The following is a 144,179-nucleotide window of genomic DNA, read 5'->3' as shown; positions in this document are numbered from 1 at the left end:
TTTCTTATTTTATTTTTTAAAAATTATCCTAAAATGATAGGTATCTCTTAGGAATAATATTAGATAATTAATAAAATTTATTATTTTTTTACCAATACTTAACTAGTAATACTCTAAATCTTAAATATTAATTCTAATTCTAATAGTATGAAAATAGAGTATTAGTTAAGTGCTGGTTAATATTAATAAAAAGTGTCAGATCTTTATATCCTAGCTTGTTCTCAAATTAAATCGCAGCTAAAGCTTGTTGTTACCAAATCGTACGTTTGCTTTCACCAATAAATTTATGAAAAATGGAATTCTAAAAAGACTTTGGTGTGAATGTAGAAGGAAGAGCAATGTATTTTCGGGTGTGGCAATCATGGAACAATATTAAATTCTTGATACTATAAAGTGATTTTGAGATAAGAACATAAATTGGTTGAATGGAGAGCCAGAGGAGAGAATTTTTGTAAAGAAAATTATATAGTTAACTAACTAATCTCAACAGATTCCTAACTGCACTCAATAATCAAGACTCATTCAATAACATGAACTATCCTTCACTAAATTGAAATTGCATATTCTAAAGAATTGATTGAAGAACAATATACACATATATAATTCCAAAAGTGATAATATAATTGGAGATGAGAATGAACCTCAATTGTCCAGTGTATTAATAACCAATTTGGGACATAAGATCCTTAACAAGGGGACCAAGATTTGCCCTTTTGGCAGCAATAAGAGGGGGTCCTCCTTCTACTAAATTTGGAGCAAGTCAACAACATCCAATCCATATCCCGATATCCCATTCAAGAAGAACTCACATTCCAAGTAAGCAAAATTCAAAGTAAATTCAAACAAATCTTTTTCAGTTGATGTGATAGTTGTGTTGTCTGATCTTACAAGAACTATATTAGGAGTATAAGAGAAGAGCACTAGTAATGGAAACAACATTATAACAAAGGATTTGCTAGATTTGGAAATAATGTTAACTGCCATTTTTGTTTGTTTGTTGTCAATGATGCATGCATACTTTGGTGGTTCATATATATATATATATATATATAGGAATTCGTTTACATAACATAGACATGGTCGAATAATTTTTATGTGATGAATTTTATGAAAAAATTCTTAAGTGTTCTCTTGATGTAAATTATAACACTCATATTGATTTATTAGTTGAATGACAAGTTATTAATGTCAATGAGTTATATCTTAAATGGTATAATTTTTCATACTCACTTAAGAAGTCACAGTTCGAATCTCTCTATCTTTGGTTAACAAAAGAAAAATAGTACAATAGTTGTATATGAATATTTATTTTATAATAAAGTCATTTTAATTAAAAAAATTAATTATTTTTATAACACAGCTCTACAAGTAACAACACTTTGCGTGCCTTGAGCTGAAGTTACTATATTAATGGGCAGTTGGAGACCACAATTTTGAAATTACATGGGAATCGAATGGAACAATGACCCTTTCTCATCCAAAGATTTTTAGTTTGGTTCCAATTGGATGCATGGCCAATTTTATTATGCACCAAATTTAATTTCCATCAATAATATGTGGAATAGCGGTCCTGACGGATCAAAAGATAGTGCATTATCATTAGATATATGCCTTTTCTTACTCATTTAAATTAAAAAAATTAATTTATAATATAGTATCAAAATTTAGAGTTCAATCTTTGATGACTATTGACGCATAGTATATGAGGATTTGGTATGGCGCTCATATAGTATTATTATAGTCTATCTTTTTATCTTGTTCAAAGTACGTGCAAAGGCATAGGAGATGTATATAAGTTATAATTTGTAATATTGTAAAATAGTTTTGACTTCTCAATATTTGTAATAATTTACTAGTTTCTATAATACGGTATTAAGGACTGTTGGTTATTAGTTTTATTACTTTCTTTCGATGAATTTTTTTTCTCGGTTCATACTAGCTAGTTCCTCTTATTCTTCGTAAAAGATTCATCAAGAATCAGTCTTTTGTGGAGCTTTCTATGACGGTGAAAGAATATTTTGATCCTTTAAGGACCAGAATGCATAATGAAATAGATAATTATTATTGGATTCTCTTATAAATATGAATTTTTATCAAAAGAACCCATTCAACCACCACTGTACTTCATGATTATACTTCAACTGTTGGCAAAGAATTTTTTATCACAATTTCTTTGACTTCTCCAATTTTCAGTGAAGAAAAAAACACCTTAAAAAATTTTTCATTGGACCGTACAGAAAATGACACCTTCAATTTCTCTATTGCTGTTGTAGAACCCGGCTCCATATTCGCCGATGAATTGTTCTTTCCCTGAGTCGGCTAACAATTTTTATAAGTGTCATATCCCAACTAAATATGATCCACATACTACCCATATTTGTAAGTTTTATAGCATGGCTAAAATGCACAAAAACCCATTTTCTAATTCTGAATCTATTTATTCTACACTCCTAGAGCTAATTTTTGTAGATATTAGGGGCCAGCCCCAATCTTATCTAGAAGCGGGTTTCGATATTATATTATTTTTATCGATACTTTTGCCGAATTCTCATGTCTCTTTCTTTTTACTAACAAATTTCAAGCTCTTCTCGCATTTCAGAATTTTAAAAATTTACTAAAAATCAAATAGGTTTTAAAACTAAGGCCTTACAATCTGACCATGGACAGGAATTTCTCTCACGCTCGTTTACTAATTTTTTGAAAGAACATGGAATATCTCACGGCTTATCATGATCATGTCCCTATACGCATGAGCAACAGGACAATGTTGAAAGAAGACACAACACAATTACAGAAATGGGTGTTTCCCCATTGGCTACAGCCTCTCTTCCACTCAAGTTTTGGGAGGATACCTTCATTACTACTATTTACATCATTAACAGATTACCCACTTTCACTCTTCAGTTTAAATCACCATTTGAGGTTTTATTCAACAAAGAACCAAATTATTTATCCTTTAAAGTATTCGGTTGTGGGTGTTACCCGTATCTAAGATCGTTTAATAAAAGAAAACTATATTATAAGTCTGAATTATGTATGTTTTTAAGGTATGATAGTCAGCATAAAGGTTACAAATGTATGGCTAAAACCGAAAAGGTTTATTTTGTTCGGCATGTTACTTTTCTGAAAAACTTTTTTCTTATGACATCATCTTTAAAACTACTACCTCTGTTCAGTCTCAATCAAGTGAATCTCCAAACTCTCAACCATCATTTTATGTACCTAAACATACACATACACATACACATGAACCTCCCACTTTTCCTATCACTAGCCTTTTTGTACAAATTGATAATAATTCCATTTTACCATCAGCATAAACTTTTTCAACATCTAGCTTGAATCCTACACCTCACACTTTACCAACAGGATCTATTCCAATTAAAGGCATTGGGATACAAATTCTGTCACCAAATTCTCCTATATCAGGGCCTACTTCACTTAACTCTCATCCTATGACAACACGAGCTAAGAGCAAGAATACACATTCTAAAGGTTTGATGGTTAAATCTACACCTTCTATTGACCTTGTTAACAATGCTCCTAAAATGTCCAAGCAAGTTTTTGTTACACCTCAGTAGAAGGTAGCCATGGAAACCAAGATGAGGGCACTTACTAGGTGTCAAACATGGACTTTAACTACCCCTCCACCTAACGCAACTGTACATGGGAGTAAGTGGGTTTATACTATTATACGAGGTCCTAAGAGTGAGGTTCTTCGCTAAAGGTTATCATCAAACAAAAGGAATTTACTACAAAGAGGTTTATAGTCCGGTGGTTAGGCCTGTAACGGTAAGAATTGTGCTGTCTTTAGCCTTAACTAATGGCTGGCCTGTATGACAGTTTGATTTCGATAATGCAGCATACTAAGACAGTATATATGAAACAACCTGAGGATTTTAGTGAATCTAATCCTGATCTGGTGTGTAAGTTGCAAAAAGCTATATATGGGCTTTGTTAGGCTCCTAGCGCTTGGTTTGAAACACTATCCACTACTCTAAATAAATTTGGATTTCATCAAACTAAGTCAAATATATCTTTGTTTGTTAAAAGGACTAATGCCTTTGTTTTATATCTTTTAGCCTATGTGGATGATACTATCTTGACAAGTCACAATCCAGCAGAGATTGAAACATTAGTACAGCAACTAAATCAAGTATTTCCTCTCAATGACCTAGGAAAATTTAAGTTTTTCTTAGGTTTGGAAGTCACTTACCTAGAAGAAGGGAGTGTGATGTTAAGTAAGTCAAAATATGAAACTGAGCTTCTGGAATACAGCAATCAAGCCTGGTGCCGACCCCAATGGTCTTCTCTCTCAAGTTGTCTTACTCAAGCTCTGAAGTATTTGAAGACCCCAAGCGCTATCGGTATGTGATCGGAGCCCTCCAATACCTAACAATTACTTGTCCTGACCTTGTCTAATCTGTCAATAGAGTCGCCCAATTCATGCACGCCGCTACCCTTCAACATTGGACGGCAGTGAAGCGTATCTTCCGTTATGTTAAAGGAATGGTAAATCATGGCTTGTCTTTTAACAAATGCTTTGATTTTAGACTCATTGCCTTTGCTAGTGCAGCTTGGGCAGTAGATGTCGATGACCGACAAACTATTAATGGGTATTGTGTCTTCCTTGGCTGCAACCTCGTGGCTTGAAAGTGCACGAAACAGGGCAAGGTTTGTCGGTCAATGTCGGAGACAGAGTACCGTGCTTTGGTAGCAGCGCAAACTAAACTGATTGCCATTCAACAACTTCTTACAGAGCTTCAGATGCCTCAACCCATCCCACCGACGATGTACTTCGACAACCAAAGCGCGTGTATATTGTCGGGAAACCCGGTTCTCCATTTTCGGTGCAAGAACATGGAGCTCAACCTTTATTTTCTGCGGGAGAGGGTTAATCAGAAATAGGTCTATGTTGTTCATGTTTTGGCGTCGAAACAGATTATAGATACCTTTACAAAGCCATTGTCAGTGTCTCTCTTCAGATTTGTGAGCAAACTGAGAGTGGGCAAAAACCCTCACCTCTGTTTCAGGGAGGGTATTGACGCATAGTGTATGTGGACCTTGTATGGGTCTCGTGTAGTGTTGTTGTGGTCCACTCTTATTCAATGTACATACAGAGACATAGGACTGTGTTTGTTTACAAAGACAGGACACTCAGAGACACACAGTGGTACAAAATCATATTTAAAAGAAGAGATATAGACAGAGACAATGTGTTTAGAGACACTAAATTAGTGTATTTTATGTCTATCCTAACAGAAAGAACACAGAGACACTAATAAGAGATATAACTTATTTTTTATTTTATTTCATTATTCTTGTTACTTTTTCATAATTATATTTTTTATTATTATATTTTTTGTCACAAATTTTTTGAATAGAAAAAAAGAGAATAAATTGAATTTTCATATTTTGTTTTAGTTTATCACCAAATAGCTAGAATATAAAAACAAAAAATTTTGTGTCTCTATCTTTTATTTCTTGTTCTCTGTATCTTGTCTTATCATGTTTTCAAAAACAAACACATCCTAGAAGATATATATAAGTCATAATTTATAGTATTGTAAAATAGTTTTAACTTCTCAATATAGTTACAATCATGACTCCCAAAAAAAATAATATAAGATAAATATTTTAAAACAATATAGTACACAAATGCACGATCTTCTTCTATAAAGATATTCCTCCTTTCACAATTCTCTAATAATACACTTTTTGTTTATTACTTTAATGTTCAAAACAATGTGGTACTTTCTGTTTAAAAGTGTGTTGAAAATAAATTATGATTATATTCTTAATTAGTTATGGATTTTTGCTTTTTTTTCCCTAAAACGTTTTATGCAAATAAAATATATAATATGTAATTATAATTTAAGGATTAAGAATATCAATATATAAGAAAATATGTTAGAACTATAACAATATCAAATTTGACATTGAAGGTAAAGTTATGATAGGTTCAATTTGTCAAAAAGGGAGCTAAATGAATCAAATACAATATTTATTAAATTTCTACTCTTTATAATTAAACTTTCATAATATTTACACATATTACAGAAAATCTAATCTAATGGTTTCAAGCATTTCTCTTTTCTAACTTATCTTGTGATACTAAGAAAGGCAAATTAACAAGACGCAGATAACATAATTTGAATGTTATGTAATAAATATATAATGCGTTATGAAGATAGAAGAAGAAGTATATGACTAATAATATTTATCATCAATATGTGTCCTCTCAACTCTCATCTTAGCTTATGTTGCTTAAATCTTATAGCCCAGCTTGTTTACAAGTATCTTATTTATTTATTTATTTATTTTGAAAGAAAGAATTCAATACTCAAGGTGGAGCATATAACCGACAAAGACAAGAATGACCAAAAATAAAACAAAATAACTCCTATGTCATCTCTAGCATAGCCATCAATAATATGAGTTATCTACCACACCGCTCCCTAGCACAACAAAACGATTGAGTCTCACAATCTACCACCGCTATTATCTTATTCTGAAATATGATATCATTTTTATGTAACCAAATATTTTATACAGCTGAGAAGAATCCAACTAACCAATACTTGTGCAACTCTTTTCTCATAGGCATGGCCCTCTAGGTCTCAAAGTGATCTTTCAAGGCACTAGGAGTAGTCCACGCCTGTCCAACCTCCGTGATCTATGCACACCACACATGCCAAGAGTATTCACAAGTAACAAATAAGTGTTGTACATTTTCAACATCCTTCTTACACAAAACGTACATATTATCATTATGTTCTATGATCCCCAATCTACTTAGCCGGTCCTTTGTATTGACCCGGCCTACCAATACAAACTAAGTGAACAACTCAACTCAAGGCGGAACTAATCCTTTCTAAATTTCTTTTGTAAATCTGTAGTTCACAATCTCATCGGCCAAAGTCTCTTCCTACAAAATCTGCACAAATGAGTTAGGAGAATAAACTTCTTCCCTGTCAAATTTTCATACCACTCTATCTTGTACTTCTGCTATCAATCTAGCATATTGTAAAACATGAAATAGCTTATCCAATGTATCCCTCCTTCATTGGAATTGCCAAATCCACTCTATCCCCTCCCATCCCAAAATCTACAATCTCCAATTATTGATCTTTTTTGTTTGAAATCAAGAAGAGTCTTGGAAAGGCGTCTTTCAGCTTTCCCACTTGGAGCCAAGTATCCTCTCAAAATCTGGTGGATCTGCCATCCCCTACCTCTATAGCAAAGCCATTAATCATCTTCTGCTTGACATGCTACTTCTTTATTTATAATTGACATATGTCTCTCCACGGAACCCCTCTCACTGGTAGTGTCTGAGTTGACAACAACTGATTAAGGTTCACTCTATTATAGGAGCACACAATCTTCTTTCATACTGAACAATCTTCTTTTGAAAATCGCCACCACCATTTAAACAGTAAATCAGTATTACGGACTACCGCGTCACCCACCCCCAACACTCCTAGCTTCTTCAGTGCCTAGATCATCTCTCACTTTACAAGAGCCAGACCAGGTCGTCCATCATCCTTCCCCCAGAAGAACCTCCTGTGCAAAGAGATTATTCTTTGTACTGTATTTGGCATCTTATACAAACCCAAGTAATAAATAGGTAGGCTGTTAATTAGTGACTTATTTACTAGCTTTTCAGCCTTACTGAGGACCTTTGCTTTTCACAAGTGGAGTTTCTCTTCTACCTTATCTATAACCAGCTTTCAAGTTTTTACTAGCCACGGATTTGCTCCTAGGCTAATACCAAAGTACCTCACCAGCTGCCTCCTGGCAACCCAGTAGTTGACACATCCGGCTAACTCACTTCTGACTACAATTCACGAGTATCAAGTTGCACTTCTCAAAGTTAATACTCAACACAGACATCATTTCGAAGCACCTCAGAAGTACCTCAGATGTCTCTTATAATTTCTCACTGTCTCCTTGATGAGCGGATAATTTGTATGCTTTTTGGCATTATTTTAAGCATGTTTTTAGTATGATCTAGTTAGTTTTTAGTATATTTTTATTAGTTTTTAGTTAAAATTCACTTTTCTGGACTTTACTATGAGTTTGTGTGTTTTTCTGTGATTTCAGGTATTTTCTGGCTGAAATTGAGAGACCTGAGCAAAAATCTGATTCAGAGACTAAAATGGACTGCAGATGCTGTTGGATTCTGACCTCCCTGCACTCAAAGTGGATTTTCTGGAGCTACAGAAGCCCAATTGGCGCGCTCTCAACGGCGTTGGAAAGTAGACATCCTGGGCTTTCCAGCAATATATGATAGTCCATACTTTGCCCAAGATTTGATGGCCCAAACCGGCGTTCAAAGTCACCTTCAAGATTTCCATCGTTAAACGCCGGAACTGGCACCCAAATGGGAGTTAAACGCCCAAACTGGCATAAAAGCTGGCGTTTAACTCCAAGAAGAGTCTCTACACGAAAATGCTTCATTGCTCAGCCCAAGCACACACCAAGTGGGCCCGGAAGTGGATTTTTATGTCATTTACTCATCTCTGTACACCTTAGGCTACTAGTTTTCTATAAGTAGGACCTTTTACTATTGTATTAGAGATCTTTCGATCATTGGAACTTTTTAATCATGTTTTTATGATTGAACCCTCTTTGGGAGGCTGGCCATTCGGCCATGCCTAGACCTTGTTCTTATGTATTTTCAACGGTGGAGTTTCTACACACCATAGATTAAGGTGTGGAGCTCTGCTGTACCTCGAGTATTAATGCAATCACTATTGTTCTTCCATTCAATTCCGCTTGTTCTTGTTCTAAGATATCACTTGTTCTTCAACTTGATGAATGTGATGATCCGTGACACTCATCATCATTCTCACCCACGAACAAAGTGACTGACAACCACTCTTGTTCTACAAGCATAAGAGGCTCTAGTGAATATCTCTTGGATTCTTTAACCGGAATCTTCGTGGTATAGGCGAGAACTGATGGCAGCATTCAAGAGAATCCGGAAGGTCTAACCTTGTCTGTGGTATTCTGAGTAGGATTCAATGACTGAATGACTGTGACGTGCTTCAAACTCCTGAAGGCGGGGCGTTAGTGACAGACGCAAAAGAATCACTGGATTCTATTCCGGCCTGATTGAGAACCGACAGATGAATTCCGCTATGCTGTGACAGAGCATATGCAATCGCTTTCACTGAGAGGATGGGAGGTAGCTACTGACAACGGTGAAACCCTTGCTTAAGCTTGCCATGGAAAGGAATAAGAAGGATTGGATGAAGACAGTAGGAAAGCAGAGAGACGGAAGGGAAGGCATCTTCATGCGCTTATCTGAAGTTCCTACCAATGAATTACATAAGTATCTCTATCTTTATCTTTGTGTTATTTTCGTTCATCACCATATACATTTGAGTTTGCCTGACTAAGATTTACAAGATGACCATAGCTTGCTTCAATACTAACAATCTCCGTGGGATCGACCCTTACTCGCGTAAGGTTTATTACTTGGATGACCCAGTGCACTTGCTGGTTAGTTGTGCGAAGTTGTGTAATGCCATGGTACTGAGCTACCAAGTTTTTGGGGTTCATGACCGGGGATTATGAGAGTTGTGAAAAGTATTGTTCACAATTTCGCGCACCAAGTTTTTGGCGCCGTTGCCGGGGATTGTTCAAGTTTTGAGCAAGCTTTTGGTAGCATCAGTGCCAAGATCCGGCAACAACACCAAGTTTTTGGCGTTATTGCCAGGGATTGTTCAGTTTGGACAACTGAAGGTTCATCTTGTTGCTTAGATTAGGTATTATTTTTTTTCGAAATTCTTGAAGATGAGTTCTAGAGTTTCATGATGATTTGTTGAAGTCTGGCTGGCTGAGAAGCCATGTCTAATCTCATTGGACCGAGGTTTCAGCTTATCATCACAAGAGCTTGTTGATTTCTATCAAACTTGCTTTTGGAGCAGTGATCTGCTAAGGCTTGGCTGGCCTTTGGCCATGTCTAGTGTTTTGGACCGAAGCTTTCTTTGAAAGCTTGGCTGGCTGTGAAGCCATGTCTAATTCCTGGACCGGAGTCTTAGACTAGCATTGCACTGATTCCTGGAATTCTCATTAAGAATTTTGATATCTTTTTCCACTTAATTTTCGAAAAACACAAAAAATCAGAAAAATCATAAAATCCAAAAATTTCTTGTTTGAGTTTAGTGTCTCATCTTAAGTTTGGTGTCAATTGCATGCATTCATTCATATGTATTAAGGATTTTTCAAGTAATTCTTGATAATTTTCGTGCTCTGATCTTTGAATTCAATTGACTTGAGTGTTTTGTGTGTCTCATATGCATTTTCATCTTGTTAGTGTCAGTAGTATACGAACTGCTAAGTTTGGTGTCTTGCATGCATTGTTATTTGATTCTTGTTGCATTTTGATTTTTCCTTATTATCAAAAATCCAAAAATATTTTTAATTTGTGTCTTCTCAAGTCAATAATACAGAGAATTGAAGATTCAGAACATACAGCAGAGGAATTGCACAGAAAAAGCTGGGCGTTCAAAACGCCCAGTGAAGAAGGACAGACTGGCGTTTAAACGCCAGCCAGGGTACCTGGTTGGGCGTTTAACGCCCAAAAGGGTAGCATTTTGGGCGTTAAACGCCAGAATGTGCACCATTCTGGGCGTTTAACGCCAGGATGGCTAGAAGGGAAGATTTTGTTTTCAAATCAAATTTTTTTCTAAGTTTTCAAAATCTTTTCAAAATCAAATCTTTTTCAAATCAATTTTTCAATCAAATCTTTTTCAAAACCAATTTCTTTCCATTTTTAAAGATACTTACTATCAATTAATAATTTGATTCAACATTTCAAGTATGTTACCTTTTCTGTTGAGAAAGGTTTAATGTTTGAATCATATCTTTTCTTGATAGCCAAGTTTTTTTTTTAATTTTCAAAATCAAATCTTTTTAAAATATTTTTCAAATCATATCTTCTCAATCACATTTTTTTTAAACTAATCATATCTTCTTAACCACATCTTTTTCAAAATAGTTTTCAATCAAATCTTTTTGATTTCTAATTTCAAAATCTTTTTCAAAAATCACTTGATTTCTTTTCCACTTTCATTTTCGAAAATCAAGTAGTATTTTCAAAATGTTTTCAAATTTTCTACTTAATTTTCGAAAATCACTTCCCTCCTTCTCACATCCTTCTATTTATGGACTAACACTATCCCTTAATGCAAAATTCGAACTCCATCTTCTTTGACAAGTTCGAATTTTCTACTTCTGTCTTCTACTTTTCTTTTCCTCTGACACCTAAAGGAATCTCTATACTGTGACATAGAGGATTCCACATTTCTTGTTCTCTTCTCTTTCTTATGAGCAGGAGCAAAGACAAAGGCATTCTTGTTGAGGCTGATCCTGAACCTGAAAGGACCTTGAAGAGAAAGCTCAGAGAAGCCAAAGCACAACTCTCTTTAGAGCACCTAACCGAATTCTTCAAAGAAGAAGAACAAATGGCAGCCGAAAACAACAACAATGCCAATAATGCAAGGAAGGTGCTGGGTGACTTTACTGCACCTACTCCCGACTTCTATGGGAGAAGCATCTCTATCCCTGCCATTGGAGCAAACAACTTTGAGCTTAAGCCTCAACTAGTTTCTCTAATGCAACAGAATTGCAAGTTCCATGGACTTCTATTGGAAGATCCTCATCAGTTTTTAGCTGAATTCTTGCAAATCTGTGACACTGTCAAGACTAATGGGGTTGACCCTGAGGTCTACAGACTAATGCTATTCCCTTTTGCTGTAAGAGACAGAGCTAGAACATGGTTGGACTCTCAACCTAAAGAAAGCCTGGACTCTTGGAAAAAGCTAGTCAATGCCTTCTTGGCAAAGTTCTTTCCACCTCAAAAATTGAGTAAGCTTAGAGTGGAAGTCCAAACCTTCAGACAGAAGGAAGGAGAATCCCTCTATGAAGCTTGGGAAAGATACAAACAATTAATCAGAAAGTGTCCCTCTGACATGCTTTCTAAATGGAGCATCATAGGTATTTTCTATGATGGTCTCTCTGAACTATCCAAGATGTCTCTGGATAGCTCTGCAGGAGGATCTCTTCATTTGAAGAAGACGCCTACTGAAGCTCAAGAACTGATTGAAATGGTTGCAAATAACCAATTCATGTACACTTCTGAAAGAAATCCTGTGAACAATGGGACTAGTCAGAAGAAAGGAGTTCTTGAGATTGACACTCTGAATGCCATATTGGCTCAGAACAAAATATTGACCCAACAAGTCAATATGATTTCTCAAAGTCTGTCTGGAATGCAAAATGCACCAAGCAGTACTAAGGAAGCTTCATCTGAGGAAGAAGCTTATGATCCTGAGAATCCTTCAATGGAAGAGGTGAATTACATGGGAGAACCCTATGGAAACACCTACAATCCTTCATGGAGGAATCACCCAAATCTTTCATGGAAGGATCAACAGAGACCTCAACAAGGTTTCAATAACAATAATGGTGGAAGAAACAGGTTTAGCAATAGCAAACCTTTTCCATCATCTTCTCAGCAACAGACAGAGAGCTCTAAGCAGAATACCTCTGACTTAGCAACAATGGTCTCTGATCTAATCAAAACCACTCAAAGTTTCATGACTGAAACAAGGTCCTCCATCAGAAATTTGGAAGGACAAGTGGGTCAGCTGAGCAAGAAAATTACTGAACTCCCTCCTAGTACTCTTCCAAGCAATACAGAAGAAAATCCAAAAGGAGAGTGCAAGGCCATCAACATGGCCGAATTTTGGGAGGAAGAAGAGGCAGTGAACGCCACTGAGGAAGGCCTCACTGGGCGTCCACTGACCTCCAATGAGTTCCCCAATGAGGAACCATGGGAATCTGAGGCTCAAAATGAGACCATAGAGATTCCATTGGACTTACTTCTGCCATTCATGAGCTCTGATGAGTATTCTTCCTCTGAAGAGGATGAGTATGTCACTGAAGAGCAAGTTGCTAAATACCTTGGAGCAATCATGAAGCTAAATGACAAGTTATTTGGAAATGAGACTTGGGAGGATGAACCCCCTTTGCTCACCAAAGAACTGGATGACTTGTCTAGGCAGAAACTGCCTCAAAAGAGACAGGACCCTGGGAAGTTTTCAATACCTTGTACCATAGGCACCATGACCTTCAAGAAGGCCTTGTGTGACTTAGGGTCAAGTGTAAACCTCATGCCCCTCTCTGTAATGGAGAAATTAGGGATCTTTGAGGTGCAAGCTGCAAAAATCTCACTAGAGATGGCAGACAACTCAAGAAAACAAGCCTATGGACTTGTAGAGGATGTTCTGGTTAAGGTTAAAGACCATTACATCCCTACTGATTTCATAGTCCTAGAGACTGGGAAGTGCATGGATGAATCCATCATCCTTGGCAGACCTTTCCTAGCCACAGCAAGGGCTGTGATTGATGTTGATAGAGGAGAGTTGATCATTAAAGTGAATGAAGAATCCTTGGTGTTTAAGGCCCAAGGATATCCCTCTGTCATCATGGAGAGGAAGCATGAAGAGCTCCTCTCAAAACAGAGCCAAACAGAGCCCCCACAGTCAAACTCTAAGTTTGGTGTTGGGAGGCCACAACCAAACTCTAAGTTTGGTGTTGAACCCCCACATTCAAACTCTAAGTTTGGTGTTGGGAGGTTCCAACATAGCTCTGAGCATTTCTGAGGCTCCATGAGAGTCCTCTGTCAAGCTACTGACATTAAAGAAGCACTTGTTGGGAGGCAACCCAATGTTATATTTTATCTATTTTATTTTGTTATTTTCTCTTTTTTGTAGGTTGATGATCATAAGAAGTCACAAAATCAATGAAAAAAGCAAAAACAGAATGAAAAACAGGAAGAAAAATAGCACACCCTGGAGGATGCACCCACTGGCGTTTAAACGCCAGTGAGGTTAGCTGTTGGGCGTTTAACGCTCAGTCTGGCACCATTCTGGGCGTTTAACGCCAGAAAGGGGCACCAGACTGGCGTTAAACGCCAGAAAGGGGCAAGAAGCTGGCGTTAAACGCCAGAAATGGGCACCAGCCCGGCGTTTAACGCCAGAATTGGCTCAAAACGTGATTTTGAGTGCCATTTGGTGCAGGGATGACTTTTCCTTGACACCTCAGGATCCGTGGACCCCACAGGACCCCCACCTACCCTACCACTCTCTCTCTTCTTCACCAATCACCTCAACACCTCTTCCCCAAAAACCCTTCACCTATCAAATCCCATCTTTCTCTTCACCACTCACATCCATCCTTCATAAAACCCCACCTACCCCACCATTCAAATTCAAACCACTTTCCCACCCAAACCCACCCTCAAGTGACCGAACATCCCTCTCCCCCTCTCCTATATAAACCCTCCTTCACTCCTTCATTTTCACACACCTTAAACACCATTTCTCTCCCCTTTGGCCGAATACAAAGCCATTCCCTTTCTCCTCATTCCTTCTTCTTCTACTCTCTTCTTTCTTCTTTTGCTCGAGGACGAGCAAACATTTTAAGTTTGGTGTGGTAAAAGCATTGCTTTTTGTTTTTCCATAACCATTTATGGCATCCAAGGCCGGAGAAACCTCTAGAAAGAGGAAAGGGAAGGCAAAAGCTTCCACCTCCGAGTCATGGGAGATGGAAAGATTCATCTCAAGGGTGCATCAAGACCACTTCTATGAAGTTGTGGCCTTGAAGAAGGTGATCCCCGAGGTCCCTTTTTCACTCAAAAAGGGTGAATATCCGGAGATCCGACATGAGATCCGAAGAAGAGGTTGGGAAGTCCTTACCAACCCCATTCGACAAGTCGGAATCTTGATGGTTCAAGAGTTCTATGCCAATGCATGGATCACCAAGAACCATGACCAAAGTGTGAACCCGAATCCAAAGAATTATCTTACTATGGTTCGGGGAAATACTTGGATTTTAGTCCGGAAAGTGTGAGGGTGGCGTTCAACTTGCCTATGACGCAAGGAGATGAACATCCTTACACTAGAAGGGTCAACTTTGATCAAAGGTTGGACCAAGTCCTCACAGTCATATGTGAAGAGGGCGCCCAATGGAAGAGAGATTCAAGAGGAAAGCCAGTTCAATTGAGAAGGCATGACCTCAAGCCCGTGGCTAGAGGATGGTTAGAGTTTATACAACGGTCAATCATTCCTACTAGCAACCGATCCGAAGTTACCATAGACCGGGCTATCATGATCCATAACATCATGATTGGAGAAGAAATAGAGGTTCATGAGGTTATAGCCCAAGAACTCTATAAGGTGGCGGACAAGTCCTCTACCTTGGCAAGGTTAGCCTTTCCTCATCTCATTTGTCACCTCTGTTATTCAGTTGGAGTTGACATAGAGGGAGACACCCCCATTGAGGAGGACAAGCCCATCACTAAGAAAAGGATGGAGCACACAAGAGATCCCACTCATCATGAGATCCCTGAGATTCCTCAAGGGATGCACTTTCCTCCACAAAACTATTGGGAGCAATTAAATACCTCCCTAGGAGAGTTGAGTTCCAACATGGGACAACTAAGGGTGGAGCATCAAGAACACTCCATCATCCTTCATGAGATTAGAGAAGATCAAAGAATCATGAGGGAGGAGCAACAAAGACAAGGGAGAGACATTGAGGAGCTCAAGCACTCCATAGGATCTTCAAGAGGAAGAAAGAGCCGCCATCACTAAGGTGGACCCGTTCTTTGATTTCCTTGTTCTTTGTTCTTCTGTTTTTCAAATTTTATGCTTATGTTTATCCATGTTTGTGTCTTGTGATCATTAGTGTCTTAGTGTCTATGCCTTAAAGTTATGAATGTCCTATGAATCCATCACCTTTCTTAAATAAAATTGTGCTTAATTGATAAAAGAAAGAATTGCATGAATTTTAAATTTTATAACAGTTTAATTATTTTGATGTGGTGGCAATACTTTTGTTCTCTGAATGTATGCTTAAACAGTGCATATGTCTTTTGAATTTGTGGTTCATGAATGTTGGCTCTTGAAAGAATGATGAAAAAGGAGACATGTTACTGAGAATCTAAAAAATCATTAAAAATGATTCTTGAAGCAAGAAAAAGCTATGAAAAAAAAAATCGAAAAAAAAGAAAAAAAAAAAGAGAGAAAACGAAAAAGAGAGGAAAGAAAGAAATAAAGTTGTGATCCAAGGCAATAAGAGTGTGCTTAAGAACCCTGGACATCTCTAATTGGGGACTCTAGCAAAGCTGAGTCACAATCTGAAAAGGTTCACCCAATTATGTGTCTGTGGCATGTATGTATCCGGTGGTAATACTGGAAGACAGAGTGCTTTGGGCCACAGCCAAGACTCAATAAGTAGCTATGTTCAAGAATCATCATACTTTACTAGGAGAATCAATAACACTATCTGGATTCTGAGTTCCTAAAGAAGCCAACCATTCTGAATTTCAAAGGATAGAGTGAGATGCCAAAACTATTCAGAGGCAAAAAGCTAAAAGCCCCGCTCATCTAATTAATACTGATCTTCATAGATGTTTTTGGAATTCATTGCATATTTTCTTCTTTTTATCTTATTTGATTTTCAGTTGCTTGAGGACAAGCAACAATTTAAGTTTGGTGTTGTGATGAGCGGATAATTTGTATGCTTTTTGGCATTGTTTTTAGCATGTTTTTAGTATAATCTAGTTAGTTTTTAGTATATTTTTATTAGTTTTTAGTTAAAATTCACTTTTCTGGACTTTACTATGAGTTTGTGTGTTTTTCTGTGATTTCAGGTATTTTCTGGCTGAAATTGAGGGACCTGAGCAAAAATCTGATTCAGAGACTAAAATGGACTGCAGATGCTGTTGGATTCTGACCTCCCTGCACTCGAAGTGTATTTTCTGGAGCTACAGAAGCCCAATTGGCGCGCTCTCAACGGCGTTGGAAAGTAGACATCCTGGGCTTTCCAGCAATATATGATAGTCCATACTTTGCCCAAGATTTGATGGCCCAAACCGGCGTTCAAAGTCACCTTCAAGATTTCCAGCGTTAAACGCCGGAACTGGCACCCAAATGGGAGTTAAACGCCCAAACTGGCATAAAAGCTGGCGTTTAACTCCAAGAAGAGTCTCTACACGAAAATGCTTCATTGCTCAGCCCAAGCACACACCAAGTGGGCCCGGAAGTGGATTTTTATGTCATTTACTCATCTCTGTACACCTTAGGCTACTAGTTTTCTATAAGTAGGACCTTTTACTATTGTATTAGAGATCTTTCGATCATTGGAACTTTTTAATCATGTTTTTATGATTGAACCCTCTTTGGGAGGTTGGCCATTCGGCCATGCCTAGACCTTGTTCTTATGTATTTTCAACGGTGGAGTTTCTACACACCATAGATTAAGGTGTGGAGCTCTGCTGTACCTCGAGTATTAATGCAATCACTATTGTTCTTCCATTCAATTCCGCTTGTTCTTGTTCTAAGATATCACTTGTTCTTCAACTTGATGAATGTGATGATCCGTGACACTCATCATCATTCTCACCCACGAACAAAGTGACTGACAACCACTCTTGTTCTACAAGCATAAGAGGCTCTAGTGAATATCTCTTGGATTCTTTAACCGGAATCTTCGTGGTATAGGCGAGAACTGATGGCAGCATTCAAGAGAATCCGGAAGGTCTAACCTTGTCTGTGGTATTCTGAGTAGGATTCAATGACTGAATGACTGTGACGTGCTTCAAACTCCTGAAGGCGGGACGTTAGTGACAGACGCAAAAGAATCACTGGATTCTATTCCGGCCTGATTGAGAACCGACAGATGAATTCCGCTATGCTGTGACAGAGCATATGCAATCGCTTTCACTGAGAGGATGGGAGGTAGCCACTGACAACGGTGAAACCCTTGCTTAAGCTTGCCATGGAAAGGAATAAGAAGGATTGGATGAAGACAGTAGGAAAGCAGAGAGACGGAAGGGAAGGCATCTTCATGCGCTTATCTGAAGTTCCTACCAATGAATTACATAAGTATCTCTATCTTTATCTTTGTGTTATTTTCGTTCATCACCATATACATTTGAGTTTGCCTGACTAAGATTTACAAGATGACCATAGCTTGCTTCAATACTAACAATCTCCGTGGGATCGACCCTTACTCGCGTAAGGTTTATTACTTGGATGACCCAGTGCACTTGCTGGTTAGTTGTGCAAAGTTGTGTAATGCCATGGTACTGAGCTACCAAGTTTTTGGGGTTCATGACCGGGGATTATGAGAGTTGTGAAAAGTATTGTTCACAATTTCGCGCACCACTCCTCTTCCGGCGGAGAGAATAATATAGTGTCATCAGCAAATTATAAATATGATAACTCTATATTATCCCTACTAACTAAAAGTGGAGATAATCACTTATTCCTTACCACCTTTCCGATCATCCTGTTAAGTAATCCACCACCAGAACAACCAAAAACGACGATAATAGATCGCCTTGACAAAACCCCATCTCCATCTTGAATGGTTTTGATGGTAACTCATTAACCAGAATAGAATAGATGATGATCTAATACACTTCCTAATCCATGCTCTCCATATACTACCGAATCCCATCTTCTCTAGCATAGTATCAACAAAGCACCATTTAACTCTAGCATAGGTCTTTTTGAAATCCAGTTTGATTATCACTGATGCCTTCTTTTTCAGTTTCAACCATTGCATAGTTTCACATGCAATTAAAGCTCCATTATGTATCTTCCTCCCCTTCACAAAGGCACTCTGTGATTCTCTAACTAAACCTAGCATTACACACCTCATTCTTTGTGTTAACAATTTAGAGATAACTTTATAGACACATCCAACCATATTGATAGGTCTGAGATCTTTTATCTCCTTAGTCTCAACAAATTTCAGAGCCAACGTTACCTATGTGACATTAGAGTTTACTAGTAGCCTTGTCATATCAAAAAAACTCATCACAACTACAGTGAATTCCGTTCCAATCTCATTCCAACACTATTTTATAAAATTCATGTTGTACTCATCACTCCCTGGAACCTTAGAAGATTCACAATCCCAAAATGTCTCTTTCACTTCTTCTACCGACGGCATCACCTCTAGGGCTTCAGCTTCCTCCCTCTCTATCCCTAAAGGTCAAACTTGGAGAAGCTTCCTGGTAGTATAGACTTTTATAAAAGTCTCGAATTGCAACATTGATTCTTGCATGATTCCTTACTAATCTTCCATTAATCACCAAAGACTCAATCTGGTTATTCCTTCTTCTCGCCAAAGCAATATTGTGGAAGTACCTTGTGTTTTTATCCATCTCTTTAGCATACCGAGATCTAGACAATTGCTTTTAGTGAATATCCTGTCTAACATACCACTTCTCACTGCACCTCACTAACTCCCTTCTCCTTGCCTCCATTATACCATCATAAAGTCCACTACTAACCATATCATCCACCTTCTTTATCTTCTTAGTTATATCCTTAAAATGCTGCTTATGCCATCTACCCAACAGTATTGACAGCGCTTTCATCTTCTCTAAGAATTGTACATCTCCTAATTCCCTCTACTTTTCTTTTACCATTCTCAACAACCCTTCATGCGTGAACCACGAGTCCAAGCTAGGAATGGTCTTGAGCCATCAAATCTTCTACTGTCTTCCATTATCAAAGGACAGTGATCCAATAAACCTCATGATCCTCCCCTCAGTCGCGTCTCCGGGTACGTATTGAGCCACCCCAAGTTAACCAAGACCCTATCAATATAACTACACGACTGTCCCCTAAACCATGTAAACTTGTGATCATTTAGCCCCAAATCGATCAACTCCATATCATTTATCCATGCTCTAAAATCTTTAGCAGATGCTAATAAGCTAGTCACTCCTTTTCTTTCTTTCAAATACAAAATTTCATTAAAATCTCCCAAATAACAGACCGGCACCTGGCACAACCCTGAAATATAACTCAACTCTTCCCGCATAGAGATCTTCTCAGCTCTCACATGTGATCCATACACCAAATAAATAACACAATGAAAGTTATCTTTTACCACAACCCCTTCTACACACATACACCTAACCCCTTTATAGCAATTAGTTTATTTAAAAACTAATTCATCCCTTATTAACAATAACCCTCCAGAAGCCCTAGCTGAACTTACAAACTCCCAGCTATCTCTATCACTTTTACAAATACGTATTACATCAAATTTAGTCACTACTTATTTTTTTGTTTCTACCAAACCTAATATTTCTAACCTAAACTTACTTTTAAAATTCTTTAGCATAATAAAATTTTCAACACCTCCCAAACTCTAATATTCCAAGAGCTTAAAATCATTTAACAGTCTTATTACACACCTGTTTACAATTTTTTGGCCAACTCCGTCGAATTTTTTCTTCTTTTTGCTTTGCCTGTCATCGCTTCAGAGCAATTGCTTCATTTTGCTCCTACAAAATAGCCATAATGTCCTCCTCATCACTGCACTAAACACCTGACTCTACAGCTAGTTTCCAAGCCTCTTTGTTCTTAGTAATTTCTTCTTCCCAACTCGGCCTTTGTTCCATACTGTGAAGCTTACTTCCTCCATCCAAACCAGCCTCCATCTCTACTCCTGCTTCTGTACAATTCTCGCATTCTTCCTCTTGTCCATTGCCATGAACCTCTGCCCAGTCATCCTTCAAGCTTTCCGCCTCCTCCAGCCTTATACCTATCACACCTTAGAGTTGACATTCTTCCTATTATGCGATGTGGCTTCTATTTGTATCATTGACATTACCATGCCCATCAGATCCTACACCCGCTCCCGGAACCATCGGCGCAACCCGCATCCTTCCCGTCTCTTTTGAGTTACAGTCAACCAAGTGAGCTTTTCTTGGTTTTGCGATTGTGCCCCGTTCATGCCTCTATTGACAATGTTCCCTCTCACCATTGGTGGCTTCCATAGCAGCACTCATCCCTCTATCAAGCCCTCCAACCGCCACCTCTTGTGCATCCGCCTCTGTGGCTCTATACTGTCCACAGCCGTCCTCCATTCTGTCCAGCATTCCAGCCCCTGTGCCACTTGTACGTGTAGGCTCCATATGCGTAGCAATTATGTTCAGACCTTGCATCCCTTGCCGGGTCAACATGGAATCTAGGTCACACCCTATCCAGTTGGGGAGCCTGCTGGAGGCTCTAGTCCTATGGGCCCTCTCCTTCACCCAAGTATAATGTCTCAAACTGCACTTTGGTGCACAAAGTTGTAAATCACACTTTTCACAACTCGTACAACTAACCAGCAAGTGCACTAGATTGTCCAAGTAATACCTTACATGAGTAAGGGTCGATCCCACGGAGATTGTAGGCTTGAAGCAAGCTATGGTTATCTTATTATTCTTACTCAGGATATCAATAATGGTTCTTAGTTTTAATTACAAAAAATAAAAGAACATGAAATAAATACTTGTTATGCAGTAATGGAGAATGGGTTGGAGTTTTGGAGATGCTCTGTCTTCTGAATCTCTGCTTTCCTACTGTCTTCTTCTTCACGCACACAAGGCTCCTTCCATGGCAAGCTGTATGTTGGTGGATCACCATTGTCAATAGCTACCATCCGTCCTTTCAGTGAAAAAGGTCCATATACATGGCTAATCATCTGTCGGTTCTCACTTGTGCTAGAGTAGAATCCAGTGATCCTTTTGCGTCTGTCACTACGCCCAACATCCGTGAGTTTGAAGCTCTTCACAGTCATTCCATCCCAGATCCTACTCGGAATATCACAGACAAGGTTTAGACTTTCCAGATCTCAAGAAAACTGCCAATTGATTCTAGCTTATACCACGAAAACTCTGGTCTCATGGATTGAACGCTCTGTTGTCAGGAGAGGTAGTCAAACTCGTGAATCAGGAACCCAAGAGATACATACTCAATCTAAGGTAGAACAAAAGTGGTTGTCAGGCACGCGTTCATAGGTTGAGAATGGTGATGATTGTCACGGATCATCACATTCATCATGTTTAAGTGCGAGTGAATATCTTAGAATAGAATCAAGCATGACTGAATAGAAAACAGAAGTAATTGTATTAATCCATTAAGACACAGCAGATACAAATTCAGATGTAAAATGTCATGAGGTACTGAATGAATCTCTAAAAGTAGTTTTTATACTCAACTAGTAACCTAGGTTTACAGAAAATGAGTAAGCTAAGATAGATAGTGTAGAAATCCACTTCCGTGGCCCACTTGGTGTGTGTTTGGACTGAGCAATGAAGCTTTCACATGTAGAGGCTATTCCTGGCATTTAACTCCAGCTTTTGTGCCAGTTTGGGCATTTAACTTCAGCTTGTATCTTGTTTCTGGCGTTTAACGCCAGAATAAGGTAGAAAGTTGGCGTTAAACGCCAGTTTGCCTCATTGCAACTCAAGCAAAGTATAAACTATTATATATTTCTGGAAAGCCCAAGATGTCTACTTTCCAACGCAATTGAGATCGTGCTAATTAGGCTTCTGTAGCTCAAGAAAATCCATTTTGAGTGCAGGGAGGTCAGAATCCAACAGCATCTGCAGTCATTTTTCAGCCTCTGAATCAGATTTTTGCTCAGGTCCCTCAATTTCAGCCAGAAAATACCTGAAATCACAAAAAAATGTAAAAACTCATAGTAAAGTCCAGAAATGTGATTTTTGCATAAAAACTAATAAAAATATACTAAAAAAAGTAGCTAGATCGTACTAAAAACTATTTGAAAATACCCCCAAAAAGCGTATAAAATATCCGATCATCACAACACCAAACTTAAACTGTTGCTTGTCCTCAAGCAACTAGATAAATAAAATAGGATAAAAAGAAGATCAAGAGGTAATACATCTCAGAGTTTTAAGTGAAGCTTAGATTCTAATTAGATGAGCGGGGCTAGTAGCTTTTTGCTCCTGAACAGTTTTGGCATCTTAATTCATCCTTTGAAGCTCAGAATGATTGGCAACCATGGGAACTCAGAATTTTAGATAGTGTTATTGATTCTCCTGGTTCAGTATATTGATTCTTGAATATAACTACTTTATGAGTCTTGGCCGTGGCCCTAAGCACTTTGTCTTCCAATATTACCACCGGATACATAAATGTCACAGATACATAACTGGGTAAACCATTTCAAATTGTGACTCAGCTTTGCTAAAGTCTCCAGTTAGAGGTTTTCAGAGTTCTTAAACACACTCTTTTTGTTTTAGATCACCACTTTAACCACTCAGTCTCAAGCTTTTCACTTGGACCTTCATGCCACAAGCACATGGTTAGGGACAGCTTGATTTAGCCGCTTAGGCCAAGATTTTATTCCTTTGGGGCCCTATCCATTAGTGCTCAAAGCCTTGGATTCTTTTTACCCTTGCCTTTTGGTTTAAAGGGCTATTGGCTTTTTCTGCTTGCTTTTTCTTTTTCTTTCTTTCTCTTTTTTGCCTTTTTTTTCACTGCTTTTTCTTGCTTCAAGAATCAATTTCATGATTTTTCAGATTATCAATAACATTTCTCTTTGTTCATCATTCTTTCAAGAGCCAACAATTTTAACATTCATAAACTTCACTATCAAAAATATGCACTGTTCAAGCATTCATTCAGAAAACAAAAAGTGTTGCCACCACATAAAAATAATTAGAATTTTCCTTATTGAAAACTTGAAATAATTGCCTCCTTACTCTAAAGAGAATCTACTATTTTATTCATGTTTAGTGATGATGAGAGGAATAAATTATAGCTTACTTGGAGATAATAAAAAAAATAAAAACAAAAATAAGGACCCTAATTACTAATACTCATATAATTCTTAAGATAGGTTTCTAATAATAAAAGTTATCAAAGATTAGGATTCAACAACCTTTATTTTTGGAGATAGATGCTCCTTCAATATGTGGGGTGTCTGGTCCCTCAAGGGAGAGCTTCTGGCGCTTCAGCTCCTGTAGCTCATACCCTTGCTTTTCTTGTTCCTTAAGTAGTTTGCAAAGCATGCTATTTTGATTTTACTGTTCTTCCTTAAGTTGATTCATAGCTTCTTGCAGTTTGGTGACAGATGCTTCTAGGCGGGTCTAGTAGTCAATCTGAGGGATTTATGGGAGAAACTCCTGCGCTCTCCTTTTGATGGAGTTATCTTGCACTTGTTGTCCTTTCATTGACTTTTTGGTGATTGGATGCTTGAGTGAGATATACTCATCCACTCCCATCTTTACCCCAGCATCTTTACATAGCAGAGAGATTAAGCTTGGGTAAGCCAATTTGGCGTCAGTGGAGTTCTTGTTTGCAATTGTGTAAAGCTCACAAGAAATCAGATGATGAATCTCCACTTCGTTTCCCAGCATAATGCAATGGATCATCACTACTCTTTTGATAGTAACTTCAGAGCGGTTGCTGGTGGGCAGTATAAAACACCCAATGAAGTCCAGCCAACCTCTAGCGACTGGTTTGAGATCTCCTCTCTTGAGTTGATTTGGGACACCCTTTGTGTTGGTTATCCACTTGGTTCCAGGGAGGCATATGTCCTCTAGAACTTGGTCTAAGCGCTTATCTAATCTCACCATTCTCTTATTAAAGGATTCTGGATCATCTTGTAGTTGAGGCAGCTTGAAAACCTCTCTTATTCTGTCCAGGTCAAAGTAAATAATCTTCCCTCTGACCATAGTTTGAAAGGTATAGAAGGCAGTTCTAGTCATTCTCTGCTTATCTATTTGCCACAGATTTGAGTAGAATTCCTGAACTATGTTTCTACCCACTTTTGTCTCAGGATTAGCTAGAATTTCCCAGCCACTGTTTTGAATCTGCTCTTAGATCTCTGGATATTCGTCTTCTTTCAGATTGAATTTAACTTTCGGGATCACTGGCCTTAGACCCACTATTTTGTGGTAATGGTCTGCATGTTCTTTGGTTAAGAAACTCTCTTGATTCCAAAGTGGTTTTGCAGTGTTCTCTTTCTTGCCTCTTGGAGTGGTTTGTTTTCCCTTAGGAGCCATGATCTTAGTGAATCTTAGCCCAGTGATCACGAAAAACACACCAAAATTAGAGGTTTGCTTGTCCTCAAGCAAAAGAAAGGAAAGGAGAGGAATAGGAGGAGAGTCAAATTCGAGTGGTGGAGGAGAGGGGGAGGCCGAATGAGAATTTAAAAGGGAGGGGGTAGGCAAAAATTTTGAAAAAAATGATATGATAGAAGATATGATTTAGAAAAGATAAGTATGATATGCAAAAGATGTAATCTTAAAATTAAAAAGATATGAGAGAGTTTTAAAAAAGATAAATCTAAATTTGAAAAGATAGTATGATGAGTTGAAAAAGATTTGAAAAGATATTAGAAAGATAGATGAGTTTTGAAAAATATTTGAAAAGAAATAAAAAAGATATATGTAATTTGAAAAACATTTGAAAAGAAATTGAAGAAAGATTTTTTTAGGATTAAGATTTTTTTGAAATTAAAATTAAAAAAATGAGAATTTGTAACATGATCATCACAAGAAAGTATGGATGAAAACATGAAAATTAAAAAAAAAATTGAGTTGAAAACAAAACTTCCTCCCCTCTACATTCCTGGCGTTAAACGCCCAGAATGGCATCCATTCTGGGCGTTTAATGCCCAATTGTTGCTTGTTTTAGGCGTTTAACGCCTAGCCAGGTGCCCTGCTTGGCGTTAAACGCCAGAAAGCCTTTATCATTGGGCTTTTTTCTAAACGCCCAGGATGCTGCAATTCTGGCGTTAAACGCCCAGAATGGTACCCATTCTGGCGTTTAATGCCCAGAAAGATATCTTTACTGGCGTTAAATACCCAGAATGGTGCCCATTCTGGCGTTTAACGCCCAAAATACCCCTTACTGGCGTTTTTGTGCCAGTGAGCTCTTTTTTTCTCTGCTTTATGCTCTGAATCCTTTTGTAACTCTGTGAACTTCTGTAATTAAGAATCAATGTTGAAGATAATTTATATCAAACTCCTATAATTATTATTTAAATAATAAATAAACTATGCCAATGGCTGAGTTGCCTCCCAGCAAGCGCTTCTTTATTATCTTTAGCTGGACCTTACTGAGCTTTAATCTAGTCTCAGTTTTGAGCATTCTTGCTCAACATTGCTTTCAAGATAATGCTTGACTCTCTGTCCATTAACAATGAACTTTTTGTCAGAGTCAATATCTTGAATCTCTACATATCCATATAGTGACACACTTGTAATCACATATGGTCCTCTCCACCGGGATTTTAATTTCCTAGGGAATAGTCTGAGCCTAGAGTTAAACAGCAGAACCTTTTGTCCTGGCTCAAAGACTCTGGATGATAGTTTCTTGTCATGCCACCTTTTTGCTTTCTCTTTTTAAATTTTTGCATTTTTGAAAGCATTGAGTCTGAAGTCTTCTAGCTCATTCAGCTCGAGCAATCTTTTCTCTCCAGCTAATTTGGCATTAAGGTTCAGGAATCTGGTTGCCCAGTAGGCTTCATGCTCCAGTTCCACGGGCAGGTGACAGGTCTTCCCATACACAAGCTGGTATGGAGAAGTTCCAATAGGGGTCTTGAATGTTGTTCTATATGCGTAGAGAGCATCATCCAAGCTCCTTGCCCAATCCTTTCTACGGGCAATTATAGTCCATTCCAGGATTCTTTTTAGTTCTCTATTAGAGACTTCAGCTTGCCCATTTGTCTGTGGATGATATGGAGTTTCCACCTTGTGGCTAATTCTGTATCTGACCATAGCAGAATAAAGCTGTTTATTACAGAAATGAGTGCCTCCATTACTAATTAGTGCTCTAGGGACACCAAATCTGCTAAAGATATGTTTCTGGAGGAACTTCACCACTGTCTTAGTATCATTAGTGGGTGTTGCAATTGCCTCTACCTATTTAGATATATAGTCTACAGCCACCAGAATATAAGTGTTTGAGTATGATGGTGGGAAAGGCCCCATGAAGTCAATACCCCATACGTCAAATAACTCAATCTCTAAGATCCCTTGTTGAGGCATGGCGTAACCTTGAGGCAGATTACCAGCTCTCTGGCAACTGTCACAGTTACGTACAAACTCTCGGGAGTCTCTATAGAGGGTAGACCAGTAAAAGCCACATTGGAGGACTTTTGTCGCTGTTCGCTCACTTCCGAAATGTCCTCCATATTGTGATCCATGACAATGCCATAGGATCTTCTGTGCTTCTTCTCTAGGCACACATCTATGAATTATTCCGTCTGTATATCTCTTAAAGAGATATGGCTCATCCCACAAATAGTACTTTGCATCAGAGATCAGTTTTTTTGTTTGTTGTCTGTTGTACTCCTTAGGTATGAATCTCACAGCCTTATAGTTTACAATGTCTGCAAACCATGGCACTTCCTGAATGGCAAAAAATTGCTCATCGGAGAAGGTTTCAGAGATCTCAGTGGAAGGGAGGGATGCTCCTGCCACTATTTCTATCCGGGACAAGTGATCAGCCACTTGGTTCTCTATCCCTTTTCTGTCTCTTATTTCTATATCAAACTCTTGCAGAAGCAGCACCCATCTTATGAGCCTGGATTTTGAATCCTGCTTTGTGAGTAGATATTTGAGAGCAGCATGGTCAGTGTACACAATCACTTTTAATCCTACTAAATAGGATCTAAACTTGTCAATGGCATAAATCACTGCAAGCATTTCCTTTTCTGTGGTTGTGTAGTTCTTCTATGCGTCATTTAGAGCACGGCTGGCATAGTAAATGACATGCAGAAGCTTGTTATGCCTCTTTTCCAATACTGCACCAATAGCATGATCACTAGCATCACACATTAGTTCGAATGGTAGTGTCCAGTTTGGTGCGGAAATGAGAGGCGCTGTGACCAACTTAGCCATCAGAGTCTCAAAGGCCTACAAACACTCTGTGTCAAAGACGAATAGTGTATCAGCCGCTAGCAGGTTACTCAGAGATTTTGCAATTTTTGAAAAATCCTTTATAAACCTCCTATAGAATCCTGCATGTCCCAGAAAACTTCTGATTGCCTTAACATTGGTGGGTGGTGGTAATTTTTCAATTACCTCTACCTTAACTTGATCCACCTCTATTTCTTTGTTCAAAATTTTATGCCCAAGGACAATTCCTTCAGTCACCATAAAGTGACATTTTTCCCATTTTAAAACCGGTTAGTCTCTTGGCACCTTTTCAGAACAAGTGCTAGAAGATCAAGACAGGAGCTGAATGAGTCTCCAAATACTGAGAAGTCATCCATAAAGACTTCCAAAAAATTTTCCACCATATCAGAGAAGATAGAGAGCATGCATCTCTGAAAGGTTGCTTGTGCATTGCACAGACCAAAAGGCATCCTTCTGTAGGCAAATACTCCAGATGGACATGTGAATGCTGTTTTCTCTTGATCCTGAGGATCTACTGCAATTTGGTTATAACCTGAATAGCCGTCCAAAAAGTAGTAATAGTCATGACCTGCTAGTCTTTCTAGCACCTGGTCTATGAATGGTAAAGAAAAATGATCCTTTCTGGTGGTTGTATTGATCCTTCTGTAGTCAATACACATACGCCACCCTGTAACTGTTCTCGTAGGAACCAGTTCATTCTTTTTATTATGAACCACTGTCATGCCTCCTTTTTTTGGGTACAACTTGGACAGGGCTCACCCAGGGGCTATCAGAAATAGGATAAATAATCCCAGCCTCTAGTAATTTAGTGACCTCTTTCTGCACCACCTCCTTCATGGCTGGATTCAGCCGCCTTTGTGGTTGAACCACTGGCTTGGCATTATCCTCTAGTAGGATCTTGTGCATGCATCTGGCTGGGCTAATGCCCTTAAGATCACTAATGGACCACCCAAGAGCTGTCTTGTGTGTCCTTAGCACCTGAATTAGTGCTTTCTCTTCCTGTGGCTCTAAAGCAGAGCTTATGATTATAGAAAAAGTGTTACCTTCTCCCAGAAACGCATATTTCAGGGATGGTGGTAATGGTTTGAGCTCGGGTTTAGGAGGTTTCTCCTCTTCTTGAGGAGTTTTTAGAGGTTCTTTTATTTCCTCTAGTACCTCTAGATCAGGCTGAACATCTTTAAAGATGTCCTCTAGCTCTGATTCAAGACTCTCAACCATACTGATCTCCTTTACCAGGGAGTCAATAATATTAACTCTCATGCAATCCTTTGATGTGCCTAGATGCTTCATTGCTTCAACAACATTCAGCCTAAACTCATCTTCATTGACTCTCAGGGTCACTTCCCCTTTTTGGACGTCAATGAGGGTTCGTCCAGTTGCTAGGAAAGGTCTTCCTAAAATAAGGGTTGCACTCTTGTGCTCCCTCATTTCTAGTACTACAAAGTCAGTGGAAAAGGCAAATGGCCCAACTATGAGAATCATGTCCTCGATTACGCCTGATGGATATTTAATGGAGCCATCAGCAAGTTGAAGACAAATCCGGGTTGGTTTGACCTCTTCAGTCAAGCCAAGCTTTCTGATGGTGAATGCAGGGATTAGGTTGATACTTGCCCTAAGATCACATAAAGCTGTCTTCGTATAAGTACCCTCCAATGTGCATGGTATCATAAAGCTCCCAGGATCCTTAAGCTTCTCTGATAAGCTCTTTAAGATGACTGCACTGCATTCTTCAGTGAGAAAGACTTTTTCAGTTTCTCTCCAATCCTTCTTATGACTTAAGACTTCTTTCATGAACTTAGCATAAGAGGGTATTTGCTCAAGTGCCTCTACAAACGGAATCTTGATTCCAAGAGTCCTGAGATAGTCTACAAAGCGGGTAAATTTGTTTATCCTGTTCCGCTTGGCGGAGTGAGGATAAGGCATTTTAGCTTTGTATTCTTCAACCTTGGTTGCTACAGGTTTATTTCCTATAGAGGCAGGTTGAGAAGCCTTTTTGAGGAAGTTATTATCAGCACTTGTAGGTGTCTGATCTCTCATTGGCGTTTGAACGCCAGGATGGGAGGAGGAATGGATGTTTAATGCCAGATTCCTACCCTTTTCTGGCATTTGAATGCCAGAACTGGACATGGGTTGGGCGTTCAACACCAACTTTTCACCCTTTTCTGGTATTTGAACGCCAGAATTGGGCATCCACTGGGTGTTTAACGCCAATTTTTCACCCTTTTCTGGCGTTTGAATGCCAGAATCATTCCTCTTTGGGCTCTTATTGTCCTCAGAGGGGTTTTGGATGGCAGTTTGCTCATCCTCTCTCAGTTGTTCTTTTCTTGGCTTTCTGCTGCTTTGAGTTGAGGTATTTAATGTTTTTCCACTTCTTAATTGAACTGCTTGGCACTCTTCTGTTATCTGTTTTGATAACTGCTGTTTTGTCTAATTCAATTGTGATTCCATAGCTTTATTAGCATTTTTGGTTTCTTGTAGCATCTCCTTAAATTCTTCTAACTGTTTTGTTATAGAAGATAGTTGCTGATTGAGTTCAGCAGCTTGTTCCTGAGGACAAAAGTCATTTGATACTGCCTTAACTTCTTCTTTCATGGAGGACTCACTATTTAAGTACAGATGCTGATTTCTAGCAATCGTATCTATAAGCTCTTGAGCCTCTTCGATCGTCTTTCTCATGTGTATAGATCCACCAGTTGAGTGGTCTAGAGATATCTGAGCTTTTTATGTAAGCCCGTAGTAGAAGATGTCTAACTGCACCCACTCTGAAAATATTTCAGAGGGACATTTCATTAGCATCTCTCTGTACCTTTCCCAGGTATCATAAAGAGATTCATTATTCTCTTGTTTAAATCCTTGGATGTCTAGCCTTAGCTGTGTCATCCTCTTTGGAGGGAAATATTGATTCAGAAATTTGTCTGACAACTGTTTCCATGTTCTTATGCTGGTTTTGGGTTGGTTATTTAACCACATTTTAGCTTGGTCTTTTACGGCAAATGGAAACAGTAATAATCTGTAAACATCCTGATCCACTTCCTTATCACGTACTGTATCAGCAATTTGTAAGAACTGTGCCAGAAACTCAGTAGGTTCTTCCTGTGGAAGACCGGAATACTGGCAATTTTGCTGCACCATGATAATGAGCTGAGGATTTAGCTCAAAAATGTTAGCTCTTATGGGGGGTATACAGATACTACTCCCATATGAAGCAGTAGTGGGATTAGCATATGACCCCAGAGTCCTTCTGGACTGTTCATTTCCACTTAGGTCCATGATGGAGAAAGGGAGATGATGTGGATTTATTTTATTTATTTTATTATATAATAAAATGGATATTAATATAATAAAATAAAATAAAATAAAAAGAATTTGAAAATATTTTATGAGGATTTTCGAAAAAGAATGAGGAGAGAGGAAGTGGTTAGGAGTTTTTGAAAAATATATGATTTTAAAAATTTTGACGAAATCAACCTAATTAATTCGAAAATTATGAACAATTAAAGGAAAAGATATTTTTTATTTTTGAATTTTATTATGAAAGAAAAAAACACACAAAAGACACAAGACTTAAAATTTTTAGATCTAATGCTCCTTGTTTTCAAAAATTTTGGAGGGGAAACACCAAGGAACACCAAAGAAGACTCAAGAACACTTTGAAGACTCATAAGAACAACAAGAACAAAAAGAAAGAATACCAAACTTAAAATTTTTAGAAAACCAAAATAAAATTTTCGCAAAACTAAAGAAAAATTAATAAGAGAATACCAAACTTAAAATTTGACACAAGATTTAATCAAAGAAAAATTATTTTTGAAAAGAAGATACCAAAAACATAGGCCAACACTCTAACCAACTGAGTTATGAAAGAAAAAGTATTTTCTTAAAAAATCTTTTTGAACTTTTTGAAAATCACAAGAAAAACAAGGAAAGACACAAAACAAGAAAAACTAAAGATCAAACAAGAAAAAAAATAAACAAGAATAACTTAAAGATCAAGAAAGAACAATGGACACAAATTCGAAAATATGAAGAACAAATAAGGACATGCAATTGACACCAAACTTAAACCATGAAACTAGACTCAAGTAAAAATAGAAAATTAACTAGGAAAAATAAGATTTTTGAAAATTTTTTAAAAGAAAATAAAGAGACTCTAAACTAACAAAAGACAATTTTTCCTAATCTAAGCAACAAAATAAACCATCAGTTGTTCAAACTCGAATAATCCCCGGCAACGGCGCTAAAAACTTGGTGCACGAAATTGTAAATCACACTTTTCACAACTCGTACAACTAACCAGCAAGTGCACTGGGTCGTCCAAGTAATACCTTACGTGAGTAAGGGTCGATCCCACGGAGATTGCCGACTTGAAGCTAAGCGATGGTTATCTTATTATTCTTAGTCAGGATATCAATAATGGTTCTTAGTTTTAATTGCGAAAAATAAAAGAACATGAAATAAATACTTGTTATGCAGTAATGGAGAATGGGTTGGAGTTTTGGAGATGCTCTGTCTTCTAAGTCTCTGCTTTCCTAATGTCTTCTTCTTCACGTACGCAAGGCTTTTTCCATGGCAAGCTATATGTTGGTGGATCACCGTTGTCAATGGCTACCATCCATCCTTTCAGTGAAAAAGGTCCATATACATGGCTAATCATCTGTCGGTTCTCACTTGTGCTGGAGTAGGATCCAGTGATCCTTTTGCATCTGTCACTACGCCCAACATTCGTGAGTTTGAAGCTCTTCACAGTCATCCCATCCCAGATCCTACTCGGAATACCACATACAAGGTTTAGACTTTCCGGATATCAAGAATACTGCCAATTGATTCTAGCTTATACCACGAAGACTCTGGTCTCACGGATTGAACGCTCTGTTGTCAGGAGAGGCAGTCAAACTTGTGAACCAGGAACCCAAGAGATACACACTCAATCTAAGGTAGAACGGAAGTGGTTGTCAGGTACACGTTCATAGGTTGAGAATGGTGATGAGTGTCACGGATCATCACATTCATCATGTTTAAGTGCGAGTGAATATCTTAGAATAGAATCAAGCGTGATTGAATAGAAAACAGAAGTAATTGTATTAATCCATCGAGACACAGCAGAGCTGCTCACCTCCAACCATGGGGTTTAGAGACTCATGCCGAAGAAGATACAAATTCATATGTAAAATGTCATGAGGTACTGAATGAATCTCTAAAAGTAGTTTTTATACTCAACTAGTAACCTAGGTTTACAGAAAATGAGTAAGTTAAGATAAATAGTGCAGAAATCCACTTCCAGGGCCCAACTGGTGTGTGTTTGGGCTGAGCAATGAAGTTTTCATGTGTAGAGGCTATTCCTGGCATTTAACTCCAGTTTTTGTGCCATTTTGGGCGTTTAACTCCAGCTTGTATCCTGTTTCTGGCGTTTAACACCAGAATAGGGTAGAAAGTTGGCGTTAAACGCCAGTTTGTGTCATCATAACTCGGGAAAAGTATAAACTATTATATATTTCTGGAAAGCCCAAGATGTCTACTTTCCAACACAATTAAGAGCGCACTAATTGGGCTTCTGTAACTCAAAAAAATCCATTTTGAGTGCAAGGAGGTCAGAATCCAACAGCATCTGCAGTCCTTTTTCAGCCTCTGAATCAGATTTTTGCTCAGGTCCCTCAATTTCATCCAGAAATACCTAAAATCACAGAAAAACACACAAACTCATAGTAAAGTCCAGAAATATGATTTTTGCATAAAAACTAATAAAAATATACTAAAAAGTAGCTAGATCCTACTAACAACTATATGAAAATACCCCCAAAAAGCGTATAAAATATCCGCTCATCACACTTGTTGGGCCTATTTGCTCCAAGCCCAATATCATCTCCTCTATAATCATATGGTTGGTTTCTGTTACACTCCTCATAAACATAAGAAACTGTTTTATCCGAATCTTCCTCCAGGCTGATTTTAATTGATCCCTGAGAATCGTTATTTTCCTTAAATGCCGCATAATTAGGGTTCCCAGAATGATGCTTTGAATTCTTATGATTCCATTCATTCAAATCTAAACATGAAATTACCAATCTGTCGTTATTTTGTTCATTATTTCAAAGTTCCTCTGTTATTAGCACCGCTGCCTGATCCTATCCAACCACCAGCCGTTCAGCACCATTATTCAATATGCTACCAATTTTTTCATGCGGCATCTCTTCTCTATTTACTATGTGTCTGTCTCCTTGCTCATCCTTTCTCTCTCGAAAGCATTCTTCCCGATACACCTCTCTACCGACCTCTCTTACTAGGACGTCAAACCCACTTGTACCTATTGTAATGTGAATCCACTCGTTAATCATATCAAAACACACGTATCAATCAGAATTCGACCAAACACTGAATGAATTACATGATTCCGTTAGTTTATCATACTTAACCACCTCACGCCCATTGCTCCTCTCTCCTTTGAAAAGTCTCCATTGACCATGCATGTAATGGAACCACATAACATTCTAACCAAACTCTTCTAGACTCGCTTTTCTCAATCTCTTCCCATCTCCATACCATATAAAACAAACTTAATAAATCGTTCATTCTAAAAGTGTAAGCTTCTTCAGCACTCAGCATAGTGTCAAAAGTTATCATTACTTTATATGCTCTCAGCTCCCTTACTTATGTTACACATGACCAGTCCCTATGAATCTATTGTTGCAGTACGTGAAAATCAATCGCTAACTTCATGCCTCCAATAATACTTCTTTGCAGTCTGACGATGTTCTCATTCGCTATCAGTACTTATAACTTCTTTGTCCATTTATTATTATTTGGATCTTTGATGCGTGCAACACTCGGCTACTTCACCACTTTCTCTTCAGCTACTCTTACACTCGTTGTCTGTGGATCTCTTCCTCTAACATCATGTCTTGTGATCTCCTTCACTTCTTTGCTCTTCGTATTCTGCATAACAGCTCTCCTTTTATACTTAGCTTCTCTAACAAACAGTCTTTTTCCTCTCAGCATCATACTTTTCATATCTACAACAGCCTTCAAAGCTCCTCCTTTCATAGTGTACCGTATGAATGCAAATAGATAAATCTGCCCATTTTTATTCTTTCACGACAAATATATGTCTATGATTCTACCTATCCATTTGAACAGATTAAAGAGTTCTCTTTTTGATATATCTTTCGATAAATTGTCGATAAAAAGAAAGAGTCAAGCTCTAATTGTTGATACTCTTCTTTGTTTCAAACCCTAAGATCTTTATCATGTTTAATCTATTTATTTCTTTCCCACCCTGTGTTTTCCCACCTCACATGCTCTCTCTCTCTTCCTCTCTCGTCGTATTAGTTATTTTTTTGTTATAAGCATATTATATTTTTGTGATACATTACATATCTACTTAATATACTAAAACTGGATTTTTCTCCAACTAATAAAGGTGATGTGTCGATCTCTCATGACTCCGTTTTCTCTCCAAAATGAACTTTTCTATTCTCCATACTAAATTATTTTATAAAAAATATATTTATTATAATTAATTATAATTAATATTTAATGAATAATACATAATTATACTAATTTAGGAACATATCTTCATTATAATTATATCAAATCAATATTTAATGCATTATTAAACTACTTTTAATCATTTTAATAATAATAATAATATATGATAATGATAATATAATTGCACCGGTCGTTAAGAATATTTGAAGGTAATCATAAAATGACCAAATTTTATGATATTAATAACGCACATTAATTTTAAATATTTTTAGTCATTTTAATTATATTAATTTTAAAAATATTGATATAATTCTAATTCTTATTTATTATCCAATAATAATAATAATAATAATAATAATAATAATAATAATAATAATAATAATAATAATAATAATAATAATAATAACTTGAAAAATTCGTATATAAACTATTTCAATTACCCGTGTATTATTATTAAAATTTTATATGTTCCTAAATATAAGTTTTGAAAAACATGATATGGCACGGGTTATTAGTGTAGAGTTGTTTAGATTTGTTTAGAAAGATATAATAGAATTAATATTTCTAAATTTTAAGACATATATTTTTATTTCAATATGTGTATATCAGGTATAATATTCTTATTCATTGTTCGAGATTTCTCTGATTATGATAGAAGATAATGATTCTAATCATGATATGATAAAATTATATAATTTAAACAAAACTAATATATGATGTGTAATTACTGTATATAATAAAAAATTACTTTAATAATAAGTAATTTACATATTTATTTTTGTTTTACTAAAGTCTATATATATATAGTATTTTTCTGTGGTACATGAATATAAATTTGAGAGTCAATTCATAATTTTATATTATTTATTTTTCTTTTACTACTTCATAGAATAAGAATGTATTTTTTAATTTTCATCGAAGTTGATCATTTTAAGGTATAATTTATAATTTTTTTTATAGTATTTTTCATATACTCATTCTATTATATTATTCTTTTGATAATTTATTAATTGTTGTTACTTTAAATTATTCTTATCGTATAATGTTCCAGTTCGATTGTCTTTTGCCACAATCGTTTACAATGCATCACATCCATGAAATACCTCATCGAGTTGTCTTCACTGATTCGGGTTTTAACTACATGGATGTAAGCGTCTAAAGAAGGGGCAATAAACTCTACTTTACCGAAAAATAGTTGGATCTACTTACCTATTATAACCAACCAAATGGAATGTGGTTAAAGTTAATTTTCTTGGAAGGAGCTCGATTTTTTATTGAGGAATTGTTTTCACAGATAACAAAATAAAAATAGAATGTTAGTTTTTTTAGAAAAATAGAATGTTAGTAATTAGAATGAGTAAGTAAAGAAAGATAGAATGTTAGTAATTAGAAAAATAGAATGTTAGTATTTACTTAAAATAGATAACAAAATAAGTTATAAGATATTACTTTATTTAAATTATTGATAATTAAAAGAATAAAAGGTCAGTAATTATTTTAAAATAAACATTAAATTTAGTTTTATGATACTAATTTATTTGAGTTGCTAATAAAATTTTATAATTTTTAGATTTATATCTACTCAATTTATGTATTTTATTTATTTTATTTTACTTTAACAAAAAATTGAGATGTACATTTTTAATTATTTATTTAGAAAGTATAGCGAAATGAGTTATATCAATTATAATTAATTATCGATAATTGATATCAATTAATTGATTGTATTAATTTGTAAGATGAATAATGTATAATAAATGTTGTGAAATTAATTATAATAAATTAATAATTAATAAATAAATAACTAAAAAGGGACTTTTTTATTGATTTTTAAATTTTAATGGCTACATATTTTTATAATTTCAATTTTTCTTTATCTCTTCCTTTTACATTTAGTTCTTTTGATTTATTAAACTAAATCAATTATACTAATTATTTGTATTAACTAATTAAGTACTTTTTAATGGGTTATTATATCTGTGCCTTTAGACTATAGATTAAAAATATTATAAAAAATATTTTATAAAAATTGTTGAAAAATAAATATTTTTAAAATGTGTCCTTAAGACACAAATTAATTAAATTATTTTTTAATTTAATGTGTTTGATTTATTCAATTGTATTAATTATAACTAATAAATTATGTAATTTGATTTGATTAAGATAAATATTTCATCATTTAATATTTTATTTGATTCATTAAATTACATTAATCATAACTTCAAATATTTAATTTAATTAGAGTAAATATCAAATTATTTTAAATTTTTTTGATTCATTAAACCAAATTAATTATAACTAATTTATTATTTAATTTGATTGAGATAAATATTAAATTATTTAATAAATAATTTATAAAGCAAAGAAATAAATGAAATCAATTAATTTAATTTGTTATCTTATTATTTTATATATCCCTTTTCTCTCTCTTTATTTTGTACTTCAGATAATTTGTAATTTGTAATTTTTGTTTTTTTTATCTTAATTTTGCTTATATTTTTATGATTTTATTTTATATTAATTTTTTTATTTATTTTGATTATTAATTCTTAAGGGTATTATTATTTCATTTAAAGATAATTTAAATTTTTTGTAATATTTTTATAAAAGTTGATTAATAGGTTTTTTTATTTTTTATTTTTTGAAATTTTTTTAATAAGATCGTATTTTGATTTTTCTCTTTTATCCTTTGTATTAATCAATTATATTAATATTCTATTGCAATACATTTTTTATCTACTCCACACATTATCTTTTTTTTATCTTCTTTTACTTTTTTTAGTTGCTCTTTTTACTTTATTTTTAATTACTTGTTTTACTTTTACTTCTTATATATAGATTTATTATAATTCATCACTGGTTCTTTTTGAATTTAAGTGTCGTAGCATTAATGTGTTTAATATAATAATCTGTAAATATTTATTCTATTATATAAAAATTAAATTTATGCACTTAATGATAAAACTATCGTGGCATCACTGGCATATTTCTGATGGTGTTTTTCGATTTTTTTAACTCGTTAAATTTAATTTATTATAATAAATTAATTATATCAACTAATTGATTTGGTTAATTATTTAAACATCATACAATTTATTATAATTTTTATCAATCAATTAATTGTAATTCAAATTGAATGATTATTTTGTTACGAAATTATTATTTCCTAATCTATTTATGGGCAATATATATATTAATTATAATCACAAATTAAGCTATTTTACATTAAATAACTTATATAATGCTCATTTCATTTATTATCATAAATGTTGAATTAAATAAGTCATTATTACTTTTGATTTAGAATTAAATGAAAATAAAATCAGAGATACTATTTTATTTAGCCTTTAGAGTTTAATGGGTGTCACAGTCAAATATAAATAGTGACTTCCGAATTTTAGTCTCCAACACATCAAAGCCACCTCTGTAACTCTTTTTCCATAAAAGGAATTGCGATTCAACTCTATCAGGGATATAGAAGATTTTCAAAGAATAAGGGAATGGTTTGAATTTGCACGAATTTTAAATATTCGAACTTACGATGTTATTTCAGTTGGTTGTCGTTATGAGAATGACTCTAATCTATACGAGTCTAAGAGCTAGAATAGATTAAATATTATTTAAGTAATTTATTTCTAATATTGGTATTTGATTAAATTAGGTTTAGAGAAATTTAAAGTGTTGACTCAATTTATATATTACGACTATTCTTTTTGAATATATTATTTTTATATTTTTTAATATAAAATTTTTTTTCTAATTTTTAACTTTATTTTTTTTCTTGGATATATGTATCACCTTTTTTTCTCATTTTATATTTTAAATTAGTAATGTAATTATTAAAAAATATTTAAAAAAAAGAAAAAAATATTAAAACATTACTATTTAAAAAAAGAAAGATACGTAAAAAAAGGAAAATAAAAATTAAAACATCATTATTAGAAAAAAACTATTCATATGCGTATAAATGAGGTCGGGATTGGAGAATATATATGGATATAAAAAATAAAAAATTATTACATGATTGTAGAATAAAAATTAATTATATATATAAAACAAAATAATTATAACAAAAAATAATTAATATATGTGATTCAAATGTTTTTAATAACCAGTAACATAGAGTTTAACAAAATATAATTCATATATTTTTTATTTATGTATATGTATAGAATTATTTATGTATATGTATATATATTAAGAAAAACTACCATAATATATATATATATATATATATATATATATATATATATATATTATTTAACAAAATTAATATATAAGGTTATAGAAAGTCCCATCTAAATTTGATAAGAACAAGACGACTTACATGAAAATGGTTCTCATGAATAATAAAATAAGTTAATTATTTTTCATTATTCTTTCAAGTGATGCTAGCTTCATTTTATAAATATTTTTTGTTCATATTTTAAATTTTTATAGATTTATAAGTGCTAATAGCCTTTATATTTAATTTGTTTTATAGTGTGATAATAGCCAATATATTTGTTAGTGGATTTAATTATTACTATATTATTTATTATCACATTCAGTATATATGTCTGATTTATTGAATAAAGTAGATTATTAAAAGTGATTAATAAGCATTTTAGAATTAATACAATTAACACTAGATTAAAAAAATGCATAACATGTTACTTTTTTATTATTCAAATTAATTTTAAAAAAATAATTTAAAATTATAATTTTAATCTGATGAGTTTGGAAAACTCTTGTTTAATTTTGATGATGAACAAACATTATTAAAATGCTTAATTATAAAATTATTAATTTGATTTTAATTTATATTTGCCTAATTAATAATTTTGTTGTGCAGATTTATCTTGGGCCGGAAAACAAAGATGTTGCTAGCCCAAAATTAAAAATCAGCATTGCTATATGAGGCTGAATTATTAAATGGGCCAGAATAAATATTATTGTTGCAAGCCCAAACAAATGCTTTCTTGTGTGCTTTCCATGCTTGATCCGAAATCAATTTTATCAGAAAAGCAAATGTTATCCAAATGGGCCAGCTTTGATTATAATGTCACAAGGCCCAAATTCAATTTTGATGAATGTTTCCATGCTTTGACCGAACCCAAGAAGCAAAGAAAAATGGTTAAATGCTTCCAACGGATTCCATTCCTCACTTTGGATGGAATTCAAATTTAATTTAATGCATTGGAAACATAAGCAAGTGAGAGAAGATTGATTTGACTAAAGGCATCATTGCTACACGCCAACTAAGGGAAGTAAAAGCAAGCTATTTTCAATCAATTAGTTTAATCACTTTGAAATAGCTTTACTTCAGATTCTTTCTTCTCTTTTTCATCTCTTTCTCTCTTCGGTTATTGCACAGAAAATATTGGCAGCCATGGAAGCAAAAGTGAGCTACCGAAAAGGAGAGAAAGCAAGCCTAAAGACCGTCACTATGATGGCAAGAAAACATACCAAAATAAAAGTGAGCTGTGGCTAAGATATTCACCAAATGTGGTTAGATTTGGTGAGGCTATCTTGAGCCTTTCATGCTCAAAAATGGAAGAAGAAGATTCGGCCAGCTAGAGGAGATTCTTGAAGCATGGCTTGTCTTTGATTCTGCTCAACCACCACAAGGAGTAGCTAGAGTGGCAAAGTGATGGTTGAAGGCAGAGATTGAAGCAGATGAAGTCATTATCATCATGAGGCATCAAGGGCCAGAAATCCATCTTGGAGAGCAAGCCAAGGATGGAGAGCCCGGATTGATGAAGGGTGATGATCAAGAAAGGACTAGAGGTAATTGCATGTTGGTTAATGCATGGTTATCTCTTCTCTCTCTGTGTGGCCGAACCGGTTCTGTGTTTGTTGAAGGAGGAAGAAGTTGGTTCGGTTTTGGCTTCAAGTGTAGAGGCTTTCCTCTTCTTTAAAAAGGGGGAACAACCACTGTTTGAAGCAAGGAGAAAATTTGAGAGTGCAAGGCATAGAGTTCTCAGAGCTACCTGAGCTAACAGTTTTCTCTTCTCCTTCAATGTATTCTGTTTAGTATTTTCTGTTTAATTTTGTCATGTCTTGAGTCTCATGGAAAAAGGCAAACAAGTGAGATTTGTATGAAAAAGTCATAGAGCGGAAAAAGGCAGAGAGTGAAAAATTAAAAGAAAAAGCCATAGATGTCTTAGAGGTCCTTTGTTCATCTATGTTGTGTATCATGATTCTGTGGGAATCCCCTTGTAAGTTGGGTTAGCACTTTACAAGTTGTAATCAGATTGATTATAGTGAAATTCCATCATGTTTGTGATGGAGACTGGATGTAGGCTGCACTGCACTTAGCAGCCGAACCAGGATATATCTGAGTGCAATCTTCTTCTCTTTCTACTCCATTTCTGTTTTCTACTACACAGGAGCAAAAACCAGAATTATCTCGTGCCAAGTGACGAGACAAAACAAAAAGTCTTGTGGCAAGGGACGAGACAAAACAAAGTTGCTCGTGTCAAGTGACGAGCAAAAACAGAAAAGTCTTCTCTGAAGTTCAGCAAGTGTTAGCACCAAAAAAAGGGGCTAAGATTCAACCCCCTTCTCTTAGCCACTGAAACCATCAATTGGTATCAGAGCTTGGTCTCAAAGAGATCAAGCTTTGCAGCTTGGAGTAAAGATCCTCATGGCAGAAAACAGTGGCGCAAATGTGTTGTCATAGAATCTGGCTGAAGGTCAATCAAGCAACAGACCTCCCCTCTTCAATGGGAAAAATTATACCTATTGGAAGGAGAGAATGAAGATATTTGTACAAGCCATGGATTACAGACTTTGGAAGATCATCTTGGAAGGCCCTAAATTTCCAACTACCACAAATGCTCAAGGAGTAATCTCTCTTAAACCAGAAGCAAGCTAGACCGAGGAAGATAGGAAGACGGTGGAGTTAAACGCCAAGGCAACCAATCTGCTCAACTGTGCTATCAGCTTTGAGGAATACCGATGAGTATCACGATGCACAACGGCAAAGGAAATCTGGGACAAGTTGCAAATCACTCATGAAGGAACTACCATCGTAAAGAAGACTCGGACAGACATGTTAAACAGGAAATATGAAATGTTTGCAATGAAGGAAGGAGAGTCTATTGATGAACTGTTCGAACGGTTCAATATCATCACTGTTGGCTTAGATGCTCTTGGAATCACACATTCAGAATCTGTGCTAGTGAGAAGAGTGTTGAGATGTCTCACAAAAGAGTGGGAAACAAAAGCTTTAATTATTTCTGAGAGTAGTAATTTAGATTCCATGACACTTGATGATTTGAGAGGAAATCTTCTTGCTTTTGAAAACTCCTATTTGAAAAAAGATTCAAAAAAGAAAGGAATTGCTTTTTCTTCTATGACTAACCCTCTGGATGATGAATCCAGTGATAACTCTTCTGAAAATGAGTTTGTGTTGTTTGCAAAAAAATTCAGGAAAATGGTGAAACTCAAAGGGAAAGGCAGCGGCTCAAGGAAGATGAAGAAAGACCTTAGCAAAGTAACCTGTTACAATTGCAAGGAAATGGGTCATTTCAAATTGGATTGTCCCAAGTTGAAGAAGGAAGAGAAGCCGAAAAAGGTGAAGAAGAAGGGACTGATGGCCACATGGGAAGATTTGGAAAATGACTCAGATGATGATGATGAAGAGTCTGAGACTAAATCACAGCCCTGTCTCATGGCAAATGAGATAGATCAGGTATCATTTCAAAACCCTGACACGAAAGACCTTCATCTTATGATAGACCATCTTTCTGAAAAAATAAGATGTTTTCTAACTGAGAATCAAGATCTTGAACAACAAAATTTCATTCTTAAAGCTGAAAATGACTTTCTCAAAGAAAAACTAAGAGAGGCCGAAACTGCTTGTGATCTTGTGGAAGAGAATAAGCAGTTAAAAGCCCAAGTTAGAAGCTGTGAAAGTAACCATTCTGTCCTTGCATATGTGAATTGTTTTAAGCAAAATGAAGAGTTGCTTAAAGAGGTTAAAAGACTTAAGGAAGACTTAGCCAAGTTCACCCAAAGTTCTGAAAATTTGAATCAAATCTTCGCTAGTCAAAAACCTCTTTATGATAAAGCTGGGTTGGGTTTTTATAAATCTGAAAAATCACATTTTGAAAACATTGCTTCATCTTCGAATGATGTTAAGTATCAAGACCCAACTTCCTTTAACAAAACAGCAACTCCAAGATTTTGTAGACTCTGTAACCGAAGTGGTCATTTTCCAGTTCAATGTTTCTTTGGAGAAAGAATGATAGGTGATAAAGTTTACAAGGTTGTTTTTTATTATAATGATCTGGGACACAAGAGATGGTTTAACGTGAAAGGATCCAAGAAAATTTGGATACCTAAAGTCACTTGAGTTTATTTTGTAGGTCTGCCTAGCATCTAAGAAAAAGGAAAATATGTGGTACATGGATAGCGGATGCTCTAGGCATATGACCGGAAAGACAACCTTCTTCATAAAGCTTGATAAATATGATGGAGGACTTGTTACCTTTGGTGATGATGCAAAAGGAAAAATAGTGGCTGTTGGGAAAGTTGGTAAAAACTTTTCCTCTTGTATAAATGATGTGCTTCTTGTAAATGGTTTGAAACATAACTTACTTAGTGTGAGTCAATTGTGTGATTTGGGTTTTGAAGTTATTTTTAAGAAGCTTGTTTGCTTAGTTGTTTGCGAGAAAACTGGGGATGTTTTATTTGAAGCTAAAAGATGCAATAATGTATATGGATTAACTCTTGAGGACTTAAAGGAACAAAATGTAACATGCTTTACCTCTCTTGAATCTGAAAAATGGCTTTGGCATAGAAAGTTGGGTCATGCTAGCATGTACCAAATTTCTAAGCTAGTCAAAAAGAATTTGGTTAGAGGAATTCCAAACATCAAGTTTGATAAGGATCTTACTTGTGATGCTTGCCAATTGGGCAAACAAGTAAAATCCTCTTTTAAATTAAAAGATGGAATCTCAACCAAAAGGCCATTGGAAATGTTACATATTGATCTTTTTGGTCCTACTAGAACTCAAAGTTTGGGAGGTAAACATTATGGTCTTGTCGTGGTTGATGATTACTCTAGATTCGGTTGGGTACTTTTCCTTGCTCATAAGAATGATGCGTTTTATGCTTTTTCCACCCTTTGCAAGAAAATTCAAAATGAAAAGGATTTGAAAATTGCCCATTTGAGAAGTGATCATGGAAGAGAATTTGAAAATCAAGATTTTGAAAAATTCTGTGATGACTTAGGGATTTCTCATAACTTTTCATGTCCTAGAACGCCCCAACAAAATGGGGTGGTTGAAAGAAGGAATCGAAGCCTTCAAGAAATGACTAGGGCCATGCTATGTGAGGATGAAATTCCTAAATTTTTATGGGCTGAAGCTGTGAACACAGCATGTTATATTTTGAATAGAACAATCATTAGAAAAGGGTTAAAGAAAACTCCTTATGAGCTATGGAAAGGAACCCCTCCAAATCTTAAGTACTTTCATGTTTTTGGATGCAAATGCTTTGTACTTAACAATAAGGAAAACCTTGGAAAATTTGATCCAAAATCTTATAAAGGAATGTTTGTTGGATATTCCACCACAAGCAAGGCTTATAGAGTTTATCTCAAAGAACATAGGACAATAGAGGAATCCATACATGTTACTTTTTGTGATTCTAACTTAATTCCCAGTACTGTGATAGATAATGATTCAGATGAAGAAGGAGCCGGAACAAGCAAAGAAAATCCCAAATCTGTCCAGAATGAAGAATCTGCCAGTCCAATTTTATCTCGTCAGATTGAAGGAGAAACTTCCGATTTGTCTCCTGAGCAGGGACGAGAAACTGAAACAGTGAGACCACCAGAAGTTCATCAAAGCTCAACACCTGTCCGAAAGCCTAGAGAATGGAAGTCTATGAAGGGTTATCCTCATGACTTCATCATTGGTGATCCCTCTCAAGGAGTAACAACAAGATCATCCACCAAAAGGCTAACCGAACCTAGCAATCTTGCTCTCTTGTCACAAATAGAGCCCAACAATGTCAAACAAACTCTTGAGGATCCATCATGGGTCAAAGAAATGCAAGAGGAGCTTGCTCAATTTGACAAGAATAAGGTTTGGACACTAGTACCTCATCCGGATGGTAAGAAGGTAACAGGTACTAAGTGGGTTTTTAAAAATAAACTTGGTGAGGATGGACAAGTTGTTCGTAACAAGGCTTGATTTTGATGAGTCTTTTGCTCCGGTAGCTAGAATGGAAGCAATTAGGTTGCTTCTTGCCTATGCTGCCCATAAGGGTTTCAAAATGTTTCAAATGGATGTTAAGTGTGCCTTCCTTAATGGTTTTATTGATAGGGAAGTATATGTGGCTCAACCCCCCGGTTTTGAACATAAAGAATTTTCAAATCATGTTTTTAAATTAACTAAGGCTCTTTATGGTCTTAGACAAGCTCCAAGAGCTTGGTATGAAAGGCTTAGTGCCTTCTTGTTGGAAAATAATTTTCAAAGGGGAACCACCGACACTACCTTATTCATTAAAGCATCTAATGATGATATTCTTCTTGCTCAAGTTTATGTTGATGACATTGTATTTGGTTCGGCCAATGTTTCCTTGTGTGAAGAGTTTGGAAAACTCATGACTAGTGAGTTTGAGATGAGTTTAATAGGAGAGCTTACTTTCTTTCTTGGCCTCCAAATTAAGCAAACTCCTAGTGGTACCTTTATTCACCAAGGAAAGTATGCAAAAGAACTTATCAAAAAGTTTGGCCTAGAAAATTCCAAATCAATGGGCACTCCTATGCATCCCAATACTAAACTTGAAAAAGATGATGATGGCCAAGATGTGGACGAAACAAGGTATAGAGGAATGATAGGTTCACTCATGTACCTTACCTCCTCTAGACCGGATATAGTCCAAAGTGTGGGTGTATGTTCAAGGTTTCAATCACATCCAAAAGAATCCCACCTTACGGCTGTTAAACGCATCATTAGATACATTAAGGGAACTTGTAATTATGGATTATGGTATCCTAAATCTGATGACTTTTGTGCAGTAGGTTTTTGTGATGCAGATTATGCGGGAGATCGAGTGGATAGGAGGAGCACCTCCGGCATGTGTTGCTTCCTTGGAAGTTCACTCAACATGTGGTCAAGCAAGAAACAAGCCACAGTGGCTCTATCCACTGCTGAAGCCGAATATGTTTCCGCATCTGCATGTTGCTCACAACTAATTTGGTTAAAAACACAATTGGAAGATTACAAATTAAAAATCAATAGTATACCCTTATTTTGTGATAATATGAGTGCTATAAACATTTCAAAAAATCCTGTTCTGCACTCAAGAACTAAGCACATTGAGATAAAATATCACTTTATTAGAGAACATGTGCAAAAGGGTACTATTGATATTCAATTTGTAAAATCTGAAGACCAAATTGCTGATATTTTTACAAAACCTCTCTGTGAAGACAGATTCTGTACATTGAGAAAAAGTTTGGGAATGTTTGATTTAAGTTTCATTGAAAATCTGTGAATAGTTGACTCTGTTTAGTTTTTGCTCGTAGGTTTGGACGAGATGAAAAATAATGGCATAATGGAAGAGCTGTGGTCAAGGGGGAGGCAACGCAGAATTCAAATTTTATGGACCCCACCAAAATTTCATGACCCCACCATAACAGTTTTGTTAGTTATCTCTCTATGTACATAAGAATCTTCTTCCTTGTGTCATCATATCTTCTTGGAAGTGGTTATTGTCAAATCAAATCCCTCTCTCCATCTAATCCCTTGATTTAAGGCAACAACTTTTCAGTTTTAGATTTCAAAAGTTAAAAGGGAAATCATCTTTTTGGGTAATAACCACCCCATAATGGTCATTAACCGCCCACTAATGATCATTATTTCCATCATTCTCTCTCTCCAAGCCACATTTAATGCGTCACCCACCTTGCTTCTCTCCCACTCCACTCGGTTATCAACCACACCCTTTCATATTTCTTTCCTCCATTACTATGAAAAAGAAAACCGCGCCAAGAAAGAGTGAAAGAATTCTTCTTTCTCAAAAACCATCAACGCCTCAAACCCACACTCATATCCACATTCATTCAACCTCATCATCTTCTCCTTCACCACCATCCAAACAAACAACCACCATGAGAAAAAAGGTGATTGCCCACAAGAGTTCAGGCCGAGGCAAGAACAAGAAACCCGTAGTTGAAGAAGAAGAGCAAGAATCTCATACTTCTCCTACTCCTTCACCTCCACCCTCATCACCGAAGAAGATTACCCCCGGAAAAAGCTCAAAGAAGAATCAGGGGTTTGCACTCAATGACACAACTGAACCTCCAAACTTGGAATCCATGGAATTCCGAGACAAGTATGGCAAGACTCACTCTCATTTTGATCCAAGCAGATTTAACTCCTGTACCTCTTTTGAGTTTCACAAAGAGGTTATGGAGAAGCGTCATTTGTGCACTACATATCTTGTTAGCCTCGAAAACCTCAAGAGCACCAACATTCCCTCTCTGTTTGAACTCCTCAACTGGAAGCCTCTGCTCCTCATCAAAAAACCAGTGTACCCAGGTCTTGTTCGAGAACTTTATGCTAATATGCGACTCATTGATGGCACCCTTCATTCCTATGTCAAAAGGGTTCAAATAGCCCTTGATGCTGAGACAATTGGAGCGACCCTGGGCTTCAAGGATGAAGGTCCGCGAGCATATATGGTGGAGAAATGGGACACACAATTTGGCGTTTCACACAATACCGTTCTCCAGCACATTTGCAAGAATCTCTCTGGATTGCATGGCACCATTCCAACCCACAAAGCCCTTGGACCAGTCAACTCTCTACTTCACCGAATCATCACTCATATTCTGACTCCCCAAAGCGGCTCACACAACCGAGTAACATTTTCTGACTGTCTCATATTGTTTGCTTTGGTTACCTCTACTCCTATCTCCTTTGGTTATATTATGATTAGACACATGTGGGATTCTGTTAGAAGCACCAGAAAGGCTAACCTGCCTTATGGTATGTTTTTAACTGGAATATTTGAGTACTTTAAAGTTGATTTGTTGAATGAGAAGGTAGAAAATGATGTGTCTACAATCCGAGGTGGAGGAGCAACTAAGGAAACCAAAGGGCGAAAATCGGACAGTGAGCATGAAGGAAGGCCAGAATCTTCCAAAACAATTAGATCCATTCAACAGATTTTGGGAGAATTTTCAAACATGGCAGACATGATGTTTCGATCTCATAAAGAAGCCCGCAAGCAAGCTTATAAGAATGAGAAAGCTTGGAAAAATTGCAAAGAAAGGGTCAACTTGATGCTGGAACACCTTAACAAGGATTTGGGAGATGATAGTGAAGGAGGCGCTGAGGAAGAAGATATTCAATTCTCTGATGATTAGTGATTTTTTACTCTGTTTGATATTGGCTCCATTAGGCTCAATCCTTTTTTGTATAAGCATGACTTGATACTCACTGCTGTAGGATAATCTCTAGGATACTTTGATACACTCTTGCTATTTTATCTTGAACTTTTTGTTATGTTAATCATGGTTTGTGCAGGTGCCCCTTTGATGACAAAAGGGGGAGGAAATTTAGGTTCCAAAATTGAAATTGGAACGAAACAGGGGCTGGAAAAACAGGGGAACAGGGGATGAAATTTTCATTTGAAAATTCATGATCACCCTTGTTCAAAGAATGCATGTTGTTATTGCATTTGTTTTACTATGATCATTACTGTTTGAACTGCATTTTTTAGTTTATCATGATTAGTTTATTTGGCATTAGGTTTATAATGATTAATTTATTTTGATGCCTGGCTCATTGATTCATCATTGATAAACTTGTTGGATTGAAAATTTATTTTTGGCAGTTCCTTTAAACTGTGTAAAATATCAAAACTGCCTTGTTTTGTTCTTCAAATATTTTTCATCATATTGTTTTGCTCTGATATTCTAAACAGGAAAATATTTGAAAATTATTTGGATAGCTTTGTGTTGTATAAAATGTTTGAGCAGTAAATCAGTTTATGATATCAAATGAGTTTTGATTATCAATTAAAACTGCTCATAAATCAAGCATTTAGCATTATAAAATTTGCTAAATAACATTGTTACTTGAAGCTTGATTTTAAATGTTACAGGTTAGTGCTTCCCTTGGTAAAATAAGCATACATCAAGGGGGAGCTATGTGACATTTAGAAAGGGGGAGAAATTCAAATTCAAAGGGAGTATTCTTTACTCAATCTCAAAATTTCTTTCCATTTCAATTTTAATAATGTTTGTCATCAAGGGGGAGATTGATGAGTTTGGAAAACTCTTATTTAATTTTGATGATGAACAAACATTATTAAAATGCTTAATTACAAAATTATTAATTTGATTTTAATTTATATTTGCCTAATTAATAATTTTGTTGTGCATATTTATCTTGGGCCGGAAAACAAAGATGTTGCTAGCCCAAAATTAAAAATCAGCATTGCTACATGAGGCTGAATTATTAAATGGGCCAGAATAAATATTATTGTTGCAAGCCCAAACAAATGCTTTCTTGTGTGCTTTCCATGCTTGATCCGAAATCAATTTTATCAGGAAAGCAAATGTTATCCAAATGGGCCAGCTTTGATTATAATGTCACAAGGCCCAAATTCAATTTTGATGAATGTTTCCATGCTTTGACCGAACCCAAGAAGCAAAGAAAAATGGTTAAATGCTTCCAACGGATTCCATTCCTCACTTTGGATGGAATTCAAATTTAATTTAATGCATTGGAAACATAAGCAAGTGAGAGAAGATTGATTTGACTAAAGGCATCATTGCTACACGCCAACTAAGGGAAGTAAAAGCAAGCTATTTTCAATCAATTAGTTTAATCACTTTGAAATAGCTTTACTTCAGATTCTTTCTTCTCTTTCTCATCTCTTTCTCTCTTCGGTTATTGCACAGAAAATATTGGCAGCCATGGAAGCAAAAGTGAGCTACCGAAAAGGAGAGAAAGCAAGCCTAAAGACCGTCACTATGATGGCAAGAAAACATACCAAAATAAAAGTGAGCTGTGGCTAAGATATTCACCAAATGTGGTTAGATTTGGTGAGGCTATCTTGAGCCTTTCATGCTCAAAAATGGAAGAAGAAGATTCGGCCAGCTAGAGGAGATTCTTGAAGCATGGCTTGTCTTTGATTCTGCTCAACCACCACAGGGAGTAGCTAGAGTGGCGAAGTGATGGTTGAAGGCAGAGATTGAAGCAGATGAAGTCATTATCATCATGAGGCATCAAGGGCCAGAAATCCATCTTGGAGAGCAAGCCAAGGATGGAGAGCCCGGATTGATGAAGGGTGATGATCAAGAAAGGACTAGAGGTAATTGCATGTTGGTTAATGCATGGTTATCTCTTCTCTCTCTGTGTGGCCGAACCGGTTCTGTGTTTGTTGAAGGAGGAAGAAGTTGGTTCAGTTTTGGCTTCAAGTGTGGAGGCTTTCCTCTTCTTTAAAAAGGGGGAACAACCACTGTTTGAAGCAAGGAGAAAATTTGAGAGTGCAAGGCACAGAGTTCTCAGAGCTACCTGAGCTAACAGTTTTCTCTTCTCCTTCAATGTATTCTGTTTAGTATTTTCTGTTTAATTTTGTCATGTCTTGAGTTTCATGGAAAAAGGCAAACAAGTGAGGTTTGTATGAAAAAGCCATAGAGCGGAAAAAGGCAGAGAGTGCAAAATTAAAAGAAAAAGCCATAGATGTCTTAGAGGTCCTTTGTTCATCTATGTTGTGTATCATGATTCTGTGGGAATCCCCTTGTAAGTTGGGTTAGCACTTTACAAGTTGTAATCAGATTGATTATAGTGAAATTCCATCATGTTTGTGATGGAGACTGGATGTAGGCTACACTGCACTTAGCAGCCGAACCAGGATATATCTGAGTGCAATCTTCTTCTCTTTCTACTCCATTTCTGTTTTCTACTACACAGGAGCAAAAACCAGAATTATCTCGTGCCAAGTGACGAGACAAAACAAAAAGTCTCGTGGCAAGGGACGAGACAAAACAAAGTTGCTTGTGTCAAGTGACGAGCAAAAACAGAAAAGTCTTCTCTGAAGATCAGCAAGTGTTAGCACCAAAAAAAGGGGCTAAGATTCAACCCCCCTTTCTCTTAGCCACTGAAACCATCATAATCGTATCACGTGCATGACACAAATAATTACACTTGTATAGCATTTTACAAGGAGGTTGTTTGACAGAAAATTTATCATATTCTTAATTTAGAATTATACATTTTCCTTTGTAATAAGTAACATAATAATAATATAGTTATTGTTGAACTTTTTTTACATAAAGTTTTTCACAAAAATATTAAGTGTATATTAAAATTAACTATCATAATTAATTATTATGTATTTATATATAAATATATTTAATATATATTTTATATTTTAATATATATTTTATATTAATAGTAATTATTTTTTATAATTGATTTTGATATATACCTAATATAATTAATTTTTCAATCCTTTTCACCACTATGTTTCTGTTTTAAACTTAAATTTTAAAATAATCAAGAAAAATACAAGGGAATCATAAAACTAATTAATTAAGGAAAAAGGAAAATTTTAATTACCTACTAAATTTATAGGATATATGTATAGAATATGTTTTCAAATCATATGATCTTTTTTATGTTCAAATTTTTTAATAACCCGGTATATATATAATATAACATGCAACCAATAATTATTGTTCAACAAAATATAGCATTGTTGATTGTTTTATTCATTAGATGGTTATAACTATTTATAGCATCAAAGAAGCCGAAAAGAATCAGCTAGAACACCATTAGCTCCATCAGGGAAGAAACCACCAGGAACACTTTCATTTCCGGTGCCATAAAGTATCCTCAACAATGCTTGTGGAGATCTATCGTATGAAAGAGAATCATTGTTAGCAGAAAGAACATTGCCAGTGACTCTGCCCTCAGCACCTTGCTCAATAGGGACAACAAGACCTTCATCTTTCACACCTTCCTTCCCTAACCGGTTCCGAAGATCCGAGATTCGATTCGTAAACTCTGCCACACTCACTCCATCATATGGCCTTACTATCTCGTCTCGCCGTTCGTATAGCAGCGTTCGGATAATCCCATCTTGCCCGGCTTCTACACCTAGAATTCTTGCTGCAAGCTGCACTTGCATTGCACCATCAAATAATGTGAATTAGGTTATATATTTGATTATTTTAGGCTTCAGAGTTTATAATTTTTTATTTTTATTATTAGGTTTAATTCTTAACCTTTAGATTAAGTTCTTACTTTGTTTCTAACTTTCAATCGTATTACTTTTATGAAATAATATTTTATTTTGTTGTATTTTAATTTTTTTATTAAAATTAAATTTTTTTAAAATATCTCTTTTTATTATAAGTTTTTTAGATAACGGTATAAATCATAATTATAATAAGGTGAAAATTCAGACGCAGCTAACTTCACATGAAGTTGATAGTTAAAAAGTCGTTAAATGATTTGAATAATTTGACTAAATTTTCATTTAACGGCTCTCAATTATCAACTTTACGTGAAGTTGACTGTATCTAAATTTCTACCAATAATAATAATAATAATCATAATTAAAGAAAAATAGTAATTTTAGAAAAATAATTCAATTTTGACTAGAAAATAAAAAAAATAAAGTATATTAAATATTAAAAACAAAGTTAAATTTAACTTTTTAACATTAAAATAATACTTTATAGTTATTACTATTACCGTTTTGGCGGCTGGAGTTAGGAGCAGTGCATTGGCATTAACTAAGCCAGTAAGACCAATATAAGGAAGAAAATAAGCTGCAAGCAAAAAGTTTGTGTCATTGGCATAGGGATCAAATGGAGGCACAAGTTGTCTTCCAAAGGCATTATCCATGAATTCTGCAAATGTTGCTGAGCTTATATTCACCAATGGCCTTGCGATCCCACCATTGATCAATGTCCTCTTTATTGCCCTGCAACCAAAATTAATGTTACCAAAGTTATATATAATCATGCTATGTAATTATGTATATATTAAAATAGTAATATTAGATATCTAAAATTATATAATTATTTTAGAGATAATTAATGAATATTAAACAAATTAATTTTAGAATGTTTATTGGATTGATTTTATTATCTCCAAAATATTATTATAAATCGAATAGGTATTAAATCAATATAATAAAAAATTTAAAACTTTAAAAATTTAAAAATTTAACCAAAATTAAATTGGATATAATAAAATAATATATTTATATATAAATTATATCATTTTTAAAAAAATTTATATTTTATTATTTTAAATTAATAATTATATGGGTTCAATTGACTAACTGATTTCTTTTATTAACTGGTTTTAGTTAATTTGATTCGGTTCGATTTTCATAATGATAATTAAAAATCAGTTATACATATTAAATATTTGTTAAAATATAAAAAATATATTAAAATTATATAGAATAAAATATGTTTAATTATTCTGTTAGTTTCAGTTTTACTAAATTTTTAATTAGATCTTTATATTTTTTTTAATTAGATTTCTATACTATTTTTAATTTTGTAATTAAATTATTTTTATAGTAAAAATATTAAAATTAACAGAATATTTTTTTTAAAATATATACGATCAAATATCTAATTAAATTTTTAATTATGAATATCTTCAATTTATAAAAAAATATTTAATTAACTCTAATATTTTTTACATTAAAAATGATCTAATTATAAAATTAAAAATAATATAAAAATTTAAAAAAAAATAATATAAAAATCTAATTATAAATTTAATAAAAATATAAAAATCAACAGAATAATCAAATCATACGAATATATATATTGATTGTTACGAGAGAATGAACCTTATACGTCCAACGTATTGGTAACCAATCTGGGAGAAAATATCCTTAACAAGGGGACCAAGATTGGCCACACTGGCACCAATAGGAGAGGGTCCTCCATCTACTAAATTTGGAGCAACCTCGTTTAATCCAAGACCCAATGCTCCCTTCAAAAAGATCTCAGCAAAGAGGTAATCAAAATTCAAAGCAAATTTAAAAAGAAGATCATCAGTTATTGGTGCAATAATTGTGACTGATCCCACAAGAACTGCATTAGGAGAATAAGAGAGGAGCACTAGTAGTAGAGCAAAGAGTTTGGTGGATTTTGAAATAATCTTAACAGCCATGTTTTTCTTTTTAGAATATTTCTTTTTTTTTTTTCCCTTCTTGTTGATGTTGCATGCATGCATGTACCTCTCTATATATAAAAAGGAATGAAATGTCACGTGGCGAAATGCATGTTGCTTTTAGGGTAATTGAGTTTGAGGGACTAAACGAGTAGTCTTATATTATTCTTTTTTCTGAACTTCTGGTTGGGGTAGCTTTGAAAGATTAACTTGGATTTGTGCCTAGTTAGTTTACCTAGAGAGTGTAGCAAGGATGAATAGTACCAAATACAAGAAAATTTCTTCAGTCTTCTAAGAGAAAATAAATACTCTTAGCTATACATATATATAATAATTAGGTAGGCTATGTACATGGTACAAGGAAATTCTTAATTATATACATGGGATAAAATATTGAGAATAAATTTTTTCGACCTATAATTGATTTTTTTTTTCCTTTTACAATGGTCGTACCAATAATATTGGATCATCCATTGTATGTGCGTGTATCGATAATTTTGCAAATAAATATAAAATTTTTTTTGTCTCTATGGAATTTTTATATCTAAATTATCTAAACTCTAGGGATAATAGTATACCCAACCTACAAGTATCATCCATCCATTTCGCAGTACATACTTGGATGGGAATTAAACCCTCTCTACGAGAAAAGGGAGTTTGAGTGCCACTTCTAGGTGCCAATAGAACGGATTTTTGTCCTATCTGATCTTAGTTTATTTTACAATAATTTACATAGAATTCATTCTATTTTTAATGGTGGATAGTAAAAAGTTGAATATTAATCCATTTGTATGGGTATTTATTTGGTTCTTATCCGTTTTTATAATTATTAAAATTCAACCAATAAAATAAATTTTAAAATTTTTATAACTATCATCGCATACATAATATAAATTAAGGTAAAAATTTAAATATAATATAATATTATTAATTATTTTATTAATTATTTTACATATATTACATATATTATATTATATTATATATTAAAATTATATATATACCAAGACGGGTAAGAGCGAATATTACCTAAACCCGATCAAGTCCCGCCCCGCCAAGATCCCGTTCCGCAAAAAACCCGCTCCGCACCGGAGCGGATAGAGATAGAGTAAATATCCGTAGATTCGAGTAATGTTGATATCTCTAATACTACTTTCGTCAAACTTGTCCTTACCTTCCTATATTATGTTTAATAAAACAATATTTCATTATATATTTTATATAATGATTGATTTTTATGTACATATAATATAATTGATAGTGAACATATCTAAATATTTAAATATAATACTATATGTGTTTAACATATATATATATATATATATATATATATATATATATATATATATATATATATATATATATGTATGTATATATATATATAATTTTTATTTTTTAATACTTTTTTTGTATTTTTAAATATAGTTATAGGTATATAAAAATAAAATAAAAAACTTCTCTCTTCAATAAATTGTTGAAAAAGGTTTGAGTTAGCTGAAATTCGGCCCAACCCTAGTCTAGCGAGCATAATTATTTGTAATTTCTTACATGTCTATTTTAATTTTGTTTAACTTTGAAAATAATACTTGTTTGAATATTTTTAATTGCAAAATAATATAAAATCCTTTTTATCTCATTCCACCTATTAATTAATCAATTAAACCATGAAATATTAAAACATTCTCAGTTTACTTTATCAAAAATAATACGTGCAAATTAAGACTTAGTTAACCACCATACATTTTTGTATCAATATATGATATATAATAGGATTTAATGGTGTTATTTGATCTATATCGTCAATTCCACCTGAGATAAGACTTTATTGTTATGAGCAATGCTAGGAGACTAGCAATTTGTGTGATTGTTAACCATCAACTAGTCATCAATGATGATTTGATGGTGTGAGATTGGTGTGAGTTTTCATCCAATGGCTCACCTTTCTCTGCTGGTTACATGCTGGCCAAAATTCAATAGAATTGCTGGCCTTCTAGACTTTCCCTATCGTTATTAGTGTTATTGTATTTGTGATAAATATATTTGTTGTTTAACTTATTTTTAATATGTATTATTTTACATGTAGCTGATTTGATAGCTAATTTTTGTTAGAAATGTAGCGTGGTTGTTACTTTATTCTCTCTCTTTGATTGAATCCAAATTAAACCAAGGAAAATGGATAAATATAAAGCAATGAGACAACTATTGATAGGGGTAACTCCAATCCTATAAAACAATTAAATAAACCTCCTAGTTACTTGGATCTATATATGCTTAATTAGAGCTACAAAGTATAGAATTGCTCTGCATCTTTTTCTATGTAATAAAATAAAGGTAACATACTAACATCTACCTAGCTACGTTCCCAGCCCTCAATTTTCTATCTGGCTGTATCATATTTGCTGATGTATCATTTCTATGATCTCTACCATCATCATCATCATAATCATCATCATCATCCACAATGATAATTTCGCCATCATCATCATCTTCACCATCCCAATCATCATCGAAATCCTCATCATATTCTGTTTCATATCCTTCATCGTCATAATCATCATCTGCACCGGCGCGCAGAGTATGAAACTCGGGAGGAGGAGGACAATCTTCGGTGATCGCCTCGTCCCTCTTGATCACAAGATGCCTAATAACTCTCTCATCTTGGTCCAACATTGTCTTGAACTCGTTGATATATTTCGCGTCCAACTCAAAGTTCATCAAAATGTAGTGTGCATTTTTAGCTTTCTTTATTTTGTAAGCCAGCCTTCTCATACCCCAATCACTAAATCTCCACACTGTGCCTTTCTTTTCCCTCAAAAAGTCTGCAAATGTTTGCGAACATGTCCGGAAAACAATCACAATGAAAGAAAAAAGAAAATAAAAGAATCCTTAATAAAACAATTTCACACTATCATCCAATTTCAATTGCTGACATGTTCCATAACTCCATTTCTATATAACAATCCATCATAACATGCAATAAGTCCTATTATTTCTATTGGATGGTAGTCTCCGAAGAAAATATAATTTTGCTAATCACTGTCAGCAAATCTTAAACCATAAACTTTAAACTCAGCTAAATATAGCAGAAAACTTTTCCGAATTCTTACAAGAACCACTGTTACATCTAGCATCTTTGGAAGAATCCAATTAACAATTTACTTGTTTATGAATTCACACAGCTTACATTTTACTACCCTCAGTTCCTTGGATCATATAGAACTCCCAATATTCTCCAAAAGCGGATAAAGTATATTTAGTGGTTTTTTTTCCCCTTTCTTTTTCCTTCTCATAACAATGTCTTCCTACTGAATAAATACGAACAAAGAAATCAAAACCTAGCATGTCTACCAAGGATTATGATTTGTTAAGTAACTTGGGTTTCGGCAAAGTACGGTTAAAAACAATATCTATAGAGTTAATTAGACGGATCAATTACATAAAAACCTAGCCAAATGGGAGATCTTTTTGCGGCAGTCACAGACCAGCTGTTTCTGTCTAGCCACAGTTCAGCCATTTTTCAAATAGCTAGAGTAGGAAATGACCCCCTCAAACGGAAAACTATTGAAGTAATTCTACAGGCATTCAGGGAACATGAATGGCTAAAAATATACACACATGTAAAGGAAAATATTACCTTGAATTTTCTCGTTGACAGCTGCAACTTGTTCCTTGTGCTTTTCATGAATCAAGTAAACAATCTCATAATGGCGCACTGCACAGACAAAGAAGCAAGGCATTGTAAGGTAGAACATTTTACTTTCTCCATGAGAACTAGACAAACATTGGCAAAAAGCTCTTTCATTTTCCCACTTACTCGTGTAAACAGATAATTTCGCAACCAGCCGTGTTCAATTACTTCGATAGATACAAATACATATGAAATTTTGACTATCTTTATAGAAAAGGAAATTGATCAGCCAAAAGAAAAAGAAATTCCATTTTCTTTGCCTTTAACTAAAAAGGAATTATAATTCTACCTAATAGAAAGGTAAAGAAATCAACATACTTTGATCAACACTCGTATCGCTATCCAGCTCAAGTATAAGCGCTTCAAAAAGTTGTCCTGGAAAAAAAAATAAAAAATAAAAAAGGAAAAACGAATAATCAGAGAACAGTAATCCATAAGACAAAACAGAACCGAATAAATAGCAGAAACACAACCACTCACTTTCTTCAGCATCTTCGAACTCCGGCAGAACCTTGCCATCTTCCTGGATTGATTTCTGAAAATAGATAAAAACACAACATCCATACCAATGAAAAATTCCATCTCACAAAGAACAAATACCAACTCTAAAAAACTAAACAGAATAATATATACAAAACATGGAAATGATGCAACATAATCCTTCCTGAATCTCCGTATATAGATTCTAAACAAGTAACAACTAAACCGAATAATATAGGCAAAGCAGGGAAAAGATGCAACATATTCCTTCCGAGTCTCCCCAAAAACTTATGCTACACACCTAAACAATACTCCCCGAATTCTCCACCAAAAATCAAGGTCATAGTTGGAAGAAACTAAATAGTATATAGTATAACTGTATAATTAATGATTCATCCAAGAGTCAATCCTCAATAATCATATCATACAATCTAGCAAGTTCTAAAGTTGGCAAAATTTCTTGCTCTCTAGCAATTCTTCCTATAAAAGAGAGTAGGAAAAGTAATCCATTTCCTTACCTTCTATCATGATTGAAATTCTTCCTTTTGAACAAAACAGAAAACAGATAAGAATTTTGCTTTTACAATAGAAAGAAATGACTTTCAAACACTAGAAGTGCACAGTACTAATAGAACCAAAGCAATTTATACCGCTACAAGCTTAAGGTGAACGAATATCTAAAAGGGTATCTTGTTCTCAACACAAGAAAACCCACAGAAAAACGAGAAAGAAGAAAAACAATTAAACAAACAGTTGGTGTGCGTAAAAAAAACTCACTTTTTTAAGGAGTACTGCTTCTGGGAAGAAGCCAGTGGACTCGTTTGGGTTGGAAACAAAGCTATGGCTGTCTTCTTTGTTGTCTTTCTTGTGGGCACTCACAACCAGTGATGCTGATTTTCTTCTGGGCTTGGTTCGAATTGAAAATGGTAGGAAAGAGGAAGAAAAGGAAGGGTACCCATTCGCGGAGATGAAGAAATGGTGATTGGTGTTGTGAATGAGTGTAAGGGTGTTGTGAATCATGAGTGTGGGTTTTGGGAGAAGTGTTAGAACAAGATAAGAGGAACAAGAAGCTGCAGTTGCAGTTGTTCAAGTTTCTAAACAAAGAAAGAGTATGTTTTATTTACTGAAAAAATGATTCTATAGAATATATTAGTTACCTATTTTTTATTTTTTAAAATAGTAAAATAAAAATTTAAAAACTTACGTGAAAATATTTATTAAAGTTGTCTACACGAGAAGCTAAAGTTTTTTATAATTCAATATTGCATTAAAAATTTTTAATTTATAGTATATCAATAAAGATTTTTGCATATTAAAACCATTAACTAGTATGCTTAGATCACTAGCTAGTTGAAAGTATTATTATTGAGGTTAAACTATATTTAAAATAATTTCACATATAATGATAGATTTTTAGAAGAGTAAATTCTTAAAATAAACAATGAGATGGTAAGATATTCACAAACTCATTCGTAGGAACATGACAAATGTGAGCGATGAGATGGCAAAAATTTTTTTGACAGAAATATGGCGAATTGTTGATTGAGTCATTTTAATTTTATAACTATTAACTCACTTTGATGCTAAATGCTAACATTTTACATTAAAAAAAGTAAAAATCATTATTCATCAACCGACTTTTGCTATTTTTGGGAACTTTTTTTTCATTTCAATCACAAAATCATATTTGACTACATTGCAAGATTTATTTTATATGTACTTTGATGAGTTAAATCTCAATTTGACCCTTGAAATTTAGTTTGATACTCAAAATGATCTCTACAATTTTGTCGGCCCCATTTAAAACTTACAAATTTACAATTATGGCTCTGCCTTGCTCCTACAATCATCTCCGTCACCGGAATGCTAATCTGACGCAATTGCATGACACAGTGAAAATTATTTAAACGACGGCGCATTGGTTTCGCGCCCAAACCCTTTGGAAACCACATCGTTTCAGTTTTTTGCATGGTTCTGAAAACCGGACCGGACCGGCCGATTCAACCGAAAAAGCCGAAAACCGGTTACCTAGCCGGTCCGGGTAACGTGAAAAACCGCCTGGCAAAAAACGGTAGAAAAACCGGTCGAACCGGCAGTTAACCGGCGAACCAGAAGAACCGTCCGGTTTTTTGGCGGTTTAGTGGTTTGCAACTTCACTAGCCAAACGACGTCGTTTTGGCTTTTTAAAAAAAAAATGCGTACGCGGAAGTCCCAAGCTCCTGACCTAACCCACTATGCCACAGCACTAACCTTAATCTGAGTAATCTCCCATTCTCCCCTCTCCTCCCCTCTCCAAGTGCATTCGGCGCCAGCCTCCATTCACCCACGAAGGCCACGATTGCCACCTACAGCCATCCACAGCAGCCGCGACCACCACCGGCCGAGCCCGCCTCCTCGTCGCCGAACGTCACCTAGCCCGCCTCCTCATTCGCCACCCACAACCATCCACAGCAGCCGCGACCACCACCGGCTGAGCCCACCTCCTCGTCGCCGAACGTCACCTAGCCCGCCTCCTCATTCGCCACCCACAACCATCCACAGCAGCCGCGAGCACCACTCGGCCGAGCCCGCCTCCTCATTCGCCGGTAAGACTCTATTCTTGTCTCCTCTATGCTGCCTTCTTGATTTTGGATTTTGATTTTCTGAGGTTCTGTGAGCTCGCCTGTTCTATGCTGCCTTCTTGATTTTGGATTTTGATTTTCTGATGTTTTTTATTTTGAATATGTTTTGCTGCTTCTGTTTGCTGCTTCATGAATGATGATGAATATTTTTTGTTGCTTCTTATTTTGATTGCTGTTTCATTATTTTCATGATTGCTGTTTTTGATTTTGAATATGTTTTCCTGCTTCTGTTAGCTACTTCATGAATCATGATGAATATTTTTTGCTGCTGCTAATATGTTTGCTGTTTTATTATTTTCATGATCGCTGTTTTTGATTTTGAATATGTTTTGCTGCTTCTGTTAGCTGCTTCATGAATCATGATGAATATGTTTTGCTTCTTATTTTGTGAGCTCGCCTGTTTTTTTATTTTGAATATGTTTTGATACTTCTGTTTTGCTGCTTCTGTTAGCTGTTAGCTGCTTCTGAGGTTCTGTTAGCTGCTTGCTGTTTCATTATTTTCATGGTTTTCTGAAGTTGTTTTCTGTTCTTTGATTTTCTGATTGTTATAGATGGAACAATCACAAAGTAACCCACAGCCACAAGATAATGCTGTTCAAGATTCTTAAACTGGTTCATCCAGAGGTAAATCTGATCCAGCTTGGCAGTATTTTACAGTGAAGTATGACAAAAATAACAAGGCTCAATATACATGTATTTTTTGCTTGAATACTTACAATGGGGGGGATATATAGAATGAAATATCATCTTACAAAAATCTCTGGACAAATTAAAGTTTGTGACAAAGTAACTGAAGATGTTGAACTTCAATTCAAAAGGCTTTTGGAGGAAAACAAAAAAAATAAGGCAGAAAAAAGAAAATATACAGCTGATTGTTATGATGTGGAAAGTGAAACACAAGCGGAAGAAGAGGGTAAAGCACCTAATCCTGTACAACCTTCGGCTCCTGCAACAATGGGAGACAAAGGAAAGAGAAGAGCGATTGCTGCTACTCCAATTGGAAGTTATTTTAAGGAAAGGACTACGATAGGCTCTCAACCAACTTTGAAAAGTGTCTTGGCCAGTAAACAAGTTAAACACAAGGTTAAGTTGGGGCTTGCAAGATGGATCATTGATGCACGGATTCCATTCAATGCAATTCAATCGCCTTACTTTTAACCTACCTTGGACGGCGTTGCTGCAATTGGACCTGGTTTCAAGGGACTATCGTATGATGAAATGAGAGTTCATTTGATGGCCGATCTTAAGAAGGAGTGTCAGTTGCTTGTTGAAGGTTATAGAAGCTCGTGGAAAAGGACTAGTTGTACACTGATGGCAGATGGCTGGACTGATCAAAGGCAGCGTACGTTAATTAATTTTCTAGTTTATTATCCTGCTGGTATGTCATTTGTTAAGTCTGTTGATGCTTCTGATATGATAAAAACTGTCGATACATTGTTTAAATTGTTTGCTGAGGTTATTGAGTGGGTTGGGTCTAGTAACATTGTGCATGTGGTTATTGATAATGCTGCGAATTATGTATCTGCTGGAAAACTCATTCATGAAAAGTATCCAAACATTTTTTGGTCTCCTTGTGCTGCTCATTTCATCAATCTTATCTTGAAAGACATAGCAAGTCTTCCTCACATAGCTGACCTTGCCTCTCGTGCTTCAAAAGTGGCTGTCTTTGTTTACAATCATATGATTTTCTTGTCATGGCTTAGAAAAAGAAAAGAGTGGAAAGAAATTGTTCGACCAGGAGTAACACGTTTTGCTACTGTTTTCATTACTTTGAAAAGTATATATGATCATAAAGAAGACTTGCAATCATTGGTGATTGACAAATATTTCACTTCTCATAAATTATCCAAGAGTGTCAATGGGAAGATGGTTAGTTCAATTATCTTGGATAGTAAGTTTTGGGAGGATTGTTTTACTACTGTTATGCTTGTTGGTCCTCTAATTAAGTTATTGAGGCTTGTTGATGCTGATGAGAAACCTTCTCTGGGTATCGTGTATGCGGGCATGCAAAGAGCCAAAATTAATATCAAGACAATGTTTAGAAATAGGAAATCTGCATACACACCTTATACAAGTATCTTGAAAATGCGGTGGGATAAGCATTTGAAGCGTGACCTCCATGCAGCAGCATACTTTTTGAATCCAAATTACTTCTATAGTGAGGAGTTTGTTGAGAAGGCAAATATCTTGAGGTTTTTGCTTGATTTATTTGATATTGAAACTCTTTGCGATGACTTGGTTGCCGCAATGCAAGAGATACAGTTATATCGAGATCGAAAAGGAAGTTTTGGAAGGGAAAGTGCATTGAAAGCAATTAAGAGACTTAAACCTGGTAAGTATTTATATTTCTATGTTCAATTTACTTTGAATGTTTTTTAAATATTGAATGAGAATTGATGGTTGAATTTCATATTCTGGTAGGTGAATGGTGGAGGCTACACGGTGGGAGTGCTCCTAACTTGCAAAAAATGGCAATTCGTCTTCTTCATCAAACATCTTCATCATCCGGATGCGAGAGGAACTGGAGCCTCTTTGAACAAATCCATTCAAAGAGGAGGAACCGATTAGAGCATCAAAGGCTAAGTGACATTGTTTATGTCACTTATAATCTACGCCTTCAATCTAGAATGCATCGCAAGAAGGAGAATTATGATTCAATTGACATTCAAAGAATTGACACAGTAGATTTTTGGGTAATGCCGGATGAAGATGATCCTAAATTTACTAATGAAGACATCGAAGGCATTGAAAATTTAATTTATACGGATAATGCTATGCCTTCATATCCTACAGGTGATTAAAATAGCAAAACTTGTTTCATTTCCTCTCAATATCTTATGTAAAGTTGTAACTTTAATATTTTCTTGGTTTTCTATTTTATTTTATTAGATGGAGGAGATGTGGAACTTGATGTGGATTTCCCTAATGTTGCTGATTCTTCAAATACAGCTTCTTTTGGTGGTACTTCTGATGATGGTGACTTTGGATTACCTGTTTATGATGGAGATGTTGGAACACTTAATGATAATTATGATTTTTGATGAGTTGCACCTTTGATTATTTGAAAACGTGCTAGTAATTGTATCTTTTGAATGTAGAACATTATGGGTTTGTCATTATGTACGTTTTATTTTTTGTTTAGTTATAAACTTTGATGTTTGAAGTTGTTTGTGAACCTCTAATATTAAGTAATGGATAATTTATTATGTGAAATATTAAATTTTATTAAATTAGAAATTATTGAATTTATATACTTAATATTATTTTAAGTTTTTTAATAATTTTATTTAATATTTAATTAAACCGGTTGAACCCCGATCGAACCAGTAAACCATTGAACCAGTGACCTCACTGGTTTATTGACTGGTCCGGTTCTCGCAACCTTGGTTTTTTGTGAGTTAAAACTCTCCTTTTTTTTCACTACGACGAATCGACGATCATAAGTTGCAAAAACATCAAGAAAATCCTTACACTACGTGCTTTTCAAAGGGTTTGGGCGCGAAACCAATGCGCCGTCGTTTAAGTAGTGTCCACCATATCATGCAATTGCGTCAGATCAGCATTCTGGTGACAGAAATAATCGCAGGGACAAGACAGAGCCACGATTGCAAATTTGGAAGTTCTAATTGGGGGCCCACGAAATTATGGGGTCATTCTAAGCATCGGGCCAAATTTCAAGGACAAAATTGAGATTTAACACGTACTTTGATCTATTTTACATATTTAAAAGTATTTCAAACCTACTTAATAGTATCTCATCATTTATTTAAAGGTCCTTATTTTGGTATTCTCTTTAGTAATGTCCTAAATTAATCTCTAACGATATCTGTTTTAAATAAATTAGTCATTTGAAAAATTAATTTCATTTAGCCGAATGTTCAGTTTATTTATGCAAATGTTGGAAGTTCTTACCTTATGCATGCAACAATCCATTGACTAACGACATACCCTTAAATGGATTAGTCCTTAACCTGTCAAATTAAGAGATACCGTAGCCAATAAAAAAATTAAGTCTTTTAAAAAATTCGATAAATTAGTTCTAAATATTTTAAAATACTAGACAAAATTGACAAATGAAGAGACAAATTAATCCCTTATAGTATTTAAAATGCGACAAATTAATCTTTAATTTTCTGAATTTTGACATAGAACATTTTTAAAATTGTCAAACTAATTTGCCAACAACAAATATTGTTAAATAGTAGAGACCAATTTGAAGTATTACTCTTTTTTATTCCTTTTAATTAAATATGAGGTAAGCTTTTACAATAAGATCTGAGTTAGGTCATATTTAGACAAAGCCAAACGAAGATCTTTAAAGGAAGTTTGCCAAATAAAATCTAGGTTCATAGTCATAGTCTTATAGAAGCTCTTTAGAACTCAAATGACAGCTTTGAAAGAAATCATCCGAGTATGTGACATTTTTCATCTAATTGCTTACAAGGCACGTTGTTAATGCCTTGATCCCTGCTCTCTAATTTTCCATACTGAATTCCAAAATCAAGGGGCAGAAAGGTTACTTTACTAGTATACCAAAAAATTATTTAGTCAAATAAAAATAGCTTGGAGATATGACACTATACAATGGGATCCAACTCTATTTGGGGGGGCTTCATTAACAGATTATAACTACTCAGAAAACTTACATGCTTTTTCTTTATATAAGACTTCACATGTGCTCACTGTGATACAGCCATAATGATGAGAGAAAAAAAACATGACCTTGTTAATTAGTTATCACCATTGCTTTTTCCCCTTTTTCTTTCTCTTGCTGCTGCTGCCGCTTGCACCGGCACTACCATTGCCCTGGTTTTTCGTCCCGTTTCCAGGTTTGGAAGAGGGACTCTCGGCTGCAGCAGTGCCGTTGAAATTGTCGAATACACCAGCCTGTACGGCATTCTGCAACCACTCAAAGAATTCTTCCTCGGTCATGGTTTCTTCCATGTTAGGTGGCACTCGCGCACCTCTTTGACCTGAACTTGTTCCTTTACCGGAATTGTGCTTGGTCATTAAACTAGTGTTGACGTGAAAACTTGGCTTGTGAGTATTTGCTGGACATCTCATACCCTGCAATTAAAGGGTCCAGGGTTAAAGCCTTATGGATCTTTAATCTCAGTAACCAAAACAAGAATCAAGGTGCAAGCTGTGAACCGGGAGCAACCAAATATTAATGGTATTACGGAGATGACATATCACTATTTTACATACAATTCAATGCTAATCACATAAATCTTGTAATAATATGTTGTCCTAGATCAGTACACATATCAGAACAGTTCAAAGCTGCAATATTTGCACAATCAGAGGCTTTTTCTTTTGAAACCACCAATGGTATCTTATGTGAATAAATTCTTTCTACAAGCAAGTCCTAAAAAAAAGGAACCTGATTACCTGACAGATATACCATTCAGTGGCATTATATATCCTGCTATCAGCACATACATATGCAGCAGGGGTATCAACCTAAAGATAAAACAATTCAAATTGTTAAGAAAAATAATGTTTCTTATGGTAAGTAATGCTCACAAAATGTGGAATTCAAATACAAGTTATAAGGTATCTCCACAGTCAGGAAAATGAATCTATACCTTCTGCAATAAGCCGAAAAGAAATGGTTGGGAAGATTGTTCCACCCATCCATCACCATCCTTTGCTTGATGGAAGTCTTGGCAATCCTTCAAAAAAAAAAAAAAAAAAAAAGATAACCCATAGGAAAATGTTAGTGCCATGCTAGGTAGAAGATTACTGTCTCAATAGTCAATAGGGAAAGCACGCCGACAGAATGTTGGCAATCTCTTGCAAAGATGTAAAGACTGCCAATTATTTATTCTATGCAGGGTTTAAGGATTAAAGAAAAGATAGAGGAAACACCTGGCACCATCTAGCTCGAGACTTTTGTTTCTTAGTGTGTATCCAGACATGAAAGCCACCACATCTTTTGCAGGCTATCCGCCTTGAATCACCAAATGGGTCCTCACCATTTGCATCTGATCGTGCCAATCCTGAAGCAAAGAATCCGTGCCTACCATTCTGGAACATCAGTTGAAACCACAGCTAATGTTAGACAAGAGAATAATAACAATAATAATAAAAGACTATTGTCTATTAGGTTCAATAAATGGTCTGCAACATCAGAGTGAGTGTGTGCATGTGCACGCACACACAGCATGTTTTGTTTTATCTGTAAGCCATAACAATAGAAACAAGATTATAAAAAAATTAATAACAATTGGCTGTTAAATGGGGCAATAAAATATAAACAAAACAGTTGCGGTTCTTATTCCCCCCCAATACTCGTGAATTTTGATCCTGACCATGATATGTCTTAAGAGTGATAAGAATAAGTAGAATTTCTCAGTAGTTTCCTCAGTACTCAAATATCTGTAAAAGGCATAAATCATACCTTTTGAGAATCATTATGAAATCTGCGAAATACACTCAAAAGCTCTTCTCTCCTTAACTCGTCATCGTATGCTTTTCGCTTCAAGGAATCCATAAGAATCTGAAAAATCATTATATACATAGAGCATCTTAGGGTTGGATTTTCTTTTATGATTTGCAGGGCGAGCAAAAGCATAAAAAGTTTACCTCGTATGCATTCTGAAGTTTCTTGAAAGCTTCTGCAGCCTTTTCATTACCCATATTTTTGTCGGGATGAACCAACATTGCCTGATAACCAGTGAAACATGCTATTAGAAATAACGAGAATTATCAAGTAACAATTAGTGATATTGAAGGAAATTTGACTTGCGTACTACAAGCAACTAAATATCCAACCAAACTCCAATAGCACAAAAGCTTAGACTCATTCAAAAAATATAAAAGAAAAGAAAAAAAGAAGATTAAAAAAACAAATTTAAAGATAGCTGTGATGAGAATGACAACCTTCTTCCTATATTCCCGTTTCAGTACTGAAACATCTATATTTTGATACCGCGTGAAACCCAATGCTGAATAGTGATCAGAGCAGTTCAACAATCGGACAACTTCATCTTCAGACGTCAAATCAGAATCCACTCCACTAGTTGAAGGGTCTCCGGCATTACGATCAGCAAATGGTCCAGGCCCATTTTCAGAGGAGGAAGGCTGTGTTGTCTCATCATTAGAGAAACCTGATTGAGCATGCATGCCGGCTCTTTGTTCAAAAGGATTGGACCTACTCTGTTGTTCGATGTTTTTCTTGAGGAAGTATATCAACACATCACTTGAGATAAAAGCTAAATTAAAAGCCAATAGCAAACGAAGCCACCCAACGTACAACCAAGCACAATAGACAGAATACGAGGTCATGATAAATAGTGCCAGACGTTCATGACTTAACATAAATGCCAATCCTGAATTTCAAAGAGTCAAAGGCTTAGCAAGTTTGGCAAGAATTATATCAACTGGTGTATATCAACATTTTCAATGCATATCTATTCTTTTGTAATATGATCCCTTGTAGAGGAGAAGATAGATAGAAGACGTTCAAAGCAACAGACATGGGAAAAATAATCACCTCCGAGGATGACGAAAAATGTCGTGGTCCAAAAGCTACCATAAAACCACAAGAATACAACCCCAATGATTGCAACTACCAAAACTGCAAGGGTGAGCCCGACAAAAAATCCAATTAAGGCAGCTAGGCCCTGATCAATAACAAATCCAGTCAGCTAGAATAAGGGGGAAACAAATATAAGACCTAATTTAAGAATGGGAGAGAATTAACATCGAACAAATACACAAAGCATCGAATGATAAAGGATTGTGAGGAGGTACATATAGTCACTGCTAAATTAAGTGTAACATTTAGGGGGGTTTCAAATTTTGAAAGTCAAATAATTTCCAAGACAATTGCAGTTCACAATAATTCAACCTATGTAAAAACAGAACCATCTTCTGGAAATGGTTTTCAGCTCACATGAACATTTATTCATTGAGTAGAACAATACCATTCGGATTTTTCGTTTTCTTCTTTCTTTCTTTTTTAATTTATTTCTTGCTGGATAATCACTTGCATATCTGAACAAAAAATTGCAACAAAAAGAAGTATCTATTGGAAGTTGGAAACAGCATCCAATATGTGCAAGATTAACATAGTAAAATAAAATTAATCAGGAATATAATTATAAAGCTATAGATGCAGGATAATGTAACAGTTTCCAAATCATACCTCTGATTAACCACCAGTGAACACTAGAATGCTGATGTTACATTGTCATAAGGGTAAAAACAGAAATTTATAACGATTCAACAATATGACTAAGAAGATAAGATTGACTTGGTCGTATAATCAATTAATCATAACAATTTCAATTGCAAAGATTTTCTCACTAGACAAACTGTAATTAAATAAGAAGAAATAACAATTGTGACTGGGACTTACCAGGACAACAAGAAACTTGAGCATCCCTATCATACTAATCACAGAGAATACGCTGCACCATATAACAGAGAAAAAGGACGTTGTCCCCATACGTACAAATGAATCGAAACCCCTTATCGCACAATCCAGCCAAAACACCGATAACAGAAGCATTATGTTCCCAAGATGCATGAGCCATTTTAACAAAACAGGATATGCCTTCTTAATTTTCATTCTGAGATTATCACAGGTTTTAAGAGTGACATTTGCAAAGGATAAAAACAGTGGCTTCTGCCGGGTTAGCCATCCAGTAACTGCTGTAAAAATGGATAACACCGACAACCTTATACGCCTAATGATCACACGATCAGCAAGCTCAGCATTTTCCACCAAACTTTTCACTTTCAAACCATCAAGTAAACAGCTCAATCTACTCTTCATACTCTGTTGACCTAGATCACTCCCAGGCAAGGTCCCATTTTCCTCCTGTATTGGCACATCATGATTCAATCTTCCCCCACCTGAATCATTCCCTGAAGACACAGATTCCTCCATATCATGCTTTACGAATTCCTCTTGCTTCTCTTTCCTCAAAGACTTCTCATAATTTTGCTCACTGCTAATGTCATCACAAGCAGAAGCAACCTCACTTCCACTCTGCGAAAAATGGCTCGGGCTGTCGCCATTTGCTAATTCTTCCCCAGGATAAACCTTCACCTGAGTCCCTCCTTTGGCATGACCTTTCATACCTTCCCCAGGATAAACCTTTGGAAGAACACCCCCAGAAACCCCCTTTTTGTTTGCCAATCCATTCTTCTGCTGATTACCCTTCCGAGCCATTAAGCTATATTAAAACCTTGAGGAATCACCCAAAAGCTAGGGCTCAAGTTAAGCCATTTCAAACTCCACGTTCAGTCCTAAAACACCTGAATAGTTATGCAAAAATGAATGGTTACGCCCGAAATTAACGCATAGGGCCTATACCGCAAGAAAAATCGAAAATTCGATAGCCCATGCGATCAAAACCCTAAAAGTCCCAAATTCAGCAAAACCCAGTTCTTGATTTCATCAATTAGCAAGGACCACATAAAAAAAATCCAAAGAAAAGAAAAAATCAAAAGAAGCGTGTAAATAGTGAAGTATATCGAATAACGGGAATAGAAATAGGGAAAGAGCTTGAGATCATAGAAAAGAACGAACCTTGAAGCGCGCTGCAAGACGATGATGAGACAGCAGAAGGAACAAAAAAGGGAAAAAAGAGGGGCAAGCAAGGGAGAGAAAGAGGGGAATTCGGGGCATAGAGAAACCCTAATTGGGGATGTGGAAATGAAGAAGAAGGGGGAAAGAGAGTGTCTCTGAGACAGTGAGTGTGTGTGTAGGTGCGTCTGAGATAAAGAAAGAGAGGAAGAGAATATTGGGCGTTGGTGTTGGTGTTTGTGTTTTGCAGAGAGAGAGAGAGAGAGAGAGAGAGAGAGAGAGAGAGAGAGAGTAACGAAGTTGCGTTGTTGCGTTTGGAGCAAAATTGGATCCTGTCCTCCTACTCATTATTGTAAGAGGTTTTTTACTTTCTTTTCCCTTTTATTTTTAAGAAAAAAAATATTTACCCAGGAGCTCATTTTCAGCTCTCATCCACTCACAAAGTCACAATCTCACATGTCACATGTCGCATCTTTAGTTAAAATTTAATAATTATATTACTTATACATTAAAATTAACTACTAAAAAATAAACAACTGTTATATATTTATGTATAAATATATATAATTTAATTTATTTTTAATATATATTTTTATATTTTAATATATATATATATAATATAACTAATTTTAATATATATTCAATAATATTATATTATTTTTACACCAAATTGTTTTGATATTTATATAAAACTACGATAATTATTAATTATTGTTAATTAATAAATAAAAGGAAATGTCTATTATTTGTTACGAATATATTAGTATTAAAATAATATTTATAAAGGATATATATCACATGATTGAAAAGTGAAAATTTATTTTATTTGGCAACGCTCACATAAAAATGTATTTATATAATTGATAGCTAAGATATATTTATTATTGTTATTATTAAGTATTTTGTTACCAAATGTTTAAGAATTTTTCATTTTTGTGTGAGTGGAGATTTGAATGTAAAGAAAAAAAAATAAAAGGATTCGATTTTTTGTTTAAATAAATAAAATAAAAGTAATATTTATCGAAATAAATAATTTTAAAAATATTTACTGTTTTGTGTTTCTTAATCTTATCTCGTTTACACTGCAAACGAGATAAAGTCGTACCGCACCTATAAGTATAAGTCGTTCACAACAAGTCTCTGGTCCCATTTTGACTTAGTCAACCTCTTTTTCCCCTCTTTTTACCCTTTCCTACCATATTTGAAATTAATACGGTGATGGCACGCCAGGGGGAACGACGAGAACATCAACAGACTAAACGAGATGTCGCATTACGCCGGGGCGACCAACTTCGAGGTTAGTTGCGTTCTGTTCGGTTAATCTAAGTATGTGGACATTGTCAGGGTAGTCTCGTAGTGACAAGCACTGAGTAAAATGCTTTAGGGATTGGACTGTATGATAAATTTAGAAATGTATTTGGTTGTGTAAGATTGGTATGACTTAATTAGAATTCGCTTACCGACATATGTAATTTAGAGACATGTGTAGACTAGAGACATGAAAGTATGTTATTAAGTAGAAGTATCTCTATATTCTTAAATAGACTACAAAAATTTATGATTATCTCTTTATAAGTTAAAAATTTTTTATTTATTCCGCAGAGGCCTCGCCTTCTACTGCCCTCGCGAGTCAGCCATACCCTCCCTCCACCTGGACGCCATCCTCCTGTATCTGGCTAAGGCCGGTTTCGGCGACACGGTGCCCCTCAGGGACTTCACTTTTGACAATTCCCTGATTTTGGCACTCGCGGAGCGATGGCGTTCAGAGACGCACACATTTCACCTCCCGTGGGATGAGGTCACTATCACCCTGCAAGACGTGGCATACCACCTAGGCCTACGCACACACAGAAATCCCGTTGGGGGTGCCTTTGTGACTTTGGTAGGTGGTATGGAACGGAGACGAGGGCCATGGTGGAACAGCTGCTTGGTGCCATGCCTCCAGTGGCGGGCGGCGGCATAGCAGGCTAGGCAGAAGAAGGAGTCGTTCACGCTGAAGCTAGTGTAGTTGCGTGATCGTGTCCGCCAGATGCCCTCGATCGACGACCCAGAGACCCTCCGACAGTATGCCCGGTGCTATATTATGTTATTGATCGGAGGGTATCTGTTAACAGACAAGTCCAACAACCTGGTGCACATACGTTGGCTACCGCTTTTCCGGGACTTCGCGGAGCGTAGGGCGTTATCTTGGGGCTCTGCTGTGCTGGCCTGGACGTACCGGTCACTATGTTTAGCGGCACAGCGGGCGGTCACGGACATGGCGACATGAATTGGCGGTGGTGCGAGTGGTCGGTCGTCCTGCACATAGGTCGGGTATACGAAACTCCCACCACCACTGTGTCCCACCTCTGGGAAAAGCTCCATTACCTGCTCCACCATGATCCTCCCATAGATGTCGAACATCAATCGCACATGCTCGTCTCCTAGAAGTTGAAATAGTCAAAATCGGAAGACTCTGTTACCCATGGGTGCCAGCAACCTATAGGCCACTCTTCTGATTTCCCTCGCTTGTGTACCACCGAACTTGCTTAATATCAAACTCCTCAAATCGGATAACGTGTCCACACGCTGAGTGTGATACAATATCGGATCCTCACACTCAAATGTCACCCCATTATCGCCATTTTTCATACGACAATTGGGATAAACAAGCACAATTATGTATGAATTGTTACTGGCCATTAATGCCTTGCATTTGTGAGAAATATAAGACACAAAAAAGATAGGAAAAATTTGTGAAGAATACCAAAGATTATACATCCTTTTATAGATACTGAAATTGTCATATATATATTTCGTTTACAGTGTAAACGAGATAGACATGTTGCAGCTGACGTGTCTTATCTCATTTACACTGTAAACGAGATACATACAATGTCATCTCGTTTATACTGTAAACGAGATAAGATTAAGAAACGTAAAACGTTAAATATTTTTAAAATTATTTATTTCGATAAATATTACTTTTATTTTATTTATTTAAATAAAAAATCCTCGTTAACAATGGAGAAAACACCGAAAAAATTGGGACGTTTTCTGCATCTTTTATTTTTTTATTACATTTAATATATTAAAAATAGAATTTAATCTTTATATATTATTGATATAAAAGAATTTTTTACACATAATCAATTATATATTTTTTAATTAATAAAAATAATTAATTTTTAAATTTATTATTTAAAAATTATTTAGATATGTAAACTTTGATTAATGACTATATAAAATTCGTTACACTATCCATCATAAAAGTAAATTCTTAAAATTATTAAAAAAATACCATTTAAATACATGTTAGTTAAAATTAAATACAACTTTCAACCAAATATACTATCAATTTTGGAATGGAAGAGTATTGGGTCAAAATTGGGATAAGGTGCATATGTGGAGGTGCATATGTGGGTGGTAGTTGCATCCATAGCACTTAGCACACAACAGAAACGGGACCAAATCCTCTCTCTTCCCCATGGAGCGCTGCCCAATGTGTTTTGGGCTTTTGGCCTTGGATTTTCTCAATTAATTAACAACATATTACATATCCCACTAGATAATTGAAAATGTTGCATCATGCTCAATTCCAAGACAACAAAACTTCTTCCAAATCAAATTGACTTCCATCAAAATAATGCTTACTAGTACTATTTTAAAATGAAAAAATAATTTATGATTGTAATTGATTTTCCTAATTAACTAAAATATTCTTTCAAATATTATTTATAAATTTTTATTAATGTATATTTTTAAAATATTCAATCTAATTTGATGTATTTTGATTTTATTTATTTAGTTATTATTCATGTCCTGACTCAAAAAATATAGTCCGACCCAAATGAATAGAAGCTCATTAAAAAGATCTAATTACTACATCTATCGGATTTCATAGAGGTCGAGCATGACGACAGCAGTTCACCTCTACTTGTTTGAATAAGTAATTAACTCTTAAGACATTTCTCACTTATCTATAAGTGAAATCTCAATAATTTTTCTAGAAAAATAAAACAGTTATCCATCATTAAAAGTGGAACTACTCTAAAAAATAGTTATCTTTTCTACTATAAATATATTAGCATCTTCATGTATATTCAGGACCTAATTTACTAAAAACCTGTCTAAAACTCTTGCTAACTTAAGTATCGGAGTCCCTTGCAGATATCACTCTCACCTCCTCACGAGGAACTCGGACGACGACACCTCGGCACCAATACAAATCGAACGCTGCCTCAGAAAGAGTATGGACCTCACATCTAAGCCCAAATACCACCCAGTTTCAGGTAACCCGCGGAACAGTTACTAAATTAGGTTTTATGTTTGTGGGTTTAGAATTTTCTTTATTTTAACTTAATAAGAGATTATAAATACCTTTTAAACTATTATAGTTGTAATATAGAGTAATTAGATGAGTGCCAAAAGCCCAAAACACTTTTTGATTTCGTGATGAAATTATATTGTGAACAAGTAAAGTTGAGTGAGTCCACTTCTTGTTACATCTAAAAATTTGGTAGAAAGTTGAGTGAGTCTCTTCAATTTAATTTTCAAATTATAGTGTGGACAAGTTAGGTTGAGGAGTCACTTTTTTTATATACCAAAAAATTAAATAGAAAGTAGAGTAATTCTATTTGTATTCAATTACAACCAATCTTTTTTTCTCTATTTCAATTTCAATATATCCTTTTTATTCAATTTCAATTCATGTCTTTTGTTTATCTTTTTTTCGTATCATTTGATATTTGATTTCAGGTATTAGATTAATTCTTATTAATCTATATTTTTTCTTCTTGTGTCAAAAAAAAAAAGTTCTCATATCCCTCGCATGCTTCTTTGTGTTTTTGTCGTCCTTGTCTTTTGTGTTTGTGTCTAAAAGGGTAAAGTATACTTTTTGTCCCTAAGGTTTGTAATTTTTTTTAAAAAATATCCCTAATATTTAATTTTATTCAATTTTGACTCTAATGTATTTGATTTATTCAATTTTATCCTTAACGTTTTTGATTTGTTTCAAAAGCATCCCTAAACGTTTTCAATTTTGTCTCCAACATTTCAAAAGGCATTAACATCAAGGGCTAATTTTGATACAAACCGAAAACGTTAAGGACAAAATTGAATATAATTAAACGTTAGGGATATATTTGAAGAAAATCACAAATATTAAAAAAAATACTTTATCCAAACCAAAAAAACAAAGAAAAAAATTGAAATTATTTTTCTTGTATTTGTTTTTTTCATACACTATTTTTTTAATTAAAAGATTCAAGGACAAATTTTTTTTAAGAGGAGAAGAATGATACGTGTTTCAAATGTTCGTAATATAAAAATTTCAAATATTATTTAGAAGTTATTAGTTTATATTTTTAGAATGTTCAATTTAATTTGATTTATTTTGATTTTGATTATTTAGTTAGTAAATTGGACTTTATAATTATGGATTTAGAATTTTTTTTGTTTTAACCTAATAAGAGGTTATAAATACCTTTTAAACTATTGTAGTCATAATATAGAGTAAATAGAGGAGTGTCAAAGTATTTTTTGGTTTCGTGATGAAATCATGATGTGGACAAGCAGGGATGGATCCAGAAATCTAAGAGTGGAGGAACCGAAAATTAAAATCTTGTATAATCAAATATAATGCTATATATTTAATAATAGATTTAATTATAATTAGTTTTTTAATTAAAAAATTAATGAATACTTGTCAAATAAAAGAATAATCTCATTTTTTTTAATTTTTTCATAATTTTTTATGGTTTTACATCTAATAAAATATAAAAATATATATTTTTAAATATTTTGTTAATTAATTTGCTTTATTAAGTATTTATGTGACAGTAAGTTATTTTTATGTTTTATATCATTAAAAAATAAGTTTAATTACTCTGTTGGTCCTTATAGTTTCGCAAAATTTTTAATTAGGTCACTATATTTTTTTTCTTTTATTGAGTCCTAACACTAATTTTTTTTTAATTGGGTCCCTATACTTTTTTTCCTTTTATTTGGTTCCTGCACCAATATTTTTTTAGTTAAGTCCCTATAAAATTAAGCCAATTACTACCAAGAAGGACCTAATTGAAAAAAAATTAGTGCAGGGATCCAATTAAAAAAAAAGTATAGGAATCTAATTAAAAATTTTGCAAAACTATAGAGACTAATAGAGTAATTAAACTTAAAAAATATGACATAAAATAATATAAATTAATTGCACTAACAATTTTGTTAGGTGAATTTAAAATATATTAAAGTATTTTTATATAATAATAGGGGTAAAAATTAATTAAAAATAATATAAAAAACAACTAAATAAATTTAGAAAAAAATAATATTATCATAAATAATATTAAAATATTTCTTATATAATTATAAATGTTAAAATTAATCTTAAAAAAATATAAAAAAATCTAAATTAAATAAAAAATACAAATAATATAAATATATGTAGAGAAATATAAATCCTAATACATAAAGAATAATAACTCTTTATATTATTACTACCCTATTAAATTTTACTTTATATAATACATCTATTATAATAGTATATGAGCTTTTAAAATTTGTTGGGGGACCAAGACCACTACTCACCTCCCCTGAGTCCGTCCCTGTGGACAAGTGAAGTTGAGTGAGTCTATCTCTAGTTACATCGGAGAATTTGGTAGAAGGTTGAGTGAGTTCATTTGATTTAATTCTCAAATTATAGTGTGGACAAGTTAGGTTGAAGAATTCTTTTCTTATTATATCAAAAAATTGAATAAAAAATACAGTAATTTTATTTGTATTCAATTTCAACTTATTCTATTTTTTCTATTTCAATTTCAATATATTTTTTTGTTCAATTTCAATTGATATCTTTTGTATATTTTTTTAATTAATTTTTTTATCTTTTAAGATTTTAGAATACAGAAATGCTATGTGCCTAGCGACGGTTCTAAGCATACATTTGTAAGGGCAAACGTTTTATAATTTGGAATTTTTTGAATAGTATATAATAGTAATATCTATTTATTTTTATTAAATTATTAAATTTGACTCTACAATAATGTTTTACTCAATTTTTGACACTTAACAATTAATTTAAAACCTTTATATTAAATGTTTGTCAAAATGATCAATTCTCAATTTAAACGAGATTGGTATTCTTTATTAAAAATCGACTCGAAAGAAAATTATTTATCTTCTTTTAAAATTAACTTTATTTTTTTCGTAAAAACTGCATTAATTGAAAGAATTTTTCTAACTATAACTATCAATAAGAGTCGGCTTCTAATTGTATTGAAAAGTAAATTTTTAAATAATTGTTTAGTGATATATATAGAAAGAGAAAATTTTCAAATTGTACTGTTAAAGAAAAAATTACTTAATTTTTTTAAAATATAAAACCTAAAGAAATAGAATTTTAAATTATATATTATTATTTAAATTACTATTTTTGTGTTTTAATTTGTAAATTAGATATTTTGAAGATTAATCATATTTTACGATAATAAAAAATAAGTATAACAATAATCATGCTATTTGTACATAAAAAATAACCATTCATAGAAAATACATATTAAAATATAAAATACATATAAAAAATGAATTAAATAATGTATGTATTTATACACAAATACATAACAGCTAATAGATGATTTGATAGCTGATTTTTTAAGTACACATAATTTTTTATTATAAAAATTATTGTCATGTTATATAAAATTTGTCCCCACTGTCAAAATTTTTTAGATCGTCACTGTAGGCACCTAAACATTTTTTAAACCAAGTTTTTAATCAAATCCTTACGTGTTTCCTCTTCTTTCTCCTCCTCTCCCTCTTCTTTCGTTATTGTCGTTGTCATCACCATCTTCTTCTTATGTGCACTGTTTTTTCAACGTCGTTATCGTTGTTGCTGCTGCCATTGCCATCAACATTGTCGCTGCCGCCATTGCTATCTTTCTCTTGATGATGTTGTTTAATTTCTTCTTTTCTTTTTCTTTCTCATGATCCTCTTTTATTATCATCATTATCGTCCTCGACTCCTCCTCGTCTTCATCTTCTTCTTCTCCCAACCAATGAAATTTGCACAGCATATAAATTTTGATGTACAACACAAATCTTAGAGCATAGCACAAAAATTTTGATGTAAAGCGTAGAAATTTTTGGAGGACTACATACTCAAAACATTGACTCACCCAATGAACAAAATACATTCACACAAAAATTTGTGTTCTATCTGCAAAACTTTGTATACTGTACCAATGAAATATGCACAACACATAAATTTTGATGTGCAATACAGAAATTTTTGAAAAACTACATACCCAGAACATTAACTCACCTAACTAACAAAATACATTCACAAACAAAAAGGGTTAAGTACGATTTTGGTCCCTAACGTAGAGGCCAAAAATTTATTTCGTCTTTGACATTTTTTCGCTACAAAATGGTCCATAAAGTTTCAATTTGTTTAAAAATTGTCCTTCGGACGAAAATACCCTTCCCCCATCTTCTCCCAAAAAGCAGAAACAGAAGCAGAATGCAGAAACGGCATGCAGAAGCAGAACCAGTGAAACAACAGTAACAATAAAACAATGACAACAACTAGAAAAACAACACCAACAACAACAATGGATAATAAAATTAAAGCAACAACAAAAGCAAAATCAGAAGCAAAGGCAAAAACAAAAAATAAAAAAAAGGCTGCGACGGTGATGGAAGAAGAGGGGCTGCGGCGGCAAACTGCGAATCACGAGGAGAGGAGAGATGCGGTGATGGTGGCGGATCGCGTGGTGGCGACGTCGCGAATTGCAACGAAAACGGCGAGGAAGTAGCGGTGAGAAAACAGCGATGGCGGCGGCAACGTGGTCTTCATCACATCACAGGCAGCGGCGTGATGACGACCTTTCCCACCCCCACCCCCGGATTGTCTTCCCCCCCTCTTCTCTTTCTCCCCACCCCCTTCGTTCCCTCCCCCCTTCTCTTTTCCCAACCCCACTTCGTTCCCTTTCTTTTTTATTTTATTTTATTTTATTTTATAATTTTTTTGTTAGGGATAAAATTGTAATAAAAATAAAAAATTTGGTAAAAAGGACGGTTTTAAAACAAACTGAAACTTTCGAGATCATTTTATTGCGAAAAAAGGTTGAGGATAAAATAAATTTTCAACCCAAACAAAAATTATGCTATGTGCAAAAATTTATGTGCTATATACAAAAATTTGTATATTGTATTAATAAAATATGCACAACACATAAATTTTGGTATATAATACAAAAAATTTGATGCATAGGATAGAAATTTAAATATGCACCACAGAATTTTTTGGAAAATTATCAAAATATTGACTCACCTAACTAACAAAATACATTTACAAGTAAAAATTTAGCTAATTTTTTTTATATTAATTAAATATGTGTGTAATAAATTATTGTTGGAAGTTTGGGTATTTTTGTTTGATATGGAGTTATTTTTTTAAAATTGATATTAATTAAATCGGACGGTCCGATTTGTTTGAAGAAGGAAAATAAGTTACAAATCGAACCTTTTAATTTATACTTTTACATTTTTTTATTTTTGAAAAAAAATTGAAGAGTCTGATTTCAATGTTTTTTTTTTAATTTTCAAAAACGTAAATCGGACAACTTGATTTATGATTCTTTTTAAAAATGTTAAACAACATAAATTTAGTAGGTCCGATTTTTAGAAATCACTGTGCAACTAAGATATCGATTTCTTTTCTCTAATAACATTAAAAAACACATCTCCTAAGCGCAAAAATGTGTGTGCTATGTGTGCAAATATTTGTATAGGATATCGGTAAATTTGTGTTATATGTATAATTTGTGTTATATCAATAAGTTTATATAATTTCAAACAAAAATTTATGTGCTGCAAAAAATACAAAAAAAAGAATAGTGACATAAGCACGTATTTTTTTATTGCTGGACTTGCACCACTTAATTAAACTTAGTTGAATATAACTCTTCTGAATATAGACTAAATTTGTAGTTCAAAAAATATATTTAATTTAATTTTTATTTAGAAAATTTTATAGTCACTTATTTTTAATTCAAATTTACTCTTTCTACAGCAACCGATTCAATTAGAAAACTCTTTAGACAACCTATTTCTACTGGAAAAAAAATTGCACTATTCTAATTTTTATCTAATTCAATACACATTCCCCCCATAAATAGATACACTTCTCTTTTTTCTTTTTTTTGTAATTGTCTAGCGTAGTTTTTTCTTTTAAGTTGTTGGTGTCATTTGGTGTACCATTTTTGCAAGAAGATAGGCCCAAAGATTAAAATATACATCATACAAAATAAGTCTATTATTTCAATATATGTATGTTGCATATGGTCAATGAATAAGGTAAATGAAATCTTTCCAGCCCCAAAAAAAAAATAAAATAAATGTAAATGATATCTTTAAGTTAATGTTATACAACAAAATTTGGATTTCAATTAATTTATTAAAAAAAATATAGGCCACATGGCCAAATCAAACACATTATTGGAGGGATAAGTAGCAAACAAATGGGAATATTGTTATCTTATTGAAGAATTTAGTGTAACAAACAACACTTGGCTTTGTCATGATTGATTACGACAACAGTTTCAAAAGTAAGAATGTTAACACAATTGTTATGATATGATTTTCTTTTTTCAGTATGCATATGCATGTTATATAACATAATGATTTGCACAAACCATTTTGACAAAACCATGACATGAATACTTGCAGGAGCAAGTCTTTGATAATAAATAACTTGAGATGATAATCAGATAACACAAAATTAGTACACATTTAAAAAATCTACTTCCTTCAGTATTTATTTGACAGAGAAATATCACCACAGTTTTCAGCTTTGCAGTGAAAAAAAGAAAAAACAATCAATTAGATGGTATTCAAATATTAGTAGAGCTGCAATTACAAACAGTATAATAGTTTTAGAATAAATATGAGTATCATATACTTGCAACTAGAAATATATGTACAAAATTTACTCAATGAAGATAGCAACACCTACAAGCTACACAAGAACATTGTGCTATGATTTTAACAGATCCAAAATAACTGTTCTAAAAATAATAAGGCTGTACCTGAAATGTAAAACATCTTCAGCAAATAAAATTGGCTAAAATGAGTGTAAACAACTTTGCAACTAGAAATGTATGTACAGAACTTATCTATCGTATTCACTAACCGCCGCGCCTCAGTTACATGAGAACATCGTGCTGCGATAAGCATGTGCCGAAAACCACAATGGCAGTGTTGAGCTATACTTCACAGAGTACATTTCTTTCCAAACCTGAGTCCTGCGATGATAAACCAAAACCTGCTTATGAGTCGCAAGAAAGACGTATTCGCCCGTCTGGCTTATAGGGAAAATGCCCGGCACCATTCCTCTGATACACCTCAGACTTACCTTATCCACCAAACACCATTCATCCTTCCAGTAATCTTTTAGCACCCATATGTTCATCCATGCTTCCGAAATTTGAATAACTGACAAGCTGCCATCGAAGTCCAAGAGATAAATCCTATTCCCCACCCTATAACTCAATTCATATGGCAACGGCATCTTCCTCCAAACATCACAACTCAAATCAAGCACAAGTATGTAAGTCGCGCTAGCCGTCAACCAATGAAGCGCATTATTGACATAAACAACTTGGTTCTTATTCATGTGAGTAAAATGGTCATCTTGAAACGAAATGAACTTCCTCCACTTGTTCATCTCCGAATCGAACACCAAACATATGAAACTCCCATCAGGCCTATGGCCAAAAGTGCGATGGCAACCGGCCAAGACAACATTAAACTTCTGATACATAGAATCACAAGCCAAGCCAACCAAAGTCGCTTCTCCATCCGGATAAAACCTCGTCACGGGCCGTTCCCTACTCTTGGGAAGCAACCTAAATTCCCTAGTGACAGGATTGCAGACATAGAACACACCCTTATCAGGGATACTAGAGCAACACAACAAGCCATTGCAAGATGCTCTAACCTTAACTCTATCATTCAAGAAGTCTAGTGAGAATTCAGATACACCCCTCAAATTATCAACACAGATCAAACTAGATTTGGAGACTAATGATGAGTCTGAAATCTCAACAAGGATCATAGGGTTCTTCCTTGACACCTCATTGTAAACTTGAATGAAATACTTATCAAATAACAACTTATACCAAAGCTTACACACTGTTTTGCACCTAAGAAGCGGCTTCACAGGTAACCTAGCAAGAATCTGAATAACCACCTCATCAGGGAAAATCCCTTCCCCTCTAATATCCATAACAAACGAAACCTTAAAAATATGCAAACAAATTGAAAAACTATAATAAAATCTGGGGGCCCAATAAAACAAGATAAAGTTTCGAACTTTGCTTACCGGAACCAGATAAAAACCCAAAAATTGAAATTACGGATATCCGATGATGATGGAAATGGAGAGAAAAGGATTCAGCTTTCGGGGATGGGAAAAAATGGGGTTTTCAATTGGCGTTAACATTGGGAGAAAGAAGAAGAAGGGATGAGGAAAATTGAGTTGTCAAAATTAATTTCTTGAGAGAAGACGCATACGGAAGAAGGAATAGATCAATATTAAAGTGAAGAAGACGAAAAAGGGGGAGATTTGGATCAAGTGTGAAAAGAAGAGGGGCAAAGGAATGAAAGAGTAGAAATGAGTAATTGAGTATTGTGAAGTGATGAGAAGGAAAGAGGAAAACGAAAGATAAACAGCGTGAGACGGGAATCGAAGGATGAAGAGGGACACGTCAACGGAATATGCGACACGCAAACGGAAAATAAGCGGTCAAAGCTCAAAACTCAAAACTCAAAACTTTCTTCTTCTTTTTGGTTCTCTCTTCGCTGATCATCTTCTTCTTTGAGTGTCTCTGTGTTGTGTATTTTCCAATGATCTACAAATTGGAACATCAGCCCATACAAGTTAATTGAGTGAGTGATTTATAAATTCAATAATTAAATTAAGACTCAAGTCTTCTAAAAAAATTTTAGCCAAATAATTTAATTTTAACAAATTTTAATCTGTAAATCAGTTTCTAAGTTTTAACCTTTTTATTTTGTTAGATAAATTAATTTTTATATTAAATTTTGGTAAAAAACCTAGATTGAGGTAACACTCCTTTTTTCTAACTTTGAGATGGATGTTCTTTGAACCTCCAAAGTGTCTCAACTTTTTATAATAAACTCCGTCAAGCAAAAAAGAACGCGGTAGCTCAACAAGTGTTGCTCAAACTTCTTCTCCTCCTAAAGGTTTTGGTACCCGAGTTGTTCCACCCGTTCCTTTCTTTTTTTTGACACGGGAAAGGAGTCGGACTCAGGCACTTCTCGTAAGTGCAAAATTCTCTCCAATAAATATAGTAGCATCTACGACAAAGAATTTGACTCTACTCCTTTACTGAGGAGTACATCTTTTCTAGGAATTCTATTGCCATGGATGATACTTCTTTGGAGAAAAATATGAAAATGGTAGCAAAGGGGGTATTCGTACTGCTGGATTTTATACTGCCCTTCTGAAAAGGCTTTGGCAAACTCCCTTTAATGCCACCCAAAAAGAAGTGTCCGACCTTCACATGAAGGTGGATGCATAGGTGTAAAAACTGGACCGGATCGATCGGTTTGGCCGAAAAATCGATGAATCATATCCCCAACCGATCCTATTGGGTCCAGTCTAAAGCGTTTCCGCTCAAGAACTGGTCTAACCGAACCGTTCAAGAAAAAATTTCAAAATTGATAAAGATGTAATTTGAACCTGGGTTCTCCTTGTACTACATGCTTCACTTACTACTAAGCTATGTTATTCCTTATTATTTCATTTACTAATTATTAATTATATAGTAAAATCACACAATAATTTTTTTAGATATTATTTTAATTTTTTATTCACTTATATTTAAATTAATTATATTTTTTATTATTCATAATTATTAATATAAATATTATTAACTATGTATAAATAAAAAATTATCAAATATTTTTATTAATTATAATATAATTATTTTTTATGATTATATGATATTTATTAATTTTATTTTTTTATAAATACATATAGTATATAACAATAAAATAAATATAAAAATGAAATTAAAGAATAATTATCATGAAAAATACTAGAATTTCATATGCTTATTTAGTAATAATCGGATTATAATTTGTTAATTATAATTTGTTGAAGTTTAATTATTTTTAAACTATTAGTTAAGATATGTATTTTAAATTTTAATTTTAGATTTTTGACTATTTTATATTTTTTATTTACATAAGACTAGTTCTACCGATTCAACCAATGACTCATTGGTTGAACCAATGAACCAGTGAACCATAGCTTGACCGGTTCGATCATCAATTCGGTTCTTACAACTATGGGTGGATGAACTGAAGAATGTCAAAACACAATGGAAAGTTGATAAGAATGTCTTCAGATCGGATGCTGTGATGCTGAGGGAAATGGTGAAGGATTCTGATGCAAAGCTTGACAAGACGGAGGCTTTGAAAAAGAAAGTAGAGGAGAGCAATACCCGAATTTATGGGAAGAAGCTTGATTTAATGACCGAGTTGGAAGAGTTTGAGGGCTTTGTTGGAAAGGGTATGGACGACCTTGTAGAAAATTTAAAAGCCTAATTTCAAATAATCGCCCCTGGAGTTGACATCTCCGCCATTGATCTTGACAAAATTATGGTTTGTGGTCAGATTGTTTTAATTCCAGAGGATGATGAAGGTGCCCCAGCTCCTCAAAACTTGACGTTTCTACTTCTACTTTGGAAGAGGTCCTACACCCAACCTCTCCTAAGGAGGTCGTACAAGAAGATGAGAACATTTCAAATGCTGATGTTGGAGCTTCTCAAGTGGAGATTGTCGCTCCAGCTGATGTTGGAGCTGCTCCTTAATCTCTTTTTATATCTTTATTTTGATGGCCAGCATGTGGGCTTTTATAAATAATTTATTGTAATATTTTTGATACTATGTTGCCTTTGGACTTTATAAAACTTTGTTTCTACTTTCTTTGCCTTCTATCCTGTCTTCTATGATTTTTGCATTATTTATGATATGGCATGCTTGTAGTGGAAGTTCACAAATTGCTTTTTAGATAGAGTGCATTTGCTGTACGACTTGTTTTATCCAGAATTGGTGCTCGTTATTTGTTTGCTTTTGTGTGATTTTGGATTATCACTTCGTAATAAACATTTTAGTAGTCGAGATTATGTTGCTCTTGCAAGACTTTTTTCTCATAACTATGTTGTTTCGAGCTTTTCTAGAGGTCGGGGAGATTTTACTTTGATTTTGTAGTTAGTTCGACCATGGGAGGTCGGTGCTTTTTCATTACTACGAGGTTTCTACAACTTATTTTGGATTCTCGTTTCAGCTCATTTGGCCAAGCTGTTCTGGAAAGTCGGATAACTTGTTTTATGTTTGCTGTGTCGACCTAGTGAGGTCGGACACTTAACTCCTTGGTTTGAGGAGGCATTCTTACAAATCACCCTCCTCTTTCAATTTGGTTTAGACAAATTGTTGTGAGATTAGGTTTAGGTTTGTTTTTACCTTCTTTTCACGTGATGCTTGATTATGAACACGTTGCCTTTAAGAGGTTGGTTATGTCTTAATTCAAGTTACTTTTGTGATTCGTTTTCAGTTTTTTCCTTGTCAGGCTTGTTTTAGTAAAAGTGGCTTAATAAGGTCGGACCACAATATGCTTTTATAACTTCTTACACTAATTTGGATCTCGTCACTTTATCTTGCCGATCATTGATGTCGGGCAATAATTTTCACACTTTGTCGAGCTTAAATTGGTGCGTTAAGTGAATGGATTATATGCTTATTCCTTCCCCTTTCTAAATTTTACAAGGTTGTCATCCTTGTATATGATACAACTTATTTTACCCGAACTGTTTTGATTGGAGATTTGTTTTACGTTCGATTTTGTTCAAAACGATTTTACCATTCTTCCATTTATTTTCAACTCGTTTATGTGCGAGTAGTTTTGGTTAGAGGATTATTTTTTACATTTCGATTTTGTTCAAAATGTTTACAACCTTTTCTTTCCTTTCCAACTCGTTTCTGTACGAGTCGTTTGAAGGATTATTTTTGTTGTCGTTTTTGCTTTTACCCTTTTAAGAGCTTTATCAGCTTTTTTGACACATGTTTTGACTTGCAAGATTCTGACTTATCATCTTCAACTTTTTTCTAACTCGTTTTTTGTACGGGGCAGATCATAGGGTTGTTTTTACATTTTCGATTCTACTCTGATTCATTTATACAAACCATCCTTGAACTCGGACCTGGTCGCTTCAACTCAGAAAAAGTGTGCATCAGGGAGTAAGGTGCACTTTCTAGTTGAAGCGTCTCTTTTGTTATAGAAATGGTACAATCTAGGTAGATCATTTTTGAGCAAGTCAGATATGTTGTAATAGTTCTTTTCCAAGTCTTAAGTGACTTTGTTCGGATTTTTTTCATTTTGTTGTCAGCTTTTTTTCGCTCAATTTTGGCCTGATGTCATTTCAGATCAGGACGAGGTTACCAAGTGAGAAACTTCTTTGTATGACCTTCTCATGGCCATTTTTTCTTGGAATCTGGTTCTTGAAGTCGTACCTCGGAAAAGAGGTCGACTTTTTCTTTGTAAGCCCCAAGCATATCCGATCTTGTTGTAAAGTCTGACCCTTAAAAGAGGTTAGATTTTTCTTTTGGCTTTCTTTATTTGCCCCGTTTGGGGTTACTAATTTAATGTCATAGGAGGGTAGGTAAGATGATTTCCCATTTGTGGAGTTGTCCAATGTGTCTATGATTTCAGCATGTGCTCTAACGTTTTGACTTCTTTGCTTTTGGGGAGATGCTTAAGCTAAAATTTTTATTGCAGCATTTATGTTCTTACTATGAAGTATTTCACTTGTCTCAGTGCTTGAAGAAATGACCCGAGTAAGTCTAAATTCCATTTTATAAAGGGCCATGTGGGGTGATTTTGATGAGCTTCTTCTGAAGGTGCCACGTGGGAATTTTCATGTAACTGACAAGGCAGGAACCACTTTTCGAAGTCGATTGCATTCTTTTGTAAGGTCGGCCAATAAAAGTTGGCTCGTAGCATCTTTTTTGTCAGTGACCTTGTCTGAAGATGTTTTGCCACAGGTGCCACTATGGACTTTATCTAAGACCCCTTCAGGTTTGAGGTCGGGACATACTTTAACATTTTTCATTTTTCTTTCTTACCAATATCACATTGGCAAACCATAAGGAATCTAAACCCAGCTTTCAGGAGTGCTTGGACCTATTTTACCACGACTTGCGCTCTTTTAGAGCTAAGCTTTTGTCACCTCTATTGTACAGGTCGGGCACTTGGTATACAGCTAGCTTGTGGTTCATGAGGTCGAACGCTCGGCATATCAAAATCATTTCAAGAAAAAGAGGTTGGAATTTCCTTTATAAGCTTGGAGTTTCTTGAACTTATTGTAGAGTCTCGACTTTTCTTCGTGAGCTCTAAAAGAGGTCGAATTTTTCTTGTAGGACTGTTTCTAAAGTTAAAACCTTTTGTAGCATTTATGCCCCGACTATTGATTTTCATAAATGGTGGCTATCCCCTCCTTTGTTGGAAACTATACGGTTTAGAGGAGTCCGACCTATTATTGCATTGTAGATAGATGGGGTATCTACCACAACGTAGTCAGCACTGATAGTACAAGTTCTAGGACTTTTGCCGAAGGTGGTATAAAGGCTTATGTAACCAAGAGATCGCATTGGTGTTTTTTCTTATCCGAATAGAGTGTTGGAGTACACCTTTAAGTCCTTTTCGTCTAATCCAAACTTGAGGATATCTACAGAACTCCCTTTGGTATCTTCTGGTGTAAAGGTCGGGTTTTGTACAACCTTCCCTGACCTAGCAGACTTCTTTGAAGTTGCTAAAATGTTTATTTGGATCAGGAAATCCAACGTAGGGATCCATGTTGGGATGTTGAAAATTTCTTGGAAACTTTATACGCGTGACTTTCTTTTTCCTTTGGCTCAGATTTCAGTTTTCTTTGTTTATCTTCAATCTCTTTTCTGTTGCGCAACTCTTTTTCAGAGTTGTCTTTCTGATTCTCTTAGTCATTCTAACTCCTTTCTCAGCTGTTCAAGTCGACTTTGATGATCATGAAAGAACTCCATGATCTTTTCATCATTTTTATTCCCTGATTCCTCAGGGATGTGAACTTGAGAACTCACTCTATGTCCACCACATTCCCGTTTGCCTTTCAGGGTGTTATTATGAACAGAGAATGCTCGATCATCATTGTAAATGTCTCCATTCTTTGATCTGAAGTTGGATGCATTCATCCTTCTTAATGTTGATCATCCACCACTATCAAGAGTTGAGGTCCATGTCCTTGACAATGGTGCCAGTATTTCGAGATTTACCTGAAATGGTGACTTAGGCCTGAACGTGAGGTCCAAGTTCCTATGGGGATTGTGTCTGACGTATTCCGCTGCTAAGGTGCCGCCATCCGACGCCTTGGTGATGGTGGGAGGTGGTACCTGCAAGGAACTCCGATGCTTAAGTTAGCATGGGTTTTAGGCAAGTTTTTAGTAGATTGGGTTCAAACAATATCTGAGGGTGTCAGAATATTTATAACTGTAGAAATAGAGTCAATAACCACCTTTGGAATAGTTCCATCTTTGATGGTGGGTTTGTTACTCCCTTTTGTTAGGGGTGTTGTTAACATCTCCTTTTTAAATGAGTATGAGAGATTGTAGTTATTATGATCGCATATTTTGAATATATGAGCTTTATTAGTAGAGACAGTTCTGGTCCTGCCAGGAGGTCGGTTCGAGGAGGTCGTGTGTATACTTTATGGTTTGGGCTTTGTCTGGGACTGGCTTTTAAGTTTTTGGTCTAGGTATGAACAACATCATACATTAATTAATATCCAAATTTAATTCTTACATTAATGTCTATTATAGTATTTTTAAATTTTAAAAATTATTTTACCAAACATACTTGTTGTTGCTTGTACTTATTAAAAGTCATTTTTAATTAAATTTATCAAACATAGATGTTACAACTTTTAAAAAGCTAACTTTTATAAGCTATTTTTGAAAAGTAAAAGTTTTATCAAATCAAGCATAATTCTTTTATATAGACAAATAGTCTGATGTGAGAATTAATTTATTTTAAAAAAAAAACAATTTAGAGGTAGAATATTTTTCAACTGAAGACTCATGTGCAATTATTTTTATGTAAAATTAGTAATTAAAAGCCGTTAAATAAAAATTTAGTTAAACATGTTAAATCATCTAAGAATTCTCAACTAGCAATTTTTATTAGATTAATAATAGCCCATATTTGGTTTGGGTCGAAGGTTAATGGCCTAGTTGGTGACAAAGGGCTTTTTAAGGAAGAAATAAAAAATTCAAAAGAGAAGAAAGATCCTCATACCCAAAAAGAAAAAGAACTAACAGAAGAAGGATCCAATTAGGCCAACTTGCATATGCTCTATAAACATTTTTCTATCTACAAGACCAAAAAAAAAAAGAACATTTTTCTATCTTCAAATTCCCAGCTCCTACAAGGTATATACCCTTCCAAGTTCCAAATACTTGCTAGGCAACCCACTGGCACCCTTTTGTTGCCTACTACACACACAATCCATCAAACAACATTCCAACCACAATACAATGTCTCTGTTAACAGAGGAGATTAAGGCCAAGGCAGAGATGTACTATGGCGACCGAGTTTGTCGCCAGAAGTTCTCTCTGTTGTTGGCCGAAATAGGCCTACCGGACGGCCTACTAACCATTCAGGACATCGAGGAGTGCGGCTACGTCAAAGAAGAAGGCTTTGTTTGGCTCAAGCTTGAGGAGAAAAAGGAGCACAAGTTTGACAAACACAACATAGTTGTGTGCTATGACACAATTGTCACTGCACATGTTGAGCCAAACAAGATCAAGAACCTCACTGGCGTGAAGGCCAAGGATTTCTTGCTTTGGTTCACTTTGACTGAGATTCATGTCAAAGGGGAAGAAGGATCACAACAGGGGCCTGTCATCACTTTCAAGTCACTAGTTGGTTTGTCTATGTCTTTTCCTGTTTCATTGTTCATGGCAGGAAATGAAGCAATAGAAGAAGCAAAGCAAGACAAATGGTGGAGAATGATCAAACTATAAAGTTAGTTACTTTCTTTGTTATTGTGAATTAAAGAGAGTAATAAACAAAAACAAGAATAAAGTAGTAGTAGTATGATTATTATTATTGTAGAATGGATTGTGCATTGGATTATGCTAATGTTAATGTATATTTTTAATGATTTATTGGTAAAAGTATCTCAGAAATTAGTGAACCTCTGTAAAAGATTGAGGTGCACAACAAAAGAATATGCTGAGCAATATTTGTTGGGTTCAGAATATGCTTACAAGTCATTATTTTTTTATATCTGTCTGCTTTCCATTTCTTCACGTAACCTTCTAGAGGGACAAATTTGAAATATGTGCCTTATGTTACTTAGCATAAGAGTTAAAATCAGAAATTAAGGGTCACTGCCAACATTTGTAGTTCTTGGCGAAAGACAAGAAGCATTTCTTACTTAATATTAGTTCCTTATCCGTCATCTCGTTCTATTAAGCTGCAACTATATATATAATCTAATTTGTGTTAAATAATTTTTATATATTTAAGCCCTAAAACGGTTTTTCAAATTAGTCACATGGGAATGGAGTGAAAGAAGCTTTTCTGTTTGGCAGAAAGACGGATATTCTTTACTCATTGTCAGATAAGCATGGCCAGCTCCCATAGTATGATTCAATAGAAGTCCAAAGAAGCATGGCCAGCTCCCATAGTATTAAGGGTGTTCATGGATCGGATCCGATCCGCATATCCGCGGTATTTATCCGAATTTGATCCGAAAATTGCGGATATGGATCCGATCCGCAAGACTATGGGATCGGATCGGATCAGATCCGATCCGCACGCTAATCGGATCGGATTGCGAATTTTGTGTAGGTATTCGCATATCCAATCCGCATATCCGCGTATTGTAAAAATAAAAAAATAAATAAATAAATATTCTTTTTATGTTTTATTTCAACTAATAATTATCATATATGTTGTATTATTTTAATTTATTATTTAAGAAAAGTATGTTTAATATTATTTTAAGAGTAAATATATTTTAAAAAATAGAAAAAATAAATTTTATTGATATTTTTTAATAAAAATAAGCTTTTAAAAATATTTTTGTATTTTGCGGATATATCCGATATCCGATCGGATCCTAATTAAAAAACCTTTCACTCCTACTCTAATATGGGGCTATATATTCTATAAAAGAGATAGACAATCAAATTTATTTCTCGATTCAATAGAAATCCAAAGAAGCATGGCCAGCTCCCATAGTATGACGGGCGATTGATTTGACCCCATAAGCGGGATCACCATCCCCTAATAAAAATTATTGTAGAAATTGAAATTTCAGGTCTATTTATCTATCTCTTAATTCGAAATGGAAGCAGATTTGAAAAAAAGAATAGTACAGAAATATTCACCTAAAATATTCTTCAAGATTTCAATTGTACAAATTACGTCTATAAAATTAAAAAAATATACTATATTAGTCTCTCAACCATTTTCTATTAAATAACTCATCACACCGTTAAAAATTTAACATGATACACTTTTGCCAGTTCCAAACAGTAAATCAACAAGTGATTTTGAAGATTGTAAGCAATAATTGACTAAACAATAACGCAGCGTTGGCTGATAATTACTAATTAATAATCAAATCATATACTCAATTCATCTGGAAAAAGGAAAACACGTGCTCAATATATACAATCATAATGAATGATGTCATTTTGGGACATATATACGAAAATAATAAAGAGATATATTAAGCATGCAGGACAGGAGTAATCTCAAATGGATCTCACACTTAAAAAAAAATGTTGTCATTGCACTTAGTACTTAACACCAGGGTGGTATAGGTAATACCAAGTAGAAAATTCGTCTCAAAATTTGTTAAAGAATAACTGCATCAAATACTTCAAAGAACAGAGAATCAAAGCTATATCATGCATCAGAAAAGAATCCAATAAGCATGAATTCTTGAATATAAAGCCAAAAGACATGAGGGAAAGATAAGCAAGAATGGCGCAAGATGAACTATATACATGTGAGAAAAAGCCTTGCAGTTAACATTATGTTATAGCCTAATAAGAGATCCATGATCAACAAAAGGTATCTAAAATAACTTAATAAGGAAACAATTAGAAGTTAGAAAGGACTGCACAATGAACAGACAAAAAGCAAGAATAAGGTTAAAGGTGCATTCTTATTTGCCTGCACGATAAGTAAATATAAACACATTGTGATGATCAACGGCCTTGTACCAAAGGAGCATCAAGCATGTACCCATCTTCCATCAATCCATTCTTGGTGAGGCCTTAGATGACAATGTTCAAATTCCAGCTGCTCCTTTGTAGGCCAAAAGTAAACACTATACCTGAAGCAAGCGAAACCGCATACCTGGCCTTTCCACCATCCGTCGTTGTACCAAGCGTCAACCCATTCACGCAGCACATAGCGATGGCGATGTTGAATGTCTGGTGGAACTGGCCTGATATCTGAAGCATCTGCTTCCTCTCTCAGTTGTTCGGTTAAGTCGTTAGTTTTCAGGGTGAGATACTCCACCACATACTTGCCGTTCTGTAAAGAGTTAACAATGATGGCAGTGTACCAGGCACCTTGGTAACCTTCTTCATCACTCCTGACTTCTACCTTTGCACCTTTATATAAATGCGATGCAAATTGAATGCTGCTGTTCCTGGACCCTGACATTAGAATTCTTGGCATCTGTTCCAGCTCTGGCTCGAGAGATTTCAGACATTTCAATATTATTTTATTACCAGTGAGATTCTTGGCTTTTGACATCACATCTCCAAACTTCTTTGTCAGTTCCCTTGACCCCTGATATTTTAAAATCACAATTATGTCAGATAATTTAAACATTCCCCTATAAACAGAACTTACTGGTTACTGTATTCCAGAAGCTATAATGATGAACAGTTGACACAAGGTTTGTATTTATTAAACATACATGAAATAAAATCTTAAGGTTCTAAGTGTTTTTACCTTAGATGCCATGACCCATTTTCCATCAAACCAGTCTTGGTGTGGTCTTAGCTTGGAACTTTCAAATCTCAAAACATCGTTGTGCATGAAAGAAACAAAATACTCGCTGCTATTTACCACTGCAAGAACCACGCCTTCCCACCAAGCATCATTATACCATGCATCAACCTCTTGAAACTGTTTGAAAGAGCTAACAGAGGGAACTTCAGGTGGACAGGGCCTTATGAATTTTTCATAGACGACTTCTTGCAAGAGCTGATGAGTTCCATCATCTGCTAAGAGGTCCCTATATTCTACAAGAAACATGTCTTTTCCTACTGAGCTAACAATAGTAGCAACGAACCAAGCACCTTCGTAACCTTCATCCTCATCCCTGACTTCCACCATTCTGCCTTTTTTAAACTTTGACTCTTTTAATTGTCTCCTGCTATATTTGATCTTAAATCTTAAATTTCCTGTATTCGTCATCGACACCATCTCAGGTGGCTGCTCCTGCAACTCAAGTTTACGTAAATTAACAAACATGTAATACAACAATTTATGTCGATTTGAATAGATAACAGCGTAGCCGGAAAATAAATATTGTCCCTTATTACAGATGAATAGTATCATGGATTCCCTACTAAAGAAACCAACCTCAATGAAGAATAACATAGCAGATGCCAGAAAAGAAATTCACATAACCACTAGCTTACTTTCCTTTTCAAGTTTCAACAAAGGTTCACACGTAATATATATACAATTTTTTCTTGATATTTTAGCTTAAATAATGCTCTTTTGTCGATTCTTGACTCGATAAACAGAGATAATCTTATCCAAGTAATGAGTTTGATTTCTTTTTTTTTTTTGTACTTATAGGTTTATCTTTGAGTAACCCATAGCTACAACTGAAACAAAGGACAATTCACAAGATCAGATCATCTTATCATCTCCTTTTGATCTTGTCTGTAATAACCTGGACCGTAATAAACAAACAATTCCAAATGTATTATGCCAGATGCTATGAATTATTCAAAGAGAATTTAATATAATCAAGATAGATGAATCATGCAATGCTAATACACATATTTTCATGAGTATACTTTTTCCTTACAGTGGTAACAAAGCCGAGGGTGCTCATAGCCATGCCCTTTGACTTCATCTCTAGTGAGTTCCAACAACATGACTACAATAAATACTACATGGACAGTATGATACAAGTAATAAATCATAGAGCCAACATTAAGTAGAATTCATTCTCAAGCAGTAAAACCTTGGCACCTAAGATGCATGAGTGAGTAGACATGCATATAGTTGTAACTTGTTAAGAACACAACTGAACTATGCATAACACAGTAAACTTCAGCCACTTCAAACATTGAAAGCTTACCTTATAGGTTTCGTCAGCTTTGAGTTTCTTTGGCTTGCTTGATGTATATTGGATATTGTTATCCTAAAAACAATGGAATTAGAAACTTAGACTGCGGTGGAAATCAAATTATCTTCCAGTTTAATTACTTCACTTTTATTTTTGTACAAATACATCCCCATATACCGAACCACGATTGGAGAACAAGGGTGTTTAATGACAAGAACTATTTTCAGTGAACAAATATGTATTTCTCCCCCAAACTAAAGAAAGAGAAACCCATGTGGTCCAATTATCAACTTATTTGTTACATGGTGAACAAACTATGTGATTTGTTTAAAGGAAACTCCATCCTTACATGAGTTAGAAATAGCATGCATGTATCCATGCAAGCAACTTGGCGAAGTCAACATTTACATTATAGAATACTGATCAAAGATCATTGGTTTGTTTGACTTAACAAACTCTTCTAACACCAGAAGGCAATTATTTTATTCAGCAACTTGTACTCATCGTTTCAAACAATATACATACAACCAAATAAATAACAAATTATTATACTATTATTTAATAATAATAATTAACAGGGTTTAAGTTCCAAAAATAGAAGCTTTTTCCTTGCACTGTATATAAAACAGATAAGAATCTCTGATAAAAGCATAATCAAACACAAACAAAGCTTCAGAATCGATGATCCACTAAAATTAAGAAATAAAATGTGAAATTAGGAAAATTAGCGATGAGAACCATTTGAGACGGAAGAGGTGGGACCCAGTATCCATGGACCCATTCACGGTGAGGGCGCATCCTGCATTGTTCAATAACCGCACGCTCCGTGCTTACATTCCCCTTCTCATCCCAAAACGACACCGCATACCTGGAGTTCTCGAGGATATCGTCGACAGTAGCGGAGCACCAGGCAGCGCCGCCGTGAGAGTGGCAGTATGCGTCGACGGGATCGCCAACCTTGAACCAGGGGTTGAGGAGGTCGGGAAGCTTGGGCCTGACGCAAGAGAGGGGGAGGGAGTAGCGGAGGGGGTTGTTGGGAGGGTGGTCGGAGAAGAGAGTGTGGTACTGGAGGAGGAGGCGGTTATTGTTGGTGGCGCGGAGAACGGAAGCAGGGTAGAGACGGTTACGGTTCTCTGGGTTTTTAGGGTGGGTGGCCTCCACTGCCTCGCCCTTCTTGAAATGCAACATTGAAAGAGATGAGTTAGTAAATCACGCTCTGCTACTCTTCTCTTGTGCCTTTTAGTATTTTTCTTTTTCTTTTTTCTTTTTAACAAAAATGATGAAGCTATTGAAATTTGAACAAAGATTCGCTGCATGTCCTCATTTGGACTCAGCCATTTCACATGACTATGATGATTTCTAGCATGGACCTTAGCTATCTCATCTGCCACCGAGTTTACTTACGGAGTGTTATTAAAATTTTGTTGTGAAATAAATATTAAATTATTAAGGAAGATATGATAAGGGTTTATTTGGATAATCTTTTAAGAAAAGATATTTTTGAATTATTTTTTTTAAAAGATTTTATAAAAAAATAAAAAAAATTTATGTTTGAGTATTTTATACAAAAATATATTTTTATTTATTAATTATGTTTATATATAATAATATAAAAATATTTTTTTATTTATTTATTACATGAAAATATATTTTTTAAATTTTTTTAAAGAAAATGTACAATTTTTCAAAAAAATGTTTTCTTTTATTTTTATAGTACTAAGTACTAACACGTAGGCTGTGAAACTGCTATTGGTGTCAGATGAAGCAGACGGAAGGCAGTGGGCGGCTGATTCGTTCTGAGCCGTGAGGATCATGGGCTTAAATTTTGTATCGGTAGTTTTATTGGGCTTTTAGTTTTGCTGATTGGGCAATAGTTGCTGTAAAAAACAATAACGGGCCTTCGATTATTTTAAAGATGGGGCAACATCCTTTTTTTTATTAGTTCTCTAAAAATGGGTTTATGGATAAATCCTTAAATTAAGTATAATAAAAAATTATCGACCAAAAAAAAAAGTATAATAAAAAATTAATACATTGTTATGCCTAAAAAAAAAAACAACACATTGTTGTTGTGTGTGATAAAATGAAGATAAAAATTTACAAATTAGTTATGAATAAATGTTATTAATTTTATTTATTTTTTAAATTATATTTAATTTGAAACAAATATGAAAAATTATAAACTAAAATCTTTTTATAACTATGAATAATTCTCATAGGTAAAATAATTATGTTTAAATTAAGTTATCTTTTCATTATTTTTTAAAATTTATTAATGTTTATTTTTATTACATCTCATATTAGACAGTATTTTTTTTCTATTATCATTTGTTGATACATAAGTTTTACTACAGCTAAAAATTAACATCTCATCTATTACTCGATTACTATATAAGCTTTTTTTGTATATTGTAAGTTTTTTAAATTTTTAAATTATTTTTAATTGTCTCTATTCATTTAAGAGTCTCCACTAATATTATCTTCTCATTAATATTAATAATGAATTTGATCAATAACCTCTGTGCTGGCATGAAACTGGACTCCGAGATATAGCTCGTCGACACCGAAAAGAAATTCTTACGATGCCTCTCTCCTATGTGCTGTGTTATGGATTTCTCGTTAGTCCGACCAGTACGTAAAACCTGCAAAAAGGACTCTAACACTAAAGTCAATGTCAAATCTCAGAATGCTTAATCTCTAAAGTCAGAGTGTTTTTTTTCTTATAAGTATTGTTATATGTGATGTCGCTCTATAGCTCACATGGGTCTCTATTTATTGTCATCTTACGGTAACCTACCTATTTGCGTAGTCCGAGATTTATGCTGTTACTGTAAAGGTGTAAAACAATCTTTTGCTTAAAATCGATTTTATCTCCAAATTTGAATAAGTAATTTTGAGGTATAACATCGTGCATTCGAGATATTCTGGGTATGGATCAACTTCCATTGACATTATTCTTTAATTAATGAATTTAAGAGACTAAAATGCTCCAAACTTTAACTTAAAATGGTATTTTAATTTTTTAATATTTATGCTAAAAAGTTATTATTGTCGAAATATTAAAATAGGCATTTATTTTTTTTGCAATATTAATCAAAATAAATACTTTAATCTTTCAATAGATAGTTAAAAAGAAATTTAAGTATAAATAATATGTGTAACACTCTACTACACAGAGTCTTATACTTAAGTCATAAAACTGAAGTGGCAAGGTATTACGACCTCTAAAAGTAAAAATATATATATAATAATAGTTGAAAGGAATTTTAACTAGAAGCCTGTGAATAATAGTATCTATATATACAACTTAACCAAAACATAAACTCAAAGGACTAGGATCCTTCGCTGACAGAAGCTCCCAGAATGCTTCAACGAGGTGGGTCTCGACCTGCATCTGAAAACTATAACATATATATGGGATGAAAACCAGAGGTTCTCAGCATGATAACAGTGCCCACATCTCTAACATAATGTCGTGGAAAAGTCGAAGGCAATCCTAGAATTTCCGACAATAGATTATAAAACTTAGAGGCAATAAATTATAAACCATAAGTAGGGTAGGTCATTTAAGGTTTTAAATCTTAGCTACATTCTAACTGAAACTCTCTGTCATCTACTTTCCTCCAAAAACTTTCAATTCCGGTAGAACCACACAGATAAGCGAACAGACAATAGCAAACACAAGTAGAATACATTTATAGCAGGTAACAAATATAGTAGGTAAGCATAGATTATCAATTAGGCAAACCCAAGAAAATGCAAACTCAAGTAAAATAGACAAATGCATATGATGAATGCCTGTCCTATAGCTGATGATATCATCTGTCAGTTATATAGCCAATCCGACATTTCCTGGTAGCTAACCATGGACTGAAACACCCATTGCGGAGCAAGTGGATTTGAGCTACAACCCCCTTGCTACTACCCGCTTAACCCATAGCCAGTGAAATAACTACTACTGCGGCTACTACTCAAGCGGGTGTTTAAAAGTTTAACCTAGAGCAAGTAGAATATCTACAATACTTGCTACTGCCCAGGCGTCACAAACACTGACCTGGAGTAAGCGGGATGAACCACAATCCTTGCTACTGCCCAGGTATCTCAATCAATGACCTGGAACAAGCGGGACGAACCACAATCCTTGCTACTACCTAGGTATCTCATTCAAGAATTCATTCAATCTCAAGTCAAACATTAAGTATAATTCATAATCATTTCATCATTAATCATTCTCATTTATCATGTTCATTCAAAATTCTATAATTAACTCAGTTTTTCATAATTTTTATTTCTTATCTCATACCCGGAGCAAGTGGACAACGCCACTGCCTACTACCCAGTCACATATATATCTCTTTAAATTACAAATTCTCGTTACTCTCATCTTCTTCATCAAATCAAGCCTCCCCTTCCTCAACTCCTTTGACACCAATTCCATCTTTTCCCACTCACTAACCCTTACTCCGTAACCCAAAACCTAACTAATAAACCTTAAACAGAGTTTCTAATTTTTCCTACAACTTTGAAAATTCAGTTTTTACACATAACTTCTGACGTCCATAACTTCTTTTATAAAATTCTATTTTTCACAAACTTTATACTATATTAAAGCTTTTAAAACTATCTTTAATTTGAATCAAAATTCACTCAAATTCAATATTCGAGGCTTAGGTTATGACCGCCAAAGTTCATTAAAAATATGCTTTTACTAAAAGAGTTCAAAACCTTTATTTTTCAAATTCTCATTTTCAAACCAAGTTTCACAACTCAAAACAACATTAAATACACTCAAAACAATTCCATAACTATTTCCTTCATTCCACAACACTTCAACACTCAATTTAATCAACTCTAACCCACACAATCATAACCAAAGTTACAATACTCATAAATCATCAATATAACATCATCATCATTTACAATCAAACTCAAACCTCATCATTACTCAATAATTTAGCAACACATTCACATATTCAACTCCACAGTTTTACTAATTCACTAAGCTTTAAGAAGTCATCCTCGTTCAACCTAACCTACGGTCAACTAGCCTAAGTTTTCACAAGACATTATATTTTAGTTACGAGAAACCGAAATCATACCTTGACCGATTCCTCCCTTATGCTCGGAACACCTCAATTATCCACTGTTCCTCAAGCTCCAAAGTTTCAACTCCTCACCAATTGAATTTTTAGCTCTCAGGATTCAGTTCCAAACTTCTAATATCCACTAATTTAACTCCAATTCAACAAGAAACACGATCTAATTCATACAATATCACAATAATCAACACTTAGTTCATTAAATCACCTATTTACAAGGGTTAGGATTTTCTTACCGTTACCCACGAGTCAAATGGATAAAATCTGGTGATTATCCACTGCTAGAGTACCCTTAAACTATCAAAATCACAAAATTTTTCAATGACTAAAACCGAAAATCACGAACTAAAAAAGGGAGAATTAGGTGAAAAAATGTGATTCACTTACCAAATTGATATGTGATTTGGTAGAGAATTTCGAGACGAACGCGTAGTCGCTGACAGCTCGTCAATCGAAACTCCGAATTGAAAGTTATGGAAGATTGAATTTTTGGAACAAGGTTAGGATTTCTTTACGTTCTTCAATCTCCCTTCTTCATTGCCAGCGTGAATTCCCTTGTGATTTTGAGGGAAAAGGCTGATGTGTTACTTATATACATGGGCTTTGGTCCGGTTTGAGTCCATTTGTTCGGTTTGGATTGATTTGGTCTAATTTTAGATCAAAATTTTTAAAATTAATGTTAAAATTTATATTTTAATTATTTTTATTTCATGAAATTATAAAATTTAATTTTTTAATTTTTTAAATATTAATTAATTTATTGATTAATTATTTACTAATTACTCAGAGTGAGTTTATGACATATTGTATATTTTTAAATCTAATTAATATTTGAGGTAAAAGTATAAAAAAATATAAATTGTTGGGTTTAAAATGCAATTTGTTTATTTATTAATACTATGACATTGAATTGTCACATGTTTAATTTTAAATAATACCAACTAAAAAAAAGTTAATTTTGGTATACTATCAATATAAAGTAATTTTACACGTATATGTAATCACATAATATCACATCAATAAAAATAATTACATTTTATATTGATCACATAAATAGTCATAAAAAAATATAATTAAATAATTGTATAAAATATTTTATATTATAAATATATTAAAATTAAACTCTTAAAAAATCATTTTTATCTTTAATTAATTGAGGTATAAAAGAAACCATCAAAAATAAATGTTGAGTTAAAATAATTTCATCAAAAAATAATTTCATCTATTCCAAAAATAAAAATGCCAAATTATCGCCGAAGACAATATTTGATGAATAACTTTTTTTTTTTTTTGGCATATATATTTGATGAATATCTAATGAGGATAGTTTAGTGTAAAGTTGTTAGTTATCATAAAAAACAAAAATTGTTCCTCCAGGGTGCAAACTATGAATTATTTTTATGGATTTCACTTGCCTTACAAACAAAAATCCACATGCCAAAACCAGTCCAATTAAGGAAATAATCATAAAGCAAACACACTACATCCTATTAAGCCATTAACAATTATCCATTTGAAAAAAAAAAAAGCCATTAACAGTTTGGTCAAGCCATTGTGCTGCATCGCTGCCTGACGAGTCCTGAAATTCTGACTGCTGAAAGAAATAATCCAGACCATGTGTTGCTACAGCATTAAACAAAAAAGAATATCTATAAATCTATATCAATTTATTTCTGTACCACAATGTATATTAATCCGAACGTCCAAATAAGAGACTTCAAGAGATAAGGAGTTAGTGCTTCATATTTTGGGAAGCGAATTATTACCCTTAAACAATGATGAGTGTGTGGTAGTTTAAGAAGATCTGGCAGATTTAGATATCTTGGTTTTGAACTTGAAAGACGGTTATAGATGCATTTTATTTTATTTTTTTAGGTTTAACTATTTTATTAGTCTTTATAGTTGTATCAAACTTTTAATTAGGTCTATATATTTTTTATTTTTTTAATTGAATTTTTATGCTACTTTTAATTTTGTAATTAGTCTCTTTTTAAAATAAAGATGTTAAAATTAGTAGAATATTTTACTCAAAATATATGTAATCAAAGATTTAATTAGATTTTTAATTATAAATACATTCAACATGTAAAAAAAATACTCAATTAACGCTAATATTTTTTATACTAGAAATGATCTAATTATAAAATTAAAAGTAGTATAGAAACTCAATTAAAAAGAACAAAAAATATAAAGTTGTAATTCAAATTTTAGTGAAATAATAAGAATCAACAGAATAATTAAATATTTTTTCTATTCATTAATTCTTTCCTGACGAGGACAGAAGACCCTTTAAACCAGATAGCAGAATTTGTATGGGCCCTTGGCCGGATCTAAAATAAATTACAAATTTATAGTTACTGACGATTGGACAACAATTGGCTATGGTCTCGTTAACTATTTGAACTCTATTAATCTGTAATAAGTTGTTGAATTAATCTTTGTTTTCCTTATAAATCTTTGACAAAGACATACGCTTGAGAGCACCTCATATTTTGTATTTGTAACCATAATTTTTTCTGTTATTGTAATATATTTGTGAACCTATATATAAGAAAAAGGTAAAAGGATCCATAGTTGCGTTGGGCTCTGTATGAACCCTTCTTTTACAAGGATTGGGTTAAATATATGAGCTTCTTTTTAGTGTTTGAATAACTAATTATGGTCTTATTAGTAAATAACATGTTTATGGTAAGTGCATATATTTTTGTGTAGTGTTAATTGTTTTGCAAAGTTTTTACTTCTGAAGTAAGAGAGAAATTATCACTTCAATTAAGAAACCAAAAAAAAGAAAGAATATAGTCAAGAATGACCGAATGACACAAAAAAAAAATTGGAAGAGATTACTCGCAAGTACGAATAATATTAATAATAATAATAATGAAAATTAAGAACCCATTTATCAAAAAAGCTATTTGGTTTAATTTAAAAAATGTACCGATGTATGAATAGAAAGTCACAAATAACAAATCTTTAGAATTAAAAAAACACATTATATTACTAGTGTAGGAATAATTAATATATTTAACCCTTATTATATCACCAGAAAACTCATAAAAAAACTAAAAAAGTCACAAATTGAAAAAAAATTATTGACCTAATTTAGTTTTCTTTGTTAAAGAAAAAAACAAGGTTTTACAAGTTATTTCTTCTCCTAAAGAAGCTGACCAAATTATGCTTTTTTTCATTAAGTTTAAAAAAAAATTAACAAGCTATATACTACCATACCTTGAACAAAGTTTTTAGCACATTTGTTAACAAAAGGGTAACGACCCTTTTTAGAATTTCATGGCAGAAATTAAAAAATAAAAATATTATGATGTCAAATATTAACGTAACAAAATGTAAAAAATGATAAGCAAACAACGACAATACTATACTAAGGATTTGGTACAAAAAGTTCAGTTAGCAGAGCCAAAAATAATCATACAAAACAATTGTATACATGTTATTGTTACTGTTTCATCTCCGAGTGTAATTTTTTGGGGTATGTAGGGTGATCAATTCTTGAGGACAACAGCTTAACAAAGTTAATTTCATGTGTAGCCATTTGCAACTGCCTTCACTCTTTTGTGCATACATAAATATGCATGTTTTTTCAATTTGTGACTATCATTAATAAACTTATAGAATCTTTGATTAGTTTCTCAAAACTTGTCACTTTTCTATATTTTCTACCTATTTAAATGGTTCACTTAAGCTATTCAACAAAATTCCAAAAGTGAAAAAAAATAAGAACAAAAACAATAAGTAACTTAATTGAGATTATAGTAGGAACCAAAACAAATAGGAATGACAGTCATACTCTATTAGAGTATTAGGTGAATGCCGTATGCGTGAGATCCACTTATTAGGAACAATATCATTTCACACTAACACGATCCAATATGTTATATGATTAACGGCTTACACTAAAAGCAATAAGAATATTTGCTCATTGTTAGTTGCTTCCCTTGTAAAATTTTCCTTAAGTTACACAAACTATAACACTGAATCTTTAATTTATTCCTTATACTTTCAATCAGCTATATGAATTAAAGATTCACTTTTACCAATTTAGTTTTGATTGAAATATTCATTTACTTATTATGAAGAGTCCCAATGATAATTCTTGGTCAACAAATTCTCAACATTAGTGTTTGCATTTTTTTGTCCCCTAAAAATAGTTGTCCAGTGACATCAATTAGGCCTATATCTATTGGGACTGTGTAATGGATTTACTAACTTTAAATTTAAGCTAGTTTTGATCAACCTACATTGAGCACAAAAACCAAAACCTACTCCATAAATGCATGCTAGTTAGGCACAGATTGTTTTTCAAACACAAAACAAATTGACTTTCCTCATCAAAGGACCAAGATTCTTAGGCGATGAAAGCATTAGTAATAAGGATGTTTTATTTTCTAAATGATTTCTGCTTTTGTTACTAGATACAGTTGTTTTATTATTTCTCTATTCTTAGCTGAGCCAAAGCTAATGATTTAGTGGGTAGAGTAGCTGTTACATTCTCATAACAAGCACGACAGACGACGAGCACCACGAAGGATGGCGGGAAAAGACCGAGTGAGCAAGATGAGGGGTTATAGACCGCAGCAACTCAAAAACTATCGCAGCGAAGCTCACGACTGGCGATTGAGATGCGGGCCTGGAGCAGGACGAATAAACGAATATCTCTGGGGCGACTGACAGCGACAGTGAGAAGCCCAGCGGTGGCGATCGCGGTGGAGGAAGCTAGGGTTTCCTTCCAAGGAGATGTTCATTCTTTTCTGAGCAACTAGGCATGGTGAGAAGAGGAGAGTGTAACACCCTACCATACAGAGTCTTATGCTTAAGTCATAATTTAGAGATGGGAAGGTATTACAACCTCTAAAATAAAAATTTAGTACATATAGTAGTGTGAATAACGATTATAGCTAGGAGCCTTGGAAGAAAAAGGGGTAGAACAAAAATCGTAACTCAAAAGCGCAACACTCCTATCAATGACATAACGAACAAGGATAAACCAACGCGAGATTATATATATACAAAGGAGTGTCAAAAACAGGAATATCAAAGCTCAAAATCCGGTTGCGAAGATAACCAGTCCGAGCATAGCAATATATACATGTAAATAAAGTATGAAACCCCAAGAAAACCCAAAGGGACACAAATACAGAAAACCTATTCTCCAAAATCTCCTCTAAGAGGAGTCATCACATTTTGTATTATTTAGTGGAGATAAAAGTATCTAAGCAAAGCATATAAGACCAAAACAGAGTCCCGAGAACAAGGATCTTCGCTAATCCAGAAGTCTCCAGCATGCTTTAGCGAGAAGCCTCTCGTCCTGCATCTGAAAACCACAAAATCCGCATGGATGAGAACCGGAGGTTCTCAGTATGGTAACAGTACCCACATATCTAACATACAATGTCCTGGGAAAGCCAAAGGCAATCCTAGAACTTCCACCAGATAATTTCAAAGCTTATAAACAGACTAAACCATAACTGGCAACTGACTAAGGATTCTTCAGTCTAACTAATACTTTCCTTTCTTCAGTCTAACTAATACTTTCCTTTCCAAATCATTCAGACCTCCCAACCACTAGCAGGAGTATAATATAGCAAACACAGTTATATCATACAAGAGATATACAAATAAGAACAGATAAGGCATTTAGAAAATTAGCAAGTAATATGCAGTTAAATAGGCAATATGAAACAATTCACATAGTATACATATGATGAATGCCTGTCCCTAATGGCTGATGATATCATCTGTCGGTTATATAGCCAACCCGACAAGTCCTGGTAGCTAACCATTGGACTGTCCCTCTGTCGTGCATCCCCAACTCGAGTTATACTCAACATAAACTTGATCATAATCATGATCCATATCCAACACCCTCACTGGTGTATATTCACGGGGGCGAGCTCATCCGAAACTTTCAGTGTTCGGCCACCCTTACGACATAGGGTCAGCAGAGTATCGAGTCTCCACCTAGAGCACATGGTGGCTAGCCACTGCTTTCACCCAGAAAAACTCGTATCTCAGATAGTGGAAGTGCAACATTCACATTTCATTCAATAGCATATATGCATTTATACTCGGCCATAACCAATAATGGCTCCGCCGTAACTCGGCAACAACTCAGCCATCTGGTTTATGGTTCAATCCAGAACCAGCCAATTTATCCATAAATACAGCCCTTCGGCTCATGGCACACACAGCACTTCCACCGCCATCCTCCGTATCTCATATAATCATCTTTGATCATCATTGATAATAACTTTCCCCTTGCTTCATTTGCAAGTTACCACATCCCCTAGCTCCTTTCTCATTGCTAGGCATAACATAATGATTTAATACATAAGGGGTGAGATAAGAGGCTTAGAAGTATGAAATTTGGCTTTTAAAACTCAAAAATTAACTTTGGCATGAAAACAGGGCCACAAAGTTCATCGACGTGTATGCGTCGCCCACGCGCATGTGATGAGCGGATAATTTGTACGCTTTTTGGCATTGTTTTTAGTATGTTTTTAGTATGATTTAGTTAGTATTTAGTATATTTTTATTAGTTTTTAGCTAAAATTCACTTTTCTGGACTTTACTATGAGTTTGTGTGTTTTTCTGTGATTTCAGGTATTTTCTGGCTGAAATTGAGGGTCCTGAGCAAAAATCTGATTCAGAGACTGAAAAGGACTGCAGATGCTGTTGGGTTCTGACCTCCCTGCACTCGAAGTGGATTTTCTAGAGCTACAGAAGCCCAATTGGCGCGCTCTCAACGGCATTGGAAAGTAGACATCCTGGGCTTTCCAGCAATGTATAATAGTCCATACTTTGTCCGAGATTTGAGGGCCCAAACCGGCGTTGCAAATCAGCATCAGAATTTCCAGCGTTTAACGCTGGAACTGGCATAAAACTTGGAGTTAAACGCCCAAACTGGCACCAAAGCTGGCGTTTAACTCCAGAAAAGGTCTCTACACGAAAAGTATCAATGCTCAACCCAAGCACACACCAAGTGGGCCCCGGAAGTAGATTTTTACGTCATTTACTAATTTCTGTATACCCTAGGTTACTAGCTTACTATTAATAGGATCTTTTGACATTGTTTCTGGACCTCATGACACTTTACACGTTTCTTTGTGTACCTTCCACGGCATGAGTCTCTAAACCCCATGGTTGGGGGTGAGGAGCTCTGCTGTGTCTTGATGGATTAATGCAATTACTACTGTTTCTTATTCAATCATGCTTGCTTCCATTCTAAGATATTACTTGTTCTTAAACCGGATGAATGTGATGATCCGTGACAATCATCATCATTCTCAACTATGAACGTGTGCCTGACAACCACCTCCGTTCTACCTTAGATTAAGTAGATATCTCTTGGATTCTTTAATCAGAATCTTCGTGGTATAAGCTAGAACTGATGGCGGCATTCAAGAGAATCCGGAAGGTCTAAACCTTGTCTGTGGTATTCTGAGTAGGATTCAATGATTGAATGACTGTGACGAGCTTCAAACTCCTGAAGGCGGGGCGTTAGTGACAGACGCAAAAGAATCACTGGATTCTATTCCGGCCTGATTGAGAACCGACAGATGGATAGCCGTGCCGTGACAGGGTGCGTTGAACATTTCCACTGAGAGGATGGGAGGTAGCCACTGACAACGGTGAAACCCTTGCATACAGCTTGCCATGGAAGGAGCCTTGCGTGTTTGAAGAAGAAGACAGTAGAAAAGCAGAGATTCAGAAGATGGAGCATCTCCAAAACCTCAACCTATTCTCTACCACTGCAAAACAAGTACTTATTTCATATTCTTTTACTTTTCACAATCAATCCTGATAATTTCTGATATCCTGACTAAGATTTACAAGATAACCATAGCTTGCTTCAAGCCAACAATCTCCGTGGGATCGACCCTTACTCACGTAAGGTATTACTTGGACGACCCAGTGCACTTGCTGGTTAGTTGTGCGGGGTTGCAAAAGTGTGATTGCAATTTCATGCACCAAGTTTTTGGCGCCGTTGCCGGGGATTGTTCGAGTTTGGACAACTGACGGTTTATCTTGTTGCTTAGATTAGGACTATTTTATTTTTGTTAGTTTAGAGTCTTTTATTTGAGTTTAGTTTTATATTTTAAGTTTGGTGTCTTCTTTGTGTTTTCCTTTAAGTTTTCGAAAATTTGTGTTTGATTTTCTAAAAATTTTAAGTTTGGTGTCTTTTGTGCTTTTATTCACTTAAAAATTTTTCAAAAATTTGTTCTTGGTGTTCATCTTGATCTTCAAAGTGTTCTTGGTGTTCATCTTGACATTCAAAGTTTTCTTGTCTGTTCTCTTTGTTTTGATCTAAAATTTCTAAGTTTAGTGTCGTTCTGTTGTTTTTCTCTTTCCTCATTAAAATTTAAAAATAAAAAAAATATCCTTTCCTTGTTTTACTCATAATTTTCGAAATTTTGCATTAAATTAGTAAAAGATTTTCAAAATCAGATCTTTTCAATCATTTTTATTTGCAATCATATCTTCTCAATCATATCTTTTTTAAAATAATTTTCAATCATATCCTTCTAATTGCTAATCTCAAAATCTTTTTAATTAACTAATTGATTCAGTTTTCAATTTGTTTTGATCTTATTTTCTTTTAATTTTCAAATTTTTTTTATTTTATTTTATTTTCCTTTTGTTTTTATTTTATTTTTCGGTTAATTCAAAAAAAAATATAAATATATTTTTATCTACTTGCAATCCATATCATTTCCCTTTATCCATCATGGACCTAAGTGGAATTGAACAGTCCAGAAGGACTCTGGGGTCATATGCTAACCCCATTACAGCTGCATATGGGAGTAGCATCTGTACACCTCCCATCAAAGCAAGCAGCTTTGAGCTAAATCCTCAACTCATTATCATAGTGCAGCAAAATTGCCAGTATTCCGGTCTTCCACAGGAAGAGCCTACTGAGTTTCTGGCACAGTTCTTACAAATTGTTGACACAGTACGTGATAAAGAGGTAGATCAGGATGTCTACAGACTATTACTGTTTCCATTTGCTGTAAAAGATCAAGCTAAGAGGTGGTTGAATAACCAACCTACAGCAAGCATAAAGACATGGAAACAGTTATCAGACAAATTCCTGAATCACTTTTACCCTCCAAAGAGGATGACACAGCTAAGGCTGGACATCCAAGGCTTTAAACAAGAGGATAATGAATCACTTTATAATGCCTGGGAGAGGTATAGAGGTATGCTAAGAAAATGCCCCTCTGAAATGTTTTCAGAGTGGGTACAGTTAGACATCTTCTACTATGGGCTTACAGAAAAAGCTCAGATGTCTTTAGACCACTCAGCTGGTGGATCTATACACATGAGGAAGACAATTGAAGAGGCTCAAGAGCTTATAGACACTGTTGCTAGAAACCAATATTTGTACTCTAGCAATGAGTTCTCTCCAAAAGAGGAAGTCATGGCAGTAGCCACTGACCCTAATCCTCAAGAATAGATGATTGAGCTTAATCAACAATTGCTCCTGATGACAGAACAGTTAGCAGAATTTAAAGAGATGCTCCATGAGACTAAAGTTGCTAACAAGAACATAGAACTGCAGTTGAATCAAGCAAAACAGCAGATATCTAAACAGGTAACAGAAGAATGTCAAGCAGTTCAACTGAGGAGTGGGAAGACATTGAATAACACTGCTCAAAGTAGCAAAAATACAAATAAGGAACAATTGACAAAGGATAACCAAACCACTATCTAAAATCCCTCTGAGGACAGTAAGAGCCCAGAGAGGAATGCTATTGGCGTTCAAACGCCAGAAAAGGAGGGAAAGCTGGCGTTAAACGCCCATTCCCTGCCCAGTTCTGGCGTTCAAACGCCAGAAAAGGGGGAAAAGTTGGCGTTAAACGCCCATTTTCCACCCAATCCTGGCGTTCAAACGCAAAAGGGGAGCCAGACACCTGAGAGTGCTGACAGTAATCCCTCTAAAAAGGCTTCTTCAACCACTTCTGTAAGGAATAAACTTGCAGCAACTAAGGTTGAAGAATATAAAGCCAAGATGCCTTATCCTTAGAAACTCTGCCAAGCGGAGCAGGATAAGCAATTTGCCCGCTTTGCAGACTATCTAAGGACTCTTGAAATAAAGATTCCATTTGCAGAGGCACTTGAGCAAATACCTTCTTATGCTAAGTTCATAAAAGAGATCTTAAGTCATAAGAAGGATTGGAGAGAAACTGAAAAAGTTTTTCTCACTGAGGAATGCAGTGCAGTCATATTAAAGAGCTTACCAGAGAAGCTTAAAGATCCTAGAAGCTTTATGATACCATGCACATTAGAGGGTACTTGTACCAAGAAAGCTCTATGTGATCTTGGGGCAAGTATCAACCTAATACCTACATCCACTATCAGAAAGCTTGGCTTGACTGAAGAAGTCAAACCAACCAGGATATGTCTCCAACTTGCTTATGGCTCCATTAAATACCCATCAGGCATAATTGAGGACATGATTGTCAAGGTTGGGCCATTTGCCTTTCCCACTGACTTTGTAGTGCTGGAAATGGAGGAGCACAAGAGTGCAACTCTCATTCTAGGAAGACCTTTCCTAGCAACTGGACGGACCCTCATTGATGTCCAAAAAGGGGAATTAACCCTGAGAGTCAATGAGGATGAGTTCAAGTTGAATGTTGTCAAAGCTATGCAGCATCCAGACACATCGAATGACTGCATGAGCACTGATATTATTGACTCTTTGGTGGAGGAGGTCAATATGACTGAAAGTCTTGAATCAGAGCTAGATGACATCTTTAAAGATGTTCAGCCTGATATGGAGGAACTAAAGGAAATAAAAGAAATTCTGAAAATTCCTCAGGAAGAAGATAAGCCTCCTAAACCCGAGCTCAAGCCACTACCACCATCCCTGAAATATGCATTTCTGGGAGAAGGTGACACTTTTCCAGTGATCATAAGCTCTGCTTTAAATCCACAGGAAGAGGAAGCATTAATTCAAGTGCTAAGGACACACAAGACAGCTCTTGGGTGGTCCATAAGTGATCTTAAGGGTATTAGCCCAGCAAGATGCATGCACAAGATCCTATTGGAGGATGATGCTAAGCCAGTGGTTCAACCACAAAGGCGGCTAAATCCAGCCATGAAGGAGGTGGTGCAGAAAGAGGTCACTAAGTTACTAGAGGCTGGGATTATTTATCCTATTTCTGATAGCCCCTGGGTGAGCCCTGTCCACGTTGTCCCTAAGAAGGGAGGCATGACAGTAGTTTATAATAAAAAGAATGAACTAGTTCCTACAAGAACAGTTACAGGGTGGCGCATGTGTATTGACTACAGAAGGCTCAATACAGTCACCAGAAAGGATCATTTTCCTTTACCATTCATAGACCAGATGCTAGAGAGACTAGCAGGTCATGAATACTACTATTTTTTAGATGGCTATTCAGGTTACAACCAAATTGCAGTAGATCCTCAGGACCAAGAGAAAACAGCATTTACATGTCCTTCTGAAGTATTTGCCTACAGAAGGATGCCTTTTGGTCTGTGCAATGCACCTGCAACCTTTCAGAGGTGCATGCTCTCTATCTTCTCAGATATGGTAGAGAAATTTCTGGAAGTCTTCATGGATGACTTTTCAGTATTTGGAGACTCATTCAGCTCATGCCTTAACCATCTAGCACTTGTTCTGAAAAGATGCCAAGAGACCAACCTAGTTTTAAACTGGGAAAAATGTCACTTTATGGTGACTGAAGGAGTTGTTCTTGGGCATAAAATTTCAAACAAGGGAATAGAGGTGGATCAAGCTAAAGTTGAAGTAATTGAAAAATTACCACCACCTACCAATGTTAAGGCAATCAGAAGCTTTCTGGGGCATGCAGGATTCTACAGAAGGTTTATAAAGGATTTTTCAAAAATTGCCAAACCTCTGAGTAATCTGCTAGCTGCTGACACGCCATTTATCTTTGATAAGGAGTGTCTGCAGGCGTTTGAGACCCTGAAAGCTAAGCTGGTCACAGCACCAGTCATCTCTGCACCAGACTGGACATTACCATTTGAACTAATGTGTGATGCCAGTGACCATGCCATTGGTGCAGTATTGGGACAAAGGCATGGTAAGCTTCTGCACGTCATTCATTATGGCAGTCGTATTCTAAATGATGCACAGAAGAACCACACAACCACAGAAAAAGAGTTACTTGCAGTGGTTTATGCCATTGACAAGTTCAGATCTTATTTAGTAGGATCAAAAGTGATTGTGTACACTGACCATGCTGCTCTTAGATATCTACTCACAAAGCAGGATTCAAAACCCAGGCTCATAAGATGGGTGTTGCTTCTGCAAGAGTTTGATATAGAAATAAGAGACAGAAAAGGGACAGAAAATCAAGTAGCTGATCACCTGTCCCGGATAGAACCAGTAGCAGGAGCATCTCTCCCTCCTACTGAGATCTCTGAAACCTTTCCGGATGAGCAATTATTTGCTATTCAGGAAGCTCCGTGGTTTACAGACAGTGCAAACTATAAGACTCAAGGTTACCCTTCTGTAACCATGGAACGGAAGCATGGAGAGCTTCTCTCAAAACAGAGTCAAACAGAGCCCCCACAGTCAAACTCTAAGTTTGGTGTTGGGAAGTTCCAACATGGCTCTGAGTATCTGTGAGGCCCCATGAGAGCCCACTGTCAAGCTACTGACATTAAAGAAGCGCTTGTTGGGAGGCAACCCAACGTTATATTTATTATTTTTCCTTTGTTATTTTATGTCTTCTGTAGGTTGATGATCATGAGAAGTCACAAAATCAATTGAAAAAGCAAAAACAGAAAGAAAAACAGAAAGAAAAATAGCACACCCTGGAGGAAGATCTTGCTGGCGTTTAAACGCCAGTAAGGCTAGCAGATGGGCGTTTAACGCCCAGTCTGGCACCATTCTGGGCGTTTAACGCCAGAAAGGGGCACCAGACTGGCGTTAAACGCCAGGAATGGGCACCAAGCTGGCGTTAAACGCCAAAAATGGGCACCAGCCCGGCGTTTAACGCCAGGATTAGCAGAAGGAGCATTTTTGCTCGCCACTTGGTGCAGGGATGAATTATCCTTGCCACCTCAGGATCTGTGGACCCCACAGGATCCCCACCTACCCCACCACTCTCTCTCTTCTTTCTTCTTTTGCTCGAGGACGAGCAAACCTTCTAAGTTTGGTGTGGTAAAAGCGTTGCTTTTTGTTTCTCTATAATCATTTATGGCACCTAAGGCCGGAGAAACCTCTAGAAAGAGGAAAGGGAAGGCAAAAGCTTCCACCTCCGAGCCATGGGAGATGAAGATATTCATCTCAAGGGATGCACTTTTCTCCACAAAACTATTGGGAGCAAATCAATACCTCCCTAGGAGAATTGAGTTCCAACATGGGACAACTAAGGGTGAAGCACCAAGAACATTCCATCCTCTTCCATGAAATTAAAGAAGATCATAGAATCATGAGAGAGGAGCAACAAAGGCAAGGAAGAGACATTGAGGAGTTCAAGCACTCCATAAGATCTTCAAGAGGAAGAACAAGCCGCCATCACTAAGGTGGACCCGTTCTTTAATCTCCTTGTTCTTTATTTTCTATTTTTTGAATTTTTATGCTTATGTTTATCTATGTTTATGTCTTATTACATGATCATTAGTATCTTAGTGTCTATGCCTTAAAGCTATGAATGTCCCATGAATCCATCACCTCTCTTAAATGAAAAATGCTTGAATCACAAAAGAACAAGAAGTACAGGATTTTGAATTCATCTTTGAAACTAGTTAAATTAGTTTGATGTGGTGATAATGCTTTTTGTTTTCTGAATGAATGCTTGAACAGTGCATATGTCTTTTGAATTTGTTGTTTTAAGAATGTTAAAATTGTTGGCTCTTGAAAGAATGATGGAAAAGGAGAACTGTTATTGAGGATCTGAAAAATCATCAAATTGATTCTTGAAGCAAGAAAAAGCAGTGATTCAAAAAAAAAACGAAAGAAAAAAAAGGAGAAGAAATAGAAAGAAAAAGAAATAAAGAAATAAAGTTGTGTGGACACCTCTAATTGGGGACTCTAGCAAAGCTGGGTCATAATCTGAAAAGGTTCACCCAAGTATGTGTCTGTGGCATGTATGTATCCGGTGGTAATACTGGATGACAGAGTGCTTTGGGCCACAGCCAAGACTCATGACATAGCTATGTTCAAAAATCATTATACTTAACTTGGAGAATCAATAACATTATCTGAGTTCTGAGTTCTTATAGATGCCAATCATTCTGAACCTCAAAGGATAGAGTGAGATGCCAAAACTGTTCGGAAACAAAAAGCTACTAGTCCCGCTCATCTAATTGGAGCTAAGTTTCTTTGATACTTTGGAGTCTATAGTATATTCTCTTCTTTTTATCCTATTTTGATTTTCAGTTGCTTGGGGACAAACAACAATTTAAGTTTGGTGTTGTGATGAGCGGATAATTTGTACGCTTTTTGGCATTGTTTTTAGTATGTTTTTAGTATGATTTAGTTAGTATTTAGTATATTTTTATTAGTTTTTAGCTAAAATTCACTTTTCTGAACTTTACTATGAGTTTGTATGTTTTTCTGTGATTTCAGGTATTTTCTGGCTGAAATTGAGGGTCCTGAGCAAAAATCTGATTCAGAGACTGAAAAGGACTGCAGATGCTGTTGGGTTCTGACCTCCCTGCACTCGAAGTGGATTTTCTGGAGCTACAGAAGCCCAATTGGCGCGCTCTCAACGGCATTGGAAAGTAGACATCCTGGGCTTTCCAGCAATGTATAATAGTCCATACTTTGCCCGAGATTTGAGGGCCCAAACTGGCGTTGCAAATCAGCATTAGAATTTCCAGCGTTTAACGCTGGAACTGGCATAAAACTTGGAGTTAAACGCCCAAACTGGCACCAAAGCTGGCGTTTAACTCCAGAAAAGGTCTCTACACGAAAAGTATCAATGCTCAACCCAAGCACACACCAAATGGGCCCCGGAAGTGGATTTTTACGTCATTTACTCATTTCTGTATACCCTAGGTTACTAGCTTACTATTAATAGGATCTTTTGACATTGTTTCTGGACCTCATAACACTTTACACGTTTCTTTGTGTACCTTCCACGACATGAGTCTCTAAACCCCATGGTTGGGGGTGAGGAGCTCTGCTGTGTCTTGATGGATTAATGCAATTACTACTGTTTCTTATTCAATCATGCTTGCTTCCATTCTAAGATATTACTTGTTCTTAAACCGGATGAATGTGATGATCCGTGACAATCATCATCATTCTCAACTATGAACGTGTGCCTGACAACCACCTCCGTTCTACCTTAGATTAAGTAGATATCTCTTGGATTCTTTAATCAGAATCTTCGTGGTATAAGCTAGAACTGATGGCGGCATTCAAGAGAATCCGGAAGGTCTAAACCTTGTCTGTGGTATTCTGAGTAGGATTCAATGATTGAATGACTGTGACGAGCTTCAAACTCCTGAAGGCGGGGCGTTAGTGACAGACGCAAAAGAATCACTGGATTCTATTCCGGCCTGATTGAGAACCGACAGATGGATAGCCGTGCCGTGACAGGGTTGCGTTGAACATTTCCACTGAGAGGATGGGAGGTAGCCACTGACAACGGTGAAACCCTTGCATACAGCTTGCCATGGAAGGAGCCTTGCGTGTTTGAAGAAGAAGACAGTAGGAAAGCAGAGATTCAGAAGATGGAGCATCTCCAAAACCTCAACCTATTCTCTACCACTGCAAAACAAGTACTTATTTCATATTCTTTTACTTTTCACAATCAATCCTGATAATTTCTGATATCCTGACTAAGATTTACAAGATAACCATAGCTTGCTTCAAGCCGACAATCTCCGTGGGATCGACCCTTACTCACGTAAGGTATTACTTGGACGACCCAGTGCACTTGCTGGTTAGTTGTGCGGGGTTGCAAAAGTGTGATTGCAATTTCGTGCACCAGCATGCGTGGGTGATAAAATAGCCAAATGACGCGTGATAAACCATTATTTTATGATTTATATTGTGTTTAATTGAGTGGTTTTATCAAGTCTTTACCCACTCATTCATATGATTAGCATGATATTACAATTCCTTCCCAAAGTTGTTCTATGGTTGAAAACTTGCTTCATAGAGATCTTTTTATTGTGTATTTTAATTCTCTTTTATACCATTCAATACCGTGATCCGTGTGTTAAGTGTTTCAGGTTTCATAGGGCAGAATGACTTAGAGAATGGAAAGGAAGCTTGCAAAAATGGATGGAACACAAGAAATCAAGGAGACGACCAGCGAACACCGACTGCGTGAAATGGAGAAAATCGCAGTGACGCATTCGCGTGCCTGACGCTAGGGGTGTTCGTGGTGCGGTTTGGTTCGGTTTTTTAGAGAAAAGTCATCCGATCCGATCGTTTAATTAAACTATGGTTTAGTTTGGTTTGGTTTTTTACCAAAATCATCCGAACCAAACCAAACCAATTAAAATCGGTTTGGTTCGGTTCGGTTTGTTCGATTTTTTCAATCATTTGAAAAATGTAAAATTATATCCATCCTTACCTAACAAAATTAAGCCATAATATGAATATATGAATCATAGTATGCAAAACTTAAGCTGTAAAGAAATTGACTAAATCATAGAATAAGAATAGGGTGGTGGAAAGCAACAACTATTATCAATCAATCATTAAGCTACATCTATACAATGTATATATATTAGGTGATTTAAAACTCTGTCTTCCAAAAATTAAAACAACATAAATTAGAACACTAAACCACAAATTCAAATTATAATTAACTTGACTCAAAAAAATCAAGAAGCAAAAAGAAAAGAAAAAAGGGACTGAATTAGAAATAGAACCAAAATGAATAAAAAATACAACCAAACTAATTTCAAAAATTTTCATGTGGTGCAACAATTCCACAAATTCTTCCTCTTTCACCTTCTCCTTTCCTGTATTATCATTGAGTAAACAAAAAGTTCAGAATCAACTCTAAGTCAAAATTACCCTAAATCAAAACAGAACAAAAAATTCTAAATTAAAAAATAAAATCAGAATCAACAACTTAACCATAGAATCAAGAACAAGCCAACTAAGTGTTCACTATAAATTAGAATCAATAAGATTGAACCAAAATTAAATAAAATAGAACCAGAACAAAAAAAACAAAACCTGAGGCTTAGGGAATAGCTTTCCATGTTAAGGACATCCTTTGAGCTTGAACACTGAACAATACATTGAATAATGAATAGTTAACAGTAGAACAATAATTAGAGCAATTTCAGTAAATCAAAAACAAATAAATGAACCATAATCAGAAGCAATTTCAGTAAATCAACAAGAAATAAATTAAACAATGAAGAACAATTAGCAACAAATATACACTGAAATTATACATTGAACAACAAAACAAAATTAATAGCAATTACAAATAATTTGAAGTTAGAATAGAAATTATTCAAACAAAAGCATAAATTCAAACAAAATAAAATTATTAATCATTACCATAAATTCAAACAAAAAAACACTGAACATAGAAGTTAGAACATAAATTATTCAAACAAAAGCAGAAATTCAATCAAAATTATTAATCATTACCAGAAATTAATACCTGAACGTCGCTTTTGGGTGGCTGGGAGGGGCTGGGTGCGCCGGTTTGCGCTACTGGGAGGGGCTGAACATCGCTTCTGAGTGGCTAGTCCGGCGCTGCTTGGAGGCGTTGGGTTTGCTGGTTCGTGCTACTAGGAGAGGCTGAATGTCGCTGCTGGGTGGCTGATGGGAGGCTCTGATGGGAGGAGCTGGGAGGTGCTGGTTTGGCGGGATAAGAAGGGGCTACGAGGCGTTGGGAGACGGGGTTGGGAGGGGCTAGGGTAATGGGGCTTCTTTAAGAGTGTGGCTGCGCTAGGAGTTAGGAATGTTAGGGGATTAGGTTATCTGATGAGTGGTGGGGGTGGGGTGGGGTAATGGTCTAATAGTTTTTTAGGGTTTTTTATTTTACCGGTTTGGTTCGGTTCAGTTCAGGTTTTTAGTGGTAAAACGAAAAATCGGACCGAACCGCAAAAAACAGCAAAACATAATTTTTTCGATTTTTCGGTTTTTGGTTTGTTCGGTTTTCGATTTTTTCGGTTTGGTTGGTCGGTTTTGTTCGGTCCAGATCAGTTTTGAACACCCCTACCTGACGCAAACGCGTGGATTGAAATCTGCACGGATGACGCGAACACATGGACGATGCGTACGCGTGGCGAGGAAAAACGCTGGATGACGCGATCGCGTGGACGATGCGCACGCGTGACATGCGCGATCTGCAGAATTTATAGAAATCGCTGGGGGCGATTTCGGGCCGCGTTTTGATCCAGTTTTTGACCCAGAAACACAGACTAAAGCCAGAGAACATGCAGAGACTCGGGAGAGATTCTCATTAGGATAGTTTTTAGTTTTTAGATCGGATTTTACTCCTCCTCTAGGTTTTCTCTCTACACATTCAAAGTTCTTAGAATTTTATTTGCTTTTGGATTTGGATATTGAGAAGAGTTGTTACCTCCGCCAAGACTTCGTCATTCTAGTTTGTTTTCTTACTTTTCACTTACTCTTTCATATTCTTAATTTGCCGAGAGTTACAATTGGATTATTTTCAGAATTTATTAATACAAGAACTATTTTTATTTTTAATTGATCTTTTTTATTATTGTTTATCACGTCTTTCTTTATTTTCCCTTTTAATTTTGTGAAGTCTACATTCATGATAATGGAGTAGTTTGCCAACTTGATTGGGAGTTGATTAAAAGGAGAAACTTGAGTTGGAATACTCAAGAGTCAAATTGTAATTGAGTTTATTGTTGGTTGACTCTCTAGTCACTAACGCTAATCCTTCCCAAGGGAGAGGATTAGAACTTGTGAATAGAAGTTGACTCCCAACTTACTTGACTTTTCTTTTATTCAATAAAGGATAACTAAGTGGAAACAACTACCAATTATCAATTGATCTTGAGAAAAATCCAACAAGGATAGAACTTCCAATTAATCTTCTCCCGGTTAAGATCTTTATTTAAATTACATAAATTCTCTTATTTATTTTCCTGTTTCTCAAACTCAAAATTTCTTGGAAAACCTCTTATCAATAAGCTGCATTCTTTTGTCAACTCGTTGGGAGACGACCTGGGATTCATACTCCCAGTATTTTTATTCTAATTTTGTGACAACCCTTTTAAATTGATAAGCGAATTTTCACTGGTTAAGAACTGTACTTGAAACGTATTTATTCCATTAAATTCTTAATCGGTCAATTTTCGCCTCCGTCAATGCGTACGCGTCAGCCACGCGTACACGTGGGTGCGTTTGTGTCTCACGCACAAAACTGGTACAACTCTGGCACAACTCTCAGAAAAAATGGCTGGACATTGGGTGCAGCGCATCGACGCGCACACGTGGATGACGCGTTTTTAAAAAACGATGTGTACGCGTCAAGCACGCCTACGCGTGGGGAGTATTCTGCTAAAAATTTTTCTAAGTTAAACTGCAGAATTTACAAATTAAATCCCCAATCTTTCAACGGACATAACTTCTTCATTTCAAATTATTTTTCGCCCATTCTTCGAACGGCATGAACATCCCGGATCCATTTCATTTCTAAACAAGTTTGGCACAAAATGGGGATCCGGAGTCGAAGTTATGCCCCGTCAAAGTATGCCCAAAAATCATATTTTTATATAAAACCGCAAAGTGCCCTTTTCAAAACAAACCAATTTCAGTCATTTTCAAAATCAACCAAAACATACCAATTTTAACACTTTTTGAAATCAATCAAAACATACCAAAATCAGCATCAAGCCTCATCAACTCACACATTAACACTTTACTACAATTTCCAAAACCACCATTCAACCATTTTAATACTTCTCAATCAAATGGCTAAAAGGCAAACATATTAACATGTCATACATCCTTCCTCATCCCAATTTCCAATAATACCATTTCCAAATCAACCATCATTATACATAACCAATATCATACTCACCATCGACATGGTTCCACCCACAATTCAACCTCAATCATTCATCAAGCATATATCACAACATGCATTTTCTCATATATCACACCATCAAGGCATCAATATTCATAATCACATATATGACCACATCATATACCTCAACCATTCAACAACATCAACAATTCAATGCCTATCTTAGGGCCTCTAGCCTAAGTTTTCACACCACATTACATTTTAGATACAGGAAACCGAGACCATACCTTAGTCGATTTCCCACGCTCAACCGGAGCACTTCCAAATCACTTTTTCACAAGTCCTCAAGGTTCTAACACCTCAAAGACAGATTTTGCAAATACAAAACTCTCTCTAAACTTTCCAAAATCACCAATCAAGCTCCAATACACATATATAAAATGCCTAAGCCACAATATCATACCAAAACACAAGAGCTCAATGCCCAAAATCATAAATTCAATATTCTCACTAGGATTTGAGATATCTTACCTTATCCAAGGTTTAAGAAGATAAGATTAACATTCTTCTTCAAGAGAGTTGGGTCCTATAACATCAAAGAGCCAAAAATCTCAACATTTTCACCCATGAAATTCGAAAATTAAGGATGAAGAATTGAAATAATTTTGTGACTTACCTCAAGAATAAAGTAGTGGATTTTGTAGAGCTCTCCTCGATGAATGCGTGGCCACAAACGGTGTGGCAATCGGAGCTCTAGATCAAAAGTTATGGTGGTTTCAAGATCAAATGAGAGAAAGAACTTGAGAGTGTTCTTCCCCCATTCCCTTCCATTTTCAGCGTGAATAGTGTGTTGTGAGGAGAGAGAGTGCTAAAAATTAGGGTTTTGGTTTAGTTTAGTTGGGCCAAGGGCCTAATATGGGTCTGGTTGGCCCGATTTGACCCGTTCGGTCCAATCTTGGTCCGATTTCTACAAAATTGGTATTGAAATTCTCGTCTCATTTTCCTCTATCATATTAAGCCATAAAAATCATATTTTTGGCTTTCTAGAATAAATTCTCATTTATGGGTTAATTAGCCATTAATTAATCGGGTTTTACAGAGAGAGAACTAAAGACCCAACCTAACCTATTTCAATCATTTTTTTTCTAAAAACCATTCCCAACGACCAATAAGGCCCAACCTGTGAAGCTAGACTCATGGAACCCACTACAATGAAATCCCGTTCCTTGTTCAACCCTCTGGCTCGGCTCAACGAACCCTTCCCATAAGTGCCCACATTCTGTTAACACCCTACTCCATTCTACAAAAGCAGGCAACACGTGTGGAAAGGAGATGCAACTAGAGAGAATATTTGTATCTATAAACCATAGAAACCTCGTGGAGTCTATGCTGATATGAAATTTTTTCTTTTTTTAATTTCCAAAAATAAATGTTTATGAAGTTGGAGAGTTGGTCAAAATTTGGTGTCTACTGATCTACTCTATTGGTTGCTTTGCTCTCTCTCTCTCTCTCTCTCTCTCTCTCTCTCTCTCTCTCTCTCTCTCTCTCTCTCTCTCTCTCTCTCTCTGAACATCTCGCTCTTACACTCTCTTTTATAATTTCTTTTAAAGGGTGAAAAATGTCACTATCCGTGGTTGATGTCTGCGATGACGATGGTTTGTGGTTTCGAGTGGTTAGGGTTTGCAAGTAATCACGAAATCGTACTTGTTGTAGACACAAGTCACTGTTTGTACGGCCTACTGTGATATTGCGTGTGAATCTTGCTTTGGTTCTGCCTATTGCTTGACCCTATTCTTTCTGTGTTTTGTTTGTTGGTTGATGCAGGGGTTATAGAAGAGGTTCCGTTTCAGAGAAGTTTATATAGGGTTTTGACCGATGAAGTTTTTCCTTTTGGTCCCTTGCCATACACATTTCTCCCGCTCTCTCATACACCCTTTTTCACTAATCGGAAAGGCATTCCAACCCGTGTTGACTGCCACCTGCACATTCTTCCTCGTCGCCCTTTTCTTTGCCATGGTCATGCTCGTGTGCTAGCGGCCCAATGGTTTTTGTTTGTTTCTATTTTGGGGTTTTTTTATTCATATCCTTCTTGATAATGTGTGCAAGTTGATTTTTGGTTTAAGGTAATGATGTGATTATATGTTTTTCACTTCTTTCTCTTTCTTTTTTCAGAGGTTGAAATTGAAGGATTTGACATACTTGGGAATGGTGTTTAAATCAGAGTGGTTGGATGAACAGTTTTTTCTTCTTTCAGAGATTCAAGTTGATGTGATGGTATAATTGGTGATGGTGTTTAAAGCAGAGTGGTTGGAATGAACAGGTATTTACGAGTTTTTTCTAATGAGGATGTGTAAACAGTTATCATAGTGCCATTGATGGATTTGATTTCTTGTTGAATTGGTTGTATGTTATTTTCCTATTTCATTTATGGTTTCTTTATTGGTCTTCTTACCAATGTTTGCATCTGTTGGTGGTAGGTATTACTGTTGTTTTTAACCAATGGATTGATCAGAGTTTTTTTGTTTTTTTTTGTGTTATTTAAGCCTTTTGAAAAAAAAGCCGATCTCATTTTGTAATAATAGAATTGAGAATTAGAATATGTTATTCTATTCAAGTGGTTTAACGTAATACCAGATGTGATTTTTTTCTATTTGATGTGGATTTATGTAATTGTTATTTTTGGGTGTTTGTTATTTTTTGGATGATGAATTTGAATGTCTGATTAGTTTGTTATAGAAGTTAGCATTTTTGTTTTTCAAGATTTAAAAAATGTTGTATTGTTGAGTTTGTATTTAGTAAATCAGGTGGTTAATAGATAATATTTTGTGTTTGAATTTCTGAAGTCATCATAAGGTTGTATTTTGGATCTTTTGATGTATGTATGTATCACTGACAATATGCAGATTATTTTGATATGAATGGCAATTTCTTTTTGTTGGTGTGGTTAGGTATACATGAAAATTTATGCAGTCTCTTTGTAGGGTGTAAGTTTTAACTATTTGTTAATGGTTTGGGTAGAGTGATGATTTTATCTTCTAATTTATAAGTGGCATGTATCATTTTTCACTGTCTTATGAATTTTCTCATGTATAATATTATAAATATATACATGTGTTATTAGAGTGTCATAGAATGTGGTGATGTATGATTTGATTGATTTGTAGGTGATTCATTGACTTACTTTATTTGATTGGTCTATTCTTTATTGAAAATAGTGTTGTCTCATGAGATATAACAATGTGATATAAGTAGGTAGTGAAGTTTTGTAACACCCTAACTATCAAAGCTCACGCTTCCGGCTGCGTAACTCTGATAGCTCGGATATTACGACGACTCTTATACTATTTAGTACTAAAATATGAGCCTGTTTAAAACTTTAAACCGCAAACCGCTCCCAAAATACTTTCGTTCGATAACGTACCTCCATAGATACCATACAACTCACAAAACTCATAAAGAGTACATCCATATATATATATATATATATATATATATATATATATATATATATATATATATACTAGCAGAAGACTCGTGCGACACACGGGTTGAAAACTTTTGTTCCTTCTTTTTGATTTGTTTTTTCAGTGTTCTTGATTGTCATTTTTTACGTTAATAAAAAGTAATTTTGTTATTCAATTCTTAACTAAATGTAACAAATTTATTTATTCTATAACCACTCAATACATAAGTATTTTTTCTAACTCTTCATTGTTTGCATAAGTATCATTGCTTTTCAAAACGTTAATTTTGATGAGCACATCTTAGAATTGGCTATAGAAATTCTCTCACAAAATATTGTATCTTATTTAACTTCATAAATTATGCAACAACAAATACAACTTAAAAATATAAACAACACAATTAAGAAGACAAACACAAATAAGAACCAAAACAAATATAATTAAAGAAAATTTCATACACACGCAAGTCGCTAATTTATTGACCTAAGATCTCAAATGCAAGTAATTCTTCTAATACAACCAACTCCATCAATTGCAGTAACTCCACCGCAAATAACACTTTGAAATCAGTGTATTCGGATACCGATATAAAAAAGAAAAAAGAATAATTAATTCATATATATAGAAAAGATATCCAAAAAATACTAATAAATTACAAATGATCAGATATAGTTGATATAAGACCAAAGAAAAAAGACAAAATATTTACCTTAATTCTTCGGGAGAACTGCTTCTCCCAAACCACCTGTTAGAAATGCATGCATCAATTCCGCAAGTAATATACTAAAAATTCTTAATTAGAACACAAACTCCACTATTTACTAATAAAGTTACAACTGAAATTGTAGGTTATTCAAATAAAAGGAAACACTTGAATTTAGAACTTCAGCAAGTAAAATTTTAACAGAATGTCTAAGTCCAACCAACTCACAACAACCGAATTCAAGAAAACTACAACACCATATCTTTAACACAAAGAAACTAAATCACACATTGTAACTAAACATTCTAGGCAAATCACATTAGCAACAATTGAATCTGATTCTAAATATTCATAGATGATGATGCCTCCTCATTATCATTCCAAGTTTCATCTATACTCTTAGAAAAGGCATCTTCAAGTTTTTGTTTTGTAGATCTTGGTACATCACGGTATGGGGATGCCAATCTCTTGTTGCAAACAATTTCATTCACCACACAAACAGATTTGTGCTAAGAAATAAGACAACAAAAATGAAATTTGTTAAATTTACTGAAATTTAATAAAAGGCGAAATACTTAAGCAATAAAAAATCAATTCTACAAAAACACGATATCAAGGAATAATGGTCAAAAATACAACATAGAGATGAAAACTTACAGCAGGTAATACTGAACCAGAAATATGTGAAACAGTCTTCAATAGAAGTCACATTTGAGGCCGAAACAATAGCACACTAATTATACATATTTTGATAGAGAAGACAATATCATTGTTACGCATAATACTAAAAAAGTGAACAAACACTTATTAAAAAATATCTTGGAAGTCACTAGAGAAAACTAAACTAACCGTATTCAAAGCACGATTCTCAACACGTTCAATCAGTTTTAACATAAACTCATGTGTAGAAACTTTAAAAATATTATACGCAGGGCATATTGTGTCACTCTCAACGGGCTGAGGATCAACCATGAATACCAATTTTTTTCCTATCAATTTGTACAAAAAATCGGATGCATCAAAGTGAAATTCTTCATTCTGACAATAGAAGAATAGAGAAGTCAGTATCTGAATATACCGAGAAAAAAAAGAATAGAATATCAAATCCAAAAAAATCAAAGACACAGAAAGAGAACAAATTAAAGAGTAGTAACAATACACATGACGTATCTTTAAGATACAAATTAAGGAAATCATCAATTGATATCACACCAGAGAGAATTTTACAGAATTTTTCACTTTTAATCACAATATTTTTTTTACATTAAATGAATAAAGATATATCATTTAACAGGTAGAAATATAAGAGATAAAGAGTTCCAGTCTAGAGAACATGGTGAAAAAAAAGCAGAACATCAACATTATTAATTTATTGAATTAAATCCCTAATAAAAAATACAACATCAATAATTCAAAGATTAGAAACTAACTTAGCATCATAAATAAAATTAAAATAAATGTCTTATTTTCTAATAAAGTTAAGAATGCGACCTGCAAGACATAAAAGTTTTTAAAAATAAAAATACTTCTAACAAAAAAAAAACACACACACACACACAATCAACTCCTAAATACATTACCAATTCCAAGAGAAACAACTCACTCATCAGTTTTAGATTACAAACAGTAAACAACTAAATGTTAAACATATCCAACTAAAATTCAAGTGGAGTATAATAACACAGATAAGAATAAACTCCTCACTAATTTTATTTCAATATTAGTTGAAAAAATACAGATTCTCAATATTACTTATAGCACCATATGAAATAAATGAGTTGTTATCAAAACTCATATGAAATAAATGAGTTGTTATCAAAACTCATATCTGAATAGTTCACAATTTTTAGATAAATTATACGCATCAATGTAACAAATAGATAATAAATTAATCTCGTTCAGAAGTAACTCGTGAAGAAACTAACCAAGATAAAGGAGTCATCATCTCTTAAAACCTCAGAACATTTTCGCCCCATTAAGTGTTGCACATCTCCATCATGGAGAATTAATGCATTGCAACCACCAGCGTGATTAACATAAACTTTTACTTTGTATCTACAATAACAAAATAACAGTAAAGATATTTTAAAATAATCCAAAAGTCCTAAACTAACGCGAAAATCTACTAATTAAACAATATATAAATAAAAATGAAGATAGTTCAAAAAATAACCTCAAAACTCCATCAGAACAATGTGTCAAGCAAAGGTGACAAAAGAGCTTAGATTGGTCGGCATCTATTTTTTCACCACACAAACAAACTGAGTACCACCAATTTCTATCATTAGAGATATATGTAATTGTACCAGCCAACAGAACACAAGGATCCTACAATTTATTGAATTTTATGATCCAAAAGAAACAAAAGAAACATGAGAAAATTAATTAAATTGAATCCAAACAGCATGCTTAATATCATTTATATTTATACAAAATCAATCTAAACTATTTTGTACCGGCTTTGTAAGGTTATACGCAGCACCCAAAGCCTCCATATCAACTTCAATAGATTCTATGTTGTCAGAAGTAACTGAGATTCTACTACCAAGAGATGATATTTCATCATGAGGCTGTGGATTTTGAATGACATCCTCATAAATCGGTGAAAATACAGTTGGTGGGAGAAGTCTCTACACAAAATGTTAATTGATCAAGATAGAAATAAAAAAGGAAAAACAAAAAAAAGCATGGTAACTATATGTCTTTGAAAGAACAAAAGATCAATTCACGGTAAACAAAGTCCAAAGTAAAAGTATGGAATGGAACTACTAACAATGGAAATAGGATCTGTCTTAAATTTGTTAACAATCACATGATCATCAGAACAGTTGACTACTTTAAATGTCCCAACATTTGGTCTATTTCTAACTTTTTTCCGGTCTACTTTAAACACAACTTCCTTTCCAATTACATCATCAAAGAATGGTGGATAAGGGGTTGCATACACAACCTACAATTAACCAGAAAAGTATAAAATAAAAATGAAGTCAACCAAAATAAATGAATGTCACTCAAAAGACCAAATATCATTAATAAATGAAAAAGTATAAAATATGTGTTTTGGTATTATGAAATATATATCTATACCGAGTGCTCAGCATCAAGATCCTGAACAACCTCAATGAGCTTTTTTCTGAATAAGAGCGCTGCAGGACGGTCATACAAAACAAATCTAGCACTTCCAGTAGCATCCTCAACATCTACTAAAACCTTGTACCTAAATTAAGACATAAAATAATTATAAGATCTTTTAACAATGAACTAATTTCACATATAAATTATATAACATATGATATTTCTTAGAAGTAAATCGGACATACTTTTTCACAGCATTCTTTATTTTCCTTCCACATTCGGAACAACTGAAATGATTTCTAAAAAGCTCCAAAAGATAACCACAGACACATGAGTAGTACCACCAATCAAAATTGTTGCATATACTTTTAATCTTAGCAACAACATTGAAGAAACCATCCTATATCACAAATATTGAATTAGAAATAATTACAATGATGAGCAACACAAAAATAAAATTTCAAAGAAAGACAACTATAATAAGCAAAGTTACACATAGTTTACAACAATCCTAAAAATGACAAATTAAGTTCCACTAACCACAGCATTTTCTCTTAATTCCTTAATATACCTATTCATAGAGAGATTGACAAAATCATCATCGACATCAGCAACAATAAATCCATTACCAAGCGTGATAGAGTCAATGAAATATGACTCCGAAGGATCTAATCTACATATTTTATAGTCACAAAAAAAGTTACTAAATACCAACATTAATGTCAATATACACAAAATACATAACACCAATTAGAAGAAAAATTGATGCTCACCTAGTAATAAAACATACAGCCTCTGGAATATCAGGATTGATCATGATTTTGGTACAATCTATTACATTCTGAACTACAATCTTCCCTATTATTGGTAAAATAAAAATAATCAAAATCAATATATTATTTTTCTGTGAAAAAAATAACATCAAAATAAACTTTATCATCCGAAAATAATTCTAATTGAAGTCATAAAATCAAATATTATTATCAATAGTATATTAATAAGGACATAAACCTCTATAACAATTCTTTTTTGACTGAGTTTATACTCAAAATATCATATTTATCATATGCTCTAGAGATTCTAATCTTTCCATTATCTTTATTTTTAATTTTTTGGACTATTCATTTATAATTAGATTGACATTAATTAAAATATTAACTTTATTGACACATTATAATAACCTAATAATTTTTTATAAAACTTATGTAAATCAGGTGTAACTTAAATATTTGAAGCCATATGTTTAGTACTAAAATTCTTTACGAAACAATGAATTCTAAAAGAAAATTTAGAATACCTTCATAAATCTTGACTTTGACAGATTGGATTAAAATGATTGGCGGTTGCGAGACAGCATTCATAAGAGCCAACCGTATTATTAAAAAATCTCCAAATAAATTACATGTGAGATAAGAGCTACAATATGACGTGTTCAACATAATTACTAACTAATTGGTTTATTAATAGACTCCATGAATACGGACATATAAAGAATGAAAAAATCCAAATCAGATACTAAAAATCGCAACAAACAATAAACAATCAAATAAAATGCTAACCCATTTGAATACAACTGGATGAGAACTAATTTAAATTTTTTTCCATCGTCAAGTTCAACATCAGAATAGTCACGAACACTTATCAGAAAACCCATAACATCTGATCACATCAAACAGAAAGAGATTAACACACAATGATGATTTATAACATACATATCCATTTTATTTGTGATTAGAGTACATTTAAGATAGTAAATCATAATTATACCGATCAAGTAGACTGAATCTTGTCCCATCTGAATAACACTTTCAACAGTCTCTAATGAATATGAAGCCTCTGGAAACTCAACATCAGAAATTGGAATAACCTCCGTGTCAAACTGAAAAAGAAACTTATATCGATGCTTTACAATTTTTGCTGCACCAATATTTGGAACTACCGTGAATCGAGATATAGAATACAACTCTCCTTCTTTGAGAATTTTTTGGAATTGATTAATGATCTCCTTCTTCAAAGTACACTGTATCTTGTTCAACTTCATAAATCACATGACAGCAAACACAATTTATAAATATAAACAACAAAGTTAGAAGCATATAGTGTCTTGTTCACATGTAAACACAATACTATCACCATTAATAAAAAAGATTGAAGATCAAAACATATTAGGAGTTTCAAGTTGAAAATTTACATATGTATTAATCATATAAAAAATAGAATAAATATTAAAATATTCAGAAGACCACAATAAATATAATTTGTTAAAAATAATAAGTTACTTTTCTAATTTGATTCCATTTAATTTTTAAAAATACAAATGAGATTAAGTACAAATTTAATTAAAGGCACAACTTAAGCCACCACCGCCACCATTCATGGATCCTAATTATATTATTTTTTTTCTTGGTTGAAAGTTAGAATTGGGTTGGGCTTGATATAAATTGTTCCAATATCTTTATTATGGATAAGCCCAATAATAAGATGGACTAAATTTAATATTCTAGCCCAAAATATCACAATGAAGGAGTATTCCGTATACGCTTTCTCATATCAAGAATGGCCATGGTTATGGTAGCCCAAAAAAAAGAAAGAAAAAAAAAGCCTCCTTTAGGGATGTTTATCCCTTGATGTCATTGTGTGGCATTATCTATCACATACTTCACTATGGAGAGAATTCTCTAGCATAAAATACCTAAGAATCTTGGCTTCGGAGACGAGGAATTGCATTTTTTTTCCTTGGGAGAGTGAAAGAAGTTTTTTAATTGATCGCCATTCGCAAAAGAAAAAAAAAACGGTTAGCATAAAATTACTAATTACAAAAGATAGAAAACTTTATTTTTAAATAAATTTACAAAAAATCGCTTCAAAATATGAGTGAATTTCTTTTTTCTAACCATGAAAACAAATCTGTTACTCTCACACTAATTTAGAAATAATGTAACACAATCCAATTTTTAAGAAAAATTGTTTAACTTCATAAATTATGTGACACAAAATACAATACAAAATAATAAACTACATAGTCTAGAACATAAAGCTTGGTTAGCAATTGGAATTTTTATACAACTTGTTGAACTAAACTACTTTTAAGAAAGTGCACACAAATTGATTAAGTTAAAATCACAATTGTTTAATTATTTTAAAAAACTTTTAGGATTTTCTAACTCCAGTTAAATATTCAAAGTATACACCCAAACTTTTGACAAAAAATAAAAAGGAACATTCAACCCTTTTAATGAGAAAAGATAAAAAACTGAAATTTTAGACCATGTTTTTTTCACTAAATAGGTAATATCCAATTCAAGTGAGTAATTAAAGAAACTAAATTTTCATTAAACTAATTTGAACACAGACTACACTTTCACGCTATTCCAATTATTTTAGCATTTTTATCCTAGAATAAAATCCACAAACAACACAGGAAAGTTGAGAACAAATAACGAAATAAAAGTTCTGCATCTTTGAACCGAACATAAAAAGTAGAAATAATATACCAAAACTCAGAATAAATTATACAAAAAATTCAGATTTTATTATGGGTAAACTTTTACTTGAGAAACTATAAAGCATGTCATTGCACAAATGAGTATGTCATTTCAAAAATCAGTAAATGAGAACTACCACAGCATGTGAGATAAGAAACTAAATAAAGATACGTAGAATACCAAATATAAAATTGAGGGAGAATCAGAAATTAAGCAAATAATGAGACTAAGTAGTATTAGTATTGAAGTATAGGAGAAATTTATTGGGTAAAATCTGATAAAATTATAGATGTTTTTCAGGCATGGTGCCACCAAATTGTGGTTAGATGCGAAAAAAGACGGTGGATTAATCTATGATTTACTATTATCTGGATTACTTGGAGAATCAAGAACCAAAAGGAAGATGTAAACTTAGCAAACTTCAGGTTTTGTGGCATGGTTTGTAGAGACCATTAGTTCTAACTATTGATTGAGATTTGTAGGCTTAGATGCAGATAGATTTTGCTCTAATCTTGCTTTTACATTTGTAATCAAAGTAGAATTCCTTGAATTAGTTTCTAAAATCTTTGTAACACTTTTCTTAGACGTTTCATAGGTAGTTTAGTTCATCCTCTATGGTTATTAGTTAGTTGGTGTTGAAGCACAAGGATTTCATAGTATACAATCCAACCTGTATTCAATAAGCTCTAACAATTTCAACCAAAGTTTTATGAAGATATTTATTTAGAAGTATCACTCTGTAGTATAGAAAATTTTTTTGACCAAAGTGTATATTTTATGCATTAAGTTTATCTATGAAAATTTTGACTTCATTTTTACCCCACAATTAAAAATACCCTTGAGGTCTTAGAAAAAGCTCAAGCAACAAAATAACTTGCTAGATAGAAAAAAGACTGATTTGTTTGCTTCATATAACTATTATTTTTTGACTGACTATATATTTCATCAATGACTTCCTTTTGATTGATGAAATTGTAAGGATTAGAATCATACATAATCCATTTGCTCAGCTTTATATTACTAAACTTTCTTTCTAACCATTTTAACCACAGACTTGAACCAATCTAGATCATGAATCATGAACGAAATTCGCATAATCAAGCTTGTACTCTGTCCTTCGATTCATAAAGCAAAGTTTGCAAAACTCAGCATTTCTATTGAAGTTCTGATTCTACTAATTCTAAAAACTATTTTCCTTCAAATGAACAACATCTCAAGCATTGGCATATTTTAGAGTGACACACAAGTTAAACAAAAATTCAACTCAAGTAAGAACATATTAAATAAGCATTGTCCTATCCAAAGAATAAATTAAAACTAAACCACCATGATTGATTGTTTAGTTCTCTTGAATCCATGCCTTTGTAAAATAAAAAAAATAAAGTAGTAAATAGCAAAATTTCAATTATCAATAGATTCCAAAGACCAAGACAGGTTAAACAAAGCAAGTGATCAACATATCCATGTCTTTGTATTAAATAACATGTTTGAAAGAATGAAAAATGAAGAAAGTCACAGAAAAATTGCCAAGGATGGAACTGTGTACTAATGCGACAGATATACAGCATTAAATTTAGCTTTCAAATTATTCACATAGACATTCTATCAAGCAGTTTTCATGCATTAAGTTACACAGATAGGATTATGCATACCAAACAATTACGAAAGACCTCATACCAATAACAACAAAAAAATGGAATCATAAAACTGTGAATTATAATTTTCTACATTTCACATAGCTTCTTCTAATGATGAAAAACCTTCTATTGAAATATCTGATTCAACTCAAAACAAAACAAAATTAAATAGACTGAATCTGCAGCAGATAGTAAACTTGAAAAATTAAACAAAATTCTGAAAACATATATAATAACTCTCGGATTAAAAAATGTCTCAAAGCATATATAAAAACTCACTGATTTATCCATGACCACAATATGAAGAAAAGCAGGTTCGTCAGTCTCCTCTCTGGGATCATATGAACTCCACATCCTGATCACCCTAACAGTTATTTTCCAATACTCCTTCCAAGGAGTGATGTTACGAAGGCATTGTTGTGAATCAGTTGACACCATACAAATCTTATTTGCTGCATCCATGGCCAGAACCAGCACAAAAAATGAAAAGATATATCCAATGTTGAATAATAATTCAGAGAAGAAAAAGCATACAAAAGGAAACTCTTTTTCTGGGACCAATAAAGTAATTTGAAAAATCAGAAATAACAAATTCCAATAACATTCAAAATCAATGAAATGAAAATCCTAATACACCTACTCCAAAACAATTTCAACTAAAGTACAACCAATAGATATTAGAATCATCATGATCAACAGTAACCCTAAGGAATAGCTATTTGAATCCATCAGTCACTTCCACATAAAGAAAAATGACTCAGTCACCATCATATGGAAAAGAGAAGCTCTTCATCGCCGCCATCATGGGAACCCAAGAAACGCTACAGCAGGAAAAACATGTTGAGCAACATCTAATAGCAACTTGTGCTCCCGTCATATAGTGGGTAATTTTTCCAGGTCTATGGAGGAGATGTTGAGTGACATGAAACAGAGAGCCTGGGAAAGAGAAGAACGCGAATGTCATCATGTCCTGTGGAAAAAACCCCTAAAATTGAAATAGAAACAGGAGTGAAAAGGAGTTTATAGGGTATGGAATAAGAAAAAGTAAAACAGAATAACTATAGAAAAGGAGTTTATAGGGATGAGGCAAATTGAAAGAATATGGAGAATGGGTGAGGATTTCACATAATGATTTTATCTTGGAAGTAGAGATTTTTCTATCACATCAGTCTTTCTCTATTTAATTAAAATTATATTTATTATTGATAGGAATTGGTGAAGGGTATATAAACCATATCCAATAGGCCAATTTTGATCATTTGGCTTTTACTCTTTAATTTCGATTTTTGAGCAATCAATTTATACAATTAATTAATTAAACCTAATCCATAAAGAATCACAATCAAGTGTAACATTGCTTATACGTTAAGAAGAAGCTCTTAATGTCAAAACAAGGAAGCAAACACGCAGTGTAACTATGACCTTGTTCTAACCAAAGTTAATGGAGTTATTCCAAAAATTCCAATACCATTTCCATTTTCAAGATATACGCAATTTCGTAGCCACACATTTGAAAAATTAAAGATAACTTAAATTTCAATTGGAAATAAAATACAATTTAATGATAAAACGAATTAATAAAATTTTAGGTTTAAATTAAATTTCAATATTTAAAATATTTATAAAATAAAATAAATTTTTTAACAAATAACTCCATCTTTTATTAATATAATATAATTTTTAAACAATAAATATATTTATTTACTAAGCAATATAAAATTATTTAAATACATCTAAAAATTTTAAGAGTTAATTTTTTTAAAAGTAGGAGTTTGTACGAAATATTTTTTCTTAAGAGTATTTGTTACATCTAATAATTTAAACACATCTAAAAATTTAAATAACTTAAATTTTAGTATGTGTGCACCATTCTTTAAGAGTTAATTTTTTTTATATACAAAAAACAAATAGATACGATACAATTTAAACAAAAAAATATCTAAATAACTTAGATCATAAATCTATAACATAAAACTATAAGAAAATATTTTTGAATAAAACTTAAATTTTAAATATATTAATAAAAAATTTACAACTAACTCTTACAAAAAATAAATTATGTACTAATGAATAAAAAAATCATCAACTCATTAAAAAATGATATTATAGAAATATATAATGAACATTTTAAAAAAATAGCTAATAGATATTATTCGACACAAAAAAAAAACCTAACAATAAAAGCCTCTTTAAAAAATGTATATAACAATTAAAGAGTTTTTAGCAAATAAGTTTTAAGCATAAAATAAATCATTTTTTTATACAAAAGAATTGTATAATTTTTTTACATCTTTTGCTTCTCTATGATTTTAACAGAATTTTGAACAAAAAATAAAATATAGACCCCAAATAGAATAAAAAATAAACAGAAAAAGAATACTTCTAAAACAAACCTCAACTTTTTCAACAAATAATTCATATAGTATAGAGAAGAAATTACTTACCAAATTATATTTTTTGAAAAACTTCTTTGTAAACAACATTTGATGTGAGGTTACACATTTCATCATCTTCATTAGATAATAATATCTTCAATCCTGACCTTGTTGTCACTCTGGATATTGTAACATACAACTGACCATGAGAAAAAACTACTCTTCGAAGATATATACCGATCAGGGCTAATGTTTGCCATTGACTCTTATTAATAGTCATTGCAAAACAAAGACTAACTGGAAACTGTCTACGCTGAAATTTAAACGGGATTCCAGGATCACTGGGTATTAAATTCATCCGAGGAATAAAAACTTTGTCACCAATGTTACTTCCAGACACAATTTCAGCCCCAATAATGTTCTCTCCAAGATCTTGAACAATGAGTCGAGTTCCATTACACAATCCATTTGCTTGATCTATGTTTCGTAACAAAATAATGGGAACACCTTTCTTCAATTTAAGATCATGTTTTGATATCCTAGAACATGTAATCTGGTTCAAAAACTCAGTTGTCAACCAATCAGTGTCAATCGCACCTTGACAATCACTACTACAAATAGAGTTAGAACTCAAATAAACCTTCTCAGGACCAGAAAAACTGTCAACAACAAAGTCATTTATCTGTTGCACAATATCAACAGTAGGAGCAAGTATAGCACGTTCTTGAAAATAAGAAACATTACCATAGTTATCATGAATATTTGAATATATCGCTGAAACAATATCCTGAATAGGATTGTCAGTTGGCGGAATAAGTAAATCACTTGGAATATCAACAATTATTTCATCCTCCTTTTGATTCCTACAAGAACCTTCACCAATCTTTAAAATCCAGTCTGAGAATTCCTTTATTTCATCCAAATTTGACAAAACAGAGTTCTTTCCCAACCTAAGATTTTTTGTCAACCACATAACATTACAATGCTTCCAAAGAATTGACGAATTAATTGAAGCCATAACTATTTCAGCACGAGTTCCTTTCAGAATAACTAGCAACACTTGTCTAAAATCACCACTAAGAACAATAACTTTTCCACCAAACGGAATATCACGAGTCGAAGCAACATTTGAACTCATTAAGTCACGGAAAGTTCTATCAAGCGCTTCAAATGCCAACTTGTTCGTCATGGGTGCCTCATCCCATATTATTAAAGAAGCACGACGGATGAGTTCTGCTCGCTGACTATCTTTCTTAATACTACAAACAGATTCCTCATTCAGCTCAATGGGGATGCAAAATAATGAGTGTTCAGTCCTCCCATTGGGGAGCAATAAAGATGCAATACCACTAGAAGCAACATTTAAAACAATTCTCCGTTCTGATCGAAGACAGAAAGACAACAATCTTCATAGAAATATTTTTCCAGTTCCACCAAATCCATACACAAAAAAGAATCCAGGTCTTTTATTGGTAACTGTATCAATTATTCTCTCATAGATCAGCTTTTGCTCATCTGTCAATTTGTCCAAATTTACATCATGTTCTTCTCGAAGTTCATCTACATCATAATTCATCTCATTCATAATCATAGAATTTGAAAAATGGAAAACCAAATCGTGATTAGGAAAAGGCATTTGGGAATAATCTTTCAAGCTTCTGCCATTCATTTGCAATAATTTTTCAACTTCAATCAAACAAAGAACTTGAAGTTCCTCTTCTGCCATCATGAGCTCTACGAAGTAAGTGAGAAAAAAAGGCACATGAATTACAAATAAAAGGTAAACTTATCATGACATAACCATCTACAAATAAACTTACTGAATAATAATAAATAGAACAAGACTTTGAAAAAATACCTTGCAATTGCAACTCCCGTCTTCTATAATATAAAATGTCATCCGCTAACAATCGCCAAGTGTCTCTCCAACCAACTCTGGTTTGTTCATTGAATTAGATGCTAACAATGTAACAAACAACTGACGCAACTGAAAACCAGATGAGAATTCTGCAGTTTCTTTAATAGCATTAATGAACTCCTGATCATCACTCAATAAACCAAGAGCATTGCACGCAGCCTTGAAAGAATCATATACAACACCATCAACAGTGCGAATGCTTTTAAAACTTTTACAACCCCTTTGAACATTGAGCAGCAAACGCAGATAAAATATCTCACCCGAACCAACATGGATAAAAGTTAGCCTTCCAATTGAGAACCCTCTCTGCCTTGGAACCCATTCTTGAGAATCACGCAAGTAAACAAAATGATTTGGAAATTCAGAATATAATAACTTATTACCATGCGGGAACTTAAGATTAGCTCGCATCCACGCAGTAAACATTGTATCCTTATACTTGTTTTTCTCAATAATTTCAGGAATCTTATCATGATCAGCGAATAATAGATTCTGCTTTCTAGGCAAATGGAATATCAACCGTGAACAGATGGCCACTTATGATTAATATCAAATGCAAATAGTCTCCAAGCAGATTCACAAGGTGCTAGATAGCGACAATCATAGAATTGCTTAATCTCATCAACATCTTGACCACCATTTTCCTGAGTTTGTACATTTCTAATCAACACAGTGACGCGGTCTGGCCCCTTGTTTATGTATTTAAACAAATACTTGATGACATTTGACTTGTTACAAAACTCCAAATTAATATGAGCTCGATATTTCATAAGGAGCATAGGATTATAAGGAACAACAAATCGATTATCCACATCCACACCATTTACTTTATAAGTAATCCCCATATTTCGCCTTCTATATATTGGATAACCATCGTTATCAAAACCTGTTGCATCAACAAATTTCTTGGGATAGAATTTAGAACAGCCACCATTTCTCATGCAAGGAGAAGAAGGTCTTAATTTACCACAAGGACCATGAATCATATATTTAGTAACAATACTATACAACTTTGGAAATCTAACTGGATCCGGTAACTCAGTTGATATAACCTCATCCATGATTTCAGTTGTTTGTAACCTACCCACATTTTGAAGCCAAACCAACATATGTGCATGTGGCAAATCCTTTTTTTGAAATTCAATTGTATACATCCCTAAACAAAAGAGAAATTCAATTTTGCATATATAACTCATTATTAAATAAGCAGAAACAACCATTTAAAACTTACCGGCATTCACAGGTCCAAAGAAGACTCCATCCTTCAAATCAGTCATCAAAGATTGAATTTTCAACTCAAACAACCTACATGCAAGATCAGGCCGATCAGATATAGCAATATGAGAGCGTTCAGTGTATCTTTGAAACTCCAGCCAACTCGGGTTGCAAGTTATAGTAATAAATAAATCAGGATAACCATATTATTTGCAAATAGACATAACATCTTGACAATTATTAAAGATATATCTTCTGCCCCCCAGTAAAAGAAGACGGTAACACAATACTGGTTCCAATGGAACACGCATCAACATCTCCTCGTTCCATGGCTTCTTCAACCACTTGCAATATATGAGATCTTATATTCTTCTGGTCAAATCTAATATACATAAGACGTTGTGATTCAACCATACTAAACGAATCAACAATAAATTGTTGGAATAACCTTCTAGACTTGAGTATCGTCCCAAACTCATTTTCTCGTTCTTGGATTCGAAAACAAATAAATTTCCGTAGAAAAACTCTTTGTCTTTTTGGTATATTTTCTCTACTTCTAACACAACGGTATGGTATATCTTCTTGTATCCATCTTCACCATACGGGAATAGCAAAGGATATTGCAACGGCCAGTACAACGTATGTGTCTCATGAATGCGTATAAACTTAAAAATAAAGGATAAATACTACAAATGAACCAACAATGTCATGCATGGTCTTTCTTGGACAATGCAACTTGAACCAATATTTGACATTGGTGGTAACACTCCTACACATTTAACAAACCACAATAAACGAAGACATAGTATTCCATTAAAACTAACTCTAAATAGCACCCAACCCCTAAAATTTTAAGTCTTAAGTCCTACCAGGCATATTTGGTAGTAAAGCACGACTATTACAACTTTTTAAGTAATCCATCAGACGGGAAATAAAGTTTCTTCATATGCATGGATAGATCTAGCTTTAACATGATTATCATAAAAAATCCGATGAAGCCTGTTTCTTGTGCCTTCAATGGGGTTATATCGAACAAAAAAAAACTAGAGTACGCAATGACTTGAGCCCCAACCAGTTGTAGGTGCTTCTCCATAACTTGAATAACATCATGATCAACCATAATAGCTGACACGTACAAAGTACCTATTCCATTATATGTAAATAGTTTTGACCAATTAACACCTTCATCAGTGTCACTTACCTACCATATAACTGAGTTGTATGAATAGAATGTGTGATTATTTGATGCCAAACATAGACATCCATCTCTAACCAAAAGATAACCACAATGAGACAAAACTTCAAGAGGGACATAAATTTGCCCAAAAGTCAATGTCATCAATGAGAAAGATACAATATATGATTGATCACCGTCTTCACGGTCAGCAAGCCAATACACAACACCGTTGGCTACAACATACAAAGGATCCAACTGTTGCACATATAAAGGACATGAAATCCTAACATGCCAGTTCCTAGTGAAACTTGTATACATAGATAAAGTGTAAGCAGTGCCATCGGGTTCATCTTCAAAAATATGCAAAATTGCATAATGAACACTATTCGGAAAATGCGCAAAGGCATAAGTAAAGGAACCCTAACAAGAACTAAGTTGCAAAGGATCATCTAGTATCCGAGAAATTTGAATAAGTGGATTCCAAATCATCAAGTGGCTTCTTCTTCCAAGGGAGGAGTAACGGATACAGAAGACTCCCATCTCAACTCCAATGAGCTGAAACCAACCGTGTTGGGTTAAAAGAAAAGGCAAGTTCAGGTAGCCAGTTTCTCCGGTAAGGGCATCAATCTTCATGATCCAATCCACCGACGTGATTATAGGAGATGCAAACCCAAAGTGAATGAACAGTGAGCAGCCACGCCTTTTCCATATCCTTGAGATTTGATTGAGAAAGTCAAATGAAGTTATTCTTTGCCTCCAATAACGGCAAGTAGCACTGAAAGTAACAATGGTTAAAGCATCACATAAATAGAGGATTTCATTTATAACCTTATCAGGGAGTTGTGGCACCTCTACTTCTATGGGAGTTATATCACTCCTATTTGATGTCAAGATGTAAGAGAAATTTAAAAGAAGGAATATAAAGTATAAGATGGAGTATTTGACAAACTCCAAACAATATATTGTGTTGATCAATGCTTGTTGAACTCCATTTATAGAATGTTAAAGGGTCATTGAAAGCCAACTACCTTCCTAACATGCACTAAATTTCACAAGTTTTAGGTATTACATGGTTTAGCTAACATTTAGTGCATAATGAGCTTGTAAAATACTAAACAATGAAAAAGTTAGGATGGATAAATAAAACTGAGCTTTTAGGGAGCAAGAATCAACTTATTATGTTAATTTGTTTATAATAAAATTGTATTTTTAGAATATTTTTTACAAAACTCCTCCTAAAGAGTTTAGAATTGTAAACACATGATAATTATAAATTTGGATAAAGTATATTTTTTGTCTCTGAAATTTGTTTAAAGTTTAAGGAATACTCTAAGTTTTACTCTATTTTAATTATATCCTACAAATTTTTAATTTTAAATTAAATATATCGTTGTTCACAGTAAAATTGTATGAAAGATAATTTACACAAATATTAATCATTAAATTATTATTATGGTTATTCAAAGCTATGCTGTGTCCAACAATTTATATAATATAGAAGAACAAAACTATAAACAAAGAATTGTAAAATTGTGTAAAAAATACTCAAGAAGAGTACATTTAATTAAAAGTGAAAACTTTTCGTAGAATAAAATTAAAACAAAATAAATTTGGATGAATATTTTCAAAACTTTTAACTATTATTGAAATGCAAAAAATGTAACTATTGTATAAATTCTTTATAATCTTATCTTTGTTATTTATTTAATTATTTCCAATATATAATTAGACATTTTTTTTAAAATAACTGTTCACAATGATTTAAATGTTTTTTAAAATAGCTATCATAACTGAGAATTAAGATAAAAAAATATATGGTATAAGCTAATTTACTTAAATATTAATCATTAAATTATTATATATTTTAAAAATAGAAGTAAATTAGAATTTTTAATCATTTTTCATAATTTGCATATAATGTGATTATATTATTATTTTAATTTCAAACAAATATGCCTTTGAAAAACATTTTTGGCAATTTTTTTTTATAATTTTGTTCTACTATACTATATAAATTATTGGACATAAGATAAATTTAAATAATAATAATAATAATAATAATAATAATAATAATAATAATAATAATATTGTAACTTAATGATTTTCATAAACATGTTCAAATGAAATTTTTTTCAAAAGATTAATATTTATAAAAAATGACAATACTTATGTCAACTTGTTAACAATTTACATGTTTTTTTAGAAAATAAACATTAATGCTTGACAATGACATTTACTTTTTTTTTAGAGTATTATTAACTCTAAGTAGTAAAACAATAGATAGGTGAAAGCTATACTTCGTATGCATGAAGTAGCTCTGTTAACAAATAAGACTACTTTAAAATATGAATTGTGAGATGATGGTTTCCATCAATCAATAGGTTACTTTACTAACCATGGTTGGTTAGTAAATTAATTAAATTTTTCTTTAAAAAAAACATTACCTTAATGGACTAAGTTTTGAATTTTAAAATATTATTTTAAATATATTAAACTTAGCTTATTTAATAATATTTTAAATATATTAAATTTAGCTACTTTGTTTATAATAATAACATTTTTTGTAAAGAAATTGAAAATAATTTTGCAGTGAATTTCAATTCTAAATTAACAAAGCTATAATTTTACTTTAGTTATTTCAATCTAAAATTTTTAGTATTATACTATCAGATAAATATTGAATTATTCAAATATTAATATTGTTAACATCTAAATGTATGTAGTTTGTAAATTTATTCCTGTGCTATATTTGTATTCAGTTATTACTTTTTATCTGTATTTTTTAGTATGCCTATTGCTTAGAAAGACCCCTATTTTTTTAAGTTGAGTAAAGTATCATTTTTATCCCCCAACGTTTGGGGTAAGTCTCAAAGTTGTCCCTAACATTTCAATCGTCCTATTTAAGTCCCTAACGTTTCAAAATTGACTCAATATTGTCCTGCCGTTAGGGATCCGTTAACAGAATTGACGACGGGACAAAATTGAGACAATTTTGAAACGTTAGGGACTTAAATAGGACGAAAATATTAGGGACAAAAAATGATACATAAAAATAAATTTTAATTTAATTTTATCTTTCAATAATATTAATTTTTTACTGTACGTAGTATTTAATCATTTTTTAATTACATCTAAATAAATTATACTTAACCACATTACTTTTATTTTAAATAAATTTATTTTTTTATAATTTTAAAGAATTTTGATACATTAAAGACAAAAGGTATAATTTGTATTTTATTGTATATATATTATTTTTTTTCTGTAAGTTTATATATTAGTCATCTTACAAACATTTCATGATAACTAAAAATCCTTAAGAGTAAAATTATAAAAAAATAATTTATTAAAAATGAAAGTAATATGATTAAGTGTAATTTACTTAGATGTGATTAAAAAATAATTGAATACTATGTATAGTAAAAAATTGATATTATTGAAGGATAAAATTAAAATTATTTCTATGTATCATTTTTGTCCCCAATATTTTCATCCTATTTAAGTCCTTAACGTTTTAAAATCATCTCAATTTTGTCCCGCCGTCAATTCTGTTAATGGATCTCTAACGGCAGGACAACATTGAGTCAGTTTTAAAACGTTAGGGACTTAAATAAGACGATTGAAACGTTAGGGATAACTTTGGGACTTACCCCAAACGTTGGGGACAAAAACGATACTTTACTCTTTTAAGTTTTTATCTTTTTATTTTTTCTTCATCATACTTTACTTCGTAGAGATATTGACAAACAAAAATGATTTTAAGTAATTAAAAATAAATACCCATAAATAAAATAGTTGATATTTAACCCAACTCAACAAAAACTAATTCTTAACAATTTCATTATTTTAGTAGTTTTTATATAACTTTTTTGGTAGTTGTTTTGAATAAATTATTCAAAATCAAATAAAAAATATATTAGCATGAGATTCACGAAATAACTGTACTCATTAATAAGTTATTATGTACCAAAAATTTTCCTACTTTTTTAATCTCATTAATTATAATTATTGTTTCCGTAACCATTTTTTATATGTCATATTTTATTAAACTTAGCTTGGATTGAAGTAATTTATGTCATTGGCTAATTATAGATTTTTCAGTTCAAATTTTTTTACCATTTTATTCATTTATCACAGGAACTGAAATTTTAAAATAAATAAATAAATAAATAAATAAATAAATAAATATGATGAACAAATTTTAAAAAATTAATAGAAGAATACTCATAATTCACAAGATCAGATAACTACAAAAAAAAGAGACTACACAAAGATAATAACAAAAAAAATCTTTCCTATATAAAAGAGACCGTTTTTTTAAAATAATGTTTATTTAATTTATTTTGTGTACTGTAATAAACTAAACTATGTAAAAGAGACAGTTCTTTAATTTACATATAGAGTCAATATGAAAAAATAAAATAACACAAGAAAAAAGAAAAAAATAAATGATATCCTAATTAAATATTTATTAAATATTTGACAACTTGAATATTGGAATTGATATATTACATATATATTGAATTAATGGATATTTGGATTGTTAATGTTAGGTTGCTGGTGTGAAGATAAATATAGAGAGAGAACAAGGTGCTGAAGTTTATCCAGCTGCACAACAAATGCTTATTCATCACGGGAAAGTGCTTGACACAACCCTCGAAGACAATAAAGTTATAAGGGTTTAAAATTAAATTTTAAATAATCCTATGCGGATTGGACTCAAGAAAATAAAAAAATAACATGTAAATTAAAAAATACCTTTTGGTGTATCTAAATTAAACGCATATGATAAACCAATGAGAATGAATTTTTTTTAGAGTCCAGGACAATAAAAGAGTGTTGCTCCTCTCTCTTTACTCTTTAGTGAACAAAGCAAATCAAACATTAAAAAACAAAGAGTTTCAGCAGAAGTA

At 34.1% G+C, this 144,179-nt stretch overlaps 8 protein-coding genes and 1 long non-coding RNA gene across 12 annotated transcripts; 2 read left to right on the top strand and 7 right to left on the bottom strand.

The window, feature by feature from the left end:
• Positions 1–2,096: 2,096 nt before the first annotated feature.
• LOC140173160 (uncharacterized) lies at positions 2,097–5,075 on the bottom strand. Its single transcript, XR_011880951.1, has 2 exons — positions 4,953–5,075; positions 2,097–4,881 (listed from the first exon to the last, which is right to left on the bottom strand). It is a non-coding gene; the product is annotated as an uncharacterized lncRNA (long non-coding RNA).
• Positions 5,076–52,009: 46,934 nt separating this feature from the next.
• Positions 52,010–54,414, bottom strand: LOC112794204 (ferritin-like catalase Nec2). The gene is made up of 3 exons (XM_025836311.2): positions 54,089–54,414; positions 52,969–53,200; positions 52,010–52,387 (listed from the first exon to the last, which is right to left on the bottom strand). The coding sequence occupies exons 1-3, from the start codon at positions 54,412–54,414 to the stop codon at positions 52,010–52,012; spliced, it is 936 nt and encodes a 311-aa protein (XP_025692096.1).
• A 2,155-nt stretch (positions 54,415–56,569) lies between these two features.
• On the bottom strand, positions 56,570–59,715 carry LOC112796305 (protein REGULATOR OF FATTY ACID COMPOSITION 3, chloroplastic). The gene is made up of 5 exons (XM_025838687.3): positions 59,357–59,715; positions 58,580–58,634; positions 58,418–58,474; positions 58,046–58,123; positions 56,570–57,230 (listed from the first exon to the last, which is right to left on the bottom strand). The coding sequence occupies exons 1-5, from the start codon at positions 59,597–59,599 to the stop codon at positions 56,758–56,760; spliced, it is 906 nt and encodes a 301-aa protein (XP_025694472.1). The 5' UTR covers positions 59,600–59,715; the 3' UTR covers positions 56,570–56,757.
• Positions 59,716–62,580: 2,865 nt separating this feature from the next.
• On the top strand, positions 62,581–64,241 carry LOC112794653 (uncharacterized). Its single transcript, XM_025836641.1, has 3 exons — positions 62,581–63,532; positions 63,622–63,993; positions 64,090–64,241. Exons 1-3 carry the CDS (start codon positions 62,581–62,583, stop codon positions 64,239–64,241), a joined length of 1,476 nt encoding a protein of 491 aa, XP_025692426.1.
• Positions 64,242–65,705: 1,464 nt separating this feature from the next.
• Positions 65,706–71,095, bottom strand: LOC112796304 (uncharacterized). Of its 2 annotated transcripts, none has more exons than XM_072235072.1 (10): positions 70,745–71,095; positions 69,566–70,602; positions 68,699–68,828; positions 68,086–68,534; positions 67,789–67,869; positions 67,604–67,702; positions 67,072–67,230; positions 66,789–66,875; positions 66,592–66,663; positions 65,706–66,267 (listed from the first exon to the last, which is right to left on the bottom strand). In XM_072235072.1, exons 2-10 carry the CDS (start codon positions 70,382–70,384, stop codon positions 65,938–65,940), a joined length of 2,226 nt encoding a protein of 741 aa, XP_072091173.1. In that variant the 5' UTR covers positions 70,385–70,602; positions 70,745–71,095; the 3' UTR covers positions 65,706–65,937. The 2 variants fall into 2 exon arrangements, with proteins under 2 accessions (XP_072091173.1, XP_025694470.1); XM_025838685.3 differs by having other exon boundaries at positions 69,566–70,470.
• A 10,539-nt stretch (positions 71,096–81,634) lies between these two features.
• LOC112796303 (F-box protein At5g49610) lies at positions 81,635–83,649 on the bottom strand. 2 transcript variants are annotated; one of them, XM_025838684.3, is made up of 2 exons: positions 83,103–83,648; positions 81,635–82,958 (listed from the first exon to the last, which is right to left on the bottom strand). In XM_025838684.3, the coding sequence occupies exon 2, from the start codon at positions 82,833–82,835 to the stop codon at positions 81,921–81,923; it is 915 nt and encodes a 304-aa protein (XP_025694469.1). In that variant the 5' UTR covers positions 82,836–82,958; positions 83,103–83,648; the 3' UTR covers positions 81,635–81,920. The 2 variants fall into 2 exon arrangements, with proteins under 2 accessions (XP_025694469.1, XP_025694468.1); XM_025838683.3 differs by having other exon boundaries at positions 81,635–83,649.
• Positions 83,650–90,225: 6,576 nt separating this feature from the next.
• Positions 90,226–91,094, top strand: LOC112794203 (uncharacterized). The gene has a single exon (XM_025836308.3). The coding sequence runs from the start codon at positions 90,371–90,373 to the stop codon at positions 90,857–90,859; it is 489 nt and encodes a 162-aa protein (XP_025692093.1). The 5' UTR covers positions 90,226–90,370; the 3' UTR covers positions 90,860–91,094.
• A 1,741-nt stretch (positions 91,095–92,835) lies between these two features.
• LOC112796302 (protein AGENET DOMAIN (AGD)-CONTAINING P1) lies at positions 92,836–96,577 on the bottom strand. 2 transcript variants are annotated; one of them, XM_025838681.2, is made up of 4 exons: positions 95,914–96,577; positions 95,188–95,250; positions 93,819–94,310; positions 92,836–93,653 (listed from the first exon to the last, which is right to left on the bottom strand). In XM_025838681.2, the coding sequence occupies exons 1-4, from the start codon at positions 96,361–96,363 to the stop codon at positions 93,087–93,089; spliced, it is 1,572 nt and encodes a 523-aa protein (XP_025694466.1). In that variant the 5' UTR covers positions 96,364–96,577; the 3' UTR covers positions 92,836–93,086. The 2 variants fall into 2 exon arrangements, with proteins under 2 accessions (XP_025694466.1, XP_025694467.1); XM_025838682.2 differs by having other exon boundaries at positions 93,819–94,304.
• Positions 96,578–136,859: 40,282 nt separating this feature from the next.
• On the bottom strand, positions 136,860–137,300 carry LOC140184043 (uncharacterized). The gene has a single exon (XM_072234325.1). It carries the CDS (start codon positions 137,298–137,300, stop codon positions 136,860–136,862), a length of 441 nt encoding a protein of 146 aa, XP_072090426.1.
• Between the last annotated feature and the right edge of the window lie 6,879 nt (positions 137,301–144,179).

This window comes from Arachis hypogaea, chromosome 4, assembly GCF_003086295.3.
Source record: "Arachis hypogaea cultivar Tifrunner chromosome 4, arahy.Tifrunner.gnm2.J5K5, whole genome shotgun sequence".
NCBI lineage: Eukaryota > Viridiplantae > Streptophyta > Magnoliopsida > Fabales > Fabaceae > Arachis > Arachis hypogaea.
The sequence above is the reverse complement of the archived record's forward strand: the minus strand, read 5'-3'. Positions and strand labels throughout refer to the sequence as shown.

Excerpts from the sequence above, each read along its gene's own strand:
- LOC112794653 (XM_025836641.1), top strand. The coding sequence starts at position 62,581 with ATGTCATTTGTTAAGTCTGTTGATGCTTCTGATATGATAAAAACTGTC. Across the intron at positions 63,533-63,621 it reads AATTAAGAGACTTAAACCTG|GTGAATGGTGGAGGCTACAC; the intron begins GTAAGTATTTAT and ends ATATTCTGGTAG. Across the intron at positions 63,994-64,089 it reads TATGCCTTCATATCCTACAG|ATGGAGGAGATGTGGAACTT; the intron begins GTGATTAAAATA and ends TTATTTTATTAG.
- LOC112796303 (XM_025838683.3), bottom strand. The coding sequence starts at position 83,006 with ATGGATATTAGAGGGGAAGGGATTTTCCCTGATGAGGTGGTTATTCAG.
- LOC112794203 (XM_025836308.3), top strand. The coding sequence starts at position 90,371 with ATGTCTCTGTTAACAGAGGAGATTAAGGCCAAGGCAGAGATGTACTAT.
- LOC112794204 (XM_025836311.2), bottom strand. The coding sequence starts at position 54,414 with ATGGCTGTTAAGATTATTTCAAAATCCACCAAACTCTTTGCTCTACTA. Across the intron at positions 53,201-54,088 it reads CAATACGTTGGACGTATAAG|GGCAATAAAGAGGACATTGA; the intron begins GTTCATTCTCTC and ends TTTTGGTTGCAG. Across the intron at positions 52,388-52,968 it reads TAACTCCAGCCGCCAAAACG|CTTGCAGCAAGAATTCTAGG; the intron begins GTAATAGTAATA and ends ATGCAAGTGCAG.
- LOC140184043 (XM_072234325.1), bottom strand. The coding sequence starts at position 137,300 with ATGTTTACTGCGTGGATGCGAGCTAATCTTAAGTTCCCGCATGGTAAT.
- LOC112796302 (XM_025838681.2), bottom strand. The coding sequence starts at position 96,363 with ATGTTGCATTTCAAGAAGGGCGAGGCAGTGGAGGCCACCCACCCTAAA. Across the intron at positions 94,311-95,187 it reads AAGCTGACGAAACCTATAAG|GAGCAGCCACCTGAGATGGT; the intron begins GTAAGCTTTCAA and ends CTTGAGTTGCAG. Across the intron at positions 93,654-93,818 it reads AATGGGTCATGGCATCTAAG|GGGTCAAGGGAACTGACAAA; the intron begins GTAAAAACACTT and ends TTAAAATATCAG.
- LOC112796304 (XM_072235072.1), bottom strand. The coding sequence starts at position 70,384 with ATGGCTCGGAAGGGTAATCAGCAGAAGAATGGATTGGCAAACAAAAAG. Across the intron at positions 68,829-69,565 it reads TCAAGTTTCTTGTTGTCCTG|GGCCTAGCTGCCTTAATTGG; the intron begins GTAAGTCCCAGT and ends GTTATTGATCAG. Across the intron at positions 66,664-66,788 it reads TTTTCGGCTTATTGCAGAAG|GTTGATACCCCTGCTGCATA; the intron begins GTATAGATTCAT and ends TTTTATCTTTAG.
- LOC112796305 (XM_025838687.3), bottom strand. The coding sequence starts at position 59,599 with ATGATTCACAACACCCTTACACTCATTCACAACACCAATCACCATTTC. Across the intron at positions 58,635-59,356 it reads AAGCAGTACTCCTTAAAAAA|AAATCAATCCAGGAAGATGG; the intron begins GTGAGTTTTTTT and ends ATCTATTTTCAG. Across the intron at positions 57,231-58,045 it reads TGTCAACGAGAAAATTCAAG|ACTTTTTGAGGGAAAAGAAA; the intron begins GTAATATTTTCC and ends AAACATTTGCAG.